The sequence below is a fragment of the Eulemur rufifrons genome, chromosome 23 (genome assembly GCF_041146395.1).
Source record: "Eulemur rufifrons isolate Redbay chromosome 23, OSU_ERuf_1, whole genome shotgun sequence".
NCBI lineage: Eukaryota > Metazoa > Chordata > Mammalia > Primates > Lemuridae > Eulemur > Eulemur rufifrons.
In genome coordinates, this window is record NC_091005.1 from 25,530,617 (window position 1) to 25,671,866 (window position 141,250).

General features: G+C 43.6%; 3 protein-coding genes across 4 annotated transcripts; all 3 read left to right on the forward strand.

Moving 5' to 3' along the window:
* Positions 1 to 16,743: 16,743 nt before the first annotated feature.
* Positions 16,744 to 43,238, forward strand: MMP2 (matrix metallopeptidase 2). 2 transcript variants are annotated; one of them, XM_069456687.1, is made up of 13 exons: positions 16,744 to 17,172; positions 19,758 to 19,984; positions 20,831 to 20,979; positions 22,092 to 22,220; positions 22,458 to 22,631; positions 25,313 to 25,486; positions 26,348 to 26,521; positions 28,407 to 28,562; positions 29,746 to 29,887; positions 33,938 to 34,074; positions 35,384 to 35,543; positions 39,970 to 40,079; positions 41,910 to 43,238. In XM_069456687.1, the coding sequence occupies exons 1-13, from the start codon at positions 17,020 to 17,022 to the stop codon at positions 42,011 to 42,013; spliced, it is 1,989 nt and encodes a 662-aa protein (XP_069312788.1). In that variant the 5' UTR covers positions 16,744 to 17,019; the 3' UTR covers positions 42,014 to 43,238. The 2 variants fall into 2 exon arrangements, with proteins under 2 accessions (XP_069312788.1, XP_069312790.1); XM_069456689.1 differs by lacking the exon at positions 16,744 to 17,172 and adding an exon at positions 17,529 to 17,587.
* A 1,931-nt stretch (positions 43,239 to 45,169) lies between these two features.
* Positions 45,170 to 110,634, forward strand: LPCAT2 (lysophosphatidylcholine acyltransferase 2). Its single transcript, XM_069456443.1, has 14 exons — positions 45,170 to 45,340; positions 56,577 to 56,716; positions 59,848 to 60,065; positions 61,301 to 61,413; positions 63,063 to 63,123; positions 63,970 to 64,028; positions 65,249 to 65,283; positions 68,587 to 68,641; positions 77,076 to 77,158; positions 79,794 to 79,919; positions 81,656 to 81,809; positions 101,468 to 101,566; positions 106,685 to 106,820; positions 110,187 to 110,634. Exons 1-14 carry the CDS (start codon positions 45,170 to 45,172, stop codon positions 110,369 to 110,371), a joined length of 1,635 nt encoding a protein of 544 aa, XP_069312544.1. The 3' UTR covers positions 110,372 to 110,634.
* CAPNS2 (calpain small subunit 2) lies at positions 93,071 to 94,086 on the forward strand. The gene has a single exon (XM_069456556.1). It carries the CDS (start codon positions 93,149 to 93,151, stop codon positions 93,896 to 93,898), a length of 750 nt encoding a protein of 249 aa, XP_069312657.1. The 5' UTR covers positions 93,071 to 93,148; the 3' UTR covers positions 93,899 to 94,086.
* Positions 110,635 to 141,250: the final 30,616 nt, after the last annotated feature.

Consider the following 141,250-nt stretch of genomic DNA (forward strand, 5'->3'; position numbering starts at 1 on the left):
ACCTTGGGCTGAGGAATAAGACATTAGCCCATTTGTTTTTCCAGTTGTAAAACTGCAACGTAGTTTCTACACTATTCTGTCATCAGGAGCTCAAGACGGTGCTGTCAGACCATGAATGCCCCCTTTCTTGCTGTCTGTATCTCTGAGTTCAAGCTTTTCCTTTTCTTTATCTCTTTATCTTTCCTTCTGTGTCTTAGATCGTGGATCTGTATATGTCTTCTGTACGTATTTACTGATTTGGGGCCTTTCAGGGTCTAGTTTCTGATCACCCAGCCTGGGGCCTTTATTCAACTGCTTCTGAAAATTTATGATTCCGTGTTCTCTGCAGCAGATAATTTTAGCCATAATTTAACATTCATGTCTTTTCAAATAACTCAAACATTCCTCTTTCATGGGCCTGGCTGCCCTTTTTGGGGTGACAGGGAGAGGAGAGACATGCTTGGGTTTGCCCTGCCTTTGTTTGAGCCTGTTGCTAAGAAATAGTGTACATTTTGTTCATCTCAACTGTCTTCCCAGCTTTTGATCAATAGCAGAGTGTGTGAGTTTTATCCAAAAACTAACCAAATGAATTCAACAGATTATACATTAATTTTACCATCATGACATGGTACGAACAGATAATCCACCAAAAAAAAAGCTTCGTATTTCTTAAAAGTGAATTTAATTATAAGTAGTAATGTATGCTGGAGAACTATAATTATGAAAAGTCATGTTCGGTAAGTCTGAAATGACAGATTAGATTTCAAAGGCTTATTGCAGAGGAATTAAAGGACCCAATTTATTAGTTGTAAAGGTATGATTATTGCAGCTTTGCTTTAAAACACACACTCGTGAACATACGCTCAGACACACACACACACACACGATCACAGCATGTTCTAGCTGGATTTAGTATGTATAATCCTTTCGACAAGAATCACATTTTGCACCAAAAGCTGCCGCTCCATTAATTTGTTTGTGAGACAGAGACAGGCAACTAATCTGTCTTCTGATCCCTGAATAGCAATAATTTCAAGTACTTTGTGGATATGTTTTATGCCCCTCACTCCCATCCCTCCAACGTGATTAAGAAGTTGACGTGGATTGAAGAACAGAAATACCGTTGTCTGGAGAGGGTCTCAAGAAGGGTGAGGTGGGATTGCAGAGGCTGCAAAGACTTGGGACTGGGCCACACTTGTTCATGCAATAAATATTTATTTGCACATCTGCTATGTTCTAGGCACCGTGCTAAGTACATTCTATGTGCTATCTCGGTGAAGCCTCTCAGAACGACACCTTAAGGTAGATAGATCGAAAACTTATTTTATGGAGGGGGAAACTGAGGCTCAGAGAAATCATCAAGCAGCTGCCCGGGATAACTGAGTCCATGAGGGGTGGAGGCAGGACGAGAAAGCAGGTCTGTCTGGCCCCAAAGTTCTCACCAAAGCCCAGGAGGCAGGACTGCCTGGGCTCCCCACAAACTTGAGGAATGGCCGCCCTGCAAAGCAGCCTCCAGGCCCTGGGTGACCCACCTGGGTGCACAGGGACGCGGCGTTCCTGCTCCTGTCTGGGCAGCACTTGCTGTGTGTCAGACCCTGTTCCGGCACCAGGCGAGCAAAATCTCCCCATCCCAGCAGCCATCTGAGGTTCATTTCGTAGCTCGCTTGGAAATAAGAGGAAACTTTAAGAAAAAAGAACCCCGCCCCTTTGCTAGAGTGGGGTCCCGTTTCAGCAGCCAAAGAGCCGTCTCAAAAATCACTCATTAGCATGTCTGGTCGTGGCTGTTCCAGGTGAAAGAAACGGTGTTTTACATTCTGTGCGTCCCCCACCTCCACATCTTCGACGTCTCTTCCCTTTTTCTCTCCCTTGCAGCCACACGGGAGCTGGATCCACCAGTTCCTATTTCAGGAATTCTCCACAGGGACCTGGAAGGACAGCCAAGTGGACTGAGAGGCCACGTGGGGTAGCGAGGGGGACCGGGACGGGGACAGTGAGCTGTACAAGGTGATCTGCAGAGAGGGGAGCGTGGGCGGCCGCCGTGCGGAGCAGAGGGAGACCAGAGGAAGGAAGGGCTGAGTGTGGCCTGAGCCCGGGGTTTTTGAGCCCCACATCTGGCCTCCCCTGGCCCTTGTAATCACGCCCCGGTTCACTTCTCCTTAGCCAGTCTAAGGGGGCTTCTGTTTCTTATTCCCAACTGCTTCCTGACTAAGATGGCCTCATTGCCAGATCTCTCTAAGGATGGCAGCCTTTTCTGCAATTCCTGCCTGGGTTCGCTGCCTGGCCTGGATGGAAGGTCCCAAGCAGGCACCTGTCGCATGGGCAGTTCCGCCGCATTGTCCACTGCAGAGCCGCCAGAGAGAACCGCTCCTGAGGACGCGTGAGCCTGCTGTGCCTTCCAAGAGCACTTCTGTGTGGCTGTCAATGCCTTCAAAACTGGCTTCCCACATCTGAGACCGGAAATGCAAAGAATCGTCCCAGTGCATCCTTTTTCCATCCAGAGGTGGAGAGCAGAGCACACAAACCAGGACACAGGGACCACACCCTTTCTCTGTGGCAGGAAAGGACATTGCCCGGGGATGGCCTGGTTCAGGACAGGCACACCAGGCAAGGCTGGGAGCTATGAAATTGGAATGGAGAGACTTTGAGATCCTTCTAGAAGCTGTTGGCATTCAGTTATTAAGACTATGACGTCTAGGCCGGGCGCGGTGGCTCACGCCTGTAATCCTAGCACTCTGGGAGGCCGAGGTGGGCAGATCGTTTGAGCTCAGGAGTTCGAGACCAGCCTGAGCAAGAGCGAGACCCCATCTCTACTAAAAATAGAAAGAAATTATATGGACAGCTAAAAATATATATAGAAAAAATTAACCGGGCATGGTTGTGCATGCCTGTAGTCCCAGCTACTCGGGAGGCTGAAACAGGAGGATCCCTTGAGCTCAGGAGTTTGAGGTTGCTGTGAGCTAGGCTGACACCACGGCACTCACTCTAGCCTGGGCAACCGAGTGAGACTCTGTCTCAAAAAAAAAAAAAAAAAGACTATGACGTCTAGAGCCAGGCTGCCTAGTCATTTGCTAGCTGGGTGACATTGTGCAAGCTATTTCACTGCTTTGTGCCTCAGTTTCTCTATCTGTATAACAGGAATAATAATGTAACCCCTCAATAAATGCCTTTTGAATGAATGAATGAATATTTATAAAATACCTGGCACATAGTGAGCCCTCATTAAATATTAACTTTAAATGTTAAATGTTATTAATACTGCCACTGAGGCAGGCCACGTTGGGTCCTCTGGAATCTCAGATGCCCCTTTGTTTCAGGTCATGTTTTCCAAGAGAAGCAACAAGTGAAGGCTCTTTTCCAACTTCCCACCAAAGAGCCAGGCCATGACCTCACTCTGGAAACCAGCCCTGGGAGCCTTCCCTCTGTGGCCCCACTCCTGGCATCCTCACTGACGCCTCGGTATCTCTGTCTGGACTATTGCAATCTTCCTGTAAGCTGTCTTGCAGCTGATTTAGAATCAAGTACCCCACACAGAGATCTGGTCACACTACCCACCTGCTCACACACCTTCCGTAGCTCCCACTGCCTACAGGAGGTTACACAAAGGTGTGACCTGGGCTGAATGTGATCAACAGGGAGAGGGTTCGGTGAACTGACGGTGGTTGCTTAGCTTCTGCCAACTGTGGCCAGGGCGTGTGGGCCCACAGATGTCAGATATTCTGATACTTTTAAAGAGGAAGCTGGAAATTTGCATTTTTATATAAAATCTCTCACTTTGTAGATGCAACATGATTTGAGCACTTGTGGACAAGGTGTGCCTGCAGGCTGCACTCAGTCCTCCAGCCTCTGTGTATCTACAGATGCAGGTCTCACTCCAGGGCCTGCATCTGTGGCTCCGGGGCAGTGATGCTCAGGGGTGGGGTGGGCTCTCCAGCTGGATCTACTCTGTCCCCAAGGCTTTGTTGCTCCTCATGGCATTGTGTGCATTAGAAATGGCCCCCTGCAGACAGACAGGATGGGCACAGCATCATGACAGGGGCTTGTCTCAGCTGGAAATAAGCCCCACTCCCTTCCCACCACCAGGGCTCTTTGTTCAAGGCTAATATGATATACATCAGTACTTGAACCAGGTCAGGCTTTTCTGACCCCTGGCCCCCAGCTTGGAGTATTCCTCAGCCTTCAAGGCTCCACTCCAGTGATGCCTCCTCCAAGAAGTCCTCCCTGATCCCCTTCCCTGTCTGGGAAGATTGCTCTTCCTGAGCTCCTGAAAGCCCTGGGAATGCCCTTCATCAGCTCCTGCCTCATTCTGGGGGTCTCTCAGCAGTGGTCCGTCACCCCCAGCACACCTCAGGCTGCCCCCTGGGCAGGGAGGGTGCTCACCTGCAGCTATGAGAGTGATCATGGGCTGCGCTGCAGGAGCCAGGGAGGGAGGTGTTGGCACCGCCCCTCTCCTTCCCCATCGCCCTCCCCCAGCCTGGTGATGGGCCCTGGGGTGGGGTCCCCTGGGAATCTGAATCAAGGGGTACCTGGAGGCTTAGAAGGAGGCTGGCCTTCCTCACCCCCACTTCGCACGTTCGGGAGATGTGGCGAGGAACATCCCCTGAGGGAGCTGGGGCATTGCCCACGAGGAGCAGTTTGGAGACCCAGTGGGGTCTTTTCCATGCCTCCCCCGAACCCTCCCACCTGCCTGCCTACAAGTCCACCCATGTCCCTCTGGGACTCTGCCACGCTGGCTCTTACTGCAAAGGAGGGGGCCACGGCCTGCCTGTGGGTCTCTTAGTCTTAGCGCTGGTCACCGAGCAGGGAGGGCAGGGACCAGCCGAGTTTGCTGAGAGCAGGAACATGCAGAGAGGCCCAGATGGGGAGACTGACTTGGGCATCGCAGCTGGGCTCCAGGAGACGCCTGTGAGCAGTGGGAGTTTGGGGGTGTCTGGGCCTGGGGCTGGGAAGGCAGGGGACAAGCTGGGCCCATTTGCCCATTTGAAAGAAAGGTGGCAGGGGGAGCCGAGGCACTGGGCGGCCAGGAGGCAAGCTGTGCCCTCACCCGGGCCCTGGGGGAGGGTCGGGCTGGCACTTACTGGGAAGGGGATTGACTGGATTCCGAGAAAAACAAGAGCCAGGGCTTGTGGCTGGGCAGAGGGATTGGGGTCACCAGCTGGCTGTGTGATTCAGCGACCCGTCCCTGATGCTTCAGAATTCAAGGGCAGGAGGTGCTTTGGCGCTTCGGCTAACTCTTGGCCCCCTGGCCCCTCCCCAGCGTCCTCCCTGGGACCCATGACATCTAAGACAAGGTGTTCGATCGTCCATTTCTCCTTCCCTCTCATTCTGCCCTTCTTTCGGTGGAGCACGTGGTGGGGATAAAGTCTTCAGGGTGTTTGAGCCATGTGGAGACCTTCCTGGTGGGGGTGTATGGGGAAATAGACAAATCACCCCACTCTCACCTAGCTTGGTGCCTGCTGGGGGCCTGGGTGCGGAAGGAGACGCTCTGGACAGGGGCCCCTGGGTTAAGGTCACTCCCACAGGCAGGGAGCCACCTACACAGAATCACAGCATCTCAGAAGGGCAGAGCTATTAGAAATCCCAGGGATGCCATGTTCCTCCAAACACAACCCAGCTCCTCAGCTTGGTCCACCAGGCCTAGCGCCATATGGCCCCGGCTTCACCTCCCTTCATTCCTCCACTGCATCACTGGGGCTATTTGGGTGCAGGCAACAGAAGTAAATTCTGGCCAACTTAAGCAAAAAGGGAACAATCTCAGGGCTGGAGGCAAAGCTAGACAACTGGAATAGGGGCCAAGATGGGAACCCCAGGCTCCTAGAGCTTTACAGCCAGGGGGATTGGGCTGCCAGTGTTCCATCTATATTTATATCACTCAAGGTCTCGTGAGTGTCCCATTGGCTGAGCCTAGATCACAACCCTGCATTGCAGGCTTAGGCCCAAGAAGGCTTAGGACTCACTTGGCTTCTGAAGAGGGCAGGGAGGGAGCCCCATCTGCCTTCCCAGCAACGCTGTCCTCAGTGGGGAAGAGGGATCTCCCCCAAAGGACTTGAGGACAGATCCTTGTGACCAAACCCACAAATGCTCATGGTGCCCTTCCCTCACTCTGCTCCTGCCACAGTGGCCTTCTTTCTGTTCCTCAGATACAATAAGCTTGTTCTCACCTCAGGGCCTTTGCACTTGCCATTCCCTCTATCTGGAACACTCTTCCCTGGTTGTGTATGTGTCTGGTTCGTTTTCCTCCTTCAAGACTCAGGTCCAACATCACCTCCTCCAAGAGGCCCTCCCTGACTTCCCATTCTCATGTTGCCCCCATCAGATAATCTTGATCTGATCCTTCACAGTTCTCCCAATCATCTAAAATCACCTTGTTTATGAGTTCGTTGGCTTTATATTGCCACTGGAATGCAACCACCAGGAGAGCGATAACTGTGGTCAATTGCTCCTATATATCTGGTACCCAGCACAGGGCTTAATAAACATTTGCCAGGGAAATAGATAGGAACAAAGAGACCCAGAGAGAGAGGGTGCCTTGGCCAAGAGTACCCGGGGAGAAGACCACGATATCATCAAGGGTGCAGAAGCCAAATTTTGCCTGCTCTGGGGACACTGGGTGACACTAGTGTAAGAGTGTGGGCTCCGGAGCAGATTGTCTGGGTTAGCGCTCACTAACTGTGTAATCTTTGGTGAGTTTCTTAGCCTCTCTGTGCCTGGGTTTCCTCATGCATAAAGGGATAATCATAATAATAAAACGTTCCCAGGGGCTCGTTGCAAGAATCAGATGAACCAATACATGTAAAGTACTTAGAAGCTGGCAACATTGCGCCACATGTCTACAAATGCAAGCTAGTATAACTGTAAGTTTCCATGTCCTTCTCTTCATCTCCGATTGACAGGTCAGTACCCGATTCCACCCTCTCTCCACCCAGGATGAAGGACAAGCAAGACAACTATAGAAACAACAGACAGACAGACAGACAGGAGCATCACATGACCAGAGGCAAGGAAGTCCTGCCCCAGTGACACCGTGTCACCTCTGCACAGCCCTCGTTTGCAAAGGGCAGCTAGGAGAACCCAGGTCTCCTGATGGCAAATGCACTTCCTTTCTCTGCCTTCCACATGCCCAGGCCCAGCAGGGAAGGCACCTGCTGGTTCACTGTGGCCGTGGGTGTGACCATGACCGCTGCTCTCCAAACGCCAGTTTCCCCACCTTCAAATTGGAAATGAGAACCTCCGCCCGCCCTGTCCCCGTCTTAAGAGGATCAACTGTGCCAACAAATAGTAAAATGGGCTTTGTACTACAGGACTTGGGTGCTGACTTTATCACTGAGCAGGTGGGGAGCAGGTACAAATGCATCAGCACAAGTCTCTGCAAGGTCATGATTCTCAAACTTTCCCAGAGTTAAGAATCACATGGGAATTTTGTTTAAAATGTAAGTTGTAGGGACGCATCCTCCGAAATTCTGATTCTGTAGCTCCAACGTGGAGTCTTGGAATTTTTAAAAGAACCGCATCCTCAGGTGACGCTGAGGCTGACGCTGACGCGCTGTGACTGTGCATTAGAGCCGCGAGATGGAGCCCCGAGCCCGGAGAACCGTCTGACCCAGGCTGCGCCGAGCCGTGAGGCTGCATCTCCAACACTGGCCGCCAGATGGGGCGGCCTGTCTGCAGAAGGGGCCGCTTGTCCGCTGCGGGGTGAGGGCGGGAGCGGCCCTGCCCTAGAGAATCCGTGCTCTGAGCACACGCATCCTTCCCTGCCCAGGTGGTGCTACGCCGGTCGCCATCAGGGCCCCATCTGCAGGTGGTCTCGGCAGTTCCCGAAGGGCTGACAGCTGGGAGGCTCAGTGGTGACCTTTCCTAGATATCACATCTATTACTCAGGGCACTTTTAGGTGCAAATAACAGAAATGCTACTCACATTAAACTAAGAAAAGGGCTCATCAGACTGAAAAAAATGCAAGACTAGACTGGTTTCAGGTAAAGCTGGATCCAGGGTCTCCAACAGCATCATCAAGGCCGTGTCCTCTGCTCGGCCTCCACTTCGAGGCAGGCATTACCCCCTCACCCCGACAGAAACTGTCAGCCAGAGCCCACTCCTGAACTTAGCACCATGTCCTCAAGGGCTCAAGGCTCCCACGGGCCTGGGCCACGTGCTGGGAGGGAGATGTCCGCTCCCAAGGAGAACCGCGCATGCTGGGAGCAGAATAATGGAGAATGGGGCTGAGCAGGCCAAACAACAGCTGCCCGGCACCGTGTCCTGTCCTGGCCATCCCCGCCAGGGGCCACACAACTGGACAAAGGCGAAAGCAGAGGCTGTGGCTGAGAGCTCGGCAGGGAGAGATGGGGAGGAGGGCGGGCCACAGCCTTGGAGGAGGCAGTGACTCAGGGACTCAGAGACCCCAAGAGGAGTCGTGGGGAGAGAATGAGGGGGGCAGCGGGCAAGGGGGGGTGGCAAAGAAGGAAGCCAACTGCACGCTTGTCCTTCCCAGCCCTGCCAGAATCTCTAAGCTGTCTTAAGGTCCTTGAGTCCACCCAGCTTGCCCAGGCTAGGCCAAATGGGGTGTCACTGGTCCTCTGTCTCACTGAGGTCCCTTAGGGAAGCCGATATCTTGGCCTACCTTATGGAAACATTAAGGCCTCATTCCTTTTCTTCATTGTTGGGAAGTCCCACTTGGACTCTACCCTAAATTTCTCCTACTGTTGGTTACAAGTAAATAATTCTGCCCTTAGACTCCCCAAAGTCTATAGTGGTCCGTCCTCACCTAACCTCCACATGGCTTAAAGGGGAGATCTTGAATGGAGTCTGTGCCTCTCTAAGTCCCAGAGTCTTCAGTCGGCCAAAAGGACTCCTGCTAGCAGCCCAAACCAGAGCCCTGCGTGCCCCTTCTGGCCTTTCCTTTTACCCGGGAGGCCACCCCACCATGCCCACCTCTGGTTACCGGGCCTGCCCTTCCGTCTTCCCATATCTAGGGAGGAATCATTCATTTATTCAACCATTTATTCATTCAACAAACATGTATGTGCAAAACCCTTCTAGGCCCTGGGGACACAGTTGACATTCTAGTGCAGGAGTCAATAAAGAGGTAAGAAATTAAAATAACAACATTGCTTCAAGACACTTGTTGCGGCTGCCAGAAAGGAAATAACACAGGGGTGATTCTTTTCAGGGGATGGCCAGTCGAGGAAGGCTTCACGGAGGAGGTGGCATTGGAGCTGAGACTTTGAAGATGAGAAGCTTTGCGGGCCAAGGGATATTGAGGGCAAAATCCAATGGGGACAGTGTCAGTGGATCCTTGAGGAAGCACACTCTGAGATGGAACTATGAATTTGAGAAGGTTTTGGGGGGGGTTGATTTTTTTTGTTTTTGTTTTGTTTTTGAGGGTGGAGGGAAGGCCTAAGAAAGAACAACGGGGAGGAAGCAGGTCTGGGAAGAGAGAATCTCAGACCTCCAGATGGCTCCGAAAAGTCTTGGCCAGCCCAGCGGGGAGCTCTGGAGCAAAGACTGCCCATGGGGGGAGTCCCAGGTTTGGGCAGATATACCAGGCTCTAGTACTCTGCCGTGCTCGGTCATTGGCTGGGGCTTCACGGGAACGAGAATGGTATAGGCTTAAAAGCTGAGGCCATAGCTGAAGTCCCGGTGGCTGTAGGCTTGCAGCTCGCTGCACTCTGCTGCTGAAAGCCAAGTTCTTTCTGGAAAGAAGCTTCCAGCAACCACTTCTATGGCTGTCACAGCAGGGTTGCTATCTTTCAGGACCAGAGAGAAGGCCAGTGTGACCCGGGCTTACAGAGCAAGGAAAGAATGCTGGAGGAGAGGTCAGGTCATGCTGGGCACTTCTGTTTGCTAACCCCACCCCCACCCCAGGTGGCTCTGCACCCCCATCCTCAGCCTGCATAGCCCAGCTCCTGTGTCCCCAGCTTGGGCTGGCTTCAGCCAATGGGGAGTCCCACAATGGATCAGATGGAGGGGGAGAATGCAGTCAGGGTACTTGTTCCAGTCCTCCCAGGGACTGGCTGCTTCATTCAAGGCCTCCACTCCATGCAATTCTCCTTCCTTTTGGGTTCCAGTGATTGCCCCCTCCTGTTGGCCCTGTGGACCCGGTGCTTCTGGGCCAGTTTCCTGCACGCAACCCCTTGGTTTCTCTGACACCCTACCCACATGCTTTGGCATTAATCCCCCAGCCAGTAAGCTCTCCTCGCATTATCCTTATCCGAGAGGGCCATCTGCTCCTTCCTGGGCTCCTGACGGCTTCCGAGGGGTCAGGCAGGGTGTGGAGGGTTCTGCAGGCCATGGCAAGGAGCTGAGGTTTTAGTTGAAGAGTGAGTCAAGCTGGCAAAGGGTTTGAAGCAGAGCAGCCAGGCCTCCTGGGCCTCTGGAGCCTGGAATCCTCCGGCCTGGGCCAGAGCCTGGGGTTGAGGCTTCCGGCAGGAAACCTAAATCTGCCTGGGATACCCTGGCCCTGGAGAAGGCCCTGCCCCTGCTGCTCAAGGGCAGTGTGTCCTGCACACTCCTGGGCCCCAGCGAGGGCCGCTCAGCTGTACCTGGGACCTGAGACCAAACCCGGGAGGGCAGGGATCAGGCAAAAGGTCTCTCTGGCCCTGGTGTCTCAGCTGCAGTCTTCCCCTGTATCCATCAAGACTCTCAGGTTGAGAGTAACAGAAACTCAATCCGAACAGGCATAAGCAAAAACCAAACCACACCAAACCCTCTTTGGGAAGAGGAGATTTACTGACTCGCAAACTAAGAAGTGCAGGATACTCCTGGCCATCGGCAAGGCTGGCTCTGGGGCTCGGACTCTGGCAATTTTTTTTACCTCTGCTCTCATTGGTGAAGCTTTAGCCTCAGGAAGCCTCTGTCCTCAGGGGGCATCTCCACCCTTATGTCAGATCCACTTCATTTACAGATGAAAGTGTAGACGCCTCCCAAACGCAGGAACATCTCAGAGATGTAGTGGGCGTGGTTCCAGACCACCACAACAAAGTATCACAAGAAAGCAAGTCACAACAATCTTTTGGTTTCCTAGTGCCCATCAAAGTTATGTTGACATTATTCTGTGATCTATTTGGTGTGCAATCGCATTGTGCCCAGAAAACAATATACATACCTCAATTAAAAAATATTCAATTGTCAAAATATGCAAATGGTCTTCTGAGCCTTCAGCAAGTCGTAATTTTTTTGCTGGTGGAAGGTCTTGCCTCAGTGTTGACGGCCGCTGACCGATCAGGGTGACGGCTGCTGACGAACTGGCTGTGGCAATTTCTTGAAATAAGATCACAATGAAGTTGCCACAGCTATTGACTCTCCCTTTCATGAAAATGTCTCTGTACACTCAATGCTGCTGCTTGATGGCATTTTGCCCACCGTAGAACGTCTTTCAAAATTGGAGTCAATCGTCTGAAACCCTGCCACTGCTTTACCAACTGAGTTTGTGTAATATTCGAAATCCTTTGTTGTCATTTCAACAACGTTCCCAGCGTCTTCACCGGGAGTAGAATCCATCGCAACAAACCACTTCCTTTGCTCATCCTTAGGAAGCAACGTGCATTCCAGCTGGATCATGAGACTGCAGCAATTCAGTCACAGATCCAGGTTCCGCTTCCAATCCTGGTTCTCTTGCTGTTCCCACCACATATGCAGTGACTTCCTCCACTGAAGCCTGAAGCCCTCAAAGTCATCCATGAGGATTACAATCAACTTCTTTCAAACTACTGTCAATATGGGTATCTTGACCTCCTCTCACAAATCACAAAGGTTCTTAATGGCATCTAGAAGGGTGAATTCTTTCCAGAAGGTTTTCAATTTACTTTGCTCCAATCCATCAGAGGAATCATTATTTATGACGGCTACAGCCTCATGAGATGTATTTCTTAAATAATAAGACTTGAATGTCGAAATTACTCCTTGATCCATGGGCTGCAGAATGGATGTTGTGTTAGCGGGCACGAAAACAACGTTAATCTCCTTGTACATCTTCATCAGAGCTCTTGGGTGACCGGGTGCATTTGTCAATGAGAAGCTATAATTTGAAAGGCATCTTTTTATTCTGAGTAGTTCTCAACAGGAAGCTTAAAATATTCGGTAAACCATGCTATGAACAGATGTGCTGTCATCCAGGCTTTGTTCTTCCATTTACAGAGCACAGGCAGAGTAGATTTAGCTTAATTCTTAAGGGTGCAAGATTTTTGGCATGATAAATAAGCATTGGCTTCAACTTAAAGTCACCAGCTGCATTAGCCCCTAGTAAGAGAGTCAGCCTGTCCTTTGAAGCTTTGAAGCCAGGCATTGACTTCTCTCTAGCCGTGAAAGCCCTAGCTGGCATCTTCTTCCAATAGAAGGCTGTTTTGTCTACACTGAAAATCTGTTGTTTAGCGTAGCCATCTTCATCAGTCATCTCCGTGAGATCTTCTGGATAACTTGCTGCAGTTTCTCCATTTAGCACTTGGCCTTCACCTTGCACTGTTACATTGCGGAGACAGCTTCTTTCCTTAAACCTCATGAACCAACCTCTGCTTTACGTTCAAACTTTTTTTCTGCAGCTTCCTCACCTCTCTCAGCCTTCATAAAATTGAAGAGAATTCAGGCCTTGCTCTGGATTAGGGAATGTTGTGGCCGCTTTGTTCTTCTATCCAAACCATTCAAACTTCCTCCATGGCAGCCGTAAAGCTGTTTTGTTTTCTTATCATTTGTCTGTTCACTGGAGTAGCACATTAATTTCCTTTAAGAACTTTTCTTTTGCATTCATAACTTGGCTAACTGTCTGGTGCAATAGGCTTTTAGCCTGTCTGGGCTTTTGACATGCCTTCCTCGCTAAACTTAATCATTTCTAGCTTTTGATCGGAAGTGAGAGACATGTGACTCTTCTTTTCACTTGAACACTTAGAGGCCATTGTAGGGTTGTTAATTGGCCTAATCTCCATATTGTTGTGTCTCAGGAAATAGGGAAGCCTGCGGAGAGCGAGAGATGGGCAGTGTTTGGTCCTTCAGTGGAGCAGTCGGAACACCAGCAAATTGGTTTCCCTAATCATCACCTCAGTGCACATTTGGGAATAACACCAACTGGGTGTCGGGCAGATATGGGGGGGAGGGGATGGGTGTATACCTACATAATAAGTGTGATGCGCACTGTCTGGGGAATGGACATGCTTGAAGCTCTGACTCGGGGGAGTGGAGGGGCATGGGCAATATACATAACCTAAACTTTTGTACCCCCATAAGAAGCAGAAATAAAAAAAAAAGATATTGCCTACTAGTAGTGCTAATTGAATATATTCAAAAAAATAAAGTCCAAACTGTGCAAGCCCTTAATAAATATGTTTTTAGTATTCAAAAAAAAAAAAAAAAGAACAGACACATTTGCTGATCAAGTTCACCATCTTATACGGGCGAAGTTCGTGGCTCCCCAAAATAATTATAATAGTAACATCAGAGCTCACTGATCACAGATCACCATAACAGATATAGTAATAATGAAAAAGTTTGCAATATTGAGAGAATTATCAAAATATGACAGAGAGACATGAAGGGAGCACATGCTGTTGGAAAAACGGTGCCGACACGGACTTGCTTGATACGAGGTTGCAAAAAATACAGTTTCAGGAAGCATAATAAAGTGAGGTATGCGTGTGCCTCTAGTGAAAGTTCCAGAATTAATTTTCATTGGCTCCAATGGATTGACAAGACCATCTCTGAATCATCACTGTGCCAGGGTGCTTGAGTTTGCTTTTTAGCCAAGCCTGGGTCACATGGCCACTGTGGAACCAGGAGGTGGGTCACATTCACTGAACCTCATGGACCTAGAGTTGAGGAGAGGTGGTTTCCCAAAGGAAAACTAAGGGGCAGCTGCTGAAAGCAGGAGGCCAGGGTCTTGGGAAGGCTTAAAAGGCAGAAGGCCACTGCCTCCCCCAATGCCCTGCCTTCTCCTGCTTAGCGTCTCACATGGCCATTTCTGACTCTTCGTCAACACAAACACTACCTTAATGCCGTAGTACCCCAGCACCTGGGACTGTGTGCAGTAAAGATTTCCTGAATGAATGAATGAGTTCATGCCATATCCTGATGCCTTCTGATTGCAGCCTGTGTAGATTTCTACACAGCATTATAAACTGGGTGGCTTAAAACCACAGGAATTTATCCTCTCACAGTTATGGAAGCCAGAAGTCCAAAATCAAGGTGTCAGCAGGGCCACGTTCCCTCTGAAGGCTCTAGAAAAGAATCTTTTCTTGCCTCTTCCAGCTTCTGGTGGTTGCTGGCAATCCCCCGGCATTCCTTGGCTTGCAGCTCTGTTACTCCAGTCTCTGCCTCCGCGGTCACATGAAGCTCTTCTCCCTGTGTGTCTCTGCGTCCAGATTTTTGTCTTCTTATAAGGACACCAGTCACCGGATTAGGGTGCACCCTAATCCAGCATGGCTTCATCTTAACTTCATTGTGTCTGCAAAGATCCTATTTCCATATGAGACTATAGTCACAGGAGTTAGGACTTGAACAAATGTTTTTTAGGGACACAGTTCTACCCACTAAACAACACTTTCGCATCTATATTAAGATTGGCTAAAAGATGCTGCAGTAACAAACATATCCCACAATTGCAGTGGTTTATTATGTAAAAGTTTGTTTTTCACTTACAAAGTCAGCAGTGGGGCCGGCTGCTTTCGTTTTCTGCCTCTGCCCGGTCAACACAGGGACCCCGGTTGCCATGGCAGGGGGAGAGAGAGTCAGAGGGGTGCACAGGGGCTCTGGAGTGTATCTCATGTGCTCACCGAGTCCATCATCATTAGACACTGTCTGTTCTCTCCTAGTCCTTCGGGACTTGGTTTTTGCTGGGCACTGCCACTGGTCTGCTGGGCATTGATGCCTCTCTGTCACTGCCTGCTGCTTCTGCAGCTACTGCCATCTCTAAATGGGTGCCACGCGGCACCTACCCTGGACACTGATGCTCTTGGAGTGCCAAAACTACAGAGTCTGTGAAGAGGTGCAGTCAAAGCTGCCTTCTGCCCTAGAAGCCCCAAAGCTATGTCATTTAGGCCCCAAAGACTTTTCAAAAAAGGTTAAAACTCAAATCAGGCAAGTGATGTCAAGGAGCAAAACTGAGTGACGTGAGTCACATGCAAGGCAGTAGAGAGTGGTGAGAACCGCGGCAAACCAAAGCACATGCCTCATCTGAAGGGGGCAGCCACTACTTAGCTTCACCTAATTATTGCCACACGGAAACTGGCACCCAGTATTGCCAGGTCTTTGGGCATTTTTTAAAAGAAAACCAGAAAGCCAGATTTTTTACATGAAGTTTCCCAAATTTCAACATGCTGTTCAGGCTGGATTCAGCCCACAGGCCACGAGTTTGCAAACCCTGCTTTAGTGAGACAACTTTTTCCATTTTCACTCCCAGCTCTCAGCTCCCCAACTTGGCTCTCTGTCTGTCCGCAGGACGTGGACCTGGGCCAAAGGGGGCTGGGCCAGGACGCCATCCCCCTCCCCTACTGATCTCAGACTCGCCCTCCCCCAAACGGCCAAGGCTTCTCACTGGGTCAGGCTGATGGGCCTGGCCCCCTCCTGAGGGACAAGGGCCCTCCCAAGAGGTTGCTTTTAGACCGACTCTGGCAAGCCAGCAGCACGTGCCTGACAGGCAAGCCCGTACTTGTCCGAAGCCCACTGAGACCCAACCTGCAAGGGCTCTTCCGGCCCTTAAGATCAAGACGAGACTCATCACCATGACCTCCAAGGCCCTCCGCAGGCAGACTGCTGTTGACTCTTTCAGCCCTTGACCTTGCTCCTCAAATCATCTCTGCTGACCCCCAGTCCCATCCCCTCTTCCCAGGCTGGTCCTTGCTGACCCATCCAGCTCCATCTCCTCACCAGGGGGCCCACCTTTTTTCCAATAGAGGGAACGTCCTTCTCCAGAGCATCTTGCTGTTTTTCATCTCTGCACCTTTATATATGTTGTTCCCTAGATTGTGCCTGAAACATCCCCCTCCACCCCCACTCAGCACTCCCACCTCTTTAGCTCTTCAGGTCTCAGCTCAGAAGTCACCTCCTCCAGGAAGCCTCCCCTGACTGTCTTAGCTAGTTTCAGGTCAGGCATTCCCATCACCGGATGAAGTTCCCCATGGTAGCTTCTCCCCTACTTAATTGTCTTTCCAGGGAGAGGGAGGGGACATTCCTCAGGGACCGAGACTAAGACTGCTCTGCTCCCCAAAGTGTACCTAGCATCTGGTGCTATGCCTAAGATCAAGGTAATGCTCACATATTTAGGGAGGGAAGGAGGGAGGGAAGCAAGCTGGGACCCTCCACGTTATTTTTCCATGTGTCTCTTTCCATCTCTGCTCATCTCACCTCTCTGTCTCCACCTCTGAACATCTAAAATCTCTGTCTCTGACCATCTAACAATGGCTCTGACCATCTGTTTCTGACCATCCTTTCCCGTCTGGTCCCCGACCCCAGGGAGTGCAGGGTGTCCTGGCCCCCGGGCATCCCTCCAAGTAGCTCCAATCTCCGTCGAGGGCCTAGAACGATAGCGCCAGATGTTTCCCAAAAGGGGACCCTCAGGTAGTGCGCCCGGATCGCGAGTGGGGGAAGTGGACGCAGAGGCCTGGGGTAGCCGCGACGGCGGGGAAAAGAACCAGAGAAAGGAAAACTGAGGGGAAAAGTGGGGGAGGGCGAGTAGGGGGTGGGGCCAAGGAGGGCGGGCCTGAGTGCGCCCCTCTCCCTCCCCCCGGCCTCGCTGCCAGAGCCCTCCCAGCCCAGCCGGCCACATCTGGCGGCCGCCCTCCCTTGCTTCCGCTGCATCCAGACTTCCTCCGGCGGTGGCTGGAGGCTGCGCATCTGGGGCTTTAAACATACAAAGGGATCGCCGGGACCTGCGAGGGCAGGCGGCCGCGGCGCGGGCCGAAGCGCGGGGGTCGGACCATGAGCCGCTGAGCCCGGCGAAGCCAAGGCGACGGAGCAAGCGGCCCCCCGGCGCTGCGCGGCGGAGCAGGCGCCAAGCAGGCGGCGACGCGGCCAGGAGCCCTGAGCCAGCGACCCCCGGGCAACGCGCGGGGCCCGGGAGCGCGACGATGGAGGCGCGAGCGGCCCGGGGCGCGCTCGCCGGTCCCCTGCGGGCGCTCTGCATCCTGAGCTGCCTGTTGGGCCGCGCCGCCGCCGCGCCGTCGCCCATCATCAAGTTCCCCGGCGACGTCGCCCCCAAAACGGACAAAGAGTTGGCTGTGGTGAGTTGCTCCGCTGGCCTCAATGGCCAAGTTTAGACAAACTTCGGAGGCACAGAGTGGGGGCCTCCCTCGCCCCTCCGCAGTGGGCACACGTCGTGGGGGAGGAGCTTCGATGAACTGCTTGGGGGGTCGTAGGCTCGCTGTTGGAGGGATCTCTTGCAGACGGTGGGGAAGCTCTGGTGAGTGGAGAAGACCTTTGGTAAACAACTGGGCAACCTGCAGGACACAGCAGGGGGCGACAGACAGGAGGGGGAGGGCGAGAGGGGTGCTTTGGCAAACTGATGGAGAGGGCCCCTTTGTGAATAAAGGGGTCCTTGTCTAGTTTATCTGGGGGATTTGGCAAGGGGGATGGCTTCGTAAACAACTTTCGGTCACATCTGGGGGTTTGGCAACAGGGCCCCTGGCAAGCGTCTTGGTAGGCCTTTGGCAAACAGCTAAAGGGGTCTTTCTTTTTTTTGCAAATGGGGAAGTTTGGGAAGGGGTACGTTGGCACACAATTTGGGTAAACTTTTGCACGCCTGAGAATGGGAGGGAACTCTGGCCAAAGCGGGGCTTGGCAAACGTCTGGGAACCTTTGGCACACATCTGGAGAGGGGCCTTAGACAAACAGCTTGAGGGGACCGTTTGTTCAGTAATTGGGGCTGGAAGCAGAGAGTGCATCTTTTCTGCCTGGCTTAATGGGCATGTTGGCCAGGATGGTCAAGGGTTGGGCCTGTGAAAGTTTCCTCGAACGTCTGCAGGAGAACTGAGGACAGAAGAAGAGGACTGACCAGGCGGACGGGAGGAGGGAGAGGCAGGCGCAGGAGGGCCCCTGGCGCGTGGGGCGGGGGCGGACTGCGCCCTGCTCTGGTCGGAGAGCGGCCAGTGAGCCCTCCTTCCTGGCGGGGCTCCCAAGCTGAGGCTCAGATGTTGTTTTGCTAGCGTGAGCCCGCCTGGCTTGAGGGGCACCCTTGCGGCAGCTCTACTTAAGCAGAGACTGAGGAGGGGCAGCTGAAACACTTTACCCCTCACCCTGGAAGCGCCTCGGGCTGGGGACCCCTTAGGATGTCCTCTCCAGCCCATAGACCATCTATTGCCTCAGCCACCCTGGCCTCCATCCAGCCTCCTCCCCAGCCTGTCCAGGGTAGTGCTCCCATGCTCTCTGGTCACCCTCTAGGACTTGATGCCAACCCTCTCCCAGCCCCCATCCTTTTCCAGCATAGATAGGTGGGTTGGGAGACCTCCTTACATTTTTAGAGGGCTGCTTTTTTCAAGGGTCTGAAAGTGACTGGCAGTGATGTGCCTGTTGGTTGGAGTGGGTAATGACAAAGCTACTTGGGTCCCCATCCCCACACCTTCTCCAGCCAACGGAAGTCCATGCTGCCCAGAAGTAATGTCATGGGGGCTTGATGGCTTTGGACTTGCACCCTCTGGCTTCACATCAAGGCCTGCATGCACTGACTGACTGGCCTAGTCATCTTGGGCAAGTGATTTAAAGTCTCAGTTTCTTCATCTGCAAACTGGAAATAATAATGGCATCTATCTCCAGGTTAAAGGGGTGGTCATCTTAGAGGCTTGCCTGGCACGTGGAAAGCACTCAATAAGCATTAGCCATCATTACGATCATATTATTATTATCGTCGTACCCTCTATTTCCCCTTTCCTAACTGCCCCCAACAAGGTTAGGGCCACCGTCATGAGATCTCCTGGCTCCTTTCACCATTCCATCCCAGCATTTATCACATACTTAATTTTGCATTTATTTGTGATTTATCAGCCTCCCTGCACTGGAATTTGAACTTTAGAGACAAAACTGTCCATCTCATTTACCAGTTTATCTCCAGCAGTAGCATGGAGCTTGGCACCTGGTAGGTGTCAGAAAGTATTCATTGAATAAATAAATAAGCTGGTTGGGCCCTGAACCTCTGCAGGAGCCTGTTCAGTTTTGGCCTCAGTTTGAGCAGAGCCAATTGTATAGCCCCTGAAGGACAAGACCATTTTCTTTTTGGAAATAGCAGATTCAGGATTTGAACACAGGTCCGTCTGCTGCCAGAGCCCATGCACATGGCCCTTGAATCTCTTCATAAGAAAAAGGGAGGGAAATAATCCCTAAGTCACCAGCTTTTAAGTGGACAAGTGAGATGTTGGAAGTGAAGGAAGGATGCTAGAGTGTCATGGCTCCTAGCATGGGCTCTGGAACCGGATTGCTTGGTCTCAAATCCAGATCTGCCATTTGTGAGCTGTGTGATCTTAGGCAAGTTTCTTAACCTATCTGTGCTTTAGTTTCTGCCCCTGTGGGATGGGTATAATATGTCTGTGTTATAATGTTGTAAGCATTGAATGAGTTAACAGATACTGACCTCAGCGCCTGGGCATATAGTCAGCACCAACATGTATGTAGGAGCCATGTTCTCTACAGCTATTATGTCACTCAACTACTGTGTGACAGCACTGGTTTGGGAACCCAGGACTCCACCCAGTGCTCTTGGATCCTTAGAATATATCCTGTCTGGACTGTGGGGCTGGACTGGGTCACTGCAGCCTGCTGGGGTCGATACTGTGCCATCCTAATGTGGCTGCTTGCCTTGGGCGCTCGTTTCTTCCAGCAATACCTGAACACCTTCTATGGCTGCCCCAAGGAGAGTTGCAACCTGTTTGTGCTGAAGGACACACTCAAGAAGATGCAGAAGTTCTTTGGGCTGCCACAGACAGGTGAACTTGACCAGAGCACCATCGAGACCATGCGGAAGCCACGCTGTGGCAACCCAGATGTGGCCAACTACAACTTCTTCCCCCGCAAGCCCAAGTGGGACAAGAACCAGATCACATACAGGTGCCAAGGCAGGGCTGGGGGAGGCTGGGCCATCGAGCTGAGGGACACGAAGTCTCCTTGGGCCTTGTCTTCTTCCCACTCAGGGGAACCATGAGGTATCTTTTGGGAGCGCTTGGCATCTTAGGGAGTTTGGAAACAAAGTTCTTAGGAGATGGAATCAGACAGACCTGAACTTGAGTCTCACATTTACTGTGTGAGGCACTGGCCTACTTTTCAGTGCTGTGCGTGTTGGCTTTCCAGTCTACAAAATGGGGCTGAAAAGACCCTTCTTCGTTGGGTAGGTTGGGGAACTAAGCTACATTGCACTTATGTAAAGTGCTTTCACAGTGTGTGACGCATAGCAAGAGTGTAACAAATGTTAGTCATCATAATATTATTAGATGGGGTCACTGGGGCAGGCAGAGGGAACTTGATGATTGGTTGCTAATTGGGCTCTTATAGAGTTGTTATAATTGGTTGCTAATTGGGCTGAGAGCTCCGCTCTGTGTGTCTGGTGTTGGATTCCAAGGGTGAGATCTTTGTCCTGTGTCCCCTATGCACTATTTTTGTCCCAGCCTGCCAGCCAGGAGTGAGAGATGGGACTCCTGAGACAGGGCTTGAAAATGTGGACTGGTCTGGAACTCCAGGGGACCTCAAGGAATTCTGGGGGGCCTGTTCCTTGGCAGTGCTGCCTGCTCAACCTGCACACACATGCATGCATGCACATGCATTTCCACTCCTCACATGCTTATGCACACCCTTGCATGTTCATGCACATACACATGCATTTGCACACATCCACGCACACTCACATACACACGCTCGCACACATGCATTTGCACTCACATGCATTTCTACCACCTCCAGGATCATTGGGTACACGCCGGATCTAGACCCAGAGACGGTGGATGACGCCTTTGCTCGTGCCTTCCGAGTTTGGAGTGACGTGACCCCACTGCGGTTTTCTCGCATCCATGATGGAGAGGCTGACATCATGATCAACTTTGGCCGCTGGGGTAGGCAGAAGAGGGGCTGGCAGGGGGGTCAATGTAGAGACAGGGGGTGATATGGACCTCTAGAGGCGTGGGGTCCTGCTGGCGGCTTAGATAGCGGAATAGAAGGTGTAGACACCGGCGGTGGTTTAGGTGGGGTGCAGACACTGGAGAGCCGTGTTAGTGCGGGGGCAGGCGCTGTGCTGTGGCATAACCTGGAGGCACTGTCAACCTAAAGTACGTAGTTGCTGGACTGTCCAATGCGGTAGCCACTAGGTACATATAGCTATTTAAATTTAAATTAGTTAAAATCAAAAGAAAATTAAAATTCAGGTTTTTGGGTACAATGGCCACATCTCAGATGCTCAGTAGGCGCACAAGGCTAGTGGCTATTGGATCGGATGGCACAGCGGAAGACTATTCCCATGGTCACAGAAAGTCCTGTTGGATGAAGCTGGCAGACGCTGAGGAACCGTAGATAGGAGAGTGGGTCAGGCTCAGTGGAGCAGTGTAGACAGGAGAGTGAGTGTAATGGAACCCAGGGTCAAGGCGGCCACACAAGTTGGTAGCGTCAACACTGGCAGTAGCACAGACACGAAGATGGGTAGTGTAGACACTGAGTGGTGTAGGAATGAGGGTAAAGGGCACAGGCACAGGAAACAGTGTAGACGTTGGGTGGGTGGTGCGGACCTGGTGGCAACTAGGCCTGAGGGTTGGTGCTTTAGATATTGGTGATAGTATGACCTGTAGGTAGGTCATAGGTCAAGAGGTCAGTGATGACAGCAGGGTAGATGGTACAATGGGGACAGTGAGTGTAAGGGGTGAGGACATGGTGTGGCAGTGCGGGTATGTGGGCAGGTATCGTGTCATGCTGGTAGTGTAGACAGCGAAGGGAGGTGGGATAGATACTGGGGGCCAAGCAGACTTGAGGAAGCAGTGTGGACCACAGGATGGTGACAACCGGGCCAGCACACCTCTACTGAGTCCCTGTGTTCCCCATCCTGGACAACCCCAATGGGATGGGAGAGGGGACAGAAGCTGAGAGGTCTAAAGGCTCCACACATGGGTTGAGGTGTTGGATGGGTTTCAGGGTCCAGCAGGGGCAGCTAGAAGCTGAGACCCAGTGTGTGTTTCAGAGCACGGAGACGGGTACCCCTTTGATGGCAAGGACGGACTCCTGGCCCACGCCTTCGCCCCGGGCACTGGTGTCGGGGGAGACTCCCACTTTGACGATGATGAGCTATGGACCCTGGGAGAAGGGCAAGGTAAGAAAGGGACCCTTTGCATGGCCCAGACCTCCTCTCCAGCCCTCTGCGTGCCTCCTTGTCCCCTAGCAACGAGGGCTGTGGCTTCCCTGACAACCTTGGGAAGCTCCATCTGCTCCGTCTACTTGGACCAGGGAGATGGGAGGGGAAGGGAAGTCACACACCTTGGTGAGTCAGAATCCTGGTCTCCAAAGAAAGGCCTGGAGAGGTCGAACCTCCAGTCTCTGTTGCCCCCAGTGGTCCGTGTGAAGTACGGGAACGCCGACGGGGAGTACTGCAAGTTCCCCTTCCTGTTCAACGGCAAGGAGTACACCAGCTGCACCGACACGGGCCGCAGCGACGGCTTCCTCTGGTGTTCCACCACCTACAACTTCGAGAAGGACGGCAAGTATGGCTTCTGCCCCCACGAAGGTGAGCATCGCCCTGGCCCCCGGCTTGTCCCCTCAGCCCTCCAGCGTCCCCTGCTGCCTGCCACGCCCTTCCCTCCACCCTCCACACTCCCCAGGACGGGCAGTGCCAGGCAACCAGTGTCCACCCCAAAGCCCTGCATTCAGGTCCCACCATCCCTGCGTCTCTCCCACCTGTACCGTTCTTTTCTTAATACTTTGATTAAGTCAAGTCAACTCTTCTGAAGTCCCACCACTAGCAATATTTGTGAAATCATAGGTTTGATGTGCTAATTATTTTTTTCTAACATCCATTAGAATGAACTTAGAACTATTAAATTTCCCAGTGGTTCTCTCTAGAACCAGTCTCTACCCTCCAACCGAGACTGAGGGTTCAAGGGCATGAGGAGAGGCTTGGGGATGGGTGGAAAGCCCAGATGGGGTGGCAGGACACAGACCAAGGCTGGACCCCACCCTGTCCTGGGGCTGCCAACCCGGAAATTTCAGCCACTGCGCCTGCCTGGTCCTCATGCTGACTGGGCTCGTGAGTGTGCGTGTGTGTCTGGTCACGGGGCTAATGCCATCTGCCTCTCTTGGGTTCTGTCTTTCTCTTCTGCCACTCTGTCTAGCTTGTGTTTGCATCTCTGTGTCTTGACAAAGACATTAGGCTTGACTTAATATTTGTGTGTATGTGCTTGTCAGTGCTGGCGACATAAAATTTTCAGAGATTTTGAAATCATGTAACGTTTTAAAAAGGGGTAATGGGTAAGGGTATTGACATACTCAATCCTTTTTTAAAATACCACTTCATAATCATAAATCACAAAAAGACAGTATTGTGACTTCATACCAAATTAAGTCATTATATTTGATAGTTCTGGAAATTGAAAGCCCAGCAAATCGGAGAAAATAGGAGAAAAATCCAATTTCTAAATTTTACCTTCTTCCCCATCCCATGAAGACTCTTTAGTCTACATAAAGACTCTGTGAATTTGGGGCTGTAATTTTACATGTTTGTGAATCTTTCTGACCCCATTGCAACAGAACACTGAGCACCAACCATCTAGATAGAAGGAAAGAAACAAAGAGCTAGTTAAGTGTCTTCCTGTTTACACTTTTATTACCAAAGCTGAACTTGATATTAAGCAAGAGTTCAAGCCATTCACCATTAATAAGTCAGAAAGTTTTAAGTAAAAATATTTTCTGTATCTTACATTTCCCAGTAGGGATTCAGGTGACGTTAACCCTTCTATGTGTCAACCCTCTGATCGGAACAGAATGCCTTGATAATAGAAGTGGAAACAGCTGTATTTCATAAGTTTGGGAAGGGTTTTTCCCTGCATTGGACATTAGCCCTTTTCTTGGTGTTTAGCCAGGTACAAATGCGCACAACATGCACGTGTTTAGGTCTCGGGGCAGAGGTCCTTGTTACTCAGCCCCTGCTGACTGCTGAGTCAGCGTCTGATTCTTGCCATCCTTGTTGTGGGGTGTCCGGGAAGACACAGGGGCTTCCTGGGTGGTGGAAGTGCAGTTGATGGGAGGCCATGGGCAGGAGGCTGGCGTCAGTCAACGTTAACACTTTGCCTTTCCCTACTCTGAGGCCACCGAGGTATCTGGGCTCAGTTTTGCCTCTTTCTTAGGTCCCATTGTTTCTGGCATTGCAGACAAGGTTTCTTGGTTAGGGGAGGGAGGGAGAGGGGAGAAGTGAGGATGTGGGGCCCCAAGTCCTGCAGTGGGAGGCCAGGGACTGGGCCCCATTCTGGCCACAGTGGAGTTAATGGGGGCTGGTGAGGTCACCTCTGGCGCTGTTGTGCACAGATGGTCCTTGTTACGCACTTGTGGTTTTGCTAGTTGGCAATTCCAGAGACACCATTTTGTAGCTTCGGGGTGGATGAGGGGATGGGGGAGCAGGGGGAGAACCCAAGACAGACAGGCCAGACTCTGAACCCCCCTCTCTCCCCGGCTCTCCAGTCATGGCTCCAGTCTTGGGGAGGTCAGAGTGGGAACCTGGAGTGTATAGTAAAAGGTTCCCGGAGACGCTCCCTCCCCCTCCCTCCCTGCTTTTCTCTCCTCCCCTCCCCGCTGCAGGGACTGCAACAAGGCCATCTGGGAAAGGCCTGGGGTTGAGAGGAGGTGAAGCTTTCCTCTCTGTGCACACGTGTGCGTGTGCATGTGTGTGTGTTTGAGAGTGACCGAGAGAGTGAGAGAGACTGAGACAGTGTGTTCTCTGGTTTTTAGTTACAGCCCTCAGCCACTTCTTTTGTGACCATAAGCAGTTCCAGAACCAGCTTTCTCTAAGCCTCAGTTTCCTTATCTGTCAAATGGAGAAAGACTTGCAATTCTGCCCACCGTGGATGATACATTTAGCAATCTCCATGGTGTGGGGCATGGACCAGGCGGAGTGGACAGCGGCCAGGGGGCGGGGGCAGGGTTCTGGAGGTCCCTGCTGTGTGCCAGGTGTTAACCATTTCGTTGCTGGGGATCCACAACGTCCCAGGGGAGGGATTGGGTTGCCCAGGGAGACAGGGGTCCCCTCTGGGAGCTCAGAGAAGCAGTTCTCTACCAACCTGTAAGAGAGAGTTTTTAATATTGAAACAACACAACAGCCTCGCTGGTGTGAGCCAGGCTGGTGGGCGGCCAGCCAGCCCTGTGCCCAGGCAGGTGTCTCTCTCTCATTCGCATCCTCCCCTCTCTCCCCGACCCCAGCCCTGTTCACCATGGGTGGCAACGCCGATGGACAGCCCTGCAAGTTCCCGTTCCGCTTCCAGGGTACATCCTACGACAGCTGCACCACCGAGGGCCGCACGGATGGCTACCGCTGGTGCGGCACCACGGAGGACTACGACCGCGACAAGAAGTACGGCTTCTGCCCGGAGACCGGTAGGTGTCCCTGCCTCTCCCTGCCCTCAGGGTCCAGTGACCTGCTGTCTAATAGAAAACCCACAAGACCCCCCATTTCCCCAGGACAGGGGTGGTAGTCAGGGTACTTACCAGCCAGTACAGCCTGGGCACCGAAATCAGAGCAGACATTGGGCACCAACAGCCAGTTCAGCAGAATTGGCGGTGCCTAAATGTCAGGCCGGCCCAGGACCCTCTGAATGACCTGCACCCCTTTTCTGTCTGCCTCCCTGACTAGTGTTTCTCTCTCCCCCTCTCTGACCTTGCAGTCTCTCTTTCCTGCCCTTCCTAGTCTGTGTCTCCACCTTTTAGTCTGTTTCTCATTAAGGGCTCCCTCTGTCTCTCCCTCCGTCCCTCCCTCCCTCCTTTCTTACTTCCCTTCCTCCAACATGTATTTAGTGACACTCTGTGCAGCAGACACAGAGGCTGGTCTCCCCTGGACCTGCCTGTTGGGGCTCCCAGTCGAGGAGGGTGTGCTGGTGCCACCCGCTGTGCCCAGCCCCCTCCTCCAGCCCTGCTGCCCATCCACGGGAGGCTAATTGTAGCTCTGATGTGGCTGCCTGGGTTTGAATCTCAGCTCCAACGCTTCCTAGCAGTGTGGGCTCAGGCGAGCTTCTTAATTTCTTTGAGCTCCAGTGTCCCCATCCATGAAATGGGGGTAACATTTGCTGCCTACTGCACAGGGTTGTTATGGGGGTGGGCTGAGAGGTGTATACAGCACTTGACACAGTGCCTGGGACTGAGCAAGTCCTCGGTAAATGAAATTTGTTAATGTCGGCATCATGTCATTGTTTCCTGGGGGTGGCCTTCGAGGCCCCTTGACCCATGTCCCTGACCCCACAGCCATGTCCACTGTTGGCGGGAACTCGGAAGGCTCCCCCTGTGTCTTCCCCTTTACCTTCCTGGGCAACAAGTACGAGAGCTGCACCAGCGCCGGCCGCAGCGATGGGAAGATGTGGTGTGCGACCTCGGCCAGCTATGACGACGACCGCAAGTGGGGCTTCTGCCCCGACCAAGGTATGAGGCCCCGGCCACTGGGCAGAGACACCAGACATCGCCCCACCCCAAACCTGGGCTGGAAACCTTCCTGGGACCCCACCCACCTCAAGCATAGACACTGCCCCTCAGACACCCACCTACCCCGGTGTGGACACTGCGCCTCCTCCCAGCCCCGCCCACCTTGGCCGAGACGATGCCCATCCGGGTGGAGACACAGCCTCTGAAACCAGACCCCATTACCCCAGTAGCCACCTCCTGGGTGGAAATCGACACGCCTGAGGACATACTTTCTTCGCTCCCTCCTTAGCCATCCTCCAGGAACCGCTGTTATTACTAAAAACGTCTGAATTCCGGGCACAGGTCACTCTGCCCTGGAGAGATGACATTCCCACTCCACCAGAGATGCCTTCAAGGAGCTTCTGGGCGGTAGATGAGAGGAAAAAGGAGTAGCCTCCTGCTTGCTCTGACCCCACAGGCCACGCAGCCCGGGGAGCCCCCAGAGCCCTGCCTGCCCCATTGGCACCATCCTCTGCCAAGGCGTACGTGGCGGGTCCTCGTCAGCACTGGGTGCTGAGGACACAGCCGGCTGGGATAGCTGTCTGCCCTCCAGGACTCCTGGGCTGGGGAAGGAGAGTGACCCTGAAATAGTCTGCGACCTTACTGGGTTGTTGGTGCAGAGAGCAGGGTGCTTAGGGCCCTGTGCTTATTCTAGTCTTCAGGGTCCAGGGTCATCGGGCTCAAAGCTCCCTAATGGCCCGCAACGGCCAGGTGAGTGGGCTGGTGCAGGGCCCGCTGGAACTAGGTCAGCCTTATGTCACTTTCATTGTTTTACTCACAATGAGATGGTCTTTGGCAAGTGCCGGCTGATAGAGGCTGGCCAAGGGAGATTTTCTTATCCCTGCTAAATTCTGTGCTGTGATTTAACCTGCTCTCTCCAGCCTTCTACCTGCAGGTAGATTCTCCATCTGCCTGAGTGGTTCAAGGCTCTAGAGCTGAGTAGCTCACCTGGGGGTGAATATCAGTTTCCTAGGGCTGCCATGACAAAGTGCCACAAACCGGTGGCGTAGAGCAACACAAATTTATTCTTCCCTGCTTCCGGAGGCTGGAAGTCTAAAATCAGGGTATCAGCAGAGCCATGTTCCCTCTGAAGGCTGCGTCACTCCTGCCTCTGCCTGTGTCATGACATGGCTTCTCCCCTCCGTGTCTGTGCCTCTCTGTGTGTCCTTCCTCTTCTTACAAGGACACAAGCCATGTTGGATTAAGAGCCCACTCTCCTCCAATATGATGTCGTTTTGAATACATCTGCAAAGACCCTATCTCCAAATAAGGTCACATTCACAGGTCCCCAGGGTTAGGACTTGAAAAAATCTTTCGTGGGAGCGATGCATTCAGCCCACAACAGGGTGTGACATAGGGTTTGCTCACTGTCTGTGGCTGAGCCTGGGTGACCACTCCTAGTGGGAATGGTTTTGCTGGGACAGAAATGTTGGCGCCACAGGGCCAGCCTTTCCCTATCCTTTTACCTCTTCAGAGACCCCAAAGGACAGATTTTGCCCCTAGTTGTTACAGATAAACACGAAAAGCCAGGAAGCATGATTTTTTTTACAAATGAGACTTTAAGTAGAGAATTTACAGATGTCACTTGTCCTCCTCCTTTATAGCACACCTGCAGCCTACCCTGGAAAGGGACAAGAGGACTTTGGTTGACCCCACCTGGAAGCAATAGGCATAGTGTATTAATCCCAGAATTTCCAGAGAAGGAAAACTCGATACGTGCCACTTCCAGGGCCCTCAGCCCCACTGTGGGGACGTCCTCAAAAGTCTCTATCACTCAGCCAGGTCCTGACTCCCCTGTCATCTCTCTCCCCATCTTTTCTCCCTCTCCCCTCCCTGCGGCCTTCAGGGTACAGCCTGTTCCTCGTGGCAGCCCACGAGTTTGGCCACGCCATGGGGCTGGAGCACTCCGAGGACCCCGGGGCTTTGATGGCGCCCATTTACACCTACACCAAGAACTTCCGCCTGTCCCACGACGACATCAAGGGCATTCAGGAGCTCTACGGTAAATCCCAGCTTGGGGCTTCCGGGCGGGGTCTGGGGAGGCCATGCACCCTGCGATGGAGGCCCAGGGGGTGGAGCCAGCAAGGTCCCAGCTATCAGGACTGCCAGCGACAAGGACAGTGTGGGAGGCAGCAGTGTGGACCCGGTCCTGGGGAGTTGGAACAGTGCTCCACGGGGACACTGGGGTAACCCCTTCTTGCAAACAACGCTAGCATCATGCCCTCCTGGCCCCCATCTCTAGGACTGTCCATTTCTGGGTGAATAAACTGAGTCCCGAGAAAGGTAACCTTTCTGGCCCAAGGTCACACCGGTTTAAGCAGCCGAGTGGGGTTTAGAGTCTAGGAGAGTTGGCTAAGTCCAGGGCAGCATTTTCCAGCGTGTGGAATGACCATAATGATACAGGGGTGAAAGTTTCTAGCTTTCATAATGTGTTTTTATTTTAATATGTAATAGGAACATGACAACTAGTGCCAAAGACCAATGATTTATCATTAGTGCTTACAGTGAGGCTGGAGTTTAAAAAGTCAGTCCATTCTTTTAAAAAAAAAATTAAATATGTAATGGTTCTGGTGGTACCTGGACCAGGCCAAAGTAGCACAAGCAGTGCCTGAGTGATGACGTTTTGGGAACACTGGACTCGGGAAAGACCCTGGATCTGGGCTGAGAGGTGCTGGGTTCAAGTGTGGCCACTGCCACCTACCAGCTGCAGAGATTGAGTGAGCCTTTGCCTGTTGGGACTCAGTTTCCTCGTCTCGAAAAGGTGACATGAGGAGTGAAGGAATTAATCCTTGAGAAAGTGCCGCATCCCTGGTGCTGGACCCTCAAGCGGCCCCCCTGACCACCCTGGGTGTAAGAATCTGAGCTTTGGATTTGAATCCTCAGCCTTTCTGGGTCTCAGTTTCCTCATCTGTAAAATGGTATAGTAATGCTACCCCCTCCCAGGGATGCAGAGAGACTGATGTGACTGATGTCCGTAAAGAGCATGTAGAAAGTACAAAGGGCCACGGGATTCTGGTTTCTTTCCACGTCCAGGCGCCTTCTCTTTATCCTAATGGGCTTACACTATTGTCAGAGTACGATTCCTTCAGACCCTTAGCAGGGTGGGTGGGCAGCCCAGTGGGTTCAGCCTGGTGGCGAGAACCCCAGGAACTGGGGAGAGTCTGAGGTTTGTTGTCCTCCCCCAGGGGCCTCCCCTGACACTGACACTGATGCTGGTACCGGCCCCACCCCGACGCTGGGACCTGTCACTCCCGAGATCTGCAAACAGGACATTGTCTTTGATGGCATCGCTCAGATCCGTGGTGAGATCTTCTTCTTCAAGGACCGGTGAGTGCAGGAGCTTGCTTCTTCCCTCCTTGCCCCCATCCTCTGCCCTTTCCTCGTCACTCTTGTGCCCCCACCCCTGGCTGAGGACGTCCCTGGGTGTTCACAGGGTGACCTGTATCAGATGGTTTTTGCTGTGCCGCAGACACCTCCGGATCTCAGTGGCTTAGCGCTCAAGCATTCATTTGCCCCTTCGTAGGCTGTGGGCTTACGAGGTGTCCTGGGTCCTGGCTGCAGTTTGTCACTCTTTTCGCTGGGAATAGGGGCTACTCATGGCAGATGACAGGGTGCAAGAGGCTGAATCAAACACCCTTAAAGCCTCCATTCCCAGGGTCAATCCCAACACCTACCCTAGAGGAGGGGACTGCAAAGTCACATGGCAGCACACACAGATGTTTCATACTAAATAGGGATGGAGGGAAGAATTGGGAACAATAATTCAGTCTGCCACAGGCCTTCTGTGGCCTGTGGCCTTAAATGGCCAAATTGCTCTTTGTATGGGTAGCAAGTGACCACTGGGTGGAGAGAGGCAGTATTCTTCGTGCTGTAGATAAAGGCCCCCACTCGGTTGACCAAGGGCTGAGACTCACCCTAATTCCAGAGTCCCCTGGAGAAGGGCAGGCAGTACCTGGGACCTCATCAAAGGATTCATCCATCTGTCTATCATCCGTCTATCCACCCATCACCACATCCATCCTTCCGTCATCCATCCATCCATACACAACTACATCCATCCTTTTATCGTTCCTCCATCCATCCACTCACCAATTCATCCGTCATCCATCCATCCACCCATCCATTATCCATTATCCATCCATCATCCAATTATCTTTTCATCCATTTATAGAGTGTAGTAGTTGAGAAAATGGACTTTGGAGTCAAGAGTGTCTGGGTTAGAATTCTGGACCTGCTACGTAATGTTTACATGATCATAGGCAAGATAATTATCTTCTTTGTACCTTGGTTTGTTCATCTATAAAATGGGGCTAATATTCCAACCAATTTCACAGGGCTGTTATAAGGATTAGATGAATTTAGTGCTTAGAACAATGCCTGACACAATAAGTGTATTCAATCATGTTAGCTACTATTATTGACAAATAATTATTTGGGATCTACTGTGCCAAATACTTTGCTAGGCTTTAGTAGGTGGGGGAGGGAGGCAGAGGGGCTGCTTAATGTCTAGATCAGGGTTCTCAAAGACAGGTACCCAGGCCTTCCATACCAGAACCACCTAGAGCAGTGGTCCCCAACATTTTTGACACCAGGGATCTGTTTGTTTCATGGAAGACAATTTTTCCATGGATGGTTGGAAGGGATGGTTTTGGGATGATTCAAGCACATTACATTTATTGTGCAGTCAAACCTCTCTGCTAATGATAATCTGTATTTGCAGCTGCTCCCCAGCACTAGCATCACTGCCTCAGCTCCACCTTGGATCATCGGGCATTAGATTCTCATAAGGAGCATGCAACCTAGATCCCTTGCATGCACAGTTTATAGTAGGGTTCGTGCTCCTATGAGAATCTAATGCTGCTGCTGATCTGACAGGAGGCGGAGCTGATGCAGTGATTCAAGCAATAGGGAGTGGCTGTAAATACAGATGAAGTTTCGCTGCTCACCAGCCACTCACCTCCTGCTGTGCGGCCCGGTTCCTAGCAGGCCATGGACCAGTACCAGTCTGAAGCCCAGGGGTTGGGGACCACAGATCTAGAGTGTGGATATTAAAAGTGTGGGTTTCTGCTCCCAGCCCCAGGTCCTCCAACTGGAATTTCTAGAGGTGGGCCCCAGGAATCTGCATTTTAGCAAATTCACCCCATGATTCTGGTGCACAGTAAAGTTTGTGCATCATCAGTCTGGTGTGGGAAACAGAGGCAGAGAGAACTGACAGTAACACATGGCAGAATGAAAGAAATGTTATCACAAAGGCATCAGCAAGATGCTTTTGTGGGCACGTCCCAGCCAAGGAAAGCTTCACAGAAGAGGCAGCATGTGAGCAGAGGCTTCTTAAGGGAGAAACAAGATTCTGGTGGACAGTGATGGGGGCGACAGGCGGGGAGGGTGTTTGAGGCACGGGGAACTGCAAAGCCAAGCCATGGAGATGTGAAAGTTCCTTGCTTGGACAGGGAGGAACAGAGAGCATGGTGAGGTTAGAAGATGTTCCAGAAACGTTCAGGAAGGGCTTTCTCTGCTCTGGACACTGGGCCAGGTGCTGGGGTGCAGGTCCCCTGCCCTTCGCAGGGTCTGCTGGCCAGCAGGGAGATGGCAAGAATGCAGTGAGAGATGGGACTCAGAGGGCAATTCGAAGTCCAGTCCCATCCGGCCTCGAATGCCCACGCCAGGATGTGGAACAGCAGATAGCAGTGCTGTCCTGCAGCCCCGTCACAGGGATCCCCAATGTCCTTTCCTTGGGGCACTTCCTACTCGGGAAGCCCTGACCATGTGCAGATCTGAGACGCAGGAGCCTAGGAGAGGGTGCAGAGGCCTAGGCTGGAGCCATCGCTGGCCTGCCATGTCACAAGTTCTTTCAAAAGGAAGTTGATGAGTGTTTAATGGGCTCATTGAATTAATCAATAAATATTTAAGCACGAATCATGTGTAAAAACTGGTGCTAGCACTGGGGGAACAAGAAGGATAGTCTTGCAGGGTGATTAAACTCAGACTTTGGAGTCAGATCTGGATTTGAATCGTAGTGATAACTTGCTTAGGAATTTACTTAGTAATAACTACGTAATTAAATCTTTACCTCTCTGAGCTTCATTTGCCAAATAAGGATTGTGATACCCTCCTGTATCAGGTTTTGCTATAAATAACGGAGATACCCTGCCCCCGGCGCCAAACTCAACCCAGCTTAAACAGTGGGAAGAAATTATTCTCACATGTTACACAGTCCAGGGTTAGGGCTGCCTGCAGGGACAGAGAGAGGGTTAGTGACTTGATGTCTTTGTCCACTGCCAACCTCTGCACTGACTTCATCCGAAGGTTGGGTGCCCTCATGGTTACAAAGCGGCTGCCAGTGGCACTTTGGGGCTACAATCCCTGCCCACGTCCAGCAGGAGAGAAAGAGAAAGACACACACACACACAATCTCCAGATGTGCAATACAATTCTATCTGTTCAATTTTATCCTGCCAGTGTAAGTCATATGGCAATTGCTGAATCTATAATAGTTGACAGGGAGTGCTAAGCTCTGACTGGCTTAAATCAGTAGTTTTCAAACTTCAGCATGCATTAGAATCATCTGGAAGTCTTGTTAAAACAGATTCTGGCCCCAAGCCCAGAGTCTGATCTATAGATCTGGGGAAGGACCCAGTCATTTGCATTTCTAACGAGGCCCAGGTGACGCTGAGGCTGCCGGTCTGGGGACCACACTATGAGGACCAGTGGCTTAGACTAATCAGTACCTACTCCCATCATGGGGACTGGGGCCACAGGGTGTGGGGAGGTGAAGGATGGGTCATGAATGTGGAGTTCTGGGAGGAAGGATAATAGGGAAATAGATAACAGATGCTGGGTAGACTGCCAGGAGTACATGTTATCTTATACTGTTGGGAGAATTAAATAACAAGGTACATGAAGTGCTTGGCACTCAGTAGGCCCTCAACAAGTGATAGCTCTTACTCTTGCCAGCGTGCACAGATCCATTCCATTTCGATTCAGGGAACGCTTCTGAGTGCCGTCAGCTCCTGCCTCAATTGGTGTCTGGTTAAATAGGAGAAATAAGACAAACAAACACACACTACTGTTCCAGGCACTCAGTGTTGACGGCGTGGAGAGGCTTAGAGGAGGGAGAACACAGTATGGACAGAGCTAGGCCGGGAAGGCTTCCTGGAGGAGGCAGAGGGGGAGGGAAAGGGGGCTGGGTGCATCTTGCAGAGGGGAACTCTGTCCATTCTCCAGCCTCCTCCAGCCTTCCTTTGATCCTGCCTCCCCCTCCCATCATGGAATCATCACTGGATGATTCTGGGTGGGCTTGGGAGGCACATGTGGTTAGAGCTGCAAGCTGCAGAGAGACTGAAGGTGTGGCTTCCTGTGTCCCCTACCCTCCCCCAGGTTCATTTGGCGGACAGTGACGCCACGTGACAAGCCCATGGGGCCCCTGCTGGTGGCCACATTCTGGCCTGAGCTCCCGGAAAAGATTGATGCCGTGTACGAGGCCCCACAGGAGGAGAAGGCTGTGTTCTTTGCAGGTGCGTGGGAAGGGTCCTGCCTCGGCCCCTGCTCCCTGGGCCACTGGAACAGGGCTCCTGCGGGGCCCACGCTCACTCCCCCTCCCAAACCACAGCTCCCGTGCACCTGTGGCTGCCCCCTCTCCTTTATGCCTCCAGTCCCGCAACGTCACCCCAAAGAGTGGGATTCCTCTGGGAGATGGGTTCAGACACCCAGCAGCAAATAGCGTTAACTCAGGGAGTGCATATTCCATTTTCTTTCAATTCTTTTTCAATCCTTCCGATTCTTTTTCTAGAAGAAAAAAAAATGTCAGTTTAGTGCTAGTGTATCTCTATCAGCCCTGTGTGTGTGTGTGTGTGTGTGTGTGTGGTGTGTGTGTATGTGTGTGTGTGTGTGTCTTTCTCTCACTTTTCTAGTGCTAGAGCCTTTGGCAGGTTTTGGTGAGAATTTTTACAAAACCGACTTGTCTTAATTTTTAATTTGAAACACACATTTATTTTAACTGAAGTTAGTTATGATAGGGTGGTGTTTCACACCAGGACAGAAATGGATTAGTCAATAAATGATATTTGGACAACCAAGAAATTTTGAAAAATAAATTTATTTTTTAAAGATTTCAACATGAATTCACCAAAAACAAAATATTAAGTAAATAATAATAGAAGGACTCTCTAGAAGTGGTAAAAATCATCAAGGTAAGGGTCTGTATGACCAAAGTTTGGGAAGCCCTGCTCATTCAATGCTGGTTTGAGCACTGACCATGTGCCGGGCTTTGCCAGGCCCTGGGAATACAGCCCCGGCTCTCTTGTTGTTTGCAGACTACTCAGGAGACAGCAGGGTGTCAGACGGGAGTGCAGAAGGACCATGATTGGAGGACCCAGGGGGTCCCTGTCCTGGGCTGAGGTGGGATCACAGGAAAGGCTTCCTAGAGGAGACACAGGCTCTGCCAAGACTGTGCGGACTTAATGTCCCACCCACCGATCCCCATCTCCCATCTCCTCCACCCCACAGTGATCACAGGGCACCTCTGTGCGAGTCAGAAAAAGGTGCCTCTTCCTGGCAGGCGTGGCCCTCAGGGTGTGTGACCTGTGAGGCTGGTCCCATCCCCCGACTGGCCGCCTTGGCAGGACACCTTCTCTAATCGACTTCTAAAATGCTACGTGTGAGCCCTGATTCTGAGCGCTGAGCCCAGACGTGAGCAGGAAGCTGTGCCCTGTTGAGAATGGCTGCAATGGGGTCCCCTGGCAGACAGGTGACAGGAGGAACAGGCTGGCCTGGGGGATTTTGACATCAGCCACCAATGCACCGCACCCTTCGCTTCCACTGCAGGGAATGAGTACTGGGTCTACTCTGCCAGCACCCTGGAGCGAGGTTACCCCAAGCCTCTGAGCAGCCTGGGATTGCCCCCTGACGTGCAGCGGGTGGATGCTGCTTTTAACTGGAGCAAGAACAAGAAGACGTACATCTTCGCTGGAGACAAATTCTGGAGGTAAGACGGGGTGGTGGATAGCACAGCAGCGCGGCTGGCTGCCTGGAGGTGTGGAAAACACACTGAGGCGTCCTTGTGCCGCCTGGGTCAAGTTCAGAGGTTGGTGGGCCACGGATGCCTACTCTCTGGTCTCTAAGCTATCAGGGCTGCTTAGATAAAATCTGGGTCAGAATCTCCTTCCCCTTTTCAGAAGTCTTTTGCTTGGGCCTGTGTCTGGCCTGGACCCTCACATTTGGGCTAACTCACTGACGAAGGGGTAACTAAAATAAAGAGAATAGCTGCTACTACTGACAGTATGTGCCAGATGCTAGCCCTAGGGCTCTGTGAGGTGGGTGTTATTATTATTCTCATTTTACACATGAGGAAACTTGGGTTCAGCAAGGTTAAGTAACTAGCTTAAGGTCACACAGCCAGGTAGTGACAGGTTGGGATTTTTTTTTTTTTTTTTTTTGAGAGAGGGTCATACTGTGTCACCCTGGGCTAGAGTGCAGTGGCATCATCATAGCTTATTGCAGCCTAAAACTCCTGAGCTCAAGCGATCCTCCTGCCTCAGCCTCCCAAGTAGCTGGGACTGCAGGCACGTGCCACTATGCCTGGCTAATTTTTTTCTATTTTTTGTAGAGATGGGGTCTCACTCTTGCTTAGGCTGGTCTTGGAACTCCTAACCTCAAGTGATCCTCCCGCCTCATCCTCCTAGAGTGTTAGGATTACAGGCATGAGCCACCACTCCCAGGGACAGATGGGGATTTGAACCCTGGCATTCTGGCCCCCAGAGAATATGCTAGTCTTCACTGTACTATACCATACCGTACTCGGGATAGTGGGGTTCCAAGAGATGGGGGTGGTAGAAGCAGGGATGGGAGAGAGTGCATATGAAGAGGCCCGAGAGATGGGTGCCCCAGCCATTCACAGGAGCCATCGTCCCAATCAAGCCCCTTGGAAGCAGCAGGTGCCCTCTGGCATGCCCACAATAGGCCCAGGGGCCGTGGGCACAGACTGGCAGGGGAGCAGTAGGGAAGCAGGTAGCTCTCTGCTCCAGGCCATGCGCAGGGAAGGGTCCACTTCCGAGAGGCCATGGTCAAGGCTAAGGGGCCAAGGAGTCCAATATGCTAGAATGGTCAGTGAGAGGCAGCTTAAACCTCAGAAGTTTGATTTATAGTTCTCCACACTTTACAGATAAGGAAACTGAGGTCCAAAGACATTACATAACTTGTCCAAATTATTTATATGTAAGTGTGTCGGCACAGAAGCAGGATTATAGCTGCTTCTCCTGTCTTCTAACCCAGTCCCCTCCACCACATCCTCTGGGTCATTTGGTCAATGGGGTGGGCAGAGGGGCTTTCACGGTGTCTTTCTATCCCTTCCTTCCTAGTGTTGCCACACTCATCCTGTGCCTGCCACTGCTTTGGGGCCCCACCAGGGAACTACTCAGAGGGCACTCCCTGAGCCCTTTGTTCGCCAACCCTAAGCGATCGCGCTCCCTTCCCAAGGCCTCTCTCTTCTCCCCCTTGCCCCCTCCCACCCCTCCCCCAGCTGCCCTGCATTCAGAAGCCGTTTCTATCCCAGGCCTGCCCATGTCAGGGTGGAATTCCAGACATATTGCTAAGACGCTTAGCAACCTAAGCTGATTGATATCTCAAGCCTCAAGAAAGAAAACAGTCAGTCAGGCAGGAAACCGCGGAGTGGGCTTTCTACCCACAGGCTCCGGAACACTCCCAGGAGCCAGCACGTACTGCGAATGGCATCTCGGCATCGCAGGCGCTTCTGGATCTCCGAGTCTCAGGACTGTGGGCAGTGGGAGGCACAGAGCACAGACACATGCATCTTAGAATCATGAAGCCCTGGCAACTCCGAATCACGGTGTTGGCAGGACTTTATAATCACTCTCCCATACACTCTGTGTGTGTAAACACACAAGAACAGATGTGTCCACGTGTGAACATCACACACACACACACACACACACACACGCTGCCATGCAGGCTGTGGCAGTGCCCTGTGGGGTTTTCAGGCAGACTTATCTGCCTCCCAATCCTTTTCCACAACAGGCTCACCTCTCAAAGCCAGGAACAGGGTGGACAGCCTGCTCTGTAGAGAAACTTCCTGAGGCTTCCCTAAAAGGGGGCAGAGCTGAAGGGCCAGTCAGAGGCTCTGGGCTGGGCTTCCAAAGGAGACAGATCTGTCTCCCAGGAGAGGTGTTTAATGAGCCTGTGACCCTGGCCCTGGTCTGGAGTCCGCTGAGGCCCCAGAGGCCTCCTTGCTGGAGAAGGGGAAAGAGCCCCCGCGGACAGAGTGTGAGCAGCTGCCTCCGGCATGCCAGGGAGTCCTTAGTCCCTGCTTTGAGAAGCTTCCACTAAGCCCACAAATATCCGTTCAACATCTCCTATGTGCCGGGCACTTAGCTAAGTGCTGGGAAGACAGTGGGCAAGAAATAATCAGTCCATGCCCTCATGGAGCTTATAGTAGAGCGAGGGAAAGAAACATAAACACATCTGAATCAAATAATAGTTGCTCTCAGTACGGGGACAGTAGAACAGCCCAGGCCCAAGGCTGTGCACATCACCTGTGCTTCTCACTTACAGTATCATTAGCCCCTTCGTCCAGGTGTGGAAACTGAGTCTGAAGGGCTCAGGAATACACATATGGAAAAGCTGAGACACTTTCTATGTCTGTGTTTTTCACACCTGCTGTTCACTGCAACTCCCACAGCTGCGGAGAAGTTCCAGACTGTCCCAGAGAACTTCTCAAAACAGTGTGCCCGTGAGCGGGAAACACTGTTCAAAGAGATTATGGGCACAGAGAGGAAAGTGAAGAGGTATGGTCCCCTTCAGAGCAAACATCTGGTGCTGTGGTGCTTGTATTCTTCTGGATGAAAAGAACTTGGCAGCAAAATAGCTCACTTCTCTCAGCCTCAGTTTCCTCATCTATACAATGGGGCTGATTCCTGCCTTCCCCACCTTCTGTGGGTAGAATAAGAAAGAAATGAGGGCAAGTTCAAGCTTGGGACACATCTCGGAGCCACCATAACCCTAGGGAATGTGGTTTGAGGGGCGAGTGGAGGTGAGATGGGTGGGAATGTCGGGATTTTGAGCTGGGGACTGTGGTGCCCTGGGTCGTGAGGGGGCACGGCAGGTTGTGCGAGAAGCAGCCTTACGATGCAGCTGGGATTAAGGAAGGCTCTTCTGGCAGTTTTCGGGGGATGGGCCGAGGGAGAAGACCCCTGCAGAAGGGAGCCACAGGGCAGCTGTTGTTACCCAGGGTGGAGTGGTGGGCTGCCGTGGGGAAGGAGAGAGCCGCTAGGAGGCAGCGCAGAGGAAAGCCTGGCTTTCACCAGGACGGGATTCGAACAGATCTGTCTAGAAAATTAGTTCCATGAGGCCGAGACTTGATCTTGTTTACCGAGATATCCACACGCACATAGTGGGAGCCCATTAAATATTTATAGAATAATGAAGTGGGAAACAAAGGAATCAAAATGTTTTAGCATTTAAAAAGTTCTCCAAAAAAATTGTAAAAAACAGAGGTGCAGCCGCCCAGGGAAAAGAACATGCCAACTAATGCCCGAGGTATTTCCCCTAATTAAAGGCAGAGCCCAGAATGACGACACACCCTGAGAGCTGCAGCCAGCACTGAGGCGGCCCGTGATCCACCCTGTGACTGACAGGCCGTGGACTCACGTGCACCACCTCGCATTGTCACCTCACTGCCAGCCACGATCATCTCGGACGGGGGGTGTCATCTCCACTTGGCAGAGGACGAAGCAGCCATTTGTCCGAGCCACACAGTGAAAGAGTGATGGGGCAGAACCCCCAGCCCAGGGCTCCTACTCTGGTGCTCCTCAGACTACAGCAGGATCTGTCTGTAAAGGAACTAGCATTCAATACTGAGTATTACTACTTACCAGACGTGGGGATGGATGCTTTGCATGTGCTATTTTGTTTAATATGTATTAAATACACTAAATTAAATATAACCCTCTTTTACAGCTGGTAAAACTGAGGCTCAGAGAGCAACTTGCAGCCCTGGAACCAGACAGAGCTGGGAGCAGCTCCTGAGTCTCTGGTCTGTAAAATGGGTGTTACGGTAGTAACCGTGTCGTAGGATTATTGTAAGGATTGAAGGAGCAAGCGTGTGGGGAAAGTGGTTAATATACCTCTTGACGTGTAGTCCGTGCTTCATAAACGTTAGCAGTCATCACAAGATTGTCTTTATGGGATTGTCTGGAGTCCTGTAATTAGTAAGCAGAGGAGTTGGGCTTCAGACTCTGACTGCACGGCCTCCCGCTGCCGCCAGCTGCCTCACTGAAGGGCTAGGTCTGGTGTCTCAGGCCCACCCAGGAGCCACCAGCGGGCCCCTCCCACCCAGGCTGGGGGAGGAGTGGGCTTTCGAGAGGCCCTGCTGGCTCACCCTGTCTGTTTCTTTGCAGATACAATGAGGTCAAGAAGAAAATGGATCCTGGCTTCCCCAAGCTCATCGCAGACGCCTGGAACGCCATCCCGGATAACCTGGATGCTGTCGTGGACCTGCAGGGCAGTGGTGAGCCGCCCAGCCTCTGTCCGCTTTCTAGGACTACCCCCCCCCCCCGCACCCCCCCCTAGCCAGGGCCCAGCTCCGTGCAAGCACACACTCCCTCATTGTGCCGGCAGGCATGCGGTGCTCCGGGGAAAACAAACCAGCCCCTTCAGCCCGGGGCTGGGACGGCTTCCAGACCCCTGACCTCTGCTCCCTCGGCCTGGCTCCAGGAAGTAAGGCCCAGAAAGGCTCCTCACAGCTGCAGGGCCTGGAGCCAGGGCCGGAGAGGGCGGGAGGCCTGGAGCAGGGAGGGAAGGAGGGACATGGGCTCCTTGCCCTGGATTCATTCTGGGGTTTGATCCAGGCCCTTCTTCATCCTGCAGGAGGCCTTGTTTGTGGCCGCCTCCCATTAGCAGAAGGGTGGCTCCGTCTGAGACAAGGCAAACTTTGTCATGCTCTGTTGCTCGTGTGGCAGAGATCCCCGCTCAGCCCGGTCTGCCCTGGTTCCTTGCTGAATAAAACACCAGCATCAGCGAGGGACCGAATTTGGAGCTGGAAAACAGTATTCCTGGGGAAGCTTCTATGAACTCTCTAGGGCCCTAGAAATGAGTCCAATTTGGCTTTTTAGAGATTTCATTTAAACTCCATAGAATTTTTTTTTTTTTTTTGACTGCCTATTGTTATGCTGAGCACAGCGCTTGGACCTCCAGTGGCTACCAGTCTTACATATCCAAGAAAAGGCAGTGCCCAATCAGGTGCTAGATTAAGGATAATCTTCAATAGCGAACGTCTATTAAGCACCTAGTATGTGCTGGGTTTTTTTTTTTTTTTTTTTTTTAAAGTAAATGAGATCGTGTGTGCCAAGAGCCAGAGATTCCATATTCTGTAGGGGCCAGGCAGGTAGCACAAATGAATGAATGAAGTGGGCAGTGGCAGACGATAGGGAAGGGAGGGGTCTGTGGTGAACCAGGGAGCAGCACATGGCTCATTTACAGGGGACAGGTGCTTCTCAGTTTCTGATGATTATACCTGCACGAAGGAGGGCGCTGTGTTGTTAGATGTTCTAGTTGTTTTTAAAAGAAGCCAGAAATCTGTGTTTTCATGTGACTTTTCCAGATGTTTACATGTTGGCAACTTATTCAGATTTAAAGACAAACAAAACAAAACAACTTGTGTGAGCCAAATAAAACCCATCTGCGGGCTCGATAGGGCTGGAAGCCTCTTGTTTTGCCACCTCTGGTATATGGAAAGTGCTTAGTTTGGTGCTTGTGCTAACAGGGGCGGTGGGGGGGGGGTTATTATTATTAATAGCATGTGTTATCTAACTTAACCCTCACCGCAAACCCTAAGAGGTTGGTGTCTTTATCCTCATCTTAGAGATGAGCTAACAGGGACTAAGAGAGCTTATTTCCGGAGCATTTCTCTTCCTCTAGTCCTGGAGGGGTCTCTTCTGTTTTAACACATTGAGTGCCACGCTACAAAAACAATTTTTTCCCCCAGGACCATGGTGTTTTATTCAAACAAAACAATCCTTTCTAATTTATTATTTTTATTGTTTTCTGTGTGTGAGTTATATGCAATGCAATCCACGTTTTTAGAATTAAATTGTCAATATTAATTGTAACAATAAGAACATCAACAAGTATTAATAAGATTTTCATGAACCAACTGCAGGGTTTTGCTTCATGTGGCCCCAGGCTCAAAACTAGCCTGAGTTAAACACAACTCACATGGCAGTCAGTGTGTTAAAAGCTTCTCCCCTATGCCATGCAGACATTCAGAGCTCCCAGAACCTTCTATGTGCCAGAACGTCGGGATGGGGTGGTCACAGCCTCTTTGTTTTCTCTGTCCCAGGTCACAGCTACTTCTTCAAGGGTGCGTATTACCTGAAACTGGAGAACCAAAGTCTGAAGAGTGTGAAGTTTGGAAGCATCAAATCCGACTGGCTGGGCTGCTGAGCAGGCTTGGCTCGCACAGGCCCTTCCTCCACTTTGCCTTCTGCTCACTCGGCCCTGAGCACTGGAGAGGGACCCACGGAGGCCCGGCAGCCCTGCCCGCAGCTCTGTGGTTAATCAGCACTCTCACTCCCATCTGGTAATTTAAGATTCCAGAGAGTGGCTCCACCCTGTGCCCAGGATAGGTGCTGATTTGTACCCCTCCCAGGTGCCCTTCCCCCTCCCGTCCCGCCAGCCCCCAGAGCCACCCCTAAAGAGATACTTTGATATTTTCAATGCAGCCCTGCTTTGGGCTGCCCTGGTGCTGCCACACTTCAGGCTCTTCTCTCTCTACAACCTTCTGTGGCTCACAGCACCCTTGGAGCCAATAGAGACTGTCTCAAGAGGGCACTGGTGGCCCAACAGCTTGGCATGGGGCAGTGGGATAAGGGCATGGCCAGGTGGCCACCCTAGACACTTTTCACTGCTGGCTGCCTTAGAACCTTCTCTACATTAGCAGTTTGCTTTTTTGTATGCACTTTGTTGTTCTGTTTGGGTCTTTTAATTTTTTCCACTTTGAAATTGCATTTCCTGACAGAAGGACTCAGGTTGTCTGAAGTCACTGCACAATACATCTCAGTCCACGTAGCGATGGTTCCCTTGTTCACTCAATTCAGTATGTCCCTTCGCAGTTGCTTCCTCCACTGGATGGAGGAACACCAAGCCATGGCTCCCTGCTCTGCCCTCCCTGCCTCTCCCTTCAACAGTTCCCCATGGGAAATGTCAACAAATACGAATAAAGACACCAATTGTGTGGCAATGTTTGCCATCTATTTTAGCAAGGCACAGACAGGTGCCACAGCCCCAGCCAGAAGAGGAAATTTTAAAGTCCAAATCTCTGCTTCCTTCAGGGCACAGGTGATATCTGCTGGAAAGCTCGGAGCTTCCAAAGTAGAAAGTAAAAAAAAACCTCAGAATGGGCGAGCTCCATCCCTCTGTCCTGTAGGAAGCAGCAGCAACTCTGTGGTTGTAGTTGTGATGTCTGTTCATGGTTCGCGTTCTGAGTGTGTGTCTTCATTAGCAATCATACCAATGCTAATGCTACTATTACTAACAATGAACAACAACACCCCCCCTCCATTAATAGAATGCTTACTATGTGCCAGGCACTTTACTTGCATTGCTTAATTTAATCTTTACAACCACCTAAAGAGAAAGGCTATTATTAATTGAGTCTTACTGATGAAGAAACAGGACTTAGAGAGAAGTGATTAGCCCAGTGTCCCACAGCTATTAGGTAAGAGAACCTGCATCAAGGCCAAAGGATGACCTCGAGGAGAAGTTGCAGCCCTCAGCCCAGAACCCCATCAGCCCCTCCATAACCCCTAAAACCACCCCAAGTAAACACACTAGGAGAGAAATAATATGCTTGCTTCTAAACACAGCTAACATTAATGGATAAGCTCCTTATTCCTGCTTCCTACCAGCCTGTCCATCCCTAATCCCCTCCTAGATAGAAATTATGGAGCTACTACCAAACAGAAATTTAAGGCCTGGGCCCCTTCTGGCTCTCATAGTCTGATGGTGTACTGCTTCCGGCCTCTCATGGTGGGCTGCTGGGGAGGGGTTAAGGAGTGGACAGGACTCTCTAGAGGTGATCTCAGTGGGCCTGAAGTCATCTTCTCCCATGGCCTGCCCCCTGGCTCAGATTCTTGAGGATCCCTGAAAGATAACCTGTGCAAGTATCTGGCTAAAGAGCCTCGAGGGTCTGCCAGCCCCTACGTGAAGACCCCCGAGGCTGGGGACTCGTATTATGGCTGGAATATACTGTTAGCAAGGTACTCTGTTACATTAGAAAATTCAGCTGCTCCACAACATAATGGTGACTAAAATGTGCCATTTCTTGAGTGTTTTTCTATGAACACTATGTGTGCATTATTCTATTTAATCCTTACTATAAATAACCCTGTGGGCTAAGAATTAGTCTCCCATTCCTGGACAAGGAAATAAGCTCAGAGAGGTTAAGTAACTAACTCAAGGCCACACATCTATCTGGTAGTGTTGGAATATTGTGAGATTCAGTGGATGTGTTTGGAGGAGCAGCTGTCCCAGGGCTCAGACTTGGATTTTGATCTTGGCCTGCCCGCCTGCTGTAACTCATCCTTGAGCAGTCAGGATGAGTTGTTAATGATCTGCGTCATTTAATTCTCAGTCACTTGGGGCTAGACCCACTGGTCTCAGGTCCTTTTCTTCCCCACCCTCCCAAATAGGGCCATACAGGACCTTGAACTTCCTCAGAGGGAAGTGGAGCCACAGCCCAAGTCATTTCCCTTTTCTGGGTCAGGTTCCTCATCTAGTGTGGAGGACAACTGATGAGCCCTAGTAATAGCAAGTTTCTTAATAGCAGCTTAATAGTAACTTAAAAGCAAGTTTCTAGTAATAGCAGCTCAATTTGCCTCTGGAGAACGATCTCCCCCATCAGTCCATACGTTTTGAGTGCAACAGAGTCCACTCCTGGTACCAATTTCTATTATACATTAGGACTCTTTGGGCTGAAACCAACAAACACTCAACTGGAACTGGTTACACAAAAACAAAACATACACCAGGAATCAAACACATAAACAAAACCCACCCTGGATATATTAATTCACTTAATGGAACAGCCCCAGGGAAGTGATTGTTTCTAGCGCTTCTGGATCCAGGCTCTGGTTATCTGAGTTATGTTCATCTCCATTTTTCAGAATGAGGCAACTGAGGTTCGTGGAGACAGTGATTTGGCCAATGACACAGGCCAATAAAATGGATCGAAAATCCAGGTCTGCCTGACCCTAAGGCAGAGACCTCTGCCAAAAGTGCGTCGCACCGGAGTGTTAGGGATAATGAATGGGGTAGCCTTCGGGGTCATTGCGCTGAAAGGAAAAGCTCTCACCTCCGAGGGGGCGGGCCCCATCACCAAGGAGGAGGAGCCAGATGCCTAACAGGGTGGGGCCTGGGTGTGTCCGAGCCGAGGGGCGGGGCCACAGGAGCCCGCGGCTAGGTGACCGGCGCCTGCGCAGCGGCCCCCGAACGGCGCCTCTGGCTGGGACCCGGTGAGACCCCGTCTCGGCTGCGACGCTCGCCGGCGCGCCGCTGATCGCTGATCGGTCGCCTGGCTCGGGTCCCACGCCCGGCTCGGCCATGAGCCAGTGCGCTGAGGCGGCGGCGGTGGCGGCCACAGTGCCGGGCTCGGGCGTCGGGGAGGCGGGGCTGCGGCCGTCCATGGTGCCGCGCCAGGCGTCCTTCTTCCCGCCGCCGGTGCCCAACCCCTTCGTGCAGCAGACGCAGATCGGCGCGGCCAGGCGGGTCCAGGTGAGGGGCGCGGTCCGACGGGGGAGGACGGCGAGGGGACGTGGGTCTGAGCCGGGACGTGGTCTGAGCGGGGCGTGGGTCTGGGGAGCGGAGGCGTCTAAGGAAGGAAGAACTGTAGATCGGAGCGAAGAGGACTTTTGAGGGTCCGCGAGTCTGAAAGGGGCAGAGGTGTGGGCCTGAGAATTGAGGACGCTTGGGGAACGGTGTGAGGGTGTGTGAGAAGGGAAGATGCGGAGCAGATGGGAGCCCGAGAGGAGCATCTGAGACAGGAAGAGGCTGCTCCGGCTAGTGGCGGGGGACACACTCCATGCCCGAGAAGGGGCAATGAATCCGTCGCAGAAACTTCAACTCGAGATTGTGAGAGTGGATCGGGAGGCACATCTGCCCCAGGAGAGTAGGTTTGGAAGGTTTGGGGTGTTTTCTTGTTTTGTTTTGTCTTGGGGAAGGACAGGAGTCAGTCTGGGATGGATAGAGTGATGGGGAAGGCAGAGAGCCCAGGTCTGGAATGAGAACGACAGGTAAGGCTGGCATGAACTGGCCGAGCAGGAGGAGCATCGAGGGTAGGAAATCAGAAATCAAAGAAAAGGGATAAAACCGTGAGCTTAAGGTGTTCAAGACTTTTTGGTCCTGAATTTGTCTTCACCCAAAAACTTTTCCTAAATTCAAGGATGAGAGGTAGCCCAGACTGTCTTCCACTTTTAAAATGACTACATTACAAAGGAAGTGTCCTTTCCTTTTTCTTGTAAAGGCTGCTTTTACCATTAGCAGTTACACTCATTCTTTGGACTTCCTCTTTGTTGAAGTTAGTGATCAGAGAACAAGATAGACTCTGCAAACTGCATTTGTCCTGTGTGTTCTGCAGGGGGAAAAATAGTTTTAATGTTTTCCTGTCCATTTCACACATTACTTTGGATTTGAAGTAGTGTAATTTTTGCAGTCTGCCTGTACGCACTAAGACCATTGTCCTCTATAGTAGGTGCAAGTTAAGTGCTAGGCCAAGCAGCACGGGGTGGTGGTTAGAGTAATTGTAGATAGGTGTCTGGTTCAGGAAGGGTGTGAGAGAGGAAGAGGAACATAGGAATGTAGTAATACCTCTTTGTAAAGAAACTAAAAGCTTAAAAACTTGATCTTTATGTCTTTAAATGGATAGATGTTTTCTTTATACCTTGAAATGTCTGAAACACTTCTAAGTATATTGACCATCATTCAAAATGAAATTTAGTCTGATTTACTCAAATCAGTCATCTTTAAATGAAAGTATGTCCATCTATTTGGCTTCATATTTTGGAGGGAGGATAAGAGTAGCATGTTTATAAATATTTATATTGCATCTAGAGTCAATTAAGTTTTCTTTCTTTTTTTTTTTTTTTTGAGACAGAGTCTCTCTCTGATGCCCAGGCTAGAGTGAGTGCCGTGGCGTCAGCCTAGCTCACAGCAACCTCAAACTCATGAGCTCAAGGGATCCTCCTGTCTCAGCCTCCCGAGTAGCTGGGACTACAGGCATGCACCACCATGCCCGGCTAATTTTTTCTATATATATTTTTAGCTGTCCATATAATTTCTTTCTATTTTTTAGTAGAGATGGGGGGTCTCGCTCTTGCTCAGGCTGGTCTCGAACTCCAGAGCTCAAACGATCCGCCCACCTCGGCCTCCCAGAGTGCTAGGATTACAGGCGTGAGCCACCACGCCCGGCCCAATTAAGTTTTCTATTGCCTAGGTTGTTACTGTTTAGAGAACTCTCCCAATTATACAGCTGTGAGAGCTGTATAATTGGAAAGACAGCTAGTGTTAGTCAGAAGACCTGGTAATTTATTGGTTGTGTAACTTTGGCCAAGTCACTTAACCTCTCTGAACTACACTTTTCTCAGCTATTAAATTGGAATAGTAATACCTTAAAGGAGTTTTACAATTAAGTGAAATAATGTGTGAAAGAATCTGGTATAGTTTGCTTATCTTAAAATTGGTAGTTATGCTACGTGTTTTACATTTTTAAAATTCACACAGACCAGAGATACCAAAGAGGTTTCAACGGCTTGAATGGTCTGGATAAAGGGAAGATTTCAATAGGCATGGGTGAAGAAGAATGTTGTCTGTATTAATCATTTTAAAAGATGGACATACTTTCATTTAAGTATGATTTAATGTGATTAATTCACGTTAAGTGATTACATTCATTAAATTTAATCTTGAATGATGATCAATGTCTTGCCTAAGGACTGTTGTCCTTACATTTCATGGAGAAAGTAAAATAAACAATTGCAAAAATTTATAATTCCATGTTTTAGTAAGTGACATGAAGGAAAACCAGAGAATAACCCAGAGACAAGGTGTCCCTACAGAGATGACATATTACCAAATGTAAATATGATGGAGAATCCTCTTCATCTGTCAAAGAGTTACCTCAAAATTGGTGTACTGTTGAGTACTATTATTTTTTGCAAACCTTTAAAATGGCACAGAAAAAAAGTTACCGAATATTTGGCAACTTGTTCAATTAAAATGCATATTGGTTGCTCAGTATAGATATGAGTGACTCTTAAAGTATATATACTTTAACCTCATTCCAACTCTTTCTTCAGGTTCTGTCCTATGGTCCTTTCTTTCAGTCAAGATTGTTTATTGGTCTTCTAGTAGTGAGACCTCTTTGGAGAGAATCTCAGCTAATGGCCTACCAGAGTGACTTGGGAACTTTTTGATCATCTTATCTTCAGTACTGTTCTCTAGTACACCAGCCATTCCGTCACACCACCTGCTCCATATAAATATAACTTTATCTAAAAATAATGTGCTTACCATGTAGAGTTTCAAGAAAAATGTGGATCCAAGATTCCTTGTATGTAATAGTTCTGGAACTCCTACTTGTCTTACTTTATACATATTCTATTTTATAGGAAACAGAGTGATAGCAAAGTTTCTCTGTATTTGTAAGTCCATTTTCAAATGAAGAATAATTTAACAGGGCTAGTTTTGGTCCCAGAAATAGTGAAGTAGCTTTATTCAGACAAACCTTCCAGTAGATAATAGTTTTAAACCCTGGTCAGAATATATAAAACTATATGAAGAGCAACAAAAATTAATCAGAAACTGGAGGGTATTTATTCCTTGAAAGAATAGTACTGTACTATGTGAGATTTCCACCCCACCCACTTTTTCCCTGAAGGTTCTTGCTTGACACCATGGGAGGGGATTACTAAAAAGCCTCAGTCTTATTGGCCTGATGTTATCAGAGAACAGAGTTCAGGGCTATCAGAGTAGGTGGAAATTGAGGGGAGAAATCTCAGAAAGTAGGAAACTAGAGATGAAGGAGCTCCCAAATTGGCATATAAATTTCTTTCAAATCCTTGCCTAATCTCTGAACTGTATGTTTACAAAGAAGCCTTCAAGGACCCTCAAGGAAAGCAACAGTTGGAAGAATGAAGAAGCTGAGCAGACATTTGAACTGGTGAACACCACAGTGAGGGCACAGTTAGAATCCCACCAAGTAAGAGGGCCTTGGTGAACACCTCAGGCTTTACATTGAAACCTCACAAAGGTGATAGGAGAAAAGCTTAGGAGAAAAGCTATATCCTTGGACTAAGGCTTCAGTCTAAGACCAAGGGCAACTTCAAACAAATTATTCCTAGTGAATTATAAAACCAAGCCCTCGTAAGGTGAAGGTAGTCAGCCAGTATTTTACCTACCTATTGGGACAGAAATCAACACTTTTCAGAGAAAGATGACAGAATCTGGGATATCTGCAATATATCATCCAAAATGGCTAATATGCTGTAAAAGCAATAATAGGAATTCAAAGAAATAGGAAAATGTGACTTATGGTCAAGAGAAAAAGCACACAATAAAAGTAGACCCTAAAATGACCAAAGTAGGACTTTGCATGTAAACACTGTAAAGTAGCTATTATAAACATGCCCAAGGACTTAAAGAGTGTTATAATGAGTGAATAGTTGGAGAGAACTTAGCAGAGAAATAGAAACTATAAAAGAGAACCAAATGGACATTCTAAAACTGAAAATTATTATATCTGAAACGAAAAACTGACTGGGTGGGCTTAACAGTATGTTGGTTATGGTAGAAGAAAGGATCAGTGAATTTGAAGATACCTCATCAGAAACTATTAAATCTAAAAGGCAGAATGAAAAAAAAATTGAGATGGGAAATCAGCAAAAATGGTAAAGTAAAAAAGATTTTCAGGACCCCTGATAGTCATCTTCTCCATAAAAGCAGTGAAAACACTGGCAAAAATAAAGGAAAAAAAACAAAACAAAACACAGAATCAACTTTGTCATCGCTCGGAAAATTAAGCAAATGCTTTCAGCAATCAGAGGAGCATTTATTCAAGAGTGCTGACTCTTGGTCAGAACAGTAAGCCTTGTGACAGTTTAACTTACCCTATTCTAATTCCCCCTCCTCAGCTCTGTAGTAGCCTTGAAAACCTGTAGCCTGGCAGCCATTAGAGGGGGAAGAATAGTGTTGGAGCTTCTTTAAATTCCCATTCCCAGAGAATTATCATTATTTCCATGGGTCTGGTGGCTTCCTGGAAGACCTCATTTGCAAGGCTGTCTTTATTTGATTTATCTTGGAGATACATCTAAATAAAGCAATAATTATAAATCTGTGTTGAGGGACATAGGATGTATAAAGATGAAATTTGTATGACAATAATAGCAAATAAGAGAAGGGAGGTAATGGAACTGTAGGAGCCTGGTTGTATATTATTAAAATTAACTTGGGTGATTCAAACTAGATTATCATAAGTTAAGATAGCGCACTTTAGGACAGTCACTAAGCAAAAACATTTTAAAGTATAGTAAAAGAAACAATGAGGGAATTAAAATGGTGCACTAGAAAATATTTAACACAAAACAAGGCAGCAATGGAGACCTAAAGAACCAAACAAATAAAAAAACACAAGACATATAGAAAACAAATGGCAAAATAGCATATGTAAATCCTACTTTAGTAATTACATTACATATAAATTGATTAAACAATTCATTTAAGAGGAAGATTAACAGAATGGATAAAATCCGTAATCCAACTGTATGCCCTCTAAAAGAGACACACCTCAGATTCAAAGACACAAATAGATTGGAAGTAAAGGGATGGAAAATGCTATACCATGCAAACAGTAACCAAGAGAAAGCTGGGATGGCTATATTAATATTAGATAAAATAGACTTCAGAACAGAAATTTTTACTAAAGAAGGACATTTTATAATGATAAAAGGGTTGATTCATTAAGAAGATATAATGGTTAAAACCATATATATACCTAACAATGAGCCGAAAAATACACAAAGCAAAAACTGGCAGAATTGTAGGGTGAAATAGACAATTCAACAAAAATAAAGACTTCAGTTACCCACTTTCAATAATGGCAGAAGGTAGAACAATAAGGCAGAATATCAACGAGGAAACAGAAGACTTGAACAATCCTATAAATCAACTAGAGCTAACAGATATATATATAGAACACTCTACTCAACAATAGCAGAAAACACATTCTTCTCAAGTGCCTATGGAACATTTGCCAAGATCATATGTTAGGTTGCAAAACAAGTCTCAATAAGTATAAAATGATTGAAATGATACAAAGTATGTTCTTTGACCACAGTGGATTGAAATTGGAAATCGATAACAGAAGAAAATTTGGGAAATTCACAAATACCTGGAAATTAAATCACATATTTCTAAATAACCAGTGGTTCAAAGAAGAAGTCATAAGAAAAATTAGGAAATATTTTGAGATGAGTGAAAATGACACACATAAAAAAACTTATTGGACTCCACTAAAGCAGTGCTTAAAGGGAAATATATACTTGTAAATGCCTGTGTTAGAAAAGAGAAAGATTTTAAATCAATATCATAACTTTCCACCTTAAGAAACTAGAATGAAGAGCAAACTAAACTGAAAGCACCCCAAGTGCCCATCAATACATGAGTGGATTAATAAAATGTGGTATATGTATACCATGGAGTACTCCTCAGCTATAAGACACAATGGTGATATAGCACCTCTTGTATTTTCCTGCATGGAGCTGGAGCCCATTCTACTAAGTGAAGTATCCCAAGAATGGAAAAATAAGCACCACATGTACTCACCAGCAAATTGGTTTCACTGATCATCACCTAGGAGCACTATCCCCAACAAATGCAGAATACTCTTTCAAGTGCATACAGAGTACTTACCAAAATAAACCAAATACTGGGTCATAAAAACACTCAATAAATTTCAAAAGATTGAAATATTACAGAGTATGTTCCCTGCCTATGACAAATTATATTAGAAATCAATACCAGAAATATATCTGATAAAAACCTACCCATTTAGAAATCTAATAAAATCTGATAAAACCTACATAATTGGAAATCAAACTGTGTAGTTCAAGATAGTCTCTGAAATCAAAGAAGAAATTGCAAGTAAAATTACAAAATGATTTAAACTAAATATAAATGAAAATGCCACATGTCAAAATTGTAAGATGCAGTTAAAGCAGTGCTTGAAGGTAAACTAATACATTTAAATACTTAGAAGAGTTTTAAAACAAATGATTTACCTTCAGAAACTAGAAGAAGAAATTAAACACAAAGTAAGTCAAAGAAAGGAAATAATAAAGATAAGAGCAATAAGCAATGATATAGAAAACAAACCACAGAAAGAAAAGCTTCAAGACAAACATTTGGTTAATAGATTTATAGAATAGAATAGATTAATAGAACTGATAAATCCTTGACAAGACTGATAAGAAAACAAGAGAGAAAATACAAATTACCAGTATTAAAAATGATAGTGCACATATCATTGAGGTTAAAAGGCTAACAAGGGAATATTATTAACAACTTTATGCCAGTAAATTTGAAACATATGTAGTAAGGACAAAAATCTAGCGTATGAAAATGGACACAAGAACTAGAAAATATTGTTTATGAAAGAATTTTAATTTATTTTATATATACAAACACACATATATATTTAAAGAAAACTTTTTGCTAATACTATTTCTTTAATAAATTTTGTCAAACTTTTAAGAATACAGTAAAACTCATGCAAGCTCTTTAAGAAAGGAGAGAAGGGTGGAACACTTCCCAACTAGTTTTATGTGGCTAGCATTACCTTGATACCAAAATCTGAAAAAGCCATTATAAGAAAAGAAAATTATAGACCAATATTCCTCATGATCATAGATATAAGAACCCTTTTCAAAATATCTACAGGTCAAATACAGAAATATATAGAGAGGATAATACTGTATATCACTTCTAAATTTGTTTTATCTCAGGAATACAAGATTGGTTTAACATACACAAATTTCAGTTTCAATGTAATCCTCTATTTTAGCAGACCATATGATAAAAAGCATATTATCATTCAGTAGCTGCAGAAATTTTGTTAACTTGCTTCACAAAATTCAACACTCACTGATGATGAAAATTTCTTGATAAAATGGGGATAAAAGGGAACTCTCTCAGTCTGATACAGGGCATCTATGAAACATCTATTGTTACTGTCATAATGGTAAAATATTGAACCTCTTCCCTCAAAGGTTAGGAACAAGACAAATATCCTGTTCACTACTTCTGTTTAGTATTGTACTGGATGTCCTAGCTAGTGAAAAAAGATAAAAAATAGAAATAAGAGGCATATATATTAGAACGGAAAATGTATAACTGTCTTTATTCACACATGACATAGATAGTATATGAATAGCCAACTGCTCAACTAATAAATGAATTTGGCTAGGTCATAGGATACAAGATTAAAACTTAAAATCAATTTTCCATCTATATACTAGCAGCAAGTAATTGTGACATTATGTATTTAGAAATATATTTAACTCAAAACATGTAAGACCATTGCACTGAAAATAGCAAAATATTGCTATGAGAAATTAATGAATACTTATATAAATGGAGAGATATACCATGTTTGTGAATTGGAAGAATCAATATTATTAGAATGATAATTCCTTCAAAATTGATCTGTAGATTCATTGAAATCTCAATAAAAATCTCAACAGGCTTTTGTGTCTATATGTGTGTGTATACTGACAAATTAAGTCTAAAATTTGTGTGGAAATGCAAAGGATCTAGAATAGCCTCCAAAAAATTTTGAAGAGTAAAAACTTGGAGAACACAACACTAGCTGATTTCAAGACTTGCTTCAAAGCTATAGTAATTAAGACAGTGATATATTGACAGAAGGATAGATTAATAGATCAATGCAACAGAATAGAGAGCCCCACAGAAAGGTTCAATTGAATTTTGGCAAAGTTGCCAAGAAAATTCATTGGGGAATGTCAAGCCTTTTCAACAAAGGGTGCTGGAACAACTGAGTAAGTCTATGGATAAAAATGAACCTTGATCCCTACTGCATACCACACACAAAAAGTAATTTAAGTGAGGGTATAGCTCAGTGGTAGAGCATTTGACTGCAAAAAGTAATTTAAGATGGATTGTAGATTAAAATGTAAAAGCTAAAACCATACAACTTCTAGAAGAAGAAGAAAATACAGAATATCTTCATGACCTTGAGGTAGGTAAAGATTTCTTAGAAAGGACACAGAGAACTAAACATAAAATAAAAATTGATAAATTAGACTTTATCAGAATTAAAATTCTTTTCATCAGAAGATGCCATTAAGAAAATGAAAATGCAAGCCACAGAACAGAAGAAAATATTTTCAGTACATATATTGACAAAGCTCTTATATACAGAATATATTTTAAAAAACTCTTACATATTGATTAGGAAAAAGACCCAATGAAAATGGGCCAAAGACTTGAACAGATAATATAAGAAGTTTAAGGAATGACCAATAAACATATGAACAATGTGCTCAGTGTCATTGTTCATCAAGGAAATGTGAATTAGAGTCACAAGGAGATATCATTTTACAACCACTTGAATGGCTAAGATTAAAAAACCTGATACCAAATGTTAGTGAGGATGTGGAGCAACAAGAACACTCATATATTGTTGGTGAGGATGTAAAATATGGTAGAGCCACTTTGGAAAACAGTTTTGTAGTTTCTTACAAAGTTAAGCATACTGTATCACCCAATAATTTCATTTCCAGTGAAATGAAAATGTTTGTGTACACAGAGACATACATTAATAGTCATTATATTCATTAATGTGAACGTTAATATTCATAGGAGTTATATTCATAATAGTTAAAAACTTATAATAGGCCAAATGTCCATGCACAAGTGAGTGAATACATGAATTGTTATTTATTTATACAGTGGAATAATACTCTACAGTTAAAAAGAGTAAATACTTACATGTCACAATGTGGCTGAATCTCAAAAATATGAAGTCATCAAGCCAGACATGAAAGAGTACAGACTATGTGATTTCATTTGTATGAAAATCTAGAGCAGTTTAAACTATAGTGAAAGAAAGTCTATCAGAGATTGCCTAGGGCCGGTGAGAGTGTATTGAACCACAAAGGGCACAAGGGAACTTTTGGAGGTGTTGGAAATATCTTGATTGTAGTGATGATTACATAGGGGTATGTGTTATAAAAACTCATAATCTATAAACTTAAAATAGGTACATTTTATTTTATGTAAATTATACCTTTATAAAGTTGATTTTTTAAAAAAGACTACCAACACCAAATGTTGGAAAGGATGTACTGAAATTCTCATGTGTTTCCAGGGACACTTTAAAATAATATAACCACTTTGGAAAGCTGCTAGTTTCTTACAAAGTTAAACACATCTATGACTCAGCAATTCCACTCCTGGGTATTTACCTAAGAGAAATGAAAGCACATATCCATAGAAAGGCTTGTACAAGAATGTTAATAGTGGCTTTGTTCATTATAGTCCACAACTGGAAACAACCCAAATGTTTATCAATAGTAGAATCAATAAACAAATTATTGTATTGTCATATGGTGGCATAATACTCTGCAATCAAAAACAATGAATTATTGATATATGAAACAGAACAGTGGAATTAAAAAACATTATGTTAAGTGGAAGAATGCATAATATATAATTCCATTTATGTGACATTCAAGAACAGACAAAACTAAGCTATGGTGACAGAAATTTAGCGTTGGTGGTCTGAGTGTTGGGATCGACTGGAAGAGGCATCTGGTGACTTTCTGGGAGTGGTAAATATGTTCTGTGTCTTCAATTGGGGTGGTGGTTACATGAGTATACATTTAGCAAAACTCATTGTGTACTTAATGTCTGAAAATTTCCTTGTGTATAATTTTTACATCAAACTGGACAGACATCAGATAATTAGAATATTTTTGGCACTTTTTCCTAAATTATTTGATAATGATCAGATTCATGTAAGGGCCAATAGAGAAAGAAAAAGTATGGCACTATTTGAGTAGCATAATTGGCTTATAGAAAAAGGTAGTGTGTTATACATGATGACAGTCTGTTTCACTTAAAAGGTGATACAGTACAAGAATTAAGAGCAAAGACTTTATAAGCAAACTGGATTTATTCAAATCCTGATTCCACCTCTTACTAATAACTCTGTGATCTTAAGCAATTTAATTTAATTCCCTTTCTGCCACTCTTTTCTTGTATGTAAAACTTACAACTTACAGTTATAAGAACTAAGTAAATTACTATATTCCAAGTGCTTAGAGTACTGGGTACATAGCAGCCACATGTTATTTGCAGTTCTTATTTATTTACTTGTTATTCTTATGACTTATTTTTTATTCCAATTTTTATGCCTATTTTCTTCTCCATCTCTTTATTGTTGTTAATTCTAAAGGTCTGGAAGGATTAAAAAACAATGCATTTACTTCTTCACCCTCTAATGCCTTCATTCACACTCTTCCTTCTACCTATACCTCTGAAAAAGAAAATTTCCCCTCTTACCTTGCTAGCTTTTGCTTGTCTTGGAAGACTATTCAGGCTACACCTCTTTCAGGAAGCTTTGCTGGCTGCTAAGTCAGACACACCTTTTCTTTGTTCTCCTAGCATCCTCTATTCACTCTCATGAATATACAGATCAATTGTCTTAGGGTTTTCTTCACTTTTTCTTTTGCAACTTATTAGGCGTCGTGAGGTCACCTACTATATCTATGCCTTACCTTTCTTTGTGCTTAAATCTTTGTCTAATACAGGATAGTACTCAATTTATCCTTGAGTGAATGCATGAATAGCATATAACTTTTCTGTTACGTGTTTCTGTTTAGTAGCTATGCATTAAAATAATGTCCATTTATCTATTATTACCAACTTTGACTTTCAGATTTTCCTTCTTGGAATAATCCTGCTTCCAATTCGTGCCTTATTGGTTGGATTAATTATATTACTGGCATGGCCATTTGCTGCAATTTCAACAGTACGCTGTCCTGAAAAGCTGACCCACCCAATAACTGGTTGGAGGAGGTAAGAAATAAATATGTTCAAATATTTGGACATAATATGAAGATAAAAAGGGGTTTATCATAGGTTAGTCAGTGATCAATAGTTTTATCTAACTGCTGCCTATTCAATTTTAATAATTTATTTTTGTTTCTCTGATGAAACTGGTCTTAATTTATCATATGTAGAAATGACTGCCCAGGTACATAATAATAATCTTCTCTTGAAGTTGTAATTTCCTAAGGTTAAGACATTTTGTTTTCTGAGTTATTTCCAAAAAGTGATACATCCTTCATTCTGAAAGTTACCCAGTTAGTATACCTGAAACCATTGCAGCTATAAAATACCTTGCTTTCTTTTGCTCTTCCTCAGTTTTCACATTTGTTCTTGTTCCTCTACAGTAATGACAAGTTTTCTTCAGTGATGTAATTAAGTGGATCAGGTTGTTTGTTAATTACTTTAGTGATTATTATTAACAACTTAATTATTAACCAATATAGCCTAGCTTTAAAAAATATTAGCATTAAGGCAGAATGGAACTGCCTCTTCGGCATTATCTAATTGGGATGGTATTAGAGAACAGACTGATCATGAATGAACAAAGCTACTGGTAAAAGTTCATTCTTATTCAGTGGAACCAAATTGTTGCCATCTGTATGTCTTCAAAGTGGGGCCTCTTAATGTGGACTGCACGGATTCCACATGGTTTCCAAATTTACAGATGGGTTTTACGGCACTGTTGAACTCTCCGAAATTATGCACAATTTTTTCCCTCTGCTAAGGATATATTCCTTTCATCTAAATCTCAAATGTGAACACGTCCTCCAAAAATTTTGAGAAATACTGTTCTAGAAACTTTTAAAGAAATATGCAGTTTGCTGTTCAGTTCATGTTCTAGTGAACAAATGTCAATATCAAACACAAGGCTGGTTTGAAGTGGAAATGAATCCAGTGCTGCCAATGCCCCAGAGAAGTCTCAGTTCTTGCAAATCACATGCCTTTGTTTTATAACTCAGGGTTGCGTGGCAGAAAACAATGCTTCAAGGGATGTTTCTCGTGACTCACCAACTCTGTTCCGATTATCTTTTTGGTTTCTATTGTTAGTCGTTCATGAAAACCTGGGATGATGGAAGGAATAGGCTGAGAATCGAGAAAATAGATATAATAAATGATGGAAAAAGAATTTTTACTTTTGTCAATTAAAACAGTATCTCTGTCTCCTCTCAAACAGGTAATGCTGGAGTTACTATGTGGCACCAGGCTTTCAGCCATTTTTAAACATTTAAATAGAAGTGTTTAATGGCTCTGCATATGGGATAACTATAGTTACCAGAAGCCACATCACTATAGATAAAAAATAAGAGGTTTGGAAATTTGATAAAGGGGTGCACTTTATATCCTTACATGAATAGAGGTCTCGTCACTAAACTAAAAGGGAAGAAAGGGAAGTACAGTCCCTGTGCCTTCTTGGACAAGTACTTTGGTTTTCTGTGTCTTACTTATTACTGAGAAATAAAAGTCACAGAAACTTACTAGGAGCTAGTTGCTAATTGCTCCTCACTATATCATTACAAGAATGTTGAGAGAATTAGATAGGAAACCCATTTTTTAAAACTCACATTAGCTGGTGTGGCTGCGGAGAGATAGCAACACTCATACACTGCTGGTGGGACTGCAAACTAGTACAGCCTCTGTGCAAAGTAATATGGAGATACCGCAAAGAGCTACAAGTAGAACTACCATTTGATCCAGCAATCCCATTACTGGGCATCTACTGAAAGGAAAAAAAGACACTCTGTAAAGAAGACATCTGCACTAGAATGTTTATAGTAGCACAATTCACGCTTGCAAAGATGTGGAAACAACCCAAGTGCCCATCAATACATGAGTGAATTAATAAAATGTGGTATATGTATACCTTCGAGTTCTACTCAGCCACAAAAAACAATAGTGATCTAGCACCTCTTATATTATCCTGGATAGAGCTGGGGCCCATTCTACTAAGTGAAGTATCACAAGAATGGAAAAACAAGCACCACATGTACTCACCATCAAATTGGTATTAACTGATCAACACTTATGAGCACATACAGTAGTAACATTCATCAGGTGTCGGGCAGGTGGGAGGGGGAGGATGGGATGGGTATATTCACACCTAGTGGGTGCAGTGTGCACCGTCTGGGGTATGGTCAAGCATGAATTTTTGACTCCAGTGGGGCAAAGGCAATATATGTAACCTAAACATTTGTACCCCCATAACATGCTGAAAAGAAACTCTCATTAGATACCTCGTGGGTGATGTATATATTTTATTTTTCATGAAAAGCTACATGCTTATTCACATACTGAGATATCCATCCTGTGTTTGCATTTCTGGGAGTACTTTTTTCTTTTCCTATTTTATGAGCTTATCAAGATCAGAGACTGTATCTTACTTGGCTTGTGTGTCCAGCACAATTCCTGGCACAGTTTGATGGATTAATTGCTCTTTGGTAGCAGAATCTTTTTAAAAAGTAAAAGAAGTAGATTTCTGGAATCATTTATGTGCATCTCTGTTCCAGGGAAGTGAGATGGTGAATTTACTTCTGAAGATTCTTGATGATGTCTAAGAGCTATGACAATATAGATAACAAGACTTACTTTAAAAAAAAATTATCCCTAAGATAATTCTGAAGACAGTTTTAGCGTGCAAGTTCTAAAAGTGTTTTGGGAGGTAACAGTGTCTTCATTACACAAATGTAGATTCCCAAGATGACTTCTTTGAAGGGCAATGTTGATTTGGATGTCTCATTGGGGGATGTGTGTTGAACTTTCATTTTTATCAGTTTATAGTCTCAGAATGTGGGAGCCATTTATTAGCCACATGTCCTTGGACAAATTTACTTTACTTCTCTGTGCCTGCTTCCTCCTCTGTAAAATGGAAATAATAATACCTACGTCAGAAGATTAGGCTAAGCATGTAAAGCACTTAGAATAGTGCTTGACACTTGGCAGAAAGCGCTCCATGCAAGTGTTAGCTATTATTCTCCTTAGCTCATATTTTAACATGAAATGCACTGACATGTTTGGTTTTCTTACTGTATTTTAGAGTAAAGCGCTGCTGCTTGCTTCAATTAGCAAAGCTAATTATGTCTTTTCTGTATTTATTTGCAAAGGAAAATTACTCGAACGGCTTTGAAGTTTCTGGGTCATGCCATGTTCTTTTCAATGGGATTTATAGTTACTGTGAAAGGAAAGATTGCAAGTGCTTTGGAAGCACCAGTTTTTGTTGTTGCCCCTCATTCAACATTCTTCGATGGAATCGCTTGTGTGGTAGCTGGGTTACCTTCTATGGTATCTCGAAGTGAGAACGCACAGGTCCCTTTGATTGGCAGTAAGTACTTGTAATGGGTAAAATATTTTCATGCTCCTGCTTTAAATTAAAAGAGTTATATATAGTTTATTGATAACCTTTTAAAAAACGTTAAAATAATAAAACATTTCCAATGTGTTTATTGTAATATAGTACTAAGTGGAAAGAATGAATTTATTAAAGAAAGATTAGAGGACACTTCCCTATCTATAGCTTCACAGTTCTTTTTAAAAGTTATCTTTGTCACTATGCTATCATTTCTTTCTGTTGTTATATATAGTCAGAAAGACTGGTCTTCAAATACTATAAACATGCTTGATTTGAGACAATTTAACTAAAGAATCTGTGAAAGCACAGGTTACATGCTATTGCATGAATTTCTCTTCAGGGTATTAGGCTGATAAATGCCCTAAGTCTTTTCTCCTAACTGTTTTCTTCATCATTGCCCCCAAAATCTCCATGAGGGACCTATGTGTAACTCTTTGAAAATTATGATGTGGAACAATAGTGCTTCCTGCCATAAAAAATAATGAAGCAAGTGAAGTGTTTTTCCCACCAGATGCTTTGGTCTCTCCCTCAGGAATTAGTCTCCAAGTAACTGCTCCTTGTTGTCCCAAAGTCGTTGTAAACATCAAGTGATGAGAGTAGGTGTGAAAGTTGCCTGATGTTGCCTTGGTGCTCTGGAGAAATAATAGTAGTTCTTGCAGCTTTGTTATTCAGCTAAGACACTTTTTTTTTTTTTTTAACGTACCTACTGTGTTTTATGTAGTATGGCTTTTTCCTGAATAGTTGTGTAGCAATAGATTTTTGGTAAATTGAGGTTTATTTTGCATGTGCGAGGAAGCTATCTATTTAGAAAACTGTCGTGCTGAAAATTTTAGTAAAATGATTAATCATTGCCCCCTCCTTATGTGTACCGTGAATTTATAGAATTGGTTTTCGGGTATTCCTAAAATAAAACAAGATAATCTTGACCTTTAGGGAGAAAATTGCATTTGCTTCTTTTCATACTTTTGCTGCTTACTTCTGTTAAATCAATGAAATATTTTTAGGTATAAATATCTACTTCTCTTTTTGAAATTAGAAGCTAAGTTCTAATAAACTTTGAACTGGAGTTTTTTTTTTTTTAATTATTAACTTTGATTTACTGTCATTTTAATTTTCCATAAAATTTGCTGTGTGATACATCCAGTATTATTGCTGTGGTAGCTTTAGCCAAAAAATGGCTTGGTTGTGACTTTTTGTTTATTTTAAAGGACTGTTGCGGGCCGTGCAGCCAGTGTTGGTGTCCCGTGTAGACCCAGATTCCCGAAAAAACACAATCAATGAAATAATAAAGCGAGCGACATCAGAAGGGAAATGGCCCCAGGTAAAACACAGTAGGAGACACTAAAGCTCAGTCATACTCAACAGTGTGATGGTCTTGCTGAAAAAGTGATGAAGATCTTTAATCTTACCTGAAGTATATTTAGATGGTGTTTTTCTGTTCAAGGGGCACGTTAAAATCACCTGTAGAACCTTTTTTCTAACTTTGCCATCTCGCCACCCGTTCCTTGGAATGCCTTTTGAGGGCAAGGGAGGGACATTTATTGCATAATAAGCCAGGGGTGATTCTAACGAGTATCCCTCTGTGTTTCCCGGATGAAGACAAGTGACATCTGGCAGACTAGTAGTCCTGCACTGATCTGGCCACGCAGGGTAACATGTAGATATTAAAGTACCAAGAGGGAGTATGACCAACCAGGAGGTTTTAGAAACTAAGACATATGAGGAAATATTAAAAAGATAATAGGGAATAGCTGGCGTTGGAATAGTGTTTGATTTTTCTCTGTGGATCCAAGGAATATATCTAGGACTGGTAGGTGGGAGATAACAAGTAGATAGATCTCAGCTCATTTTGCTCATTTTGAGGAAGAACTTTCTGTCTGTCCAGGGGTAGAATGGTCTGATTTGGAATCGTTTTTTAGAATGTTTAGGCATTGGCTAAACAACCACTTGGGGGGGATATTGTAGAAAGAATTCAAGCATTAGAGATGTTAAGTGACTTTTAATGCCCTTTCCAGCTCTGAGATTTTATGATTCACTCTCTATCCATTCATTGTTAATAGTGCAGCTGTAGAATTGCCCCTGAATGGAATATATTTGATATCGTACCCAATTGTCATAGGAAACCCATTTTTTAGATTAGAAGGTGGAATTATACCTATTCATAATTTTTATTTTATGAATAACTTGTTATCATGGCAGTGTAGCCCAGTATTTTTGCCCTTTATTATAAAATACACGTTACTAACTGCTGTGGGTGCAGGGATTTTCTTTTTCATTTTATGTAATTAGCAATTTACTCATGGCTAAATTTTAAAAGCATCAGAAAATCAAGCTGCTATTTTATTTGGTTAATGGGAAAACTAACTGTACTACATATCTTTCGTGTGGAAAACATAAAGTACATTAAAAGCTAAAAACACTTAAAAATAAAAAAAGATACCAAGTTGCATTCCATATGTCGACTAATTCAAATAAACAGAAAGCGCGTTGTAAGCATTCCTTCCTTTGTCCTCAAGACATCCCTGAGCTATATGTTGTGGGAGTGAATATCATTTAATGGGAAAACTGAAATAAAGAAAGTAGGAAATTATTTGGTTAAGGATGAAGTGAAGAAAGAATTTAATATAGCCTGATGTACACTTTGTGTACACCTTGACCATGACTTATGCTCTACACTTCCTTTTAAGTTTATTCAGATCATTAATATCATCATTAAGAAACATTTGTTAACTGTATTCGCTATTCAAAGCTTAAATCCATTTTCTGATTATCTTAATGTTCAGACACTGTACTTCTTTTAGAGGAAAATTCAACAATCTGATTGTAGTTTTCATTAGAATCAAGTGTCAGCCTTTGATTTCATTTTTGTTTTTTAAGCATTGGCAGCTGTTTGTGAAGTCATAAGAAAGTGAGTAAAGAGGTAATATATTTATTAGACTGAAATATTAAATCTATTCCTTTTCTCCCAAGATACTAGTTTTCCCAGAAGGTACTTGTACTAATCGTTCCTGTTTGATTACTTTTAAACCAGGTGAGATAAATTAAATTATGTATTATAATAAAGTAACATGGAAAATTTCTCAAATGATTTGATAGCAATATGCAAAATAACTCTTTGGTCTGCTCTGAGCATTTCTGCTTTTCTGATAAGTTTTAATGTTGTGGATCCACAGAACTCCTTTGCTTTCTCTTTTGGTATAATAACCCCTTCCTCCTTGTCATGTTTCCTCTGTGTGGGTTTGGGTGTTTTGAGCAGAAACCACTGCCATTTCTCTTTTCCGTCAGGGAACCCTCATAGACACATGGTGTCCTATGTGATCAGACAGAAAACCTGTATTACATTATCATGATAAAGTCTTCAAATGCCTTCTAGGGTTCACTTTTTTAAACATTACAATTTCAATGAATACAACTTTCTTTGTAATTTGTAATACTTTAAAATGTTTATCGGCTGCTAGAATGCTCACTGCCTAAGTTATGAATCACTTCTATTAATAGCAAGTGTGGTGGTTATTGCTTCAAGCATTGGGTTTCACGTAAACTTTCTTCTTCTTTTCTCTTTGTCTTGATCTTGTCATTACTTTTTTAAAAATCCTGTTGAAGGATAGGTATTTGGAAAATGAAAACAAGTGGAGAAATAAATAAATATTTTAAGTGGCTTAGGCATGGCATTTAATAGTTTCTTAAATAGTTCTTAATCCTCAAAATTCCTCATTTTGGTAAACAACACTAAGGATTTCCCAACATTTGGCAAATAATTTCAGTTATGTGCACTCTTAAGATATTCAATATATTTATACTGATTATTAATTTTTTTCTTTATTATAAAACTTTTATTCATATAAAAATGTATTATAAAATTTCAATGTGGTTATAGGAGCCTTCATTCCAGGAGTTCCAGTGCAGCCAGTCCTCCTCAGATACCCAAACAAGCTGGTAAGCATAGTATTTTACCATGGGAAGAATTTCAAGTATTCCAAACAGCACAAATTCTATAGGACTATTTTTAATATTTGAATGATGTTGTAAATAGATAAGTGATGGACGCAGATAGGCAGACTCATTTTGCTTGCCACATCTGGTTTTTAAAATTCTGCCCCATAGGCATATATTATTATTATTTTGCTATTACTATACTTCAGGAAGACGTTTCCTTACCTTCTACTCTATTGTTACTATGGTCATGTGATTAAGTCACGTATTAGGGTCTCATCAGACTGCGTAGTAGAAATTTGTGATTTTCATTAAGCCTAGAGGGAAATTTTTTCTGATTAGTGGTCATTACCAGTAGAGAAGGATTAATGTAGCAGGATAAATTTGGGAGAGGCTTGGTCTTTAATTACTGGCTCAGTACTTACTGTGTGACCCTTGGCAAGTAGCTTAATTAAATAAGAAAATATCTGAAAAGAGCTTAACATCTTATATAAAGTCCAGAGTGGACTCAGGAAATAGTCTCTTCTGCTCCAGCCGGGAACATTGTTGTCCCCTGGATACTGATTGTGCTACCATTTTCCTAAAGAAGGATTTTTGAGGCAGTATTTTGGTTCTGAGAGGAACTTTTTTTTTAACTAGAGAATTTATATAAAAAGGCAGGATGTTAGTTGTCTATGCTATTTAAGATTAAGATCAGTTCAACGTTCTATTCACAGTCTTGTTTCCCAACATTGGGCACCTATGATTAAGAAAAAGAATTAAAATCTATCAAACTTTTATTCATTGTATTCCACCTATAGGTTTGAATTTATCATGTATTCAAATTTTTTTACTATATACTACTTTATTAATTTTTTCTTCCAAATAAGCTTTTCTTTTTGAGAACTGATATATTCTGGGGTTTTTTTTCTTGTATACAATTTACTTATCCAGATATGTTCATTAGGAGAAAAATAACTAAGTATGCGCAATAGTTTTTTTAAAAATTCAGAACAGCTCATTCCATCAAAACGTAGGTGATGACATAAGGAAGAGGGATCTTTGCGTGTATATAATCCAAGAATTCATAGATCAGTTCACTGTTCTCTAAGAATAATAATATGCTTATTTTGCTTTTCAATATGTTGCCTTTAATTTCAGAAAAAGATGTACATGAATCCCTGTATTAAAATGAGATCTTTGTTTTATTTATTATAACAACTTAAATGCTTCTGTTATTGTAGGACACTGTGACCTGGACTTGGCAAGGCTACACATTGTAAGTCACTTATGTCCATTATTAGTTTTTATAAATTTTATTTTAGTGAACAAAAGGAAATATCATTTATTCTTTATTTTTTAAAAAGCCTTGTTTTTATAAGAGTAGAGGTTTCTGATCAGAGTCTTAAATCTTTTAACTGATCAGTCTCTGTAGAGAGAGGATCACTGTCTTGCTCGTTAACCCCTAGGGTCTCCTGTGTGCAGAATTTTAGTCATCTGTCATATTCAGATGAGTCTCAAGTGTTTGTCCGCCAGTTTGTAAGTGACCTAGTTTGCATCATACTTAGCTTGAATTGTGATTTCGTTTCCACTGCAGACTGGGCATTATCAAGTGTCTCCATCCTTATTACCACATTGATTTAAGCAGTTAAAAGCAAGTTAGTCATATGCCCTGAAATAGCTGGGATGTGTCTGATATGAGTTGAGAAAATAGTTAACCAAGATTTCAGTTCCGTTCTTGGATTTTGGAAACACTGGCATCAGCAGTTTCTAGAAGCATTTAAGACAGGAGAGGAATACGGTTTCTCTGTTAGGCAAGCTGAACTGAAATAGGCCTTTAAAAAGAACAGACCATATAGAAACTTGCTTTCTCTCAAGATCTTTTTTTAGTTCTCCCTGGATAAGTCTGAGCCTGTTTAAATTTTAGTGAGAACCATATGAAACACCTGGATTTGAGGATTTTCCCCAGGGCCTTGTCCACTTTTGATACTGTTAAGCCGAGTTCAAATAACGTTGTTAATAAATAGGTGACATCCCTTTGGAAATATTTAAAAAGAAATTATAATTTACCTTCAAGAACATGGTAGGCTTCTTTAGATACCTTTTACATAATCCAACCAACTTCTGAAAATCAATTTTTTAATACTGCATAATTATTTCTAATTATAAATATTTCTATTTCTTATAAATTTTTTTTAATTTTTTATTTTTTTGAGACAGAGTCTCACTCTGTCACCTGGATTAGAGTGCCGTGTCATCAACGTAGCTCACAGCAACCTCAAACATCTGGGCTCAAATGATCCTCCTGCCTCAGCCTCCCAAGTAGCTGGGATTATAGGCATAAGACCACCAAGCCCAGCTAATTTTTCTATTTAATAGAGATGGGGTCTTGCTCAGGCTGATCTGGAACTCCTGACCTCAAGCCATCCTCCTGCCTCGGCCTCCCAGAGTGTTAGGATTACAGGCGTGAGCCACCTCGCCCAGCCTATTTCTTATAAGTATTATAATAATTATAAAAACTTATTCTTTTTTTGTAAATTGCTTTGAAATATAAATTTAAATCAGAATAGGTAACTGATGGGCCCATGGAATAGACATTAACATATGTGAAACATTTATATTTTTGTTGTGCTTCAGTCCTTGGTAGTTGAAGATAAGCAAATAACACCAAAAATAAAGAACATAAATTATAAAAGATATCTAGACAGCATATTATCTTTAACTCTCCAGAAAATCAGTTTATTCATTTGTCTAGAATACATGTTTCATGCCACTACTGATTTTGAATTCCTGGTTTTCAGCTTCTATATAAGAGGAAATTAGGGGAAACTAGTGTGAGAGCACTTTAGAAAAAGAGGTACCTTAAAACTGGACAGGTAGCCTACTTATATTTCCTGAGGTGTGTGATCCTTTGGGCCTTTACGAGTTAAGTTTCTTATGGAGATAGTGCCTTTGGGCGCATTATACAGTCTGTGTGACTTTTTTTGCTTGCACGACAGTCCGGTTAGGTACAGAGATCAAATAGGAGAAGGTTTTTCTGGAAGGGGAAAGTAGAAGGGTTTAGTTAATCCAGGCTTCTAAGCTTGGAATTGTGTAAAAAGGAGAAAAAGTTGGAGAGAGAATTCAGTACAGAAAGGAGGAAAAAAATATTTTAAGAGTTCCAAGATTGCTTAGGGCTTATAAACAAGCACAAAATCTTTAAAAGGCACAACTATGTTTTGCCCAGATGCCACATACCTGTGGAAAATCTCATTTCCACCTTTGTCTTCTAATCTACCTAATGTTATTGTTAGCACTGTGTCTATTACTTCTAAATCAGTTTTCTCAATTGTCCTTGCTCCAAGTGCTAATCTAGACACAGATGTAAGGAAGAGATTTTATACAAAGCAGATATCTTAAGGGAGAGGAGACTCAGGGAATAAACTTTAAGAAAGGCAGCTACGAAAAGCTGTTTTGTATCAGTTGAAGAAGTATTTGATTTGTCTAATGTAGTATGCACAAGAGAGGTTTAATGAGATCTTATGTGTGGTTTCATTTTTTTTTTTTACAGCATTCAAAATTTTCAGAATAACTTTTGTATCTGTTCAAATAATTGAATTCCACAGCTCCATTTAAATAATTTAAAAAACAATTTACCTTACGGTGGATAATGTGGATTGACTTTGTTTGAAGTTTATAGATAGTAAAATATTTTTTCCCTTTCAGATGGAAGGTTTGAGAACTGATACATTAACAGTTTATAATTAATTATGGAAGTAGTAAATCTTTCTAAATTCCTTCTTTTAACTAAATTCCTAAACTCCTAAATTTAAACTTCTAAATTCCTTAAGTAAGCCCCCTCGGGTAATTTTTACAGATAAATTATATTTTAATTTCTTAATAGCAAAAAAAGCTTGGTTGGTTGTTTTCTTAAACATGCAGTCTAATCCACTCTACCTGATTTCTGGGTCAACTGTCTAATGAGGCTAAACTAAAAATCTCATAGAAATCTTATCCCGAGAATCCAAATATTTACTGGAAATCTACAAGTAGAAGCAACTATTTCAAAAATTATCTTTTCGAGGGTTGGTTAACCACTTTAAAGAAAGCCTTGGTGAAATTTAAACCTTTTGGATTTCCCCATAACCAAAACTGGGACAATTTTGATAAAGTTTTTGCCTTTAAGGAAAGGTCCACTGATTTTATTTTTTTATAATATCAGAAAGTTTAGAAATGTAAAGTTCTACCAAGAACTTTTTCTACGAACACACTCAGGTACCTTGAAATGTAGCCTGGGGTAATTTCTCTGGAGACGTAGGCCTGTGAGTCTGTGTTGCCAAGGAAACTTCAAATTTGAGGTTTAGTCAATTGAGCTGTAGCTCTGACTCACAAATACATATTTGGTGTTCATTTGGTAATTTAACTTCTGAATAGCAAGAATAGTTGTCTAAGTCCAAGAAGTGTTATAGCTGTAGTGTAGCATTTATAAGCAGAAAATACGTATGAAGTGTGATATGGGGGTGTTTGTAGAAAGGATTGTTGAGTAATATTAGATGGTATTTCTGTTACTATTTAAAGATGGCTTTCTCTTTTTTTTCTTCAGCATTCAGCTTTGTGTGCTGACTTTCTGCCAACCCTTCACAAAGGTAGAAGTGGAGGTAAGTCACTCAAAACGTAGCCTTGGCGCTTGAGATTTGGCCTTTCCTTTAATTTTGAATTTCTAGTCTAGAGAGACCAGATGTAAAGGTCCACCACCTTTAAAATAAGCCTTGGTACTTTACAAATTGTGTATCTAAACCCAAGCTGTCAGATTTAGCCCTTAAAATCATGTAAGGAAACACCTCTAACTTCTGGGAATTTGGCCAGAATGGCATTACCTGTTCTCATCCTTTTACTCCTCTTAACGCTGACCTCTGCCAAGTTCAATGATATGCTTTGAGATCCAGCCAGAAGGAGCTGATGGGAGCTGATAGAGCCCCACAACTCCTTGAAGAGTATGTTTTGTGAAAGCTGAGAAGTGCTGTTTGGGGCTTAGGGGAGAGACGCAGACGTCAGAAGCCCTGACTTAGGGAATCACTCTGCATGTGGAAAGCATGAGAAAATCCTATCTGGGAGGCAGCTCATGCCATCATTCACAGGACAGAGTCTTTTGGTTTGAGTTGCAGTGGCAGGTGGGGCGTGGGGGAGTAATTAGAACATTTTGAAAATTGTGACCAGATTTTTAAGGTCTGACGGTTGGCTTCAGAGCTGTTCATAGTTTCTAGATATGATATGGACTAGACCCCTTAATTTAAAATCCAGTGGGTTTTAGTGAGACCCTCTGGTAGTCTATGAAGAAAGAGGGTTAGAATAGCGGGCGCCCGGATTTTCTGATTGCAGCCATGGATTGTGAAATGAAAACCTTAAGTTTGCATATTTAATGCAGAGTTCTGAGTGGGCCCAGTGATCTAAGTGACAGGACTGTGGGATTTAATTCACAAGAACACTATTTTACTTTATTGGATGGCTTAGTGATTCAGCCATTTAGAGCTTATCAGCAATGCCAAATGATAAGGAGGGAAAATTATATTTGAAAATGAGTTTAACTTTAGTGAAATTTTCATGAGATGTGTACGTTGTCTGCCTGCCTTAAAAATACGTTTTTTAATTATATTCCACACCTCCCCACTTTTAAAACCAGCTCATCATCTCTCATTGTGGCCAAAAAAACGCTAGTTTGGGGGACGTACGTAGACATCTTTTTAAAAATAACTGATCTAATAAATTTAGGAAGTACCAGTGTAAACAAAGTGAATCAGGTTTCTTTTCTGAAGACTTCGCAGTGCCTTTGAAATGGGTGACCACAGAGAACCCCTTTTTCCTCTGAATATCTCTCGGAGCCAGTGTTCTATAGAATGCATTTCAAGAATCCCTGTACTGTGTAACATTTCTGAGTACTTCAAGCACTGCTCTTTCCGTTTTAATGGCTGCTTAGGTAGTCTAGCCCTGTTTCATTTTTCTAAAAAGAAACAAGAAAACCCATACTTAAAACAGCCATGCTATCTTCTCTGCAAGATAATGTCCCTCTTTCTCAATTTCCCCCTCTGCAGCAGAGCGAATTGTAGCAGCAGATGCGGAAATGCACACAGAACTGTCCTTTTTTGCCCAGCATACGTGTCAGCGGTCAAACTGTGTTACAAGAGGTATGCAGATGCCGCTTTTTTTCTTTTTTTTTTTTTGCCATGACCACTATTACCACATTTCCTTTTCATGTCATGGCTTTCTCCCTTTCTTCCTTTTTAAAAAAAAAAATACAATATTTGCATTCTCCAGCTGGGTCTGAGACCGATTTGGATAATATTTTCTGGCCAAGAAAATAAGGTATCTTTTGTTCAGGAACTTCACAAACAAAATGGCTTTCAGCTGGTTGAAATAGCTGAATCGGTAAAGATCTGAGGAATTAGAATTGGGGCGCAGAGCAAGAGGATGAGAATTTGTGGACTTCAGATTTGGTATAGGTATTCTTATTTTAATTATATTTATTTTACATTTATGCTATACCTTTCACCCAGGCAACTCCTAAGTGCTTTCTGATATTTGAATATTTTAACTCCCCACTGGTCTAGATGTAACTGAAAATGTGTTCCAGGGCACTAAGTATATCCACGCCCTGGCCTGAAGCTCCAGCTTCTGAGACGTGAAGGCCAAGCTTGAGACTGGTAGCAGCCTCAGTTCATTTGCCTGCTCCAATTTCAGTTGTCTTGGTTGTTCAGAAGTAACCCTCTCTCTTTTCTTTCTCTTTAAAATTAATATAAATTCTTGTTATTTTGAATATGTTTTTAGAACTTCTTGAATATTAAGTAAACCTAATTCAAGATGTATTAATTTAAGAATATAGTATTAGTTATATGGTCTTTCAAATGAACTTTGAGTGGATTATTAAAGTGCCCTGTTAGACACTCTTGCTCTTGTTAAGTCACAGGACATCCCATTCTGTTGACTGCCGTGACCTTTAGTTTCACAAGTATCCCCTCAGTAATGATGATTATCAAATTCTTTAATTACCAAAATCACTGGATACCTCAAGTCTAGTGAATGTAATATGGAGGGATATCTTCTCACCTCCTCTCCCCATCCCTCTCTGCTTCCCCAACATAGAGATTTAAAGTATTTTTTTGACTCCCAGATCATAAAACTGTAAGTTCCAAATCTCATGGCTTGTGTGATTGGTCTTCTGGCATCCTTGAGCAGTGAAGACATGAGTGTCTACAGAATAGTTTTACTGAAAGTTATTCTTTGAATCCCAATGTGACATAATGGGTATGTTTAAAGTGTATCTCAGCCATCAGTTTTATCAACCAGCTCCTTCACGAGCGTGCCTGTATAAAGATACGGCTTTGAAGACAGCGAGTAAGATAGCTAGTAGGAAACCACAAAATATGACATAAATGAAGAGCTGCTAGTTTATCTGATGAGAGAGAATACATGCTAAGTCAGACTGTGTAGCAACAAGGGTGCAGCAGGTAGCTTATGAGAGGAAACAAGCATTCACATTGACTGTCCAGTTTCCTTCTTCATAGACTCTATCTCAGTTTATATTCAAAGCATGTTAACTTTAGAAGCCATCATCCGGTATCGTATAGGTGCATAAAAGTGATTTGTGTGTAGGCATATAGATACATAATAGTCCCCACTTATCCTTCAGGGATACATTCTGAGACCGCCAGTTGATACCTCAAACCACAGCTAGTACTAAGCCCTATATATACTATGTTTTTCCTAAACATACATACCTATGATAAAATTTCATTTATAAATTAACCATAGTAAGAGATGAACAACAATAACAAATAATAAAATAGAACAATTATAAAAATATGCCATAATAAAAGTTATGTGAATGTGTTCTCTCTCACTCAGAATATCTTATTGGACTATACTCACCCTTCTTGTGATAAAAAACGGATAGAGTAGGATGGCATGAGATTTCATCACACTACTCAGAACAGCATGCAATTTAAAACTTATGAATTGTTTATTTTACATATAAATACACACACACATATATATATATTTTTAAAGATACAGGGTCTCGCTCTATTGCCTAGGCTGGAGTTCAGTGGCATGATCAGAGTTCACTACAACCTCAAATTCCTGGGCTCAAGCCATCCTCCCACCTTAGCATCCCAAGTAGCTGGAACTACAGGTGTGTGCCACTACATTCAGCTAATATATTTTATTTTTGTAGAGACAAGGTTAGGTTATATTGCCCAAGCTGGTCTTGAATTCCTGGCCTCAAGTGATAATCCCACCTCGGCCTCCCAAAGTGCTGGGATTACAGGTGTGAGCCACCATGCTCAGCGTGAATTGTTTATTTTAGAATTTTTTATTTAATATTTTTAGACCACTATTAACTGCTGGTAACTGAAGCTGAAGCAAATAAAACCTCAGATAAGGGAGACTGCCATATTTTGCTTTAGAAAAATTTGTTCACAAAGCTTGTAGCTCACTAAAACATTAGGCCTATAGCATTAGGCCTAAAATGTACTTTGTGGTGAGCAATTCATTGCCTTAAGAAATAGAAAGTGATTTTTTTCTCATGTAAATAGAATTTCCAATTTAGGAAAGGATTGAAATTATTATAATAATGAGTGCTATGATCAACACCTACACATATATACCACTTTTTAAGTTTTCAAAGAGCCAGTTACCTAGGGAAGGTTCATATACATTTATGTAGTTTATTTAAATATCCAAACACCAAAATTATTTGTAGTTTTGAATATAAAATGGGCCTCTTAAACCTTCTTCACACTACATACACACACACACACACACACACACACACTCCACATATACACTTGTCTTAACAAAGCTAATTTCTTCTGGAACTTGGTAAAATTCTGGAATTTGTACATACTAACAGAGAAACGGAGTGTTATAAAAATAGTGTTAGCCGGAGTTTTTGTTCTAATTCTGCTACTACCTACCTGTATGTGCCTGAGCAAATTACTTAAGCTTCTCTAAGCCAATGTTATCACTGGCAAAATGGGGATAATACTTATTTTTTAGGATTGTGAGGATTTAGTAAGGTTACTTAGTAAGCTGGCACATGGTGGGTGGGTGTTCAGTAAGCATTAGCTTTTATTCATACTTCCCTTCTCATTTGGATGTTTCTCTGCTTTGGGGAAGGGAGCTACAGATGGTCATAAATACCTTTCTTTTGCATTTTCTGTCTGAAGATTTAAAGGAAGAATCACGGAAAGAACTAGAACTGTACATTTGTTAAGATAGTCCTTTAAATCCTTTTCTGTTACAAGGAGAAAAGATTGATCTTAGTGTCATCACTTGTCAATCTTCGTCTTCCTCCTCATCATTTATTTAGTAGAGAGGAACATGCTTGATATGGTCAACAGACAATGAAGACACTAGTTTTATCAGCACTGAGTACTTGTGGAAAGCGCTGGCTCTGGTTAATGGGTCTGAAATGATAGACTGAGGAATTTTGACTGTATCTTTTGAGCAGTGTAAGGCCCAAGAGAAGGTGGGGACTCTGGGAGCAAAAGTGCAAACAAGAGGTACTCGTCTGGGAAACCTGCCTATTAGTCTCCTCCTCTGGGACGGGAGGCTCAGAGTCAAGAATGGTGAAGGTATAGAGAACACTGTGTCTGAAACGGGGAGGGGGGTGGAGCTGTGGGGCCAGTCTCGGGTGCAATGGGAAAGGAAATAGAAGAAGAACAACCTTATGAAAAAGAAACGACCTTGTTTATAAGGTTGAAAGCGAGGTGCCATCGGGCCAGGGAGAATGAGGTAAAAGTGGAATTGCAACTTGACAAGCATGGCGCATTCGTAACTTCCTTTAGCACCTCAGTGTTCCCTAACGGGGTGGGAAGACAGGATCAGGAGAGGTGACCGAGGATGGTGTGATTGGCACTGCGGGTCTGGCAGAAGTGAGAGATTCTAGGTGACAGAAAGGCCACGTGGACACGTCTGACTCCCAAGCGCAGCGTAGATAGGAAGGCAGATGCTGCCAGAGGGAGTGGGTACAGAGGAAGGAGGAGGTAGGTCCTGATGTGACCATTAAATTGTCACCGTGTAAGCAAGACCAGAGCAGGGGAGAAATAAGCACTCATGGATAGTGAGGGGAAACTGACTGAGGACTTGTCAGGAGGAGAGATTAGATATGTTTGTGTCCGTGGCTGAAGTGGGGTTGAGAATATCTGTGGCCAAGGTGTCCAATGGGTCATCAGTGGAAGTACTGAGGCTAATGACAGAAGGAGAAGGTAGAAAGGAAAACTCGGGGTCCCGAAGCCACTGGGGTATTCAGATGTGTGTTAGGGGCCATGAGAGAGAGTAGCCATCACCTTCCCCGATCTTTAGTTGGTCTTCCTTTCCAAATACAGGGCGCGTTCACTCTGTGAGCCCTGAATGACTTTGTACAAGACGGAAATGTGATATAGAGGGCAAGGTCTTATCCTAAGAGCAGTGACTTTTTATTAGAATTTTCACTGAATTACTTCTCAGGAGGCACGGGGCCTCAAGGGCCATGAGTGGCAAGTCCAGGCTTTTAATTATTTTGTACTCTCGGTGGAATTTTTTCCTCAAGAATAAAATGCCGTGTCAATAGGAGAGTTATGAAAAATCATTTTATGGAAAATATTACCTACACTGAGAGAAACCAAGCCCATAGTTCATTGTATTATGTGTGATTAACAGTGTAGCAGCGATTTATGTTTCAAGGTTTTCAGTATGTGCTTTTATGACCTACAAATCAAGTGTATTGTAAATGGTCGTGTGGCTTTTTTTTTTTTTAAATGAAGAATTATATGGCAATGTAAAACTAATTTTTATACTGTTAGAGTTTTATGAACAGTAATTGTAGCTTACTGTTTTCTTCCTTGGATTTCATACTAAGCAAACATAAGAAATTTTACAGCTCAGGATGGAGGGAATTTTTAGAAATATTTCTTTGCAAAGATAGTTGTTCTGGATATATTAGTATGTGGGGACCTCTGGTGGCATAATTTATTTTTTTCATCTTAAAAAATAGATGCAAAATGGAGAGCCACACATGGAATTCCAGTTGGGGAAAGGACTTTAGGGATCTTCCAGTCAACCTTTTTCATTTGGCAGGAGAGGGAACTGAGGCCTCCAAAGGCTAAATGACTTTTCCAGGATCGCAGCAGGGCCCAGGCAGCAACTCCAGCTGAGTGCTCTTTCTGAGGCATGGCAGGACCCCCTGGGAGAGGCAGTTAAGATAAATGTGCGAAGTAAAAGGTCATATAGCACAGTATTCTATAATTCCTGTGCATCTAAGCTTAAAAATGCCACGGCATCCATGCTGTCCTCTGCATCCTCACTCCTTCTATTCAAGGTCTGATCATCTCTCCTGATTGTAGTAGCTTCCAGGTGTCCTCCCTGCTCTTGGGCCATCTACTCCCTACCGCTGAAGTTACTGCTCGAAAACTTGGACTTGGTCATGTCACACCCATATTTAGACTTCATCTCTGTCTTACCAATGCCTATAGGCTTCTTAACATGATTCACAAGATTTGAAAACAGGTCCATTTGAAAAAAGTAGTATAGCCCTGCCACTTATGTGTGGCCTTGGCTATACTGTTTAACCTCTTCCATTCTTCATCTATCAAGTGCCAAATAGTAGGACTTGCCTCAAGGAATTGTTTAGAGAATTAATCATAAAGTACCTGGCACGCAGTAGGTGCATAATGGCTGGTAGCTCTTACTGGTGAATTTGGTTCATTGTATCATAAATTTCTACCCTACTGCCTGGATAGCTTCTTGAGGCCAGGGACTTCATTGTCATGTCTTCAGGGATTAATGCAATGTCTGGCTCATAACAGGGGCCTAAGTAATATTTGTTGCATGGAATTGAGCCTGAGCCGTGAAACTTTGAGCAAGTTATTTAATCTTTGTGAACCCCAATTCCTTATGGCAAAAATGGGGGAAGAATTAATAAAGTAATGCATATAAAATAACTAGCGTGATGCCTGGTTTATAGTTATAATTCAATAGACAGTAGCTATTGACAAAATCACACTTCTCCTTAAAAAGCCAAGATCAAGCATTAGCTCTTCTGTAGAACACCCTCTCCCCAGGTACCACCTCCCTCATTTGGCTGCATTTCCCTGCCCCCTGGCAAAATTAATCATTTCCTATCCCTCGCTCTCATATTCCAGAAAGGATGGTTTAGTGGGAAAAATAAAGTTTTTTGAACCTGATAAACCTTATATGACTTTGAGTAGGTTAATTAAGCTGTTAAGCCCCATCTGTAATTGAGGGTAATAGGAGCAATGATACTTAGCATGTGGGATTATTTATATGTTGGTCTATCCTATTAAAATATGGATCTTCTTTGGAGCAGGAATAGGGTCCTATTAATCTTGCCTGGTATACAGTAGGTGCTCAAAAAATATGTAATGACTTGACTATGGCACCAAAACCTTGTTGATGTTAGAAAACCATATATAAAAATCGGGACAGTACAAATGAGGCATCACAGAATCTCAGGTGGAGAAAAAAATAAAACTAAAAATGATAAAGCAAAAAAAATGATGTCAAGCAAAAAGCTAGAAAGCCAACACTAAGGGTTATTTTTTAAAAGCAGGAGAAATAACAAGACATAAATTTCAATCAAATAATAAAAATCTAGTTGATGTTGGAATGGATAGAGAATATAAAACTATTAAAAAAATAGAAAAGAAATAACATTTTCACGTAAAGGGGTGTGAGTGATGGAAGATACAGCTCTGAGAATAACATCATAGTAGCTGCAGCTTTGCGATTTCCAGAATTCCAGACATTGGCTCATTTCACTCTCATAGCAGCCAGGGAAGTGAGTGATCATAGCCTTCTTTTTAGAGTTGAGGAGACAGTTCAGCAAAGTTAAATGACATACTAGTTAACACACAGGCAGACCCAAGGCTTGGGGAGGGACCTCTTGAGTGTAAACCCAGTGTTACTTCTATTATGTCATGTAACCTATGCTCTAGAAAGGTAGGGGGTTTACTATATTGATAGTTTATATAGTAATTTATTCAGCACTTAATGTCTGAGGCCTAAGGATTGTTATGGAAAGGTATATTTGTCTTTCAGTTTATGCCTGTTCAAGTACCAAGTGATGAAGAAAAAAATGATCCTGTCCTTTTTGCCAATAGAGTCCGGAATTTAATGGCAGAGTAAGTGTCTATATGTGATTATAACCGGTAAATACCTCGAAAATTATTTTTAAATATCATTTAACATAGTTTTAAGGCTTTCTTTTCCCCTAAGAACCTCATTTCCCAACTCATTTTGGTAAGTAAAATAATGAGCCCACGGTTGCTGTCAGTAAAACAATCTAAATATTTTCCCCAGCCGCAGCCCCCAAATGAGGAAATGTGTCTTTACCGGAAAGACAGGAGGATATGGTAACCAGAAGAGACCAGTCAGTGCCTTCCACGGGGCGAATTCTCCCAGGCTGGCCCGTCTCTGCCTTACAAAGCCGTGTTTGTGATGATCTTAGTGGTTCCTGCGTGGCCGACCTTCTGTTCCCTTGGCCTTCATATCGCTCTGCCCAAGGCTGGCGTTTCAAAGGCATTAATGCTTATAACACTGAAAAGGAGAAAGTTTGCAAGGGAAGGAGATACACAGAAAAGGGAAAAAGTCACCCCTATGAAGAGATGGCTATAAATTTAGGATTTAGAAACTGTAAAACGTAAGGTAATTATTAATATTTTCCTGCACTTAAGGGAGTTTTAACTGGCCACCATTCTGACTAGATGAATCACCCCGTCTTGTAATGAAAGACTGTGTTATATTACACTACCACCCAGGCAGCCGCAGAGCCCGCCAGGTGTGTGCCTTCCCCTGGCACCACTTCTGTTGCTATTTCCCGTAGTAGATTTGGAGCTAATAGACCAGCAATATTTATTCTCCTAGTAAAAATTCAGTGGGAACTCCGAATTAAGCTTCAGAGCTGAAATTTGGCTTTATAGCCAAATTTTAAATCACATATATGTTTTATTCTGATATATTTTTAATATTTTACTGCAGAATAACTCTATTTTCAAAATATAATAAATGTTTAGCAAAAAAAAAAAAAAAAAGAATTGTGCTACTAAGTGTACCTAGGTATTCTTGTTTTATCTAGTTTCTAGGCCAGCTACAAAATTAGCTTTTATATTATGTTCTTCTCTTCCTTTCTTACATTTTCATACCAGCTTATGTCCAAAAGGTAGGAACTAAGATAAGTATTAGAAACGGAGAGAACTTTTGGCTTCCTGAAATGTGCCTGAAAATAGAGAAGGGATTCGTTTAGCCAGCCTTTTTCTGGATTTGGAGATGTGGAGGTACAATGGCCTTGGATAAAGGAAAAGAAAGACCTGATTAGCTGTGCAAGCTTGGACGGGTTTCCTCCACGACTCCTTCTCCTCAGGTGTGAAATGGGAATTAAAACCATTGCCTTGCATCTCTCATGGTTTTGATTATTATGAGAATCAAGCAGGAAAGTATATGATAACAACATTTAAAAACAGTAAGGCGCAAAGTAGATGTCAGGTAGTGGTGTCACTACAGCTAAAAATAAATATTTACCAAGTATTGTGCTAGGCCCTGTGTTATCTAACGTCATCCTCACAGCAACTCCATGACAAAAGTAAGGAAGCAGACTCAGGGAAATGTGTCTTAATTGGAAAGACAGGGGAGGGGACTCAGGGAGGTGAGTAGTTTGCCCAAAATCATAGGAGGTAGTGACTGGGCTGGGACTCAAATCCACATTTCCGCTTACCAAAGCCCACGCTCTACATTATTATGCTGTACTATGTATCATTATAATTCCTGAAATATTTTAAAATTTTATTTTCCATGTTATATATTCTTAACCAAAATATTTATTAACCAAAAATAGCTTAGAAAAAAATGTTTTAGATAAAAAAGTTTTATTCTGATTGCATTCATTCAAAATTTAATGTAACTAGCAGTGATTCAACAGAATCAAATATAGTTGAAAACAATTTTATGCTTTTCACTGAATATTTGTAAATAAAAATTTAGTGAAGAGAAATCTTCAAGAAATTATTTTATGCACTGCACTCCGTGTTTTTAAAGTTGTTATTAATATATATGTTTTCCAAATCTAATTCATAATCATTTGATCTCTGAGCAATAGTGAAGTAGGTAGTAGAAGTTATGCTCTCTTTTGAGAATGGAGGATATTTAGGTTTGGAAGAAATATCAGTTTATTATCAATTCATTTCAGTATTTTTAGAAGATTGCTATGTAGCAAGAAGGTGATTCCTAGTTAGAAAAGATGAAAAAACACAGATGACTAGCAGTTTGGATAGGTTGTTCACTTACAATACATACAAATGCTATTTATCTGTTTCAACAGAACCTCTAGAGGCATTCCTATTTTGTCCTTCCAGTACCATTTGGAGTAAATAGAGTAGTTATTCCTATGTACAGATGAGAAAAGTGAGGCTTAGGTGAAATGCAGAAGGTCCACAGCTGATAAAAGACTCCTCTAGAACTTGCACTTAAGTCTTCTGATTACTTCCATGAAACTCAAGCCAACTATTATTATTGTTAAAACACAAAACAAAAATTATCAGCTACAGAGACAGCAGCATGCAGACATAAGGAGATTAACTTGGACCACAGTAAGTCTGAAGAAGTAGAGAAATATGTCTCTTTTGAAAGAAAAGCCCGAGCTACTGGTTTAAAAAGTAGTAAATACTTTTCTGTTTACTGTTGTTTGTTAACCAATACAGGCCTAATGAAAAATCATTGCTTTTTAAAAAAACTGAATTTCAGTCTGCTTCTTAATACTTTTAGAGCTCTGGGAATACCAGTAACAGATCATACCTATGAAGATTGCAGATTGATGATTTCAGCAGGACAGCTAACATTGCCCATGGAAGCTGGGTTGGTGGAATTTACTAAAATTAGCCGGAAATTGAAGTAAGTGTATTTTAAAACCCCTATACTTTCATAAAGTTGTCCAAAAGGGATTTGAAATCCTACTTGTTTATTTTCTCCTGCTTTATTAATGCTCAGCTCTAGGACACACTTGGTGTTTATTAGGAAAGTCAGGGTTGTGAATTTGTCTTCTATTTTATCCATCTCCTTTTTTTTTTTTTTTTTCAAGAACAGTTAACTTGGAGATATATACATTGGTCACAGGAGGAGACCAAGGGATAATAAATGTGAGTCCACAGACATCTACCTCCCTACTCAGATAGGGCTCAGAGTAGTCAGTCCCGCCACCTTCTTTTACAAAGGTAGCATCATTAGGTGGTATTGATACGTGGTGGCCAGAACTACACATGTGAAACATAAATTGACTTGTCTAATAGCAATTCTGACCATCACTGAATTTTAAGTGCTTACCCTCATTCTACTTTTTTTTCTGGGCATGTATTTCTTTTTTACAAGGTAAAAACCCTCCTTTATGCTTTTATTATCTAGTTTAAACCATTTAGAACATTTCTTTTGACCTATGTGGTATAAAAGGTGTAATCCTCAAACCCCCCTCTTATTATAGTGCATTCTGTTCTCAGTCCTGTTAGGAATTTGCAGAATTTATTGACTTTGGCATCCTCCCTAGGAAGGAGCTGCAGAACCAGTTACTATATCAAAGTTCAATGTTAAAATACAACATTTTGACAACTGATACAGAAAATATTACTTATATCTTCTTGATAACAAACATGTTTTGCCTTTGTTTGGGTGTTATGTTCACAATGCTCCCGAGATTAGATAGTCACTGAAATTGGGCACAGAAGAAATATGTGTTTGGTCATTTGTTTAATTCTACAAGGCAAAAACAGAATGTGATGTAAGCTACAGTATATTTTCCAGTGGTTTTGGGTTTTTTTTGTTGTTGTTGTTTGTTTTGTGTGTGTGTGTGTGTGTGTGTGTGTGTGTGTGAGACAGAGTCTCACTCTGTCGCCCTGGGTGGAGTACAGTGGCATCATGATAGCTCACTGCAACCTCCAAGTCCTGGGCTCAAGCGATCCTCCTGCCTCAGCCTCCCTAGTAGCTGGGACTACAGGCACATGCCATGATACCTGGCTAATTTTTCTATTTTTTAGTAGAGACAAGTCTCACTCTCTTGCTCAGGCTGGTCTCGAACACCTGAGCTCAAGTGATCCTCCCACCTTGGCCTCCCAGAGTGCTAGGATTACAGGTGTGAGCCATCACGCCCGGCCTCCAGTGTTTTTTTAATCAACCTGATTTTTCATAACTAATATTGGAGGAAGTGTGTAATGAATCTCCCTATCACAACATTTTGAGAAATATGAATTCATTATCAGCCTGAAAGCTCCTATAAAGCAAGAATTGTAATTTCTTTTTTAACAACTCAGTAACTACTGTTGACTTAGTAGTTTAGATTAAAATATGCTTTCTTATTTTCTTCTCATGAGTCATTTATTATTCCACCACCTTGTTCTTTTTCTCATTTACTTTTCTTTCCCTGAGATATTTGGAATGATTATCAGTTATATTAATATCCTTTAAAAGACTAAATGCTTGCATACATGTTTAATATGTACTTTTAAACACTTGTTTCATTCTCCTTTTCAGATTTAACACTTAAAATATTTTCCCTCCTACAAATTAATAAAATAATGTTCATTAAAGGTCTGTGTGAATTGTAAAGGGCTAATCACATGTATTTATAATTCTTTGTTTAGATTAGATTGGGATGGTGTTCGTAAGCATTTGGATGAATATGCATCTATTGCAAGTTCCTCAAAAGGAGGAAGAATTGGAATTGAAGAATTTGCAGAGTACTTAAAGTTGCCTGTTTCAGATGTCTTGAGACAACTGTTTGCACTCTTTGATAGGGTATGTTAAAATTTAATCTTTAACATTTTTACTCTTCCAGTCCCCACAGGGCATAAATCAGTATGGCAGGCATTTGAAAAATCTCTTAGGTCAGTATTAGAGGAATCAAGGCTGAGCCTGTGGTTTAATTGCATGATTTTGTTTTTTCCCTTTAATAGTAATAATAGTAATTATATGTGTATCACAACATTTATGATAGTGTCATTTTTGACATGATATGAGATGATAGTGTCTATTTATTTTAAATGCCAGGCCAAAAACAAATATTATGACCATATAAGCACATTTGTGATATGGAATTGGAAGAGTTTATATAATTGGAAAGAATTTTAAAATTTATATGAAAACTCATACATTGATGAAATGGTTGGTAAAATTCTATTCTGAAGGTTTTTGAACTTCCTCAAAAGTGTGTAAAGACCAAATAGATTTTATTTTCAAGTGAAATTTTATAACAAAGGTTTCAATTAATATCTGGTTATTTGGCTTTATTTTGGGGGTACGGTTTGCTGCTTATGAATATGTAAGTACATGCAATTAGATAATTGAATTGTTGAAAAGTTTCCTTAGGAAAAATGTATCAAGATTTCAAATTGTCTATTTTTTAACTTGTTTTTTAATATACAAAATTGATAATAAAATACATTCTTGTGGTTACAGCTATATGAGTTGTAACAAATGCTTAGTGGTATGTAACTACCACTACATTCAAGATACACGGCAGCTGCAAAAAAATAAATATCCATCTGTAGTCAAGCCCTTCCCCCACCCTTAACCCCTGGCCATCACTGACCTGTTCTCCATCCCTGTGGTTTAGCTTTTCCCAGATGCCACACAAATGGAATCATGTGGTATATAGTCTTTTGAGTCTGGCTTCTATCACTTAGCACAGTGCATTTGAGATTCTGCCATAGTTTTGTATGTATCAGTAATCTGTTCCCTCTGATTGCTGAGTAGTATTTCATTGTATGGATGTACCATAGTTACTTTATCTGTTCCTCAGTTGAGGAACATTTGGTTTGTATCCAGTTGGGGGCAATTATGAATATAGCTGTCAAGAAACCACTTTTTTTGTTCATCCATGAGAAGCAACTCCTCATTCATTCAAGTTTAATCATGAGATTGCAGCAATTCAGTCACATTTTCCAGCTCCACTTCTGTTTCTAGTTCTCTAGCTATTTCTGCCACATCTGCAGTTACTTCTTCCACTGATGCATTGAACCCCTCAAGTCATCCATAAGGGTTCCAATCAACTTCTTCCAAACTCCCATTAATGTTGATATTTTGATTTCTTCCCATGCATTACAGATGTTCTTAATGGTGTTTAGAAGGATGAATCTGTTCCAGAAAATTTTCCATTTACTTTGGTCAGATCCATTAGAAAAATCACTATCTATGTCAGCTATAGCCTTATGAAATACATTTCTTAAATCATAAGACTTAAAAGTTGAAATTACCCTTGATCTGTGGGCTGCAGAATGGATGTTGTGTTGGCAGGCATGAAAACAACATTCATCTCCTTTTACATCTGTATCAGACTTCTTGGGTGATGACCAGGTGCATTTTCAATGAGCAGTTATAATTTGAAAGCCATCTTTTTTTTCTGAGGAGTAGGTCTCAACAGTGGGCTTAAAATATTCAGTAAACCATGCTATGAACAGAAGAGCCGTTATCCATGCTTTGTCGTTCCATTTACAGAGCACAGGCAGAGTAGATTTAGTATTAATACAATTCTTGGGGGCCTGAGTTTTTTGGCATGGTAAATAAGCATTGGCTTCAACTTAAAGTCACCAGCTGCATTAGCCCCTAACAGGAGAATCAGCTTGCCCTTTGAAGCCTTGAAGCCAGGCACTGACTTTTCTCTAGCTTTGAAAGTCCTAGATGGCATCTTCTTCCAATAGAAGGCTGTTTTGTCTACACTGAAAATCTATTGTTTAGTGTAGCCATCAATGATCCTACCTAGATCTTCTGGGTACCTTTCTGCAGCTTCTCTATCAGCTCTTGCTGCTTCACCTTGCACTTTTATGTTATGAAGACAGCTTTTTTCCTTAAGCTTCATAAACCAGATTCTGCTAGTTTCCAGCTTTTCTTCTGCAGCTTCCTCACCTCTCTCAGCGTTCATAGAATTGAAGGGAGTTAGGGCTTTGCTCTGGATTAGACCTTGGCTTAAGGGAATGTTGTGGCTGGTTTGATCTTCTGTCCAGACCACTCAAACTTTCTCCGTAGCAGCCATAAGGCTGTTCTGTTTTCTAATCATTTGCGTGTTCACTGAAGTAACACTTTTAATTTCCAGAATTTTTCTTTTACATTTACAACTTGGTTAACTGTTTCATGCAATAGGCCTAGATTTCAACCCGTCCAGGCTTTTGACGTGCCTCCCTCACTAAACTTAATCATTTTTAGCTTTCGATGTAAAGTGAGAGATGGGCAGTCATGCTTTCACTTGAACACTTAGGGTTATTAATTGGCCTAATTTCAGTACTGTTGTGTCTCAGGAATAAGAAGGCCTGAGGGAAGGGGGAGAGAGAGAGAGAGATTGGGGAATGGCCGGTTAGTCCGAGCAGTCAGAACACACACATTAAGTTCTCCGTTTTGTGTGTGTGCAGTTCGTGTGAAACACCCCAAAACAATTACAATAGTAACATCAGAGATCACTGGCCATAGATCACCATAACGGGTATAATAATAATGAAAATTTTGAAGTACTGGGAAAGTACAAGAATGTGACACAGAGACACAAAGTAGACAGTATTGTTGGAAAACTGGAAGCTGATTGAGTTGCTTGACACAGGGTTGCCGAAAACCTTCAATTTATAAAAACAAACAAGCAAAAACAACAACAAAAACATAAAACCCATAATCTGTGAAACACAATAAAAAGAGGTTTGTCTTTCCTCACCAATCCTCCTGCTATGGTATTTTGTACCAAGGTAGTTGCTTTTTGTATTTGGTCCAAAGTTTCTAGTTGTCATTGGGAGAGAGAGGCTCAACTGGGCTGATTATATCTGGGGTGGCACCAGAAGTCCCAGTTCTCTTGTTACCACTGGGAAAAGATATTTTGCAAAGAAATTATAGCTTGATGACAGAAACCAGGACAGGGCTTTTTTCCTGTTTTTTCCTGGAGCACACTAATGTTTCCAATGACTTGCTCTGTGATCTCACAGATGAACTATTCTTTAACGTGGTGCTGTTAAGCAACCTTCTTCTATATGTAGTGCCTGGGCCTCTCTTCTGGGCTTGCTTGCAGCAAAGAAATAATCTGTCTTCATCCATGAAATGATAATGTATCACTGCATCAGTATCACTGTAAAGTGTATGAAGATTAGGGCAAGGGAGAGGTCAATTATTGGATGTAACTGTGCAAACTGGGAAATTAGAGGTACTTTTTCACTTGTATGATTACTAATCTTTCTGCGAAATTTATATAATGTCTTCCACTATGGTTCTAGAAACCATGCAAGTAATTTTACACGAAAATTTTATATAGATAAAATAGGTTACAGGAAGGAATATGGCAAGGACAATACAAACAAGGACAGGAGGTAGGGAAATGGGAAGGGACTATGAAACAGGAACAAAGGAGGAAGTTTATAGTACATCTTAGACATGGAGCTCACCAGGATTTTTAATCAAAATTAAAAATAATATCTATAGGTGTTGCCCTGTCCTTCAGGTGTCAAACTGTCATTGCTGGCAGTTGCAGAATTAATTATGACACCAGTTCTGTCTTTTGATGATTGATGATACCTGCCAACAAGCCTCATTCTTTCTATGGCATTGTTAAGTACAAGAAGATGCGGGAGTAAGGAAGGGCACATAAACCAAGGATTAAAATAACTGGCAGTGAGCCAGATTAACTCACTCAGAACTAGAGAAGACAATTGTCCCCGGCAGTCAGAGACTAGAGAGCCTTTGTCGCCTAGTTGGTCAATCACACTTCTGCTGGACTGGTTCAGCAGGCTCACATATCACTTTATAAGTTTTTTTCTTTAATTCTTTATATAGTGTGATTTAGGTTTAGATATACCCCATAAGTTGGTCTGTAAAGTGGTTTTCTTTTGATCTCCAGCATACTGGAAGGTAAAGAAAATAGTATAGAGAATTAATGACTAATGCATTTGATCTTTCTTTCTTTCCTTTTTTCCTTTCTCTCTCTCTCTCTCACACACATTCTCTTGCTCTGTTTTTAACACACCTGCATGTCTGTGCCTGTGAAAGTTTGTTTTGTTTTCAGATGCTGAATTATGCAATTGTTGCCACGCCTTGTGCACATACCCACTTCCATGGTAGGCTTGTTTTCTGTCTCTTTAAGTGATTGAGCCAGGGAACATTTGATGGTGAAGGCGAAGGCGAGGAAGTTCAGCAACTCCATAGTTTATTTCTCTCATACATAGTAGCTTATCTTGCTAAACTCAGTGCTTGAGGAGGGGTGGGGGTAGGGAGAGGAAGGGTGGGAAAGAAAGGGTGGGGTGTTCCTGTTGCTCTTGGAGCAGCTATAAATTCCTGCAGTGCCCAATGCTCCCCTAGGTCCCTCCCTTCCCACTTTATCTTCCCTTTCCCTTCCTTCCCTTCCCACTTTATCCCCCCTTTCCCTTCCTTCTCAATCTTTTCTCACTCTTTCCCCAGATCAAAGGCAGTTGTGCTTGCAGTTTTGGGGCTAAGAGGAAGACCCGAATATCTCTCCATCAGTCCCTTACTCTTTCTTCCCACCCACATTCTTGGCTAGTCTACAAAAGCTTCATAGTGATTTTTGTCTCAATTTGTTCTAAGATAGTATGCTATCCATTCCTTCTAATATTCTTTAGATTCTCAGATCTTTGATGGCAGACAGTTTGAAGGTCCAACAGAAATGTGATCTAAAGCGTAGCATAGTTCACAAGTTTGGGATAAGGTGTTTCTTGAAACGTCTAATCTCTTTGAAAACGAAAGATCCTTTTAATCTTTGGGTTTAATTTAGCTTTGTTATTTTCATGAATATGTACTGAACTCTCCAGAATAGAGGTTAATTGGAGATTGGTCAAATGTCCAGATGAGTTAGAGTTGAGGGCTGAAACAATGGTTTCAAACAGTGGCTTCTCAATATTTTTTACATTCATAATTCAGATTAAGTACTAGATTTTTTTCTGGTAGCACACTTGAAGGGATTTAAAGACACTTAACAAGATTGAGAAATTGCACTGGCTAACTCAGAAATAATTATAACAGAGTCATTTTTACAGTCATAACAATGTCTTCCCATGTCCGTACACCGTCAGTGTTCCTTTCTCCTCTTGCAGCCCTGTGTTGGTGAACAGTTGTGTGCTGCCCTGACAACAGTGTCTTATGCACCAGTGAATCAAAGTCCCCAAATATTTCAGTAAGCATGTAATTTTTATTACTAGCTGGCAATATACAATGTTATCTGTCTCTTTCTTACCACTAGCAAGGGATAGCTCTTCATACATCACTTCTGATGTAAAGGGATCACTATGAGTCTTTATTCTTAACTAATCTGTCTACCTCTTGTTAATCGCCTACAGTTCTAAGCAGTGGTATGTCATTCATCTTCACAGACAGGAGGGAAAGAATGAAGGAATTGATGTCTAATTCTTAGCCATAGTCTGGCATGAACTCACTTTCTCTTCTTACCAACACCGCTATGTGCATAATAGATCACTGACTAGAAGAATTTAGGTACATGGTTATGATTTCCATTCTGTAGAATAATTTCACAACTATTGTGATTTTTCCCATTTCTTCTAGCCAGTGCTCGCTTCTTCTAGCATTACTATGTCCTTTGTTCAAGTATTAGGAAAAGTTTGTGTGTACTTTAGCACTTAGGCAATGCGTCCTTTTTGGCTGTTGTAAACTTCTGTAGCTCTTTCATTACTATTCTCATTATATGGAATGAATGTGTTTCTTTATCTCAAGTTCTTCCTGTCCACCCTGTTCCTGGTATTAGTTCAAGTGTTAAATCTTGAGTGCCAGTAATAACAATCATCCTTGCGTGCCCATTCCAGTTAGAAAGGTAGGGTGCTGTAGTGGGCAGGTTTTCTGCTCATGCTGAGAGTTAGGGCAGGGCACTTAGGTGGCTTAAATGATTAGAAATAAACAGTAAAATCTTTTACCCTTTACATTTCCAGTTCAGATTTATAGTTCATGTGGAAAGAACTCATTTTAATTCCAATACTAGTTAATCAAGATTTGTTATATGAAAGCCACTCTACGATTTATGTGATATAATTTACAGAAAAAGACTACTATTTTCTGGGTGAGACAGAGGAACTTTTCTGTTCAGTTGTACAAGCTGTCCTGAAAGTGTGGTAGTCCTATGTGTCTGAGCATTTCCCTCTTCAGTGCTCACGTTGTCTTAGCTCCCCATTTAGTTGATCATGGTATTTTCTCGGGGTGTAGTTACATGAGAAATATCCATTCAGACATAAGAATGATACACTTTACTTTTGGTTTCCCAGTGCAAGTACATACCTGGGAGATGCACAGAGGCAACAGCAAGGAGACTGTAACAATTAAAACTTAACTTTTTAAACTAGAGCAAGTGAGCAATTCCTGGCCTCCACCAAGAGCAGAAGGAAGTAAAAAACAAAGCTTTGTAAAGAGCACATTGTGTCAGACCAATTTAGCTTCCCTCTAAGACAGAGTGACAGTCCAAGATGATAATGAAAAAGAAATAGATTTTATCTGTATGGACTCTAGAAATGCTTTTGATTTCATCCAACATGACATTCTTATCAACAAATTAGGAAGGTCTGGTCCAGATCATGTTGCAGTTAAGCGAAAGCCCCACTTGACAGAAAGGCTCCACTCAGAGTGGGAGTTGCGCGTCCTTCTGTTATTCTAGACCAGGCCCGGTCCCCCTTGGAGTTCTGTTCGGAAAAACAACATACTTCATAGGTTGCAATCAGGAATACTTTTGAAAACCAGACAATATGTCAAAGTAAGGATTAGCAAGCGTGTCTTTAAAAGTTGTGGAACCAGACCCAAGATAAAGAAAGTCTAAAATAAATTAATATTATAGCATAAAAAGGCTTGGACGCCAGAAGGAAACTAAGCTTACTATAAGAACGATGCCGCTGTCACTGCTTCATGGTACGTGAAAATCTAGACGCACAGAATTGTAGAACTAGAAGGGCTTTTGTTATCAAATTGCCCATCCTCCTCATTTTGCAGAAGGCTGCCAGCTCACGAGAGGAAGTTACATGCTTAAGGCCACACAGCTGGTTAATTGCAGGACCGGGACTAGAATTCCTAGTTTAGTATTCTTTTTACTGCAAATTGTCACTGTTGACTTTTTTTAAAAAATAATTTTCTTGAGGCATATTTTATATGTCGTGTAAGTCACCCTCCTCAAGTGTACAATTCAGTGATTTTGGGGGGTCAATTTATAAATTGTACAACAATCACCAAAATCAGTTTTAGAAATTTTCATCACCCCGATATGATTCCTTGTGTCATTAATTGTTCATTCCTGTCATTGATCCCCTCATCCTAGGTAACCAATAATATACTTTCTGTCTCTATAGATTTGCTTTTTCTGGACATTTAATATGAATGGAATCATATGCTATATGGTCTCTTATGCCTGGCTTCTTTCACTTAGCATAATGTTTTGAGGTTTTCCATGTTTTAGCATGTAACAGTAATTAATTCCACGTTGTGGCTGAATGGTATTCCTTATATGGATATATCACATTGTATTTATCCTTTCACCAGTTGGTGGACATTTAGGTTGTTTCTACTTTTGGAGTATTATAAATAATGTTATTAATAACATTGGAATGTCATTGTGTACTTTTTAAGTTCAATAACTCTTCTCCCGAAATTGAGGTTAAATTTTTCATCAGTTGTGGCTTCTTCTCTTACTACCTTCCCCCCCCCCCAGATTTGGACTGTAGAGTTCCCCCAGACAGCAACTAAGGTTGCTATTAATGTTCTAATAAATAGCCATAGGGAATTAAATCGTCCAGAGAAGAAAAAGCTTGTTAATCTAATAACAGTCTTTTATTTTATGATGGCTTATGAGAAACGGTTAGCCAAATGTCCTCCATCTTCACAGAAAATATTTAATAAATGAGAGCAATTGGATTTAAACTGCAGCAAAAAAACACTTCAGATGGACATAAGGAGGTACATTTTATATGAAAGTGAATGCTATCAAGTTAATTTGCAACATTATAAAAACAAAGCCCATGTGATTTCCTCTGAGAAAAGCTTATATGAAAGTGTTTATATCTGTCTAAAGCCAGATGGCCCTTTGTGATTCCCTAAAAGGAAGACAGTTCTTTTGTGGTACTTTTTCTATGGGGTTAAGGACGATATTTGGCCTTTGGTGTTCACAGAGACCATCTCTTTGTGCTCATGAGAGATAAAACCAGTCATTGGAGAGTTTTACACAAACCACTGGGTGTGGCCGAAGGAGACAGGACATTGCTCCCATGTCCTAAATAGAGCAGTGTCCCCTGGCTACTGTTCTCTCTCTGATAATAGCTAGAATAATCATTATTTAATTCTAGAATTATACAGTTTCCAAAGTAATTTCACATCTAATCTCCTTTTGACTTTACACTTGAGCTGTCAGTAGTTTCTACAATAACCTGTGAGAGAGGCTCTGTCATACGGCAGTTCAGAGCCCTCTCCAATCCGACTCCATCTTATTTATCTCCCATCGTCCCTGCACCAGACTCTCAACACACTGTACCAGTCACCATCTCTTGAATACCTCATCTCCTTTAGCCCCTCTGTGTTTTTACCGTACCGTCCTTTTATATCTCTTATCTATTGGAAGAACTCTGACTCACACTGTACTCAGGCCCACACATGATCTCTTCTCTAGGTAAATGTTTTCCTTTCCTTTGCCTCAGCAGAATTCATTACTCCCCTTTTGGGCACTCATGCTGCTTAGATAATACGGTACAATGCATTAGCTGCATGACCTGGAGTAAGTAGCTTAACTTCTCTGAGTTTCTCTTTCTGCTTCTGGAATACCTTCGTATCTTTCAGAGGAATTCTGTGAAACCTAAATACCAAAGACAAGGGACCCCGAATAGCCAGAACAATCTTGAAAAAGAAAACATTGGAGATTTCACACTTCCTGATTTCAAAACTTAACTGCATATCTACAATAATCAAAACAGTTTGGTATTGGCATAAAGACAAACAGATAAACCCATGGAATAGAGTAGAGAGCTCAGAAATATATATATGTATATATTCAAATGATTTTTGACAAGGGTGCCAGGACCATTCAATAAAGGCAAGGACAGTCTTTTCAACAAATGGTGTAGGGAAAACTGGATATCCACATGCAAAAGAATGAGGTTGTACCTTTACCTTATACCATATACAAAAATTAACTCAAAATGGATCAAAGACCAAACATAGGAGAAAAGCTTCATGACACTCGATTTCTGCATGATTTCTTGGATAATCATTTCATGATTACCAAAAGCACAGGCAACATAAAAAAAATAGATAAATTGGACTACATCAAAATTTAAAACTTTAGTGCATCAAGGGACACTAACAACAGAATTGAAAGGTAACCCAGAGAATGCAAGAAAATATTTACAAATGATATAACTGATAAAATATTAATATCTAGAAAATTTAAAGAACTCTTACAACTCAACAACAAAAAACAAATAATCTGATTTAAAAATGGCCAGAAACTTGAATAGACATTTCTCCAAAGAAGATAAATGACTAGAAAACGTATGAAAAGATGTTCATCACTAATCTTTAGGGAAATGCAAATGAAAACCACAATGAGATACCACTTCACACCCATTAGTATGGCCATTATCAAAAAAAAAAAAACAGAAAATAACAAGTGTTGGTAAAATGGTGCAGCCAATGTGGAAAACAGTATGCCAGTTCCTCAAAAAGGTAAAAATAGAATTATCATATGATTCAGCAATTCCACTTTGGGTTATATACCTGAAAGAATTGAAAGCAGGGACTCAAACAAATACTTGTACACCCATGTTCATAGCAGCATTATTTACAATAGCCAAAAGGCAGAAGCAACCCAAGTGTCCACCAATGGATGAATGGAAAAACAAAATGTGGTATATTCATGCCATGGAATATTATTTATCTTTAGAAAGGAAAGAAATTCTGACACATGCTACAACACAGATGAATCTTGAAGACATTATGCTAAGTGAAATAAGCCAGCCACAAAAGAACAAATGCTGTATGATTCCACTTACATAAGGTACATACAGTAGTCAAATCATAGAGACGGAAAGTAGAACGGTGGGGAGGTGGGACTTACTGTTTAATGGGTACAGTTTCAGTTTTGCAAGAAGAAAAAAGTTCTGAAGATGGATGGTGGTGATGGTTGCACACCAATGCTGATATACTTAATGTCACCGAACTATACATTTAAAAAGGTTAAGATGGTAAATTTGGTGCGTATTTTATCACAATTTTAAAATATTTAAAAATTTTAAAATAAAGCAGGACACAAAAGTGTTAATATATACTATATGATTTAATTTATTTAAGGTGCAAAAATTGATCTGTGATGTTAGATGTCAGGACAGCAATTGCCCTTGAGAGAGGGGAGTAACTGGAAAGAAGCGTGAAGAGGCTTCAGGGGTGCTGGTGATACTCTGTTTCTTGGCCTGGATGCTATGACAGGGATGTGTACAGTTTGTGGGATTCTTTGAGCTATATACACTTATGATTTGTACATTTTTCTGTATGAATGTTACACTTCAAAGAAGATTCCAGAATTGTCGATCGCGGACCGCAGAGCAGACCTACAGAATCATGACATCTGGGCATGGATACTGGGGACCTTGCGTTATGAAAATCCCACTTTCAAGTTTTTCTTCAGAACATTGTATTTTGAGAATCTTTGCGAAAGGAAGGGGATTGGGTGAATATTCTTCTGATGCCCAAGAATTCTAACAATAAATATTCCTTAGAAAAGAAATTCAGGATTTCCTTGATCACTTACCTTCTTCTCCTGTTAGGAAAATGCATGTCACTTTTCCAATGCTGAGACAGAGAACTAAGAAATCAATGACATATAAAAATGGACAGTTTTATGTTTTAAAATATTATTCTAATGTGTCATATATACTCTATGAATATCTAGAAGACTAGAAAACAATTCTGTTGAAGCCCTCTAAAATATGGCAGGTGCTAGGACCTACTGGAATTCAGGCAACTTGAGTAGGAGGCGAAACATCCATCATGGGGTGTGGTGCAGTGTAAGCAGGTACAGAAAAGCCAGTTCTTCCACATGTAAGCTGCTTGGACTCCATTTCATCTCTCATCGTACCATCTCCAAGATTTCGGCAGCCTTTGCACTTGCTTGTTAAACTTCAGTCATGTTTCTTGCAAAGGCTATATTGGAGGGGGCAGATCGAGGTCTGGGAGAAGCTCTTGGAGGCTTTCTTGGAGGAGGCGGTCAGAGAAGAGGAGGAGGCGGAGGAGGAAATATTGGAGGGCTGGTTGGAGGAATCGTGAATTTTATCAGTGAGGCCGCAGCAGCCCAATACACTCCAGAACCACCTCCCACCCAGCAGCATTTCACCCACGTGGAGGCCTCGGAAAGCGAGGAAGTTCGGCGGTTCCGGCAACAATTCGCACAGCTGGCTGGACCGGACATGGAGGTGGGTGCCACTGACCTGATGAATATTCTCAACAAAGTCCTTTCTAAGCACAAGGATCTGAAGACCGACGGCTTTAGCCTTGACACCTGCCGGAGCATTGTGTCTGTCATGGACAGCGACACAACGGGGAAGTTGGGCTTTGAGGAATTTAAGTATCTGTGGAACAACATCAAGAAATGGCAGTGTGTTTATAAGCAGTATGACAGGGACCATTCCGGGACTCTGGGAAGTTCGCAGCTGCGGGGAGCTCTGCAGGCTGCAGGCTTCCAGCTAAACGATCACCTTTACCAGATGATCGTGCGCCGCTATGCTGATGAGGAGGGAGGTATGGATTTTAACAGCTTCATCAGCTGCCTGGTCCGCCTGGACGCTATGTTTCGTGCCTTCAAGTCTCTGGATAGAGATGCAGACGGCCTGATTCAGGTGTCTATCAAAGAGTGGCTGCAGCTGACCATGTATTCCTGAAGGGGGCACTGGGAGCGCAAGACCCTCCCTGGAGGACAGGACTTCCAAAGCCTTGCCATGCTGTCCACACGGTTGCTGACACCCTGTCCAACAGCTGTCGTTTCCCGGCAAGCTCTCTCACAACCCTACATATTTTTGATCGTGTGCAACATTTTACTGCTTAATTAAAGCTTGTTTTTCACGAAAAATGTTTTGAGTGGTTTGTATTATGTATGAGTGTTTAGAGATACTAAATTTATATGAGCATATAAATATATGTATATACGTGAATATATATATATATATATATATACACACACATATATGATAGGAGGTGTAGGGCAGAGTTCTACTGGAGTAGATTTTAAAAGGTTGTTGCTTATTTGGTGAATGAATTCCAAGGAGTGGAAACTTTATCATTGTTTCCATTGTTGTTAAGAATTAAATTTTTTTTAAATCCTGGAATAAATCAAAAAAACAGTCAGGAGATATTTTTTTCCCTTTAAAAAGGTGAGGAGGGAAGTTCAAAATCTGTTTTCCTCGTGATTTTACATCTGGTCTTTCCATTATGTAAAAAAGTGAAAAGTGCTTTCCAGGAAACCCATTTAACTGTATAGAAACAGGTTCCCATAAGGGTAACATTTTTTTTAAATCACGCATCAACTATCTAAAATTCTAGATTTCTTTAGTTCTGTTTCTCCAGTACAATAAGCATATTATAGCAATTTTGTTTTGTTTTGATATAATTTGTAAAGAGAGTCAAAGGCATTGAGGAATAAAAGAGTGTACCCACAGTTCCAAAATGTCTCTAGTTGCCTTAATGAATTAAAATGATCACTCTTACGTATACTTCATACAAAATCAGGCATGCCCCGCTGATGTTAGCCAGCTCTTGTCATGTCTTGCCCTGCCTTAGAGCAAGGAAAATTCTCTTGTTCATCTTTGGAAACTGCAGGCTGGAAACAAGCACACACACACACAAAAAAAAAAAAAAAAAGAAAAAGAAAAAAAAGAAAACCCACACACACTCACATAGTTATCAGTTAAATGGAATATAAAGCAATCGAGAGAACAAATATTGCTGACTCTTGCAGTGGTTCTCAGCCCTGGCTGCAATTTAGAATCCTGGGGAGAGCTCTTTAGGGATGCTAATGCTTGAGTCCCACTCCAAATATGTCAAATAAGACTCTTTAGAAGTGGGGCCTGAGGATGAATATTCTTAAAGCTCCCCAGGTGATTGTAACAAGCAGCCAAGGTTGACAGGCTTGACTGCTTTAAAGTAGGGCTGTCTCGCAGTATTTTTCAAATCTGTCTCCACCAAAACTGAGGCCCAGCAGGAGAGTCAGTGTTGCGAGCATCCAGGTAGAGGGAAGACAGGAGTACCAAGAAACTGCTCCCAAAAGCTGGGCTAGTTGTGCCTTTCTTGTGTATAGCCCTTGATTAGACTTTATAATTTTAATACAGGTTGTTAGACCAGAGCAAGCAAAATCCAGAATCCTGGTGCAATCTAGACTCAGCTAGAAAGGCTGCATTTGTAGGTGCTCTGTTCCCCTGCCTGCTATTTAATTGGTCACTACCCCTTCTGCTCCTCTGGTTTCTAATTAATGCCTTCTCTATCCCAGGCTACTTTGGAGGGTCCTGCTGAGTTCGAAGATAAATTCTTCCTTCCTCTTTTGACTCACTTAGAAGAAAGTTGTAGCTATGAAAATGATGTAACTGGCCTGTTAACAGCCCCCAGCTGCCTGCTGGAAATCCCCAGTGAAATGCGGAGAGGTTGGCATGTGGCCTCTGTGTTCACCATCATCACCATCATATAATATTTATGAAACACCACCCACATATAATTCTGAACTGAGCCAAGCACGGAGATCCCACCCACTTTCCCCAAGGGACTTGTAATTTTGCTTGGTCTGCTCTGCTACTTAGACCAGGTGTGGTTACATAAGAATGAGGCTGCTGCCAGCAACCACACATTAATATTAGTCTCCCTATTTTAAAATAAGCCCAGGAGTATGTTAGGTATGGGTGTAGGAGAGTAGCCAAGAAGGGGGAAAGCTGCCAGACATCTTTTAAGGCCTCAGAATATTAGGTTTATAATTTAACCTTTCCACAGGATGGTTGTGGAAAGGGCAATGAAACCACATTTTTGTTCCTCACTTCATTGTAAATGTTTTATAAAAGTTAAGACAGTCATCTCACCTGAGGGGTGATATTAAGTATTTCCCTTGCTCCTCAAGTTGAGGAATTATCTACTTTTATGATTCTCTGCCAGCATGTGCATGGAAAACCATCCTGAAGCTACCTAAGATCTCCTTCTATTCTCCTCTGAATTTCCGTAAAATTTGTATGAATAACCTCAGTTGTCAGAGTGGATACTAGAAAATTCAATCCAAACTCTGGAATTTTCCAGGTAACCAAATATTTGGCATTGTGTAGAACCAACAGCCTAATAAGGGATTGAATTTCTTAGTTTTCATCCAATATTTATTTTGTTTTTCTTGTTGTTGTTTAGGTTTTTTGTTTGTTTGAAATAGGGTCTCACTCTGTTGCCCAGGCTAGAGTGCAGTGGTATCATCATAGCTCACTACAACCTTAAACTCCTGAGCTCAAGCAATCCTTCTGCCTCAGCCTCCTGAGTAGCTGAGACTACAAGTGCACGCTACCACACCCAGCTAATTTTTCTATTTTTTGTAGAAATGGGGTCTCTCCATGAGCTACCATGCTCAGCTATAATCCTATAAACTACAAAAAAGGAAAAATAACTGTGTGCTCTGTACCTAAAAATAGCAAAACTCCCAAAAACATTCAAAATTTTTATGTCATCCTAAAGCTCACTTATTAAACATTTTTGATTAGTAGCGCATGTGTTTTTAAAAGCTGATTTATCAACCTCAGTCAGAAATCTTAGTAGTGGTATTACAGAATTGCTCATATTGGGGACTTAAATATTTCTGCAGGCACCTTTAGGGTACTGATGTTTAATATGCTTACTGATCTTGAAGAACCTTCAGAATTACTTTTTAAAAATGTTTAAGTAGGGCCGGGCACGGTGGCCCACGCCTATAATCCTGGCACTCTGGGAGGCCGAGGCGGGTGGATCGTTTGAGCTCAGGAGTTCAAGACCAGCCTGAGCAAGAGTGAGACCCCGTCTCTACTAAAAATAGAAAGAAATTATCTGGCCAACTAAAAATATATATAGAAAAAATGAGCCGGGCATGGTGGTGCATGCCTGTAGTCCCAGCTACTGGGGAGGCTGAGGCAGGAGGATTGCTTAAGCCCAGGAGTTTGAGGTTGCTGTGAGCTAGGCTGATGCCACAGCACTCAGTCTAGCCCGGGCAACAGAGTGAGACTCTGTCTAAAAAAAAAAAAAAAAAAAAAAATATGTTTAAGTGTAGTAAAACAATTTATGGGACCTCATGAGAAAACTTGAAAATAAATAAAATGAAACAATTGAATTCTAGAAAATTGTTACAATTACATATGTGGGTAGAAATGTGCTCTTAATGAGAATATTCAGGTAAACAGAACACCTCTTCCCAGACTCTTCTGGGTAACTGAGCGTTTACTGCATTTTAATAATTATGCTCCTTTGGATTTACAGATTACCTTCAAAGACTTGAACACTTTCTGTTGGTTGTTGCCATATAAAATCTGTTTTATGTAAACATTTTAAAATTATTTTGAGGTCATTGATTATCTCTCATCTGCAGAGATGGTATTATTATATCGGTTATAACACAACAAAGAAAATAGTCCCTATCCTTGGGAGTTTATTGCAAAATGTATTCAAAACTATCTTCTTAAATTTTGCTAGACTTAAAAAGTTGTAAAGAGTATCTGCTTCCGTATGAATCCAAACGTCGAATAAATTCAACTGTGAAACAGCCCAAGGGAACGGATCCCTGAGAATCAGACACATGGGAATCACCGTTTATTTTTTCTGGAATTTTAAATGGGCAATAAATGAACAAGCAGCCTAGAACTTCCCACGGGCCCTGGAAGCCAGCACATGGTGACTGAGCATGCGAAAGGTGTGGGGGCCATGAGCTCACAGTGACCCCCACACACACTTCCATGCTTTTCTGATCCTGCTGACCTCCAGGAAGGGGATGAGGCCCACTGTCTGGAGTTTCGGCAAGGTTTAATCATCCTTTCTTTGTGCAGCGACAAAATGCAACTTCTTAGTTCCTACTCTGAGCTACCCTGGACTCCAGATTGGGACAGTTAATGGAAGGATTATGACCTCCCTTCGAAGAGCTGTTCTTCTTTGAAAGATGACACTGAAATATTTTCAAGTCTAGATTTTTTTATTAAGTTCATAATTCTTCCTGGGCACCCCAGTAGACTTTTAAAGGAAAGAACCACAGATTTGCAAATAATTTTTATAATGAAACTGATTCAAAATTTAAAAATTAAAGGAGCATATTCTGCTATATAATTTTTATCTGTTTTTAAATATATTTTATCAAGCTAGTTGCTTTAATTTGAATGATTAATAGATTGCCTAAATTTTAATTGCAGCTGTGGCAATAGTGAGTTTTGTGACCTCAAGTGAAGCTTATGTCTCAATATTTTCTTTTCTTTTTTTTTTTTTTTTTTTTGAGACAGAGTCTCACTCTGTTGCCCAGGCTAGAGTGAGTGCCGTGGCATCAGCCTAGCTCACAGCAACCTCAAACTCCTGGGCTCAAGCAATCCTCCTGTCTCAGCCTCCCGAGTAGCTGGGACTACAGGCATGCACCACCATGCCCGGCTAATTTTTTCTATATATATTTTTAGTTGTCCATATAATTTCTTTCTATTTTTTTAGTAGAGATGGGGTCTCGCTCTTGCTCAGGCTGGCCAATATTTTCATTAGTAAAAATGAAGGAGTTGAACTTATTTCTTGCAGTTTTAAATTTTGTTACTCTGGATTTGGAACCTTAACAATGTATTGTTTTATTAATCCAATAATATAATCTCCAAGAATAATTTCCATGCTGCTTTTTTTTCCCTTTCACGTTACTGGGATGAAAATTTCCATGTACTTTCTCATGTGATTGATCATCAGAGGTCTGCTTAAACCTTTTTTTGTCATTCAAAACCACACATAGATAAGACTGTTAGTGAAAATTAGGGGTCGAGAATGTTACCTTGTTCTGTGACTGGTGGTAATATTAAGGGACCGTTACATTTCCATTTCTCCACCTGCAAAATGAGTTATGATGCCTGGCCTGTGTTACTTGTATGATTTGGTAGTCTAGGTAAAAATTGGATGTCTCACAATAAAGATACAACATACATTCAAAGGAGTATTTCTAATCATACAGGCAACCTATGATTGTAACTTAAGCATCTCATCTTTAGATCATTCTTAGATCTGTTCTTCAGAACTTCTATGTTTCTTGGTGGAAAAAGCCAGTTGCAGAGGAAATTTATCTATGTTGAGCGATAAGCTCCTCAACCTCTAAGGCTCATTAAAAAGAGCCCACCATAGTACGTAAGAAAAGTAAATGGTGGCACAAGAAGGAAATTATGTCCCTTAAAACTCTGCCTTCTCTGAAACTTCTGGGGTGGTGAAATGTAGGCATTGATTGTGGTGGTGTTTACCCTGGTGTATATACTTGTCAAAAACGTATCAAACTGTACGTTTAAAATGGATGCACTCTGTTGAATATAAATGATACCTCAATGAAGTTGGTTAAAGAAAAGAAAAAAACAGCTCTTTTATAGGCTGGTATCCAGACAAAAAAGGATGTCAGATGACTTGAGTTTCTGTCTCAAGAATAAACCTTGTTATTTTAGGGAAACCTTGAAACCTCTATTTTTACCTTGTTTGGGGAAAGTAAGATTAAAACACATTGACTGCCACATTAGAAAAAAATTTTTTTCCCCTGGGGCAATGGCGTTTTATTGTAAAAATAGAATAAAAACTTTGAAAACAATACAATCCTTTCTAATTTAATGAAAAATGAAATGTATTGACTTGTATTCATTTCATCCGCGTTTTTAGAATTAATTTGTCAGTATTAATTGTAACAATAAGAACATCAGCAAGTAAGATTTTCACAAACCAACTGCAGGGTTTTGCCCAGGTTTTGCTTCACAAGGCCCTCGGCCTAAAACTAGTGTTAAGTTATTAAATAAACACAACTCGCATGGCAGTTAATGTGTTAAATTATTACTCCTTGTAGTTTCCACCCTGCAGTAAGATAAAGTAATATGGTGCAAGTGATTCCTGACTTTTTGAGGCTCAGTTGCTTAGAGAAGCTGATGAAAGCTACAAAATTTTTCCCTACAAACATGTACATACAAAAGGTGCACAGCATTTCAGGGGCTTCCCAGGCCCTGAAATTCATCCCCAAATTCCCCAAATTCATCCATGAAACTCCAGGGAAGAATTCTTGCCTTAGCATTTTAAAGTGAAGGTCTTGTGAACCCAAAGTGGTAGGTGAGAAAAAGGTAGCACTTTCATGCAAAGAAAGCTTCCTTTCTTTAAGGAACTCTTGTTAATTGAAGTATAGATGCTTAGTCACAGTTGAAGATCGTATGCTTGTGGATGCCAGACATTATTTGTTAATGATCAAATTAAGTACTGCACTAGCTCTGTTGTTACTCGTTCAATAGTTTATCTCGGAATTTATCACTTGCAATTTTTGTTGCCAAAATGATTTTAACACCAGGGATGAAAGTAGTTGTTTGCAGTTCTCATTCTATCTCCCTTCTTCCCTCTCTCCCCCTCTCCATCTTTCTCTTCCACTCTCCACCTCATTTTTCCTGTCTCCTCTTCCTCTTTTTTCTTTTTAGCCTTTTCTGTTCTTTCTTCTTGCAGTCCTCCCTCCACCTCCACCCTCTCTCTCTCTTTTTCTTAAGCTCTCTTTCTCTCCATTGTCGTCCTTTCGACGTTCCTATCAGGTGAATAGTTAATATATAGGGAAACCTCTATATTTAGTCAGCCTGGATTAGAATTATTCCTTCTTTTACATTGCCATCATGGAATGCCTCCCAAGGTATAGCATGCTAGTTATGTTTCATTTTCATTGGCTTAGAAGTGCAGGATCTTCTGGGGCCTAAAATCCCCAAGGGGTATCAGTGTTGCCAAGTTTGCTCCAGTTGCTCCTGGTTTGCTGCAAATGAAGCTTGGAAGGAAGAAAGAATGTAGCTGTAATTACTGCCTCAGTTTGCCCTTTTCTTTCCCTTCCGTTTCCTTAATAACCCTTTAGAACCCTCAGTGACCCTTTCATGTTGATCATTATAGCAAGAATGATGCTTCAGTCCCCCCCAAGGAGGAAAGTCCTAGATCCTGCCTCCCAGAGGGGCTCCCGTCAAGCAAGGCTGAGCTCAGGAACCCACACTGGGTGCCCTAGGGCCACTCTAAATGGTCCCAGTGATAAAAATGTTTATTAATGAACAGAAAATATATTTTTCTTCCTTCTGAATTGGAAATGGATGGGCCACTTTCTTGCCATTACATCTCAGCGAGAACTTTTCTCCAAATAGGCTCAGTGTACGATGATGTTGAGCTGTATAACATACCTGAATTTCACCATGTGGTATGATTAATAGTGATTCAACTAGTGGCGGTCCTAACTGGTTTCTCCCGTCTTTTCACAGAACCATGATGGCAGTATTGACTTCCGAGAGTATGTGATTGGCCTGGCTGTCTTGTGCAACCCTGCCAACACAGAGGAGATCATCCAGGTGGCATTTAAGGTACTGTCAGCCCCAGTGAAAGCATCTTGGTCTGCCTCATAAACAAGTGTTGACTCTAAGTGTATTATCTGAAAATCAGTGAATCTATTACATGAGTTTATAGATCTGCTGTGACATGTACAGGGGAATAATGTGATTAAGTCAATTGCTACTGAGAATAAAGAAAACACAAGCATTCGTTTAAGCAAAAAGTCTTTGGAAGCAGCCTAGTTAACAGCATCAAGATTGAAAAGCAAGTAATGTAACAAATTAACTTAAAAAATTATTTTTTTTTCAGCCTTCCCATTTTGAAGCCCCAAAGGGTGGTTTATAAATAAACATCACCTGTCCCTAGTCATCCTAATTCACTATCTGGAAAGTTCTGATCTATCCTTTTTTTCTCATTCTGTATGTCAGAGATATTTTAAGTGGTATTTTCCTGATGGAATTTATTTTGTCGTTGTGGTATCAGATGAACACCGTCATAAATGACCCAAGTTTCTGCCCCACACATCTTCCTACAGCATCACACATATTTTCCCAGAAATAACAGGGATCTGTCTAAATTGGGAGCGGGTGAATAAAATTCATGTCCCTGGTCCCCACAGAGCTTGATGAAAGCTTGAATTGTGAAGACCCAGATTCCATTTACCACATACAATAAGTGCAAAAGAAAAGGGAAGAATATATTTCCAAAGTGTGTTTTCAGTTCTGAGAGTAAAGGTGCTTCATCTAATTAGTATTTACATATGATGTTCCCTTCGAGTTCTATGCTTGTGTGGTCAGCATAGAACCACACAAGTAAAACAGAAACTAGATCTCCCTACTTGCCTTACGACGCTGTGTATGTTGACTCTTGTTTTGCAGCCATTTATTGGGTCTCTTTGCATCTGTCCAGCAGGAGAGCTGAGGACCTTCTCTGTTCCTGTTTCCTTCTCTTATCTCTTCCTGACTTTGTTGGAGAAGAATATCCCACTGTGATTCCAACAAGTTTTTTTTTTTCCCCTTTTATTATCTAGAAAGACTCTTTTCCTCCAAGAGTTCTTTTTCGTGTCTTAGAGGCCACCAGGGACACTCTCAGGAATTTCCATGTGCTCTGTCATTGACAGAAGAGCCCTGAGTTTACTTTTTATTTCAGATTGGTTTAATCTGGGTTAGCTGCCAGGCCCAAGAACCTCAGTGGTTGATGCTTAGCAGATGCTTATAAGGCAAGGGCCAGACTTTTTCCGAAGTTAAAAACCTTTAGCTTTTACAGACTTATTCATCATAAAACCTAAAATTACACACATAGCTAACTTATTCCAATCTAGATATTTCTGTTTCTGTTTTGGGATTGTATGTGTAATTATAAGTTTAGTTGGCCAAATGGTCACTTTTGGTTTACCGATGAAAGACTTGATAAAAAATTTGGCCCTTAATCATAGTAATTATTGTTTTTAAAGAAGTCATGAGATTTTCATCTAGCCTAGACCTTGGTTTGGTTGAGGGTAAGGAAGAAGGAAGGAAGGAGGACTTAACAATATAATTAGCTTTTTTTCCAGTAAGACAGGGCTCATGCTCTACATTGGTTATTTTTTAACCTTCCTTTTCAGATGTGTTTTATGTTTTGGAAATATTGTTGCATAGTTTGTTTTTCATTTAGTAATATCCTTTTACATATAAGATCATTTAACATCCTTTTATTTCAGTAGCACTTCATAGTTAACTTCCCATCTTTTATCTCATTTCACTTCACAATGGCCATCACAGTTAGAATACTAGTCGGGATTCTTCAGTTGCAAGCAGTAGGATAGACTCTGGCTGACGGATGCCTAAGTGGAATTAGCTCAGAGGGCAGGGAGTAGACTCAAGGGAAAACTCAGAACCAGGCAGCTCCAGAGGTCCAGGCTGTAGGAACTACCCTACACCCTGCCTTGGGCACTGTACTTAAAATGAGCAAACTCCAGCTCCATTCTTCATTCACATTCCAGGGAGGATCCAAATGGTCTTGAGCCATATGCTTGATAGGAGAAACAGGATATTTTGATTAAGAGTCTCACAGTATCACGCCTAAGGTTTAAGTCTGTTATCCACCATGATTTGATTTTTGTGAGAGGTGAAAGCTGTGGGTCCTGTTTCAGTCTTCTACAAGTGGCTAACCAATTCTCCCAGCACCATTTATTGAATAGGGATTCTTGTCCCCAGAGTATATTCTTTCCTGCTTTGTCAAAAATTAGGTGACTATATGAGGATGGTTCTATATTTGGATTTTCTGTTGTGTTCCACTGGTCTGTGTCCCTGTACTTGTGCCAGTACCAGGCTGTTTTAAGAACCATGGCCTTGTAGTATAGTTTGAGGTCTGGCAAATTAATACCTCCCATTTTGTTTTTGTTGCTTAAAATTGCTTTTGCTATACGGGGTCTTCTCTGGTTCCATACAAAGTGTATAATTATTTTCTCTAGGGAATGGTCACGCTTGAAAGTGCTGACTCGGGAAGGGGGGGTGGGGAAGGGAGGGTTATATACCTACATGATGGGTGAAACGCACACTATCTGGGGAACAGACATGCCTGGAGCTCTGACTTGGGGAGAAAGGCGGTACATGGGCAACGTATGTAACCTGCAATTCTGTATCCCCCATAACAATAAGATAAAAAAAAAAAAAAAACAAATAAAAAAAAAAAGAGTCTCACAATATTCAACGAAATGGGGAGATGACATTCCCCCAAAGGAAACTGGGCTATTAAACTTTCTCTACCAAGTAAGCCCCAGATCATGGGGTTAACCTTAGACCTGGGAACTTTGTAGCAGAGAGTGATGACTAGGTGAGGGAAATGAAGGGGTTTAGTGAGGGGAGTGATCTGGAATAGTTGTGGCAAAGGACAAATGTAGAGGAAGTAGAAGTCTCCAGTATGGACCACGTGAAGGGAACTGACACAGAAGTGAGAGCCACCAAAGCACCAAACCTGGCAAGAACTTAGACTGTTAAGATGAGTTGGTGGGGATTGTTTAGGAATGGAAGACCTTTGAAGAAAGTTTAGAGCCTGTGAGCAGAGCTGTGACTGAGTCCTGGCAGTTACTGTCTAAATTCCAAAGTGCAGAAAGAGCCCAGGATCTAAAGCTTGTGGAGACTCTCAGATGTTAATTTACTTTTCATTTTCCAGCTATCTTATTTCCCAGTTAGGGGCTGGGCGGTAGGAAATAGACTAGAAGCCAGTGCTTTCTCAGTTGAGGGCAACAAATCCCAACTTCAGGTTATATATTTTTTTTTATTCCTCCTTCATGGACAACTAAAACACTATTCAATATTTCCATATAATTCTTTTCATGATTATCACACCTCATCTAATACCTGTTTTTCTCTGTCTGCCATCTTGTATTTGGTCAGTAGAGACCTCAGCAGCAGGAACTCTAGGTATTATCTGCCTGGATTTGGAAGCCAGATTCACCACCTGCAAGTTTTGAGACCTTAGGGAAGTTAGCTAACATCCTCGTGCCTCAGTTTTCTCATCTGTGATATAGGGTTGGCCGTGGCACCCAACATAACACTGTTGTGAGGGTTAAGTGAGTTAATACCTGTAAGGTGACTTAGGCACTTTTGATCAGTGCCTGTAAAGAGTCAGTGCTCATATTATTAAATATTCTTAAGACCCAGAGAGGATTTTGATTACGTGATATTCATTATCTATCATTTATTTCTGTTTTACTACTTGACTTTCAATCTACCCCTCCTACTGCCTATAAACATGTCCAGTCTCTCCCTCCCTAAAGACAACCTCCTTTTGTGCTTGGCCCCTACCCCGTTTATCTCTTTCTCTTTATGCCATAATTTCTTAAAAGAAGAGTCGATACCTGTTACCTTCACTTTTCACTTCTGTTCATCCCTTGATTCCTGTTACCATCTGGCTTGCAGGTCCCTGAAACCGTGTTTACTGAGGTCATCAGGATCTCCTAATTACCAAATCCGGCAAGTCTTTTTGCCTCTCTTGGCCTTTCTGTGGCATTTTACTGTTGGCTGTTACAGTGACAGAATTCCTTCCTCGTGCGTGAAAACCCTGCCTTACCTTCCAAGATGCTTGCTTGTCTTTCCTGTCCTCCTATCTGACAGCTGCTTCTCAGTCTTCTCTGTCAGTCCCCCACTCACACCTCGACTATTGCTGTTCCCAGGCCTTTGCTCTGCTTTGTCTAATACATTCTCTACACATAAGCTCAAACACACCCATAGTTTTAGTTCTTACCGGAATTCATATCTCAAGCCTCATCAGTCTCCTAAACTGATACGCTGAATCTCTTACTTAATCCTGGCATCTCTAACTCAAATTTATTCTATCCAGCTCCAACTCTCGATCTCATTTGGCACTTACTCTTTTGCCTATTTTCCCACTCTTGGTCAATGTAACCAGCTTTCACCCATTTGCCCAAGCTAGGAAACCTCAGCCATCTCTGGCTCCTTCCTTTTCCTCACTACAGGCCTCTCATTGGTATTCAAGTCCTGTCTTGGCTTTCTTTCTTTCTTTCTTTCTTTCTTTTTTTTTTTAATGAATTCTGCCCCTTCCCATCCTTCCAACGTCTCTACCCCCTACTCTTACTTGGTTTTCCTGCCTCTGATCTTATCAACCTCCTGTCCCCAATCCAGCCTCCACACCCTGCCTCAAAGGTTCTCTCAGTTCGCACGTGCTCACGTTACCTAGCCTCCCAGTGTAATCCTACAGGATCAGGTGAGGAGCTCTAGCTCCACCATGATCTGGTTCCTGCTTGTCTCTGACTTATAACTGGAGCACCAGGCGATCGCCTGCCATTGTTCCTTATATATTCTGGGAACATTTCTTCATCCTCTAAGACCCAAGTCAAATGTCAACTTCTGGAAAGCCTTCTCTGACCTCTCTGGGTAGGATTCATCGTGCTCCCCACAGAACTTCCATGTCCCTTCGTGCTATAATGCTTACTATCGATATAGCCCCTGCTTTAATTCTGTCTCTTTCCACCACCAAACTGTAAGTGTCGTGAGGGTAGCAGATACCATATTCTCTTCATATACAGATTCCTAGCCCCTGGCACAATGAATGTTTGAATTATTAAAGATTTTATTTTCTAAGATTATTTCACACCACTATTGCTCTGGGGGAGCTAATTCTTATATTTTATTTTCCTTTTCCTTCAGCTCTTTGATGTTGATGAGGATGGCTACATAACCGAGGAAGAATTTTCCACCATTCTGCAGGCTTCCCTTGGAGTGCCTGACCTTGATGTTTCTGGTCTCTTCAAGGAAATAGCCCAGGGGGACTCTATTTCCTATGGTGAGTAGGCAATTTGGCCTCCTGATTCAATTTACAAGGAGGACATCCACACTATGGATTGATGCTCAAGAATGTTGTAACCCTTAATTATATTATTAATAGAAATAATAGCAATAATGATGATAGTAGTAATAGTAGTAGTGGTATAATAATAATAGTAGTATCTAATTATTGAGGACTTATGCTAGACATTCTTCTATATTTTGTATATATTAACCCATTTAATCTTTGCAGCACACCTATTTAATCAGTATTCATTTCTTTCTTTTTTTTTTTTTTTTTTTGGTAGAGACAGGGGTCTCGCTATGTTGCCCAGGCTGGTCTCAAACTCCTGGCCTCAAATCATCCTCCCCCCCCCGGACCTCCCAAAGTGCTGGGACTATAGGCATGAGCCACTACACCCAGCCTAATCAGTATTCTTAATTATTCTTGTTTTACTAAGATACAAAGAATTTAAGGAATTTATCTAAGAGCATCCAGCTAAAAAGTTTCAGAGCCAGGATTCAAAAACCAAGACAGTCTGGCTTTGCAGCCTGTACCCTTGACTCTGTATCTCGGTGCCTCTCATATCTGCGGCCCCTCCTCGAAGGGCTTTTCCTTCCTTCTGTCAGCATGGCCAGGCAAAACTGAGCAAGTTAGCTCAGTTGTAACTACTACAGAGAAATATGGACGGAGATACCAACGATAATTATAGTAGCTAAACCATTTATTGACGCTTACAGTTAGCAGCTTATGTAAGCTTTCATATCCATTGTCTCATGCCGTCTTGATAGCAACCCCTGTGAGTTAGGGACTATCATGGAGAAAGACCTTGTGGCAGAGTGGCAGGTCCATCCATCAGTGACCATCCTTCCTCCTGATGGCTCAAGTCCACACATAAAACAAGCTGCACAGGCCTGAAGGATGGTACATCAGTTTCCACGTATTTCCAAGTGCAGTCGTTGAGAAACACACCTCAGTGGAGAGGCCTAGGTGATCGTTTCCCTGCTTTGGGTTTGTTGTGGTCCTAGGTGTCAGGCTGGCTTATCTTTCCCAGTCTTTCGTCCCAAGCTGGAGTGGGATTCCTCCTTAATTACTTTTCCCTTATGGTGTTCAGAGACTTTCTGCTTGTTAACTTTCATGGGATGTGGAAAGTAGATCACATACTTCTCTTACTCTCTGTTTTTAATTACTGTCATTTGGGCTGCCCTGTGTTTTAGTTTAGGTAATTAAATGCCTAGGGCACTTAATCTATTGAGTTCATTTAAAAAAAATAGAAAGGATAACATAGGAAAAGTATATGTACTGAGATAAAACTTATGAGTCATAAACCCATGTGTGCTAATTCTTCTCTGACCATTTGCCTTCCAATAAGTAAGACTGTTACTCTGACCTTTGTAAAACTGTTGGGATAACTATTTCAGTGGAAGCTAATACTAAAAATGATTTTTAGGTAGCCATAATTTTACCTGTCAATTTAAATAATTTTTTAGGGAAATCTTTGTTTTTTGGAGTTCAACCTCTTTATTTTCAGAATTCATAGAATCTCTCCCCTTCCCCAATATTATGCAAGTCTGCTTCTTTTGCAGGAATGTTCGAGGTATTTAAGTATAATTCTACTAAAAAAATAGGTATTGACATGTGTCATGAATGTGACCATTTGAATTGGTTAAATGTGATCCTTTAAATTGTTTTCATTCCAGGTTTCCCATTTGCCAAAGTAATGCTCAAATTCCACTTAGAGACAATCATAGCAATTCTAGAAATTAGTTACTCTTCAAAGCCATTGACATTCCTACAGAGGATCTTGATCTCTTGAGCAGAGCACAAGTCTTGAAATTATAGTTCTAGGTTTTAGTCGTCATGGTCACTTAATCTGAGAAGTCACCTGAGTCCTCTGTGTCTTCATCATTGAAATAGACTCATGCAAATGAACCTTTATTTTAGATGTTAGGAAAGAACAATTAATAGCTTGCCTCATTTGGAAATATAAAGTGGTCTGTTAATGCAAAATAATGTTGCAATCGCAAAGAATGATTTGGGCTCAATCTGATGACTTCCTCATCACTAAGACCCATTTTTATCTTCCAGAGTCTAATGTGTCATGAAGAAGACTCTCGGTTATCAGAGAATTTTTGAAAAGTAAATGGATAGAAATAGAATATTGCGTTAAACTCCTTTTGTAATAAAGCCAAAAAGCAAGCTGGTGCAAAGACCAGGTTCCCTTCATTCTAATGAGCTCGATAACGTTTCTCTACCCCAAAAGAAGAGGGTAGAGAACTTCAAAATTGAGGGCAGTATCATATTTCAGGAATTCCAGGTTATCGGACTGTTGAGATTTAAATCCTGATAGTTAACTTAGTAAGCTTTCCCATACATATCCCTGAAATCCACCACTATCTCTGTTCCTAAATCTAAGGCACTTGAAATAAAAAGAAGTCCTCAACTCATAGGTCTCACGATGTGATTATTATACACTGTGCAATTTCCTTGCCATTACTGATTACAAGTCAGGGCTCAGCTTTTTTCAATAACTGCATTTTTCAATAACAGTTAAGGGCTAAAATAGTTTTAAAAGCCAGTAATTGAAAGTCCTGGGTAATAGAATTTTTAACAAAGAAAATACAAAAAAACTGAATAAAACATAAATACACAGCACAGTGAAGTTTTATAAAGTGAACACCTTTGTTACTACCAAGAAATAGAGCTTTTCCAGAACCCCAGAAACCCCTGTGTGCCCTTTCCCAACCACAACCCCTTCCTCTCTCTTAAAGGGGGGGACTGCTATCTTAGAAAGGAATCTCTGCCTTGCTTTCCTTAGCATTTTACCAAGATGTATGCATTTTCAATGTTATATTTTAGTTTTGTCTAAGTTTTTGAACTTTACATAAATGAATTGATACAATATATGTTCTTTTGTATCTGGCTTTTTTCATTTGACCTTATGGCTTTAAGATTCATCCAGATCATTACTCCATTTTCATTGCTGTATAGCATTATGTTCCATGAATATGCTACATTTTAGTTATCCATCTCTACTGTTGACACACATTTGAATTGTTTTCATTTTTAACCTATTATCAGTAATGTTGCTGTGAACATTCTCATACTTGTCTCTCAGAACACAATATGTACAAATTTCTCTAGGTTATATACCTCGGAATAGAATGAATGAGTCATAGAGTATGCATATATTCAACTTGACAAGATAATGGAAAAAATACCTTCCGAAGTGGTTGTACAATTTATATTTCCATCAGCAATGTTTATGAGTAATAGAATTTTGTAGTAACTGTATTATTAGGGTCATTTGTTAATCTGCATCATGCCAAAAGAAGATTCACCCCAACTTATTTATTTATTTATATTATTGTCCTCCTTTTCTAGAGGAATTTCAAAGATTTGCCCTAAAGCATCCAGAGTATGCTAAGATATTTACAACATACTTAGACCTTCAGACCTGCCATGTGTTTTCACTCCCGACAGAAGTCCAGACAACTCCCTCCATTGCAAGTAATAAAGTCAGTCCCGAAAAGCATGAAGAGAGTACTTCAGCCAAAAAAGATGACTAAAAGCTGTATTCCCAATGAGGAAAGCACAGTGGCTTGCACTGGAAACTGTTAAGGCATTTATTGATAGTATTTTTAATGTGTTTGTTGAGTAATGATGTTTAAAATGGAAAGCTTTTTTGTAAAAATGAAAGGCTTTTTTACTGAAAATAATTTCATTAATCCTCGTATATTAATATCAAGCAATATTTCTTTTCTTTTGTGTTATATTGTGCTTTACTGATTGGTTTACTGGCAATAAATACGTTTTTATGGATTTTCCAGTTCAATTTGCATATCCACCACCACTATTTACTGGTGAGTGTTGATCAAACACTGTAAAGAGTTTAAAAGGTATAAACACATTTTAATCTACTTTCTTCTAAAAAAACAGTAATATTCTGTTATCTTTCATCCCTTCCCATTCTGGAAACGAGAATGAAGAATCTGAGACGCACTGCAGAATTTTATACCTTTAACTTCACAGATTCGTTTTTCCTTTTGAGTTTCAGTTTCGTAGATCACTGAATATAGGAAGGGAGAGCTCGATGCATTAATTAGATGCAACTTCTTAAGAACTCATGTTCTCTTTAACATGCATCTGTGTTGCAGATTTTCTTAACCCCCTGCTAAGGAAATCATATCCTTTTACATGAACTACAGGTTTAGAACTTTGTTTTGAAGACAACTGCTGTGTCCAAAGGCTGAGTGGGAATTGCCTTATTGAAGGTAACATTAATTGCCTAATGAGAAAATGAATTGTTTGCCACAGAGTTGAATTTAATTTGAGTTAGATGGTTCAGAATGTAGCACTTGCCCGATGAAGGAATCAGATTTGTTCTATTTATATAATATTAGAATTAATAAGTTTTACCATCCCAGTGGGAATTTTATTTTGTTAAATGTCCTCTCAAATTTTAGAGCTTGTGTGAAATAGCTACATGGACAACACAAAAGGTTCCAAAGTATCACCGAAAGCTAGGGAATCCAAAAACCTACTTTATAATGCAAGACCACAATTTAAGCCCCAGGCAGGAATCCAACCATAACATTTTTCCTTTAGGCTAAGCAGTAATTTCCCTGAAGTGCCATTTTTATTAAGTCTCATGCATGCATATTGTTAATATCATTTATGTTTGAGATTCTGAACAAAGAACCAATTTATTAATATAATGTATAAAAATAGTTGGTTTATATTCTGAATTCAGTCTTTGAAATAAAACTCTTTGTATTGGCTATATTTCTGAATGTATTGGTGATTCACCCGCAAGCTAGCATTTTAAAGTCATTTTTGAAGTTGAAAAGTCTCAGGAGAGGTTTTGGTGTGTATATTTAATCAAGAGTCATGATTTCAGACTAATTTTACATATTAAGCAGTCAGTGTTCTACTGTAATGGGTAAATATGTACTTGGATAATTGAGTACTAGAAAATTTCATCCTTAAGTTTATGTAACTATTTGCTTTTTATGTGTTTTAAAGCTATTTAGAAAAGGTGTTAAATGAGCTGAAACAACTGCTGAAGTAATTAGGAGGTATATTATAATAGTGTCTGTTGTATGCAGTGAATGTATGTAATACTCAGGTATCATGATTGCTTTTCGTCACAGAAGAAACACATATTAATCCTATTAAACATGAAAGAGTAGCACTGTAAATTAAAGGCTTTCTATGAGACTCTTGAAAGTGACCTCATTGTTTTCCTGTTTCAAAATAATACTTTATGCTCTTTAATTCTACTTTTGTGAATGTAATTTTATGTATGATGTTACTGAATAAACAAACTTGCCACATGAAATTATTGGCAATTAAAAAATTATGGTTTTGCCATTTTGTCTCAAATGTAATATACCTTATTAATATCATGGTTTAAGTATGTTTGCGTATTTGTGAATATGATTAATCATTTTTGCCTGAATTTAAGCTTTGTGAAATGTCAAACATGATTTTACTCTGATGAAAACACAAATTTTGCCCAAAGGAGCAATAGTTATTCTTAAAGAAGTTGACTTTTGCCTGGTTGAGTTGTGTGTAATAACACAAGTCATGATCACCATTACTGCTACAGGCCAAGCCTCCACTTATATGCCCTGCTAACAAATACTTCCTTATAAGAGGCTTTTCCTCTTAAGACTCAAAGTAAGCAATTAAATATTATTAAATCAGTTAAATGCACTGTGGTTTTATATAATAATTTGAATGTTATATGATAATTTGAAAAAAGCTTTTCTTTGAAATGAGAAATACTAGACCTTAAAACCTCTAAACCAACATATTTCCATCAAAACAGTTCTGTTGAAGGATAATGACATACTGAATGCTTATAGACCAAGTTGCTTGCCTTATGTTTAATCCTCCTCTGCCACTGCTTTTAGAGCCTCGGCAGGCTGAGTGTGATAGTCAAGGTAACGCTATGGATATTTAAAGGAGAAGGCTGAGTGTGATAGTCGAGGTAACGAGGTAACGCTATGGATATTTAAAGGAGACTGCCTTCCTTTTAAAAGGCATATGGGCTGCGCTCTGCATGTGGCACAGCAGTAAAGCTAGCTGATTCCCAGACTCAGGAATTCTCCACTTCGTACTGTTACCAAATGAAAAGTGGTTCATTAAAGGCAATTAATTGATGCTCAAACAGAGGGGCATTGACTGTATTGGAACAGATGGGCTCTCTACTACGGAAGTCCTTGGGGAGCAATCAGTAAAGTGGATAGAAAGATACTAGTGGGAAACCATTCCCTAGGAAAGCAGACATATTTACAATCTTCGGTGTTTTTTTTTTTTTTTTTTTTTCCTTTTCTGCTCACTTGGATGACTTTCTCATTTTTTTTCTTAAATTGTTATATCAGAGTTATAAATAAGCACTATGTTAGGGCTTGATAGAGGTGAAGGCCCTCGATATATGTTCAATATACATATCACAACTTTGGCAAACAGGGTAATAACCTGAAGAGCTTTTGCCCTTTTTGTCCCATCTAATGTACTCTTGTTTCTAAGTACTCATTCTCTCCCAACAGACCTCTCAAGTGTCTGTGCAAGGACCAGCACGTGTTCTAACAAATTGTCTCCTTTGCATTTTGACACCCAGCTTGCTGTTTTTTTATAGCATGTTAACTTTAGCATTTTCTTCTCATTACTATAAGAGAATCTGTGCACCTTAGAAAAATAAAATGTGGAGAAAAGTGTAAACAGAAAAAATTATGTTTACTTCCACCACCCTAAATCAACTATTTTTAATTTTTGACATATTTTACTCCACTCTTTTTTTCTAGGTGTTCATACCTTCTCGAAATAACAATGTATATGTTGTTTTATATCCTACTATTTCACTTGTAGCATAATGTTTTCCAATGTCATTAAAATTCTCTGTAAGTGCAAATTTTAGAAAGTGTACCTAATATTCCTTTGAAAAGCTATAACATACTCTGTGTAGTCATTCTTCTGATATTGAACATGTGAATTTGGTTTTCATTTTGGGACTACTGAAAACATCCACTCAATACTCCATAGTAGTTCATAATTAGGAATAGTTTGCTAAAAGATTTGTTTATATGTCTTGAATTTTAAAATGAAAAATCCCCTGAAGATTTTATAATTATTAAAATTTAAACTAATTAATTTTATTATAGCAAAAAATATTATTACCCTAGATTAAATAGAGTATGGTAATTTTAACTTCATGTAGTGGTTAACAGGTTCATGTCTCTTAAAGGTAAGGATTTCATCTTTTAAAAATATTTATTTTTCCCTTCATAAAAGTAACAGACCTATTAATTATTATAATAAGCAAGAATAGTAATAATAATAGCTACCAATTTGGATATACTTACTGTATATCAGGCATTGTGCTAAGTGATTTACAGCATTAACTCATTTGAACACTCAATGAAGCGAAGATAGTTTTGTCCCTAGTTTTATTGAAGAAAGTTTATAACTATCCCTAAGTCACTCATTAAATGGCGGAGCTTAGAATTAAACCAAATTTTGTCTGATTCCAAAGGCCATTTTAATCATTTATGTAAAGCAACACAGCTGTCTGATTTATAGAATGTATGGATTTAGCTTCTGCCATATATTTTTCTACTGGTGGTTTCTCGATATCAAATTTTGACTTAGTTCTTAAATGGAAGGGAGACAGAGGTGGGTTGGGAAAAGGATCAGTGAACCACAGTCTAGCATGGGAAGCACTCCTGACTCTCCTTCTGGCCAGCTGAAGATGCACACACCTTCCTTTACGAATCACACAGGGTACTGGAAATCAAAGACGAGTTGAGCTGCAGGAAATAATCTTTTTCCTCTGTGGGTAGGGGAAGCATGAATTCTCTACTTCTTATTAGTCCCTCTGCTGTGATGGCCGTTTCACTCACATCTCTGCTCTCAGAATAAGTGTATAGTCAATAAAGTAGAGTTTGATGGAGCTGAGCACCAAGTCAAAATTGGAGTACCTAGAACCCCAGTCCAGCTGTTCTCCCTGCTTGCACTTTTTCTCTCCTATTCATGCTCTTGCCTCATGGAAAGCATGGTTGACCATTTGAAAGCATAAACCAGATATCACTTGTCCAGTTAAATCTTTTTCACAGGCTACCCATTGCACTTTGGATACAATCCAAAATATTCAGCATGGCCTATAAAGCCCTATCTGGTCTGACTCCCACCTGCAGTATAGATCTCAACTGTCTCCTATCTCCTCTCTCACTAAAGTCCCACCACCGAATCTTTCTTTTCCTCAAACTGGGTAGAGCCCTATTCCAGCCTCAGAATCTGTGCATTGCTGTTCCCTTGGCTAGAATGCTCTTGCCTGAAGATTTTACCTGCCTTTCTCTTCTTCACTGAGACTCGTTAAAAACCGGCTTCATTGAGATGTAATTCACATACAGTTTGCCCATTTAAAGTGTATACAATTCAATGTTTTTAGAATATTCACAGGGTGATGCAACCATCACCACAAGCTAATTTTAGAACGTTTTTATATGTATTCAGATTTTAAATCAAATGTCACAATGTCAAATAGGAATTCCCATCACTAATCAGAAAAATGTTTCTACAGACATCCTCAATCCTATTATCCTTTTTGTTATTGCATTTCAATTTAGGTGAAATTATTTACTTGTTTAATACTTTTCTTGTCTGTTATTCCTAGCACTTAGAAGGGAGGTATGCCTGACACATGGTAAACACTCAATATGTGATAAATGAGTGAATAATGATAACATTATCTTGTGCCTTGCATGGTATGAGAATAGGGATAATCTTTACAACAAACTGGAAGACCTGGACTTACGATCCCTAAAATTTATATATAAATGAAGGCTCAGAAAGGTTTCAGCACTTGTTCAGAGTTATGTAAGTGGTGAATACCAGGGCTGGAGTTCAAAGCCAAGGCTGTCAGGCTCTCAATGAGGGGATTTTGATTAGGCCAACGTAACTTGAACCCCTAAAATATCCAAAGAATTATGTGACAGGCTTTAAGTTCCAGAAGCATGGAAACTAGATCATCTGAGAACCTTCTGACCACAAAACCCCTAGAATGTTGAACAGAATATCACAAACATACTTTATAAAGTGCAGACAGGCGCTCAGGGGCCTGAGGGAAGTCCTCCACGGCCGGGAGTGAAAAGGGAGCGACAAAGCAGAACTGTGTTGCGGCATTGAAGTAACAGTTGTCCTTAGACCTTTCTCAATCTCAGTAACAAAGGGGCTTAGTAATTTTTAGCAATGGGAGACATAGACAAGGTTTTTTAATAAGGTGTGGATTTGGAATTGAGATCTCAGGGGAGAATAAATAGACATTTGAAGGGCTATATACTCAGTAAAAGAATGAACTGGAAAAATCCATCTTCTGGCAAAGAAAGACAATGAGGAAATTCTTCTGTCTTGGCTTGGGTGCTAGTTTGGCGGGGAGTTGGGAGTAGTTTGTGATATATATATGTTTTAGTTTCAATTATTTTAAATGTTTTGAGACTCATTGTATGGCCTAGACTATATTAATATGTCTTGGTGAATGTCCCATGTGCCCTTGAAAAGAATGTATATTCTGCAAATGTTGAGTGTAATATTCTATATATGTATGTTATGTTAGATTCAGTTCATTGGTAGTGCTGTATAAGTCCTCTATATCCTTATCTATTTTTTTTGTCTACTTGTTCTATAATTATTGAAACAAAGATATTGAAATTGCCAACTATAATTGTGGTTTTATCAGAGGTCAGTTTGTCTGATGTTCTGCCATTAGGTTCATAATCATTTATGATTTTTAGGTAATCTTGATAAATTGACTCTTTAATCATTAGGAAATATTCCTCTTTAATTCTAGTAATACCTCTATTGTTAACATAGCCACTCCAACCATGCCAACTTTCTTATGATTAGTCTTTGCATAGTTTATCTTTTTCCATCCTTTTACTTTGAACCTGTTTGTGTCTTTATTTTTAAAATGCATCCCTTAAATTAATATTTTGTGGCCCATTTGGACCTGGCTTTTTTATTGTCTGACAATTTTTATCTTTTAATTGAAGCATTTAGTCCATTTACATTTAATGTAATTATTGATATGATTGGTTTGAGTCTTGTCTCGCTTTTTGTTCTTTGTTTGTTCCCTCTGTTCTTTGAACTTTTTCTTTCCTAACTTCCTTTGGATGCATTAATTATAAAAATTGTCGGCCGGGCGCGGTGGCTCACACCTGTAATCCTAGCACTCTGGGAGGCCGAGGCCGGTGGATCGCTCGAGGTCAGGAGTTTGAGACCAGCCTGAGCAAGAGCAAGACCCCGTCTCTACTAAAAATAGAAAGAAATTATATGGACAACTAAAAATATATATACAAAAAATGAGCCGGGCATGGTGGCGCATGCCTGTAGTCCCAGCTACTTGGGAGGCTGAGGCAGGAGGATCGCTTAAGCCCAGGAGTTTGAGGTTGCTGTGAGCTAGGCTGATGCCCCGGCACTCACTCTAGCCCGGGCAACAGAGCGAGACTCTGTCTCAAAAAAAAAATTGTTATTTTATATTTTCTTTGGGCTTAGTAGCTATAATAATTTTTTTTAATAGTTACTCCAGAGTTTACAGCATATATCTTTAACATAGTATCCTTTTTCACTTATGTATGCAGCTTACAGCAATACACTTTCATTTTACCCTACACCATCATTTGTGCTATTATCATACATCTTCTATGTGTTTTGTTTGTTTGTTTGTTTGTTTGTTTGTTTGTTTTGAGACAAGAGTCTCACTTTGTTGCCCAGGCTAGAGTGCCGTGGCATCAGCCTAGCTCACAGCAACCTCAAACTCCTGGGCACAAGCAATCCTCCTGCCTCAGCCTCCCGAGTAGCTGGGACGGCATGTGCCACCATGCCCGGCTAATTTTTTCTATATATATTTTTAGTTGGCCAGATAATTTCTTTCCATTTTTAGTAGAGACGGGGACTCGCTCTTGCTCAGGCTGCTCTCGAACTCCTGAGCTCAAACGGTCCACCCGCCTCAGCCTCCCAGAGTGCTAGGATTACAGGTGTGAGCCACCACACCCGGCCAGTGATTTTCTTAATGTTTATACTTTGGGGTGTTATTGAACTTCTTGAATCTGTAGGTTTAGAGTTTCCATCAAATTTGGAAAATTTTCAGCCATTATTGCTGCAAATAACTTTTCTGCCCCTAATCGTTCTCATTTTTCTCCTCCAATTACATGTATCTTAGACCACTTAGATTGTTCCACAGGTCACTGAGTCTTTTAAATTTTTTTTCCATTTTCCTATGTCCTTCAGTTTTAATAATTTTTATTGCACTTCAATTTCACTGATTGTTTCTTCTGCAATGTAAATGTTTCACTTCAAAGTCTACGTATTTTGCTTCGGGAATTTTCATTTGGTTCTTTTAATAGTTTCTGTTTGGCTAATGAGAATCTCTATTTGTCTTCTCATTGTGTTCGCAGATTTCTTAAATTTCTGGAATATATTTATAATAGTAGTTTCAAAGTCCTTATTTCCTATTTCATCCTAACATGGATACTGAGATCATTGATTTGAAGTCTTCATTTCTGTTGAAAGGCAAATTTCAACAAATTGAGTTTAAAGATATAACTGGCTTTTATTAGCAACTCGTGAATCAGGCAGCACCCTACCTATAAAAAATTAGAAATTAGAAAGGGCATGGCAGAACAGCCAGTTTTTGTCAGACAACTCGAGCAGGAACAAGGAAACAGAACAATGCAAAAGCAGACTGGTTAACGTCAGGTTACTTTCCTTGTAAAGGTTAAGGCAGAGGGGACTTCATTATCACGCCAGCTCGGGCTGACTGGGCCCTTTCCAACTGGTTGCTGTGAAAAACTGTTTTTAGGGAAAAACCGGTCGGTTTGAGGATTTTCCTACTTTTTAAAAGTTTCAGTTCGATTATGTGACACTCAGCATGAGTGACTCTATTTTGGTTTGGTCTTTTGGGGTCTAGTACAGGAGCTTAGTCTAAAACAATGGCCTCCCATAAATTTATTTAACATTTCCTAAATAGGCAATTAAACCTATAAATTTCTCTCTAAACACTACTTTAACTGCTTTTCACAAATTTTATATTTTCATTATCATTCCATTCCAAATGTTTGCTAATATCTCTTATAAGTCTATTTTTTGACTCATGACTCATTTAGAAGTCCATTACTTAATTGAAAAATAGGTGAATAGTTGGGGCTTTTCTAGAATTCTTATTTTTAATCATCTCTAACTAAATTCCATGTGATCATGTAACATACTATGCAATATATCACTCTTTAAAATTTGTTTATATTTTTTGTGGTCCAATAAATGGTCTATCTTGGTGAATGCTCCCGTTTGCACTGAAAAGAATATATATTCTTCAGTTGTTGAGTTAGTCAGATAGGTCAAGGTGATTGATGGTGGTTTTCAAACCCTCCATATCCTTACTGATTTTTTTCCTCAGAAATCTCTGACAGAGTGTTGTTAAAATCTTCAACAATGATTGTGGATTTATCTGTTTTTCTTTTTAAATTTATTAGTTTGTGCTTCCTGTACTTTGAGTTTCTATTATTAGGTAAATACATATTTATAATTGTTATTTCTGATAAACACTTTTATCATTAAGCAATGTCCTTCTTTGTTTCAGTGATACTTTCTTAAAGTCTATCTTTTCTGGTATTAATATAGCCAGTCTGGGTTTCGAATGCTTACTGGTTGCATAGTATAAATTTTTCCACTTTTACTTTCAATCTATTTATGCCTTTGTATTTAAAGAATGTCTCTTGTAGATACCATATAATTGGGTCTTGCTTCCTTATCTGTCTTGACATTCTCTGCCTTTTGAGTGTTTAGTACATTTATATTTATTATAATTATTGAATTTAGGTTGAATTTAGGTCTATCATTTTGCCATCTTTTCTTTGTTATGTCTTCTGTCTTCTTTTAGATTAAATGAATATTTTTTGAGATTCCATTTTAATTCATTTATTGGATTTCAATCTATACCTTTTTGCATTATTTTTTGGAGATTGCTGTGGGGCTTACATTATACAACTTATCAAAATCTATTTAGTATTGCAACACTTCATATAAAACATAGAAATTTTTGACATTATAGTTCCATTTACACTTCCCATTCTTTGTGCATTGTTATCACATATAGCTATATTATTATAAGCCCAGTAACTCTTCTTATAATTTTTGCTTTAATGAATCATATATCATGTACTTGCTGTTCTATTTAAAAACCATAACTGCCTTGGGATCAATGTGCGGATGTGCTTTTCAGTCCGTGATTGCTTAGGACCTAGTTTTCTATTTGGATATTGGCCTGGCATTCCATTTGCACTCTTGTTTGTCCTTAAAGTTCTAAACCTGGAGCTTCCTCAAACACTATGCTGTTAATAAAGAGATCAGTTTCTGCTTCAATACAATAAAATAAAACAGTCACATGTCTTTTAAAAAAATTTAGAGGAAAAATAAATACAGACTTTTATATTTAGTCAGATATTTACTATTGCCTGTGCTATTTATTTCTTTCACTAGATCTGATTTACCATCTGGTATCGTTTCCTTTCAGCCTGCAGGATTTCATTAAACATTTCTTGTGATGCAATTCTGCTTGTGAAAAATTCTCTGTAGATCTGAAAATATCTTTATTTAACCATCAGTTTTGAAACATAGTTTCATTGAATATAAAAGTCTGGATTAACAGAGTTTTTTGCACTACTTTAAATATATCATATCTATTGTCTTCTGGCCTCTATTGTTTTGCATAAGAAGTTGGCTGTCATTTGTATTATTCCTGCCCTGTATGTAATCTGCCATTATACTCAGACTTGCTTGTAGTCCTGGGAGGTTGGCCTGCTTAGGCAATATTTTTCTTGCTCTCCTATCTCTTGTTGGGTTCAGCCAATGTGGAGAACTGGCAGGAGAACAGAGGGAAGGAAGAGCATGAAGTCAGAGTATTTATCACTCTAGCTTTGTCCATATAGTGTTTTTCTTAGGCTGACTACATCCCTTTTTTGAAGATCACAGCTCCCTTCAAGGAAGCTCTCTCTATGTGACTCTCCTATCAAGATTCTGATAACTACTTCCTCCACTTTACCCCTTAGGCCTAAGGGTGGTAATGACCCCACTGTTACTAGTCCCAGAGTACTGCACTATCTTCGTGTGGTTTCCCCATATTTGCACACACCTTTGTGAACTCCTCCTCAAATTATCCTAATTTGACTGTACCATCTCTTTCTTTCAAGGATCCTTAGAATTCAGGTCATTTGGAATTTAAAGTAAGCTCTGAGTGCTCCAGAAACACAATTAGTTTACTGGGTCTGGTCTCATGAGAGAGGTCTAGAATGTTTTCCTAAAAGAAGCAAAATTCAAACCGAGTCCTGAAGCTTGCAGTAGCTAAGTAAAAGCGAGGGAGAGGTCCAAGGAGGCTTGGTGGTCTAAGTACTGCACACAGGATGGTCTGACTTTGAGCAAGTGAGACCCTAAGGGGAGCCAACATGGAGAGAGGTAAGGGCCTGACTGTGAACTACGGCAAGTAGTCAGTGACTTGAAACCCGAGGAGAGTGATATGTAATGCTTGGTTTCGCAATTGATAACATCTCCAGAAAGCTTGGGAACTTGTGTAACTTAAAGGCAAAGTGATCATACAAATCGTGTCTTCTCAGAAAATCCCAAGGATTAATGAGTGACTCTTCTTAACCTAGCAGCAGTAAGATGCTCTAAAGTAATTAATGCCCCAGGACTCTGCGCTGCCCTTGCAACTTTTATCCTGTTGTCAGACCAAGGTTTAGTAGGCGCTGGAGAGCAACCACTGTCCTTTCCTTTTAAGATTTGTGGGTGATGTCTCTTTCCCCAGCCCCTGCTATACGCCCAATCCCTTAGTGTTTGTGTTGCCAAACTCTTTCTACACCACCATGAGAGGATAAGAACCTAAACTAACACTTGAATTATCTTCCCAATTTTCCTTCCCTTCAATATAAAACCAGTGCCTGCCCCCACTTGTTTTGGCAGTTGGAAGAGTTACAGGGTGGCTTCACGCCCAATCCCAAGCAGCTCAGGGTGAGAGTGGGAGAGAATGGTGCCCTCCTCCCACGCCCACCCCACCTAGCAGGGAGACCCTGTGCCCAACACACCAGTAAAATGTGGTCCAAAGAATATCAGGTTTGGCCTGTCGTGTTATCAGATCATCAAGAGAGTAAAGAGAGGGGCAGGAGAATATGGCTGCTGCTTCTCTGTAGCCAAAAGTGGGAGTGTGAAGCGAGGAATAAGCCCTCTCGGTTCATTAAGAAGATTGGGCTAGAAAAAATGTCTATGGTTTCTTCCTTCCCTGAGATCGAGTCTCCTGGATTTATTCCCCCCTGTAGATATTAATAGTGGCCCCCATTTTGCCACATAGAAACATAAAGCATATGTGTCTGATAAAGAAGAGTCAAGGGGATGAACTGAGTCATAATTTGGGGAGCTGAAATCGGGGGAAGGCTAGAACCCCTTCCAGGGTAGGTGCATGAATTCGCATTGCTGATTTTTAATTCACTTCTCTACGGCAGAAGGTCCCCCTCAATTTATTTTATACACATACACACACAGTTTTCTTCAGTAGAAAAACATCCGTAATATACACTTGCAAATTTTCTAGATTTCTTGAACTCAATCACCTGCTTGTCAGTGTTTCAAGCTAGCAGCCACCTCAAATGAAATTGAGATAATTGCAGCAGAATCTCTGTGCTTGGCATAATTGTTAGGGAAAAAAGTCATTTCTTTTGAAAGGTTAGCACAGGCCCGTGGAACAGTGCTGACGGGGCCGGCAGAAATCACTTTTCACTCCATTTGGGGTTAATATGCGATGCATAGGCTGGAGGGAAACAAATGATTTGTCAAAGCTCAAAGAGAATGGACAGGGATAAGTTTAGAAGGATGAAATGGATTTCCATGACAGCCAATGTCTTTGAAAACAGGTGTTTTCTCAGAAAAATAGATTCGACCTGCAATAAAATGCAACACTGGCTTAGTAACCCCTCACCCTATGTCATACTGTATTGGTTTTGTCTTTACAGAGTACATTTCCTTTTCATCCAAATTCTGCCACATTGGTACTAACTCACCCCTGCCATGATATTTCTGGACAAACTAATAATCAGATACTCTCAACCTGAAAGTTGCTTGGTGAAAAAAAGCAAAACACAGAAATCCTTAAAGAGAAGTTCTGTCGCTTTCCCAGTGGCAATTTGGCTCTTTGGTCAAATGACATGTAAACAGAAGGCCAACCTGTGGGCAAGCTGCCTTTAACTCCGCCAGCCTGGCCTCTTTCCCCGCCATCACCCTGAAATGCCTGCGTCATGGACGTCACTAACAAGTGTGGCAAGGGGAGAACATTGTGGGAACATTTACGCGTAATCCCTGAGTGGGTGGGAAGAGAAGGAACCAGACTGTCGGTCCCGTGCTATGTTCTATGGCGCCCTGATCCTCAGAGGACACTTTTGGAGAACGATTTGGTTTTCTAGCTTGGACTCACTCATAGTAATTGTAAATATGCCTAACCTTCATCTTCATTCATTCATGATTTAGTAGGTCATTGGACCTACTGGCCGTTGGAATCATGGAGCCAGAAAGTTTTGTTTTGCTTCATTTTGTGTTTTCTAATGGTTCTCAAAGTACCATCATAGAGAAGCTACTTTGTGGGACCCTAGCAGTGTCTTGAAGAACAGTAGCCCTCTTTTACCAATGAAGAAACTGAAGCCCTGTGAGGCTGAGTGACTGCTTGGTCCCGGTGCTAGGGACAGAGCTGGCCTAGGATTCCAAGTCCCCTAACTCCTGAGCCGGCTCTGATTCCCACACCCCACCACTAAGCCACCTCCACCTCTGCGCGGCTCAGTTTCTGCATCTTGAAAAGAAATAATAATCAGTGCTTTGTCTCCCGCACAGGGCTTTGGAGAGATCAGATGAGACGAGATGGGAGAGGGCTCTGGATGCTGGTGAAGCCACACGTGGGGGTGGAAGGGGTAATATGACCTCGAAGGGAGTCCCCACGGATGCTACATCAAAGGCCCGCACTTCCTGAGCCATTGTCTGTGTGTTTATGGATGAGTTCCTGCGGAGGTCGCCCGGACCCAGTGCCTGACAGCTCTGACGCATGGCGCTCCGGGGTGGGGATGGAGTGTTCTGGCGCTGAGAGGAAAAGCCTTGTTTATTCCCCAGGAGCTTGGTCGCCAGGCTTGGGGCCAAGACCGCTGGGCACCTTTTGGAGGTAGAGAGGGACGCAGCACAGCTATGGGCCAAAGAACACCCAGGGCTGCTGCCTTCAAATGCAGACGCTGGAAGAGGCAAGGACTGATCTCTCTGCAGGTTTCAGAGGGAGCGTGGCCCTGCTGGCACCTTGACCTCAGGTTTCTAGCCCGCAGCGCTGTGAAAGCCTAAACCTGTTACACAGCAGCTGTGGGAAAACAATGGCAGATCCGCAGGCCGCACTGGGGAAGCCAAGCCACTCTCGGGGCAGGTGATCCCAGGCGCTTCCCTGCCCTCCTGCCACGCAGCGCCTCTGGCCAGACCCCGAATGCCACGTGGGCGTATGGCGAACAAGACGATGGACAAGGTTTTGCCTTTGGTGAGAGCAGGGAGAAGCCTAAAGAATGAGATGTTGGTGGGGCAGAAATCAGCATCTTGCTCTTCCTGGTCAAAACCTCTGAGTTCTTGACCACAGTGGAGCACTTGTCAGCTACTCCGTGTTTAGGATACAATCTAGAGTCCTCAACCTGGCCCACGGGGCCCTGCCTGTCTTTCCAGAAGCTTCTCTCTCCTCACAGCTTCATCCAGCCACACTCGTCCTTCTAATTGCCCCACTGTGCGCAGGCTGGTCCCTGCGCCGGAAGAGGCCTTTCTCTTCCTCTTTGCTCGGAGAATTCCACTTCCCCAGGGCTCAGTCCCAACTCCTGTGCACCCACAGACTGGGTCGGATCCCCAGGAATTCCCGTCACAGGCCCCACCCCACAGGCCGCTAATTATTCTGTGTCCCCTGCTCGCCTCTGAGCTTCTCAGAGCCAAGAGCAGGTCTGGCCAAGGAGAAATGCCAGCTCCAGCCTCGGCTCACAGAGACTGCTGCTACCCCCAAAATGGCGAAGGTCACGATTTCATGATATGCCTTCCTCCTTTGGCAGCACCAAGAAGCCACTGGACGATTGCAGTTTGTCCCCAGTCCCATGTGTCACTTATAAAACTGGGGAAATTGCCTGTTGCTAAGGACTCCTAGGGGTTAGTCTGGCTGTCCCGGGGCAGCTATGTGTCCCAGGTCATCTGGGGCCACTCAGGGCCACTAAGTGTGTGCCGAGCTGGGCCAGCCTCCATCTGGCTTCACAGCCTCCGAACATGAGGCCCACCTGTGAGACATACAATGTCCCTCCCAGAGAAGTGCCACACTGGAGTCTAGTTCTGGTTTGTCTAGGCTGTGTCACTTTCATCATTCGCCTCCCTACTTCACCTTTGGGTAATCTTAAAGGACACCATGAATATGAATACACCTTGAAACTCTAAAGTCTTTTTCTTTTGGATAGAGGGTCTCACTCTGTTGCCCAGGCTAGAGTGCATTGGCATCATCATAGCTCACTGCAGCCTCGAACTCCTGGGTTCAAGCGATCCTCCTGCCTCAGCCTCCTGAGTAGCTGGAACTACAGACAAGTGCCACCATGCCTAGTTAATTTTTTTTTCTATTTTTAGTAGAGATGGGGTGTCACTCTTGCTCAGGATGGTCTCAAACTCCTGACCTCAAGGGATCCTCCTGCCTCGGCCACCCAGGGTGCTAGGATTACAGGCATGAGCTGCCTTGCCTGGCCTGAAACTCTAAAGTCCTTTTAAGAGTCACAATAACGATTATTTTATCAGATTATATTTTCTTCTGAGACCACCGAGTAGACACTGCTGAGTACAGGAGCTTTGCTTTTTCTTCTTTTCCACGGGAAAGATGCACAAGCCAAAAAGATGCAGAAGCAAATATGTGTGTGTGTGTGTGTGTGTGTGTGTGTGTGTATGTTAAAGGAGCCCACGGGAATGGAAGTTGGCCCTGTGCACTCAGACAAAGGGACCTCAGGGCTGACTGACTGGGCTGGATGGATGTTGGTTTATCAGCCAATGGGCAGGGGCAGGGTTGGGGTGGAGGCTGGGTGGGGAAGGGTGTGTTAGGTGGAGGGAATGGCACGTGCAAAGACAAGGAGGGCCGAGGGGCCTTGACCTGGCCAGGAAGCAGCTGACGGCACTCACACAGTCGGCATGAGTCCAGGTGGGTGACCAGCGAAGGCTAAGGAGGTGGGTGGCGTGGAAAACCCTGGGTGCTCACGTAGAGGCAAAGTGATGACGCTCCCCCAGACGGCACCGCCTCCACCACTGGAGCAACGCCGGTGGGAGGGTCGAGGGCAGGGGTTGGGGTTGGTGTTGCAAACTCTCAAACATTACGGAGGCCAGCTGGAAAGGTAAGGCAGGCAGGAAGTAAGCAGTTGGGTCAACAGGAAGAGCTCATGCCCTCTCCAAAACTCAAGGGTGGCCAGACAGAGATCGCAGTTTCTGGCTTTGGGAGAAGCCAGAAACTCAGAGGTTTTATGTGAAACTTCCTGATTTGCAAAGTAGCAGGTGGACCCCAGTGGGTTGTCCAGATGTCCCACGAGGCACTGAGCAGAGACTCCCCATAACAGGGGTAACGCCTTCCACAGTCTGCCCTGAGCATCTAGCTGTGCAATGTCACAACTGCTCGAGTGACCCTTGGGCACCTTCCCGAGTGATCACAAATGGTTATGGCCTGTCCCTGGTGGAAGAGAAGGAGCAGGTCTCTCAAGAGTGGTGAGGTGGTGCAAATGTTTGCGTTTCAAACGGATGCAGTCAATATAAACCAGATAAAATGAAACCTCAATGGTGAGGCGGGGATGAAATGCGTCCCTGTGGCCTCTTAAGCAATTAGCTTTGATGTCCAGGCAGCTGCTGAATTCCAAAGGTGATTCCAGGAGCTCTGATTTGGAACCAGTCTCTTAAGGCCTGCTTATAGGCAGGGGGGCCCAGAGAAGAGAAAACCCAGGGTGGGTGGTGGTGGTGTGTGGATTGAAGCACTAGGGAGGCAGATCTTGACCTAAAGAACTCCCTAACAATCAGAGACATCTGGAGGTGGAATCAGTTGGTTTTGGAAGTAGCAAGCACTCTGTCCTGGGAGGCATTCAAGCACATGTGAATGGCCACTGTCTGGGGATGATACGGTGGAGAGAAATGTTGTTTTGGATAAACTGAAATCCCTTCCATCCTAGAAATTTTGTGATTTATCTTATTAGCAATAGCTGTGATGTTCAACTGAGCCACTTTATTTGGGGTCTTATTTTTTTTAAGAAAAGGTGCAAAATTTCAGAATTCTCTTTCTACTCTGGCAATGGGACTCGAGAGCTCTCTGCACAGGAAACAGGACCAGTGGCAGGTAATCTAGAACCACGGTGCTTCAGAGGCACAGGTAGCAGGGAGTGACCGACGGTGACTTAATTTGTGGCTGCCCGGGAAGAGTTAAAGCATAAGCCCGGCTTCCGAGAAATAGGAAGCAAAATGGGCAGATCGGACACGGGAGCCTGGAATTAATAAGAAGCCAAATGGCTGAGTCACTGAACTAATTTCAAGTCTGAAGGTAACAGGAAAAAATAAAAAAAGAAAAAGGAAGAAGAAAATCAGACAATTGGAAAGTAATGAAGGGAAGACCCCAGGTGGCCAAACAACAGAGGAGTCGGGAAGATGTAATTACACACTGATATGAGAGTCCTTCGTGCCCCCGGCTCTTCCCTCTCCCTCGATCCCTGCCTGGCCAGTGGCAGCGCCCCTCCCCCCACCACGGGACACAAAGAGAGGGGCAAGGGGTTCACCATTAGCTCACGGCAGTCTCTTATATTGTCCCTAGTTACAGTGTCCGTAAGTCCGCCATTTCTGTCACTCCCTCGTGTAAGAACAAGGAATGTCAGAACAGAAGTGAACGCTGGGGACCATGTCACCCATTACACAGATGGGAAAGCCGAGGCCCAAAGAGTGGACCCTGTGCAGAGTGCCATGGGGAAGGCCGAGGGGTACAAGAGTCAATTCAGTTCTCCTGAATTAAAATAAAAAGTTCACAGCGAGAAGACGAGAGCACGTGCTTCTGCTTTGGAGAGCATCGTGTCGGGGGTGGGTATGGAGAGCCTCTCAAACTCAGCGACTGGCTTTGGGGGGATACAGATTTTTCCTGTTCCGCATCCTAGAAGTCACCTTTCTGTTGATGGGGTGAGGTTTGGAGGTGTGTAAGGACAATCACAGGCTGTGGTCTGTCCTGTTCACAGACAGAGCGAGAGAGCGGGCAGCTCGGAGCCAGCGGCCTTGGACGCGGATCAGTCCTGTTCATCTCACTTTGAAAGGCAGGGAGAGGCCCCAGATGGTTTCCCAGGGGGACTGGACAGGTTGGCCAGTTCTCCAAGCCGGGGCAAGCATGTCTGTAAAGAACTAGAGCCAGCATGTTCGTTCGGTCTTTAGGTATTTCTTTCTGTTTTCAGAATCAGAAAATGTCCCCAGATGGTCCTGGTGTGGTGGACTTTAGAATGTCGTTAGACCGCCTTCGTTTTCCTTCGTCTCCCTGCCTGAAAGGAGAGCCTCAACCCTTCCTCCTCACCCTCGCCTCTCCCAGGCGGTCCCAGAGCCTCCTGATGGGCCCCTGCTTCACCCCTGACCACAAGTCTGCCCACAGCGCTCTGCCAGCAGCTGGCATAGACCCTTTAAGGTACAAACTGATCGTGCCACCCAGCTATAAAGCCCCCAATGGCTTTCCCACTGTGTTGAGAGTAAAACCCATCCTGCTCAGAGTGGCCAAAAGGTGCCTTAAAATCAGGCCCCTGCCACCTCCTCACCTCATGTCACTCTGATCTCCCCTTGCTCACAGCTTGGGTGGCACTGCCCTTCTTGCTGTTCTGGGTCCCCCCCAACCCACACTGGTGCTTTTGACCATGGTGCGGCCTCTTCCTAAGTAAGCCTGGCTCTCTGCAGGGCCCCAACCTGCTCGCGTGGACTCTCAACCCGGGAGGCCTTGGCGGGGTCGTCCCTGAGCACCTGGCCAAGGCCCCTTGCAAGGCAGTCTGAGTCTAACCCACCACTCTGGTATGCCCCTCAGGGAACTCGTCAGTAACTATCCACATTTCATTTATTTGTTTATTTATTTGTTTCTAGACTTTTCTTCCTGCTTGGATTTAAGCAGGGGCCTCATCTGTCTTGTTTACCACTATAGTCCTGCCTCATAGAATTCTTCCTGACCCTTAGGAGTGACTCAGGAAATACTTGTGGGAAGGAAGGAGGGAAGGAAGGAAAGGGAAGGGAAGGGAAGGGAAGGGAAGGGAAGGGAAGGGAAGGGAGGAAGCAGAGGAAGTATGGAGGGAGAGAGGAAGTCTTTGGGTCTACATATTCTAGTTGGTTTTTAGCCAGAAAAGGATGACACTTGTAACAAGAGGCTTAACTATGGGCTTTAAGGCATGAGAACAGCAAAGTTTAGGGGCAAGTTAGGAAAAGTTGGGGAGCCCCAGGTCTCACCTTGCAGGCATTTAGCTGTGCTGCCTAGGGGTGGGCAGAGAGAAGCTCGGAGAGGCCAGTGGGGGCAGAAAGGAGTAAGTGGAGGAGGTAAGAAATCTGGGCCCTCGTAGGTGTGCAGGACCTCTTCCTGCCTGGGACACTCCTGAGGCCAGCACCTACCTTTTTATGAATAGCATCAGGACTCACATTGTCCCCACATACCCCAGAATCAATGAACGAGTTGGTGGAGTGCAAACGTTTAGGTCGGAGAAAGGGAGTTCCTTGGAGACTGGGCTGGGGTCTTGCGCAGTTCTGCAAATGCAGTCTCTCGGCTTGCGAACTGGCTGCGGTTGGCCATCCACACACAGTTGTGCAATGACAGATGATGTCATGGGGTGTGAGGCTTGCTTCTGGGAGGTGGGATTGATTGCATTGACCTTCGGTGTCCCAGAAGGCAAGACTCACGTGGGTGGACACAAGCCACACAAAAGTAGCTGGTCAGCCACCAGCTAAGAAATCTCTCCTAACCAAGAGAGCTGTGCAGACGCCGGGCAGCCTGCCTGGGGGCATCAGCCGGCTCGGGTACTGGGAAGGGGCTGGTGAGACTGGTGGTCAGGGGAGCCTGGCAAGCCTCAGAGCTGTGACAGTCAGACCAGGTCCATTTCTGGCTGATGCCCAAGTGGACTCTCCGCAGCCATCAGGAGGGCATTGGGCTCATCAGGGAAAGTCAGTTCCCTAGGGCTTTTACTTATAACTTTGTTTGCAGATAGCCAGCCTTTTCCGTCCAGCTCCTCCTCCCGAGCCCTTCTGCCTGTAACAATCACATTATTTAATTTAGACGAGTGAAGTTACCTTAGATCAATTATACTTATTTTTCCTGTGTAATTTCCAAAGCTTAATATCTCCATTCTGGCCCAGCCTGGGGGACAGGTTGTCTAGCAGAGTCCTAAACGATTTCAGCCTTTAATTCAATTGTACTTTTACCATAGCCTGGCAGAGAGCATAATTCTTTTATCCCTAAGATGTCTCATTAGCAATAATCTAATAGCACGTATTAAAATATAGGTCACCGAGGTGGGCTGCCAAGTGCAAGACTTGTCATAACTTTGAAGGCTGGACAGCTGCCTTGGTGGGACTGGGTGCCCCCAACATCGCGCCACCCAGCTCTAGGCTTAATTCTAAAACAATTGATTCAATAAAAACAGCTTCCTTTCTCCAGTTCAAGGTTAGGAGTCAACCTTGGCTAGGAAATAGCGCTGTTCCCTGTTGCTGCAGGGCGGGGTAAGGTGTAGGGGATGATGTTTCTTGCCAACATAACAGTAGAAAAGATCTCTGGTCTTGTCCCAGTTGTGCCATAAACATGCAAAGTGACCTGGGCTACAGCTCATACTCCCTCTGGCCTGGGTCCGCACACCTGTAAGAGCGGAAGGTCTTGGGGTTAGATACAATGTTTCCTGAATTCTGGCACTCAGTGCCGAATTTGTCCTTGATGTTTTCTTTTGAATCAACTCACTCTTCTTCATTAAATACATTTGTTTTAAAAAAGAAACTCAAATATCAACAAGGAAAAATCTCAAGAACATTTGCAGAAGGATTCATGCAGAAGGAGACCATTTGTATAAACTTTAAATACACGCAGAAGTGATATGCAAAACTTGTTTAGACAGGCCAAACAAATCTATGGGGTTCAAGGTCAGGATAGTGGTTACCTCTGGGGAGAAGGGAGGGAATATTGATGGAGTGGGGGAATAAAGGGGACTCCAGGGGTGCTGGTCATTTTTTTGAATGGCCTGGGTGTGGTTTCATGGGCAGTTTACAATGTAAAAAGTGCACTTATAATTAGTTAACTTTTCTGTATGTGTTAAGCCTCCTACATACACGCATACATGTATAATATATAACTTTAGGGACATACACACAATTTTAGCATATATATATATATATATATGCCTAATAGCATATATTAATATGTGTTATTAAGTAATATGGTATATTACATATACATATGTTATATATGTATATAACACAGTATTGATTATTCCCGAGTCTATTATCATATATTTATATTTAATATAAATATATTGTTACATATTTCTACATTATATGTGTATGTATACTACATATTTAACATGCACTATTAGATATATATCGTATATGTATACCGTGTGGACTCTTCCTGAGCACGTGCCTATGCCTGCACCGTGTACTACCCGTCTACACCGCACAGCGTGTCTGTAATGAAAGCGTAGACACGGGACGGTGAAACCACAGATATACAACGGGGTGGTGGTGGCTGGTGAAGGGAGGTGTGGGAGGGAGGAACACCCCCGGGGAGGGGTCCGGGGGCTGGAACATTCCCCCTGCGTGGCAGCAGTTTAAAGCAGGGCCTGCACAGACCTAAACCACGGACCCTGCTCCTGTGGGCTGCGCTGCTCTCCTCCAGGAGAGAGGCAGGAGGTCCCTTAAGCCCTGACGGTCCTGGCTTCTAAGCGGAGCGGGGCATGGAGAGAGGTCTTGTTAGGGGTGCGCCGGGGAACAGGGAGGAAAAGGAGGAGGGAAATTGTTAGCAAAATCTGGAAAACTTTGAAGCAGAGCCCCTTCCTTCCCGAGGCCCCTTTCTCCAGCTCCGTCCCCAGAGCCAATCCCCCCACCCCCCAGTGTGACTGGTTCTCCCAGAGGCTGGGCCTGGGGCACCTGGGGAGCAGAGCAGGGTCACCCGTGGAGGGCGTCCTCAGCCCTCCCAGACGCAGCCCTTTCAGCGCCCTCCCGCCTGGTGACCGGGGGCTGACTCCCTGGGTGCTTGTCTCCCAGGGGGCGTTGATCCTGCTCTTGGGCCACACAGAACGTGTGTATGGCCTCCTCTTGGGGACTGCATGTGCACTCCTGAGGCCAGCAGGTCTGTTCCTTGGTCCTTCTCCTAAGGCCCAAGTCTCTTCCCCACCCGCCCACCTCCCGTGAACTGGCTCCCGGTCCCCTCACGAGGGAAGTGTGTACACTAGCATGTGTGTGTTTCTGTGTCCCTTAGAACAGGCACGATGGCCTAATGGTGACCAAGATGCCTGCCCAGCCTGGTCCGTCCTCCGACAGGCACTCTAAGGTCTCCACCTGGACTTCTGCGTCTTCCCAGCCTCCTCATCAGACTCACCTGTCGCACGTCCCCTTCTTTCAGGGTGAGGCGGGACTAGCTGGTCTGATAAACGTTCCACAGAGAGGACGTGAGTGTGGGCACAGCCTGGGAGCGCCAGGAGCCAGGGCTGGAGCCAGAGTCTGAGCTCTCAGTCTGCCCCACCCCGTGTGGCCTCAGGGGCTGGCTGAGGCAGGGAGGGGGGAGTGGGGTGGAGAAGAGGAGGGTCCTTCCAGCGACCTGGGCGGAAGGGCAAAGAGCATGGCACAGCTGTAGGGGGGGAGGATGGCATCCGATGCTGACACCCCGGACAGGTGGGCAGGACAAAGGGAAGGAAAGCAGAGGAGAAAAATACAGGAGAAACAGGATGGGGTTGGGGGCAGGCCCAGGGGGTAGCGGGAGGGGTGCAGCTGAGGGCTTGGGGGGGAGGAGGTGGCCTTGGAAAGGGAAGGACCCCAGCTCCTGGAGCAGAAGGGGCCAGAGGAGACGGTGGCTGACAAGCAGGCAGTGTCGGGGTTCAGCCAACACTGGCATGAGCCATGACCTCGAGGTTCCCAGCCAGAAACGATGAGTAGCCTGTTGGGAACTGGCAGATTGAGCAGGGAGGGGGCAGTGAGGCAGGTGGGGGCCAAACAGGGAGCCGCTGAGACCCCAGGACAGAACAGGAGCCAGCCTGGGTCTGGGTTCAAATCCCACCTCTGGCCCACTCCAGCCACACAACCCAGGACTAGACATTTAACCGCTTTCAGCATTTGGTCTTTAATCTCTAAAATGGGAATAACAATAATGAGTATCCTATGAAGTAATACGTAGCATAGCACCCAGAGCCAGTTTGCTCAGTCAATGCAAGGACGGGCAAACAGTCAGCAAAGAGCCAGTGTTCCCAGTGTGTGCCAGGCACTTCACCGATGCGCCTGAGCCTCACAACTGCCCTATGGGGTAGACACTATTATAAGCCCCATTTTGTAAAACAGAGGCACACGTCAGCCCAGGGCGACACAGCTGGGGAGAGCCAGAGCGTGAACTCCCAAGCCCTTAGCAGGGAGGTGGAGTGTTTGTTAGCAGGGAGGTGGAGTGCCACTGTGCCCGCAGGCCACATCATGGAGGCCAGAGATGGGGCCTCCTGGGAAACTGGCGGGGGTTGGGGTGGTGTTTATCATAACAAGGGGTACCAAATCATTACCCTGAGCCCTGCCCCCTACTGCCCTGCCCTTACCCTAAGGCCACCCAGCTTTCGTCTTGGGGGCTGAGAGTACGGGAGGAGGAGGAGGCGGACTTTTCAGGAACATGCCTCAGGCAGGTGTCCCCTGTGTTGTGCTGCCCACACCACCATCATTAAACAGCTCATTTGGGCCAGGATCCTGGGCACAAAGGCAGAGCAGGAGCAGCCCACACCAGGTACAGAATCCCCTGGCTTTGTTGTGGGCAACCCCAAGCCGAGGCCTCACAACGATTCCCTGGAAGAGGGTACAATTCACACCTCCACCACCTTGCCCATCCCACACCCACTTTGGGGCTTTGACGGATGATGCTCCCGGTGCCTCCAAGACAGTCCCCAGACAGTGAACTCGGAGCAGCTTTTCTCCCTTCCACGTCACTGCCTCCCTGGGAAAAGGAAGCTCAGCCAGGAAATGGCTTGTGTGTTTTTCGCCAAGTGTGGTCAGAGCAAAAAGAGGCCATCCCAGTGCGAGGGAAAGAAGGCATTCAGACTGGGCAAAACAAGTATAAGTTGCTACAGCCACTCTCAACTTGGGAAAAAGGTTATGAAACATGTCACTGATACTGGAATTTTTTTTGTAAACCAGGAATAAACATGCCACAAACATGTAGATTCCTGGCTCCCACTGTAGACCCACTGAATTCAAATTTCTAAGGTGGAGCCCTGGCGTCTGCGATTTTATCAAATCTGCTAGAATGGTGTGAGCTGGGAAAGTAGCAAAGAGGCAAAATGTCTCTAGGAAGAAGCAGTGACCTTTGAGGACACGACTGCTACTGGCAGAACGGAGCCTTGATAAACGTGCCCCTTCCTATGGTGTTGTCCATTGACTATCTTAACAGGTGTTGTTTCCATTCTACAGGGCTCAGGGTCAGGGGGACACTGAGGCTCAGAAGCCAGAAGCCACTCCGCAGGCAAGCAGTGAAGCCAGGCTTTGAACCCAGCTTTTAGAATTTGTAACTCCAAAGGCAACAACTGTAATTGTTATACCAACCCATGTTTGCTATTTCATCCCAGCCTCGTAATTGGAAGTCAGATAAACCTAACTTAAAATTCTGGAGGAGATGTCTGTCTCCCACAGACATAGAGAGGTTGAACTTCTTGATAACAACAACAAGACGTAACACACATGCGACACCAGACACTGTGCTGGGTGCTTCACGTGTATTTCCCCATTCAATCCTCTCAGCAGTTCTATGAGGTAAGTCCCTTATCACCAGCATCGTCTGACCCATTGCACAGATAAAGAAACCAAGACATGGAGGAGATTTCATAGATAGTCAGGGGCAGAGCCAGTAGTAAAATTCAGGCGATGCGACTCCTAAGTCCATGCTTTCAGCCTCTGCACTGTTCTGCCTCTTCAGGCTACAGAAAAAGCTGAACTGGGCAAGTTTCCTGGGAATAGACATCAAAGAGCCAGTGAGACAAGTAGGAAGGAATTGGGAAGGTAATTCTCAGAATCAATTTGGTCCACATGTATTACCGGTGAAGACACTGGGAAGAGTTTTCTGAAGAAAAAGAAGAGAGAGCTCAGACACTAGAGTACAGTAATTTTAAGGGATTCTGAGCTGGATTTCATTCAGGAGTCTGCAAATCCCCTCAAAACTATATTAAAATGCTGTGTACATCAAAGAAGACCAGTAATGCGGAGACATGCCCTGTATTCTTGGGTGGGAAGACTGACCACTGTAAAGATCCCAGTTCTCCCCAAATTGATCTATAGATTCAGTGCAATCACAGTGGAAATTCCAATGGGATATCTCATGGAGCTCTGTAAGCTGATTCTGAAATTTGCAGGAAAAAGTTTGGCCAAGTCACTTCCAAAGAAAAAGAGCTGGAGAGTCTTGCTCCACTGGATAGAAGACCTTATTTTAAAGCAACCTAATTAAGACAATGCTGTGTTGCTCAGGACCAGATAAATAGGCCAATAGACCAGAAGAGAGGGCCCAGTAAAAACCCAATTGTGCAAGGAAACTTGGTCTAGGATAGAGAATTCTCCGCTGAGCACAGCAGAGAAGATGTAACTACTTAATGACCAGGTCAGGACAATTTGTTATGTGTTCTTCCTATGAAAAATAACGGATTGGAATCCCTACCTTACACCCTACACAAAAATCAACTCAGGTGGGTGAAAGACATAAATATGAAAGGCAAAATTGTCATATTTTAAAATATAATTTAGGAAAATATCAAGTAAGGAAGTATTTCTTAAACTAGACATAAACCAAAAAGAAAAGATTTCTGCATTAAATTACATTAAAATCAATAACTTCTATTTATCAAAATCACCATAAATAGAGCAAAAAGCCTTCCAACACAATCAAGAAAAGATGTTTGTGACATAACAAAGATCATTTCCCAGAATATATTATGAACTACTATGAATCAATAAGAAAAAGACAGACAAGCCACTAGTAAATTGTGCAAACAACATGCATCATCACCTCGCAGAAGAAAAAGAAACACAAATGACCCATAGCATGTGAGAAGATGTTCAATGTCATTAGAAGTCAAGGAAATGAAAATTAAAACCACCACGAGATACCATTTCACACCCAAAAGGTTGGCAAAGTCAAAAGCCTAGATGATACCAAAGGTTAGAGAGGACATGAAGAAATTGAAAGTGGAGAATTGGTACACTGCCGGAGTGTGTTTCGGCTGGTACTACCACTTTAGAAAACAGTTGCATGTTACTTGACAGAGCTGAACAAACACATACCCCATAAACCAGCAATTCACTCCTAACAATAAACTCACATGCACATAGCAGTTAAAAAATTTATAGGCAGCATTGTTTGCAATGTAAAAAGAAAAAACCTGGAAACAATCCAAATGTCCTTCACAGTTGAATGAATAAATAAACTATGATTATTCATACAACAGAACGAACGTAAACAACAATGGAATTGAGTGGACCACAGCCAACCTCCTCATCATGAGGTTGGATGTCAAAAATATTATATTTAGCCAAAGAAGTTGCAGAACAATATCTACAGTGTGATTCCTTTTAAATAAAGTTCAAAGAAGAAATAAACTAAACAATGTATTGTTTAGGAATATATTCAAAGGTGGTAATACTACCAAGGAAGACAAAGAAATGATGACTGTTAAATTCAGGATAGTGGTGAGACTGGGGGGGAGGAGATGGGTGAAGTCATATGGGGGATGTGGGGGCTTGTAGGGAATGGAGATGTTCTATTTCTTAACGTGGAGGGGTGGGTGGGCTCTTTTATATATTCATATTATTATAATTTAAGCTGTGCACTATTCATACATGTTTTATATACTTTTTTCTTAGGTATGATAAATTTCACACTAAATTTAAGAATGCTGTGTGCATGTGCATATTTCTAGGAGGAAAGTCTGTGTTTCATCAGATTATCTAAGGAAAACCCAGTCTTCTACCAGGGTGCAACGGGCCACGAAGGTTTCTGACTGTGTGCTGCTCTGGTTGCCCTGGATGGACAGAGCCCTTGTGCAGTCTGATCATAGCTCAGCCCTGTCGGCTGACCACAGCCCCCCTCTGCCTCGGAGAGGAACTGAAGCAGGTGTCCCCATAACTCATATGACCATCTTAAGGCCAAAGGATATATCCAGGGGCTGACTCTGGGGAGGGTAAACATCCTCCTTTCCTCCAGGGAGACTGAGTCCCTTTGCCTTGGGCACCTCCTCTCCTTCCTCCTTCCCCAGACCTTTTCCTGCCACGTGCTCTATGTCTTCCTTCCTTCCATGGCCCATGTCCATCTTGCTGACGTACTGGGCCATTGCCACAGAGCCTGAGAACAGCAGAGCCCGAGTCAGGATCCAGGGTCCAGGCTCCCAGTCCAGTGCTCTTTCTGCCACATCGGTGGCCACTCCTGTTCTCTCCTCCCCAAACACCTCTGTCCCTGCTGAATCTGGCTTCCAACGAGGGCAGGCCCACGGGCTCAGCCGAGCTTGCATTGGCAAGTCCACAGAAGGATGCGTTTACCCATTCATTCATGTCAGCCGTGGAAGGACTTCAGATTTCATTCTGGACGAGACAGGAGCCACTGGAGAGAGAGAGTGATGGAATCTGAACGTGTTTCCAGAGCGTCTTTCTGGCAGCTGTGTAGAACTTAAACTGCAGGGGACGATGGGACAACCATCAGGGAGGCCGTTCAGACGCTGTCACAGTAACCCAGGTGAGAGATGACATGGCTTAGAACAGAAAGTCACCATGAAGTGGGAGAGCCACCCATTCGCAGTAGGATTGGATGAGGGAGGAAGAGGAAGAGAAGTCAAGGCTGATGTTAAGGTTTGTGGCCTTAAACTAGAAGGAAGAAGATGCCATCGTCACCTGGAGTGGGGGACTGTGGAGGAGCAGGTGTGGGCATGGGTCAGGAACGGGAGGTCAAGGACCCTACTTTAGACGTGGCAAGTCTCAGGTGCCTTTTGTTACCCAGGTAGAGATGCCCGGTCTGTAGTTGGATAAAGGCACGTGGAGTTCAGGGGAGTGGTCCAGGCGAGGAGGTCAATGTGAAGGGCAACAATGGATAGATGCTCTTTAATGCTGGTGCTCGGATGTGGTCGGTTAGGTTAGGAGTTAGCAGAGAAGAGTTTAAGGATGGAGCCACATCTGGGTGAGTCGGAGCCTCCAGCACCCCCAGGAGGCTTTAGTGGGAGGTGTCCCGAGGGACACTGACTTCTGCTCATAGGGGGTTTTATTGCGGGGACTTTTATCTATTTGTAAATGCAGCACAACTTGCACCAATGATGAATGAACTCGAGGAAGATCTGCTGCAATGAAACAGGTCCATTGTACCCAGACCAAAAAAGAAAGAAAGAAAGAAGTACAAAAAGAAATATAGAAATAGAAAGCAAGAAAGCAAGCAACAGCCTGAGCAAGAGCGAGACCCCGTCTCTACTAAAAAAATAGAAAGAAATTATCTGGACGACTGAAAACATGTCTAGAAACAATTAGCCAGGCATGGTGGCACATGCCTGTAGTCCCAGCTACTCGGGAGGCTGAGGCAGAAGGATTGCTTGAGCCCAGGAGTTTGCGGTTGCTGTGAGCTAGGGTGATGCCACGGCACTCTAGCCTGGGCAACAGAGCGAGACTCTGTCCCAAAAAAAAGGAAGCACGCAAGCAAGAAGGAAAGACAGAAGAAAAAGAAAAAGCAAGAGAGAGGAAGGAAGGAAGGAAGTGGGGGAAGAGAGAGAGAGAGCGAGAGCATGCACAATATTCAGGCAAACCTGTCACCCTGTCCTCCGTTTTTTCCTTAGTTTTCCCACTGGTCCAATGGAGGTGTAGGTACTGATAGTGTCCTCAAGACCCAGCCCCTGTGGTTCCAAATGAGTGCCAGCCCAGCCTTTGTGTGCCAGGGCCTTGGTGTCTGTGGGGAGGTGGCCAGAGCTTGCAGCACCAGCCATTGCCTTGTACCCCATGGCCTGTGTCACCATGTGCCTGGTAAGTGGAAGTGATGCCTCTCGGAGATCACATCAGCTCTGATAATGCTCCAGCCTCCTGTGTACAACTTGCCCTCAGGCCACCTGGGAGGGCAGGAAGCAGGGCACCTAGAGAAGCCACATGGCCCCGTGGCAGGGAGTCTGGGATGGAGATGGAGAGAGATGGCTTCAGCCCAGTCCCAGCCCGGTGTCTGCACTGCGGACCCCCGGCAGTCTGGGAGAGCAGAGGTGGAGCTCCCGGGACCTGCCCACTGATGGTGTGCACGCACGGGGGGGAGTGCCTGCCTCCACCCCTGCAGCGAACACTTCCAGGGCCCTGCCCACACCCCTCGTCATTCACTGTCCCTGCCAACACAGACCCAACCCAACAGCGTCCTGCTGCCAGGACCTGGGACTCTGTTCGTCTGCTCATCGGGCTGGACGTGCTGGGAAGGTGGCACCGTGGGGGCAGCCTTCATGGATAAACACTCCAGCTTCCTTGGCCCTTGAGTGAGACAGCTCTGAGGCAAGCTCTGTGCGATCTCTCCAGTCCCAGTGGGACTGGACAGCAGTCGCCCCAGCAGTAACTGCTCCTTAGTCCACCCTCTGTTGGTTTCCTCCCCTTTCCTGTCTACCTTCCCCACTCCCCTTCCAGTGCCTGCGGGGATCCCTTCCTAACGAAACTACTTGCATTCGAATCTTTGTTTCAGGGTCTGCTTCTGGAGGAATCCAACATCAAACAACCCCAACTAAAGACACCAAACCCATGAAAGAATGAAATCTCTTCTAGTTCTGCCTTGTACACATTTGTTGGAGCACCGTCTATGCAATAGGATATATCAGGCATTGTCCTTGTCCCTGGTAGGGAAGTCACACATGTAACTGTATAGACAAATATACAAAGCAGTACAAAAGAGAAATTTGACTCTGTTGTAGGAGGTGTTTATCAGGGAAAGCTTCACAGTGGAGGTGATGTCGGAGGTTCTGGAAGATGAATAGGAGTCCTCCACGTAGAAAAAAGGAAGATGGAATATTTTAAAAATCCACAAGTGTAAAAAAACACAAGGTGTTCAGGGAACCACCAGTAGTTGAGAATCTCCCCTGTTGCTAGAGGATAAAGCATATTTTGGAGGTACACAAGGGTTTATAGGGGAAAAAAGGAGAGAATTAGAATGGCAGAAGATGTGGTTAAATGAACAGGCAGAGTCTTGTCTGTATTGCTGAAGGTGTTTAGATATAGTCTTGGACAGATTGTTACAAATTGTGGGTGGGTTGGGTGTGGTGGCTCATGTCTGTAATCCTAGCACTTTTGGAGGCTAAGGCAGGAGGATTGCTTGAGGCCAGGAGTTTGAGACGAGCCTGAGCAAGAGTGAGACCCTGTCTCTACAAAAAATAGAAAAATTAGCTGGGCATGGTGGTGTGCGCCTGTAGTCCCAGCTACTTGGGAGGCTGAGGCTCAAGCCCAGGAGTTTGAGGTTGCTGTGAGCTATAATGATGCCACTGCACTCTAGCCTGGGCAATAGAGAGAGAGAGCCAGTCTCAAAGAAAAACAAACAAACAAACAAAAAAAAAACTGTGGATTATAGTCTTCTGATTCTACAAGTGTTAAGTGCTCATTGAATAAAAGTTGGCAGATACAGAGAAGTATAAAGAAGAAAACAAAATTACTTGTAATCCAGGGTTAAGTCACGTTGATGTGTTGGTTTCGCAGAAGAGTTTTAGGCAGAGATACCAGGTGGTCAGACTTGAGTTTTAGAAAGAGCTCTGGCAGCTGGTGACAATCACGTGGCTGGAAAGGAAGATACCGGGCATGGGTGACAGCTAGGAGGCTGCTGCAGCAAAAAAGGTGGGGGGATCCCCCACAGGGCCACTGCGGCAGTGGGGGTGGGGGGCTTCTCCAGGTGTTTAGGAGGAGGGGTGGTCAGGGCTTGATAACAGATGGATGGGGCGTGGGGTAAAGGACAGGAGGGGAACATGACTACTAGAGACATTCTGAGTGTCCCCATCCATAAGTTGGCAGAGGGGACAGAGTCAGGGAAACAGGAGACCTGGGTTCTCATTTCAGTTCTGTCACTTCCAACCTGTAGGACCTCAGAAAGGTCCCTTGCTCCCTCAGAGCCACAGCTTTCTGACCTGCTAAATGGAAAGATGATTCTGTTCCTGCTT

Excerpts from the sequence above, each read along its gene's own strand:
- MMP2 (XM_069456687.1), top strand. The coding sequence starts at position 17,020 with ATGGAGGCGCGAGCGGCCCGGGGCGCGCTCGCCGGTCCCCTGCGGGCG. Across the intron at positions 22,632-25,312 it reads TGGCTTCTGCCCCCACGAAG|CCCTGTTCACCATGGGTGGC; the intron begins GTGAGCATCGCC and ends CCCCGACCCCAG. Across the intron at positions 35,544-39,969 it reads GCTGGAGACAAATTCTGGAG|ATACAATGAGGTCAAGAAGA; the intron begins GTAAGACGGGGT and ends GTTTCTTTGCAG.
- CAPNS2 (XM_069456556.1), top strand. The coding sequence starts at position 93,149 with ATGTTTCTTGCAAAGGCTATATTGGAGGGGGCAGATCGAGGTCTGGGA.
- LPCAT2 (XM_069456443.1), top strand. The coding sequence starts at position 45,170 with ATGAGCCAGTGCGCTGAGGCGGCGGCGGTGGCGGCCACAGTGCCGGGC. Across the intron at positions 61,414-63,062 it reads CAGAAGGGAAATGGCCCCAG|ATACTAGTTTTCCCAGAAGG; the intron begins GTAAAACACAGT and ends TTTTCTCCCAAG. Across the intron at positions 81,810-101,467 it reads TGTTTGCACTCTTTGATAGG|AACCATGATGGCAGTATTGA; the intron begins GTATGTTAAAAT and ends GTCTTTTCACAG.